The sequence below is a fragment of the Ornithorhynchus anatinus genome, chromosome 17 (genome assembly GCF_004115215.2).
Source record: "Ornithorhynchus anatinus isolate Pmale09 chromosome 17, mOrnAna1.pri.v4, whole genome shotgun sequence".
Classification (NCBI taxonomy): domain Eukaryota; kingdom Metazoa; phylum Chordata; class Mammalia; order Monotremata; family Ornithorhynchidae; genus Ornithorhynchus; species Ornithorhynchus anatinus.
The window spans coordinates 3,154,100-3,290,307 of record NC_041744.1 but is presented as its reverse complement, the minus strand read 5'-3'; the positions used below and the strand labels follow the sequence as shown (position 1 = coordinate 3,290,307).

The 136,208-nt window shown below is 57.2% G+C and overlaps 9 protein-coding genes and 1 non-coding gene across 14 annotated transcripts; 3 read left to right on the top strand and 7 right to left on the bottom strand.

Moving 5' to 3' along the window:
- Positions 1-2,941: 2,941 nt before the first annotated feature.
- Positions 2,942-10,454, bottom strand: BCL7B (BAF chromatin remodeling complex subunit BCL7B). Its single transcript, XM_029082878.2, has 6 exons — positions 10,292-10,454; positions 7,123-7,198; positions 4,989-5,085; positions 4,571-4,741; positions 4,234-4,313; positions 2,942-4,013 (listed from the first exon to the last, which is right to left on the bottom strand). Exons 1-6 carry the CDS (start codon positions 10,381-10,383, stop codon positions 3,921-3,923), a joined length of 609 nt encoding a protein of 202 aa, XP_028938711.1. The 5' UTR covers positions 10,384-10,454; the 3' UTR covers positions 2,942-3,920.
- Positions 10,455-17,543: 7,089 nt separating this feature from the next.
- TBL2 (transducin beta like 2) lies at positions 17,544-22,981 on the bottom strand. 2 transcript variants are annotated; one of them, XM_029082607.2, is made up of 7 exons: positions 22,827-22,981; positions 21,393-21,523; positions 20,548-20,732; positions 20,045-20,196; positions 19,207-19,330; positions 18,940-19,092; positions 17,544-18,676 (listed from the first exon to the last, which is right to left on the bottom strand). In XM_029082607.2, the coding sequence occupies exons 1-7, from the start codon at positions 22,942-22,944 to the stop codon at positions 18,214-18,216; spliced, it is 1,326 nt and encodes a 441-aa protein (XP_028938440.1). In that variant the 5' UTR covers positions 22,945-22,981; the 3' UTR covers positions 17,544-18,213. The 2 variants fall into 2 exon arrangements, with proteins under 2 accessions (XP_028938440.1, XP_039770427.1); XM_039914493.1 differs by lacking the exons at positions 21,393-21,523; positions 22,827-22,981 and adding an exon at positions 21,306-21,323.
- Positions 22,982-25,938: 2,957 nt separating this feature from the next.
- On the bottom strand, positions 25,939-42,717 carry MLXIPL (MLX interacting protein like). 4 transcript variants are annotated; one of them, XM_029082438.2, is made up of 17 exons: positions 42,279-42,717; positions 37,721-37,827; positions 37,441-37,523; positions 37,026-37,115; positions 36,481-36,525; positions 36,043-36,241; positions 35,437-35,517; positions 31,741-31,892; positions 31,118-31,625; positions 30,291-30,355; positions 29,922-30,060; positions 29,625-29,746; positions 28,967-29,086; positions 28,748-28,875; positions 27,927-28,050; positions 27,672-27,796; positions 25,939-27,002 (listed from the first exon to the last, which is right to left on the bottom strand). In XM_029082438.2, exons 1-17 carry the CDS (start codon positions 42,674-42,676, stop codon positions 26,741-26,743), a joined length of 2,748 nt encoding a protein of 915 aa, XP_028938271.1. In that variant the 5' UTR covers positions 42,677-42,717; the 3' UTR covers positions 25,939-26,740. The 4 variants fall into 4 exon arrangements, with proteins under 4 accessions (XP_028938271.1, XP_028938272.1, XP_028938273.1 ...); XM_029082439.2 differs by having other exon boundaries at positions 29,922-30,057; XM_029082440.2 differs by having other exon boundaries at positions 31,741-31,841.
- A 5,599-nt stretch (positions 42,718-48,316) lies between these two features.
- VPS37D (VPS37D subunit of ESCRT-I) lies at positions 48,317-52,789 on the top strand. The gene is made up of 4 exons (XM_029082568.1): positions 48,317-48,502; positions 49,435-49,606; positions 52,066-52,148; positions 52,388-52,789. The coding sequence occupies exons 1-4, from the start codon at positions 48,365-48,367 to the stop codon at positions 52,787-52,789; spliced, it is 795 nt and encodes a 264-aa protein (XP_028938401.1). The 5' UTR covers positions 48,317-48,364.
- Positions 52,790-59,821: 7,032 nt separating this feature from the next.
- Positions 59,822-61,473, bottom strand: DNAJC30 (DnaJ heat shock protein family (Hsp40) member C30). Its single transcript, XM_029081678.2, has one exon. The coding sequence runs from the start codon at positions 61,435-61,437 to the stop codon at positions 60,856-60,858; it is 582 nt and encodes a 193-aa protein (XP_028937511.1). The 5' UTR covers positions 61,438-61,473; the 3' UTR covers positions 59,822-60,855.
- A 357-nt stretch (positions 61,474-61,830) lies between these two features.
- BUD23 (BUD23 rRNA methyltransferase and ribosome maturation factor) lies at positions 61,831-70,200 on the top strand. The gene is made up of 12 exons (XM_029082743.2): positions 61,831-61,923; positions 64,216-64,253; positions 64,604-64,699; positions 64,790-64,872; positions 64,954-65,050; positions 66,368-66,473; positions 66,621-66,662; positions 67,323-67,408; positions 67,546-67,591; positions 68,032-68,093; positions 69,548-69,637; positions 69,741-70,200. Exons 1-12 carry the CDS (start codon positions 61,876-61,878, stop codon positions 69,793-69,795), a joined length of 849 nt encoding a protein of 282 aa, XP_028938576.1. The 5' UTR covers positions 61,831-61,875; the 3' UTR covers positions 69,796-70,200.
- LOC114818153 lies at positions 68,655-68,788 on the top strand. The gene has a single exon (XR_003765974.1).
- STX1A (syntaxin 1A) lies at positions 70,157-86,177 on the bottom strand. Its single transcript, XM_029082742.2, is given in 11 exon segments — positions 70,157-71,469; positions 71,579-71,689; positions 73,198-73,296; positions 73,299-73,337; positions 74,278-74,351; positions 74,706-74,814; positions 75,170-75,243; positions 75,977-76,051; positions 76,380-76,479; positions 76,925-77,003; positions 86,089-86,177. Coding segments are annotated over 10 exon segments (822 nt in total). The 5' UTR covers positions 76,988-77,003; positions 86,089-86,177; the 3' UTR covers positions 70,157-71,391.
- Positions 86,178-102,096: 15,919 nt separating this feature from the next.
- ABHD11 (abhydrolase domain containing 11) lies at positions 102,097-105,104 on the bottom strand. The gene is made up of 6 exons (XM_029082746.1): positions 104,953-105,104; positions 103,767-103,902; positions 103,423-103,596; positions 102,974-103,144; positions 102,652-102,833; positions 102,097-102,405 (listed from the first exon to the last, which is right to left on the bottom strand). Exons 1-6 carry the CDS (start codon positions 105,033-105,035, stop codon positions 102,273-102,275), a joined length of 879 nt encoding a protein of 292 aa, XP_028938579.1. The 5' UTR covers positions 105,036-105,104; the 3' UTR covers positions 102,097-102,272.
- Positions 105,105-121,223: 16,119 nt separating this feature from the next.
- CLDN3 (claudin 3) lies at positions 121,224-122,186 on the bottom strand. The gene has a single exon (XM_001509908.4). The coding sequence runs from the start codon at positions 122,162-122,164 to the stop codon at positions 121,520-121,522; it is 645 nt and encodes a 214-aa protein (XP_001509958.1). The 5' UTR covers positions 122,165-122,186; the 3' UTR covers positions 121,224-121,519.
- Between the last annotated feature and the right edge of the window lie 14,022 nt (positions 122,187-136,208).

Sequence of the window (136,208 nt, the reverse complement as noted above, 5' to 3'; positions counted from 1 at the left end):
TGAAGATGCATTATAACTCAAAATTCTGAGGAATTAGAAATGTAAAAAACTGCTCGAGAAGGTGAGAAGGGCCTCCTGCCCAGACTCACCCTCGAAAACATTCCCAACGGAGCCAAAACTCTAGCCAGGCTTCCTAACGGGATCCGGAAAGGACAGACAGCCAGGGGAAGGTCACCAGGATTGCTCAAGATTCTATTTCAGAAAAACCAAAGAGAGGAACTTCTGAGAAAGTCACTATAAATACTGACTGAAGAATATCAGTAGAAGCCAAGGTGGTCTAGCGAATAGAACCTGGGCCTGGAAGTCCGAGGACCTGGGTTCTAATCCCAGCTCTGCCACCTGTCTGCTGTGGGACCTTGGGCAAGTCACTTCAGTTCTCTGGACCTCAGTTTCCTCACCAGGTAAATGGAGATTTGAGGCCGTGAGACCCACGTGGGACACGGACTGTGACTAACCTGGTTGTCTTCTGTCGACCCCAGCGCTTAGTACAGTGACTGGCACATAGTAAGCACTTAACAAGTACCAATAAAAAAAATTCATTACAGGAAATGACTGGAAAGCCACATTTCAAGAAACCACACATTTTCCCCAGCGGTCAAAAGTAACGGTATCTCTTAGCATTTCTGTATACCGCTACAGTAACAATAAAAACCATAATATTGGTTAAGTGTTTACTGTGTGTCAAGCACTGTTCTAAACTCTGGGGAAGATACAAAATAATCAGGTTAGATACAGCCCCTGGCCCACACAGGGCTACTAATCTAAGTAGGAGGGAGAACGAGTATTGAATCCTCATTGTACAGGTGAGGCAAAGAGAAGTGAAGAGATTTGCCCAAGGTCACACAGCAGGCATGTAGCAGAGCAGGGATTAGAACCCAGAACCTCTGACTCCCAAACCCAATCTCACTAGATTGTAAATCCTTTGAGGGCAGGGGTCACATCTACATACTCTCCCCCCCAAAACTCTCCACATACGCCACCGAGTGATTATTTTGCATCCTCTAATATTTAAGCACTTACTCATCCACCTATTCATCTCTCCATTCTCCCTTTTAGCTGCAGTGATTTTTTTGTGTGTCCATCTCCTCCGCTTGATGGTAAACTCCTTCGAGGCAGAGATGGTATCGTCTAACTCTTGTTGCATTCTCTCAAGTGCTTAATACAGTGTGGGGTACACAATAGGTGCTCAATAATTACTCCTAATTAATGATATTTTGGTCCCCCAATGGCTTTATCCCTAAATTGTGCCCAGTTAATACACCTGACCCAGTGGAGAGAACAGGGGCCTGAGACTCAGAAGGACCTGGTTTATAATCCCGGCTCCACCATTTCTGCTGTGTGCCCTCGGGCAAGTCATTTATCTGGGCCTCAGTGATCTCCCCTGTAAAATGGGGATTAAGAGTGTGAGCCCTATGGGGGACAGGGGCAACTTGAATCTATGCCAGCACTTAGAACAGTGTTTGGCAGATAAGCGCTTAACAAGTACCATTATTATCGTCATTAAATACCCATCAGTTAGAACCTGTAGTGGAGAGAAACCCGGCTCCGTTTCCAACCACCGTCCGTGGCCCATAATCGGCAGATTCAGACTCCGTGCCTTGCTCAATCAATCAGTCGATCAGGGGTATTTACTGTGTGCAGAGCACTGGACTGAACGCTTGGGAGAGTACAATATAAGAGTTGGTAGACACGTTCCCTGGCCACAAGGAAGTTAGAATCTAGAGGGGGGTGACAGTGATATTAAAAAGTTAATAAATTACAGATCTGGACTTTAGTGTGACTGTGAGTGACTCTAGACTGTTAGCTCATTGTGGGCAGGAATGCGTCTGTTTGTTGTTATATTGTGCTCTCCCAAGCGCTTAGTAAAGTGCTGTGCGCACAGTAAGCACTCAAATACGATTGGACAAATGAATGAATGAGTTAGTGCTGCGGGGCTGAGGGAGGGGTGAATAAAGGGTTGTGAATTTTCTTTCCGGACCGTTGACGCGATACTTGCCCAACGTGGAGTTATTACCATTAATAACAATAATGGTATTTGTTAAAACGCTTACTTTGTGTCAAGCACTGTTCTAAGTGCTGGGGGTAGATACAAACTAATGAGGTTGGACGAGCTCCATGTCCCACACCGGGCCACACGGAGTTTACGCTCTAGTGGGAGGAGACAGACCTAGATCTCCTTAAGCGAGTGGGTCTAGGAGAGAAAAGTCCCCCACGGTTGTATCTGTGAAAATACCACTTGTTTGCTGCGTGACCTTGGGCCAGTCATTTCACTTCTCTGGGCCTTATTTACCTCAGCTGTATAATGGGGATTGAGACTCTGAGCCCCACATGGGACAAGGACTGTGTCTTAGCCGATTTGCAGGTATCCACCCCAGCGCTTAGTACAGTGCCGGGCACATAGTAAGCGCTTAACAAATACCCCCATTATTATTATTATAGTTGTTCACCTTCTCTAGGCCCTGGCCATTTGAGTGAGCAAGGTCAGACTCCAGTGGTTAACAGAGAAATCAGAAGAAATAATTGATGCCGCAGTTGATTATAGTAATAATAATTATTATTATGCTATTTGTTAAGCGCTTACTATGTGCCGAGCATTGTTCTAAGCTCTGGGGTAGATACAAGTTAATCAGATTAGACACAGTCCCTGTCCTACACGGGGCTCACGGGCTTCATCCCCATTTTATGGATGAGGGAACTGAGGTCCAGAAAAGTGAAGTGACTCGCTCAGGGTCACACGGCAGACAAGCGGCGGAGCTAGGATTAGAACCCAGGTCCTTTTGACTCTCAGGCCCGTGCCCTCGGCCTTCTGATGCCAGCTGGAAGGGGTTGGGACCCCTCCATCGAACTCATCCTCTGGTCCCTGGCTCCCAGACAGCCCCCTCCCCCTCCCGGGGTCTCTCTCCCACCCTTAAGACAAGACCAGGACGCTCGGACGCCGACGAAACGTATTTCAAATAGTTTAATTTTAAAAATATTCTATTCAGTGCTAAAATATGTCTTCACTCACAGTCGCCCATTTCCATTCTCTTAAACTTCTGTTTTCTTCTTTTGGAACGAAAAAAATAAAATCACAAGAGTTCGATTCGACATGCAGATTCCAAAGAAAAGGAGTTTTCCCGAAAATCTGAGCTGGGTTGTGGGGGAGGAAGTGAAAGGGTGAGAGGGGTGGGCAGAGGGGGATTGCCGTAGCCACACTACACAGGCCACACAAGCTCTTGCTGGGACACGGGCCGGGGTGGGGCCGTGGGGGGAGTGGGCGAGGGCAGGCCGCTGGGGGGGCTCCGGGAGACGGGACCGCTGTAGGGAGCGGGAGCGGGACCACCCCGGAGGCTTGTCCGCTGGGGGAATTTCTGAGCATCTCCCCCTCCTCCTCCCCACTCCCGCTCCCCTGGCACCGGCCCCAGGACCCGCTGGGAAAGTCCCCGGGCCGCAGCCCAGCCGGTGAGTATCCGGCTCCAAGCCGGGGGCAGTCAGGAGGCCTCAGGGTGGAGGTTCTGGACGGAGACCCTTCTCCACGACCCGTCTCTCCAGGGGTCGGCGGGTCGGGGAGGGGCCGGGCCAGGGGCTGCAAACCGGGGGGCGACAGCTGGGCTCTGGAGCGGCGATGGTGGGAGACCCCCCCCCCGCCCCCAACCCGGCCCGCCGAGGCGGCAAGCGGAGCGGGGGCGGCCCGGCCCCCGGCCCGTGTGGCCTCCGACCGGCCCCGGGCCCTCTGGGACCGTCCCGCCCGGAGCCCTCGGCCTGGGGGCCGGAAAGCAAGCAGAGAGGGGCCTAGGGGGCAGGGAGGTGATGCCGGGATCCCGGGCCGGACTGTGGGGCCGGGGCCCTCCCCCACCAGCGACGCGGCGTGGCCCGAACCAGAATCCAATAAATAGAGGCGAGGGGCCGGGTAGGCAGGCGGGCGGGGCTCAGGGGTCCCGCTAGCTCTCGGATGCCGTCGGCGGCGCCGCAGGCCGCTCTCCACAGAAACGTTTCAGCGGCGGAGCCCCGGGGTCTTCCGCTTCTTCGGCCACCTGGGGGATGGTTCGGAAGAGAGAGCCAGAGTGGGTGGGGGGGTCGCGGGGGGCTGGAAGACCGGGCACCCCTAAGGGGCCCGGGCCCCTGGGCTGGTTCCCTGTGCCCTCCCCACTACCCCAAGGTGGGCCCCTTTTGCCCGCCCCTTGGCCGGAGCGGGCCCAGCCCTGGTGTCCGAGCCTCCCTCCATACCCGCGACCCCTCCGTCGGCCCCCTGACCTGGGTCTCCACGGGGACGGGCTCCTCCTTCGTCAGGGTGGGAGGTTCGTCGGCGACTTCTGAGGCGGGCAAGGAGGGCTCTGGGAAGGCAGGAGGGTCAGGGAGGCTTCCCGCCCACCCTCCCCTCGACCCTCCCCGCGGCCCCGCCCCCACCCACGCCACCCAAGGGAAAGGGCAGCCAAGCCCCCACCCGATGGGGCCGGCTATTGCCGGGAGCGGCACAGCCGCTTCCCTGGGCATCAGAGGCTCGCTCCGTCGGTCCCCCCGGTGCGGACGGCGACGTGGAGGGACCGCAGGAGGAGGATGGAGGGACGGCCCGCCCCCGGGACTCGCTCACCCTCCAAGATCTCCTGGCCCAGGGTGGGCGGCTGGGAGTCATCCGTGCGGAAGTCGGAGGTGTGCGCGGGGCTCAGGGACTCGCTCTGTTGGGGGCTGGGGCTGGAGTTGGTGCTGCTGTCCACTTTGAGCTGGTAGACGTCGGACATGGAGCTCTGGTTGCTGTTTTCGTCTGGACGCCGGACCGCAACGGGGGAGGAGGAGGAGGAGGAGAGGGCGTTGGGGGCACGGCTCCGGGCCCTCCCCGCCCTGCCTCGCCAGCCCAGGACCGACGGTAGGCCGGGCCTGGGCCGGACGGGGCCTTGGGGACACCGCGGGCTGGAGGAGGAGTCCCTGGCTTTGGGCAACCTCGGTCAGAGGGCCAGGCTGCGGGCCCGCTCGGCGCCCCCCGGCCATTGGGAGAGGCAGGTGGGACTCACCCTGGAACTCAAGGAGGAGGGAGGAGTTGGCGGAGGCGTCGGAGGGAAAACCGTTGGGTTCCCGAGCTGCCGAACTGTTGGACTTGGACTTCTCTTTCTGGAAAGAAGGACAGGCAGTGTCCCGTCAGGACTCGAGCGGCTGGGAAGACCAGCACCCCCGAGCCATCCAACTAGCTCCGGGTTTGGAGTAAAAGAGGGACAAGTCGGGGGTGTTGGCTGGCCCGCCTCTAACCGGGAGGGCCACCATCCCCCACCCCCTGGTCTGGCCCACGGCTTCTCTGAGCGTCAGGCAGCCGGATCTTCATTGCTTCTGCTCCCACATCCTCCCGAGGCGCTTCGGTCCTCAGTACTGACTCCTGGGCTCCAATGTTTAGGCACCTACTTTCCTACTGAGCCATTTTTCCTTTCTAATAATAATAACAGTTGTGGTATTTGTTAAGCGTTTACTATGTGGCAAGCACAGTTCTAAGCATGGGGGTAGATACAAGGTAATGAGGTTGGAAACGGTCCCTGGCCCACGTGGGGCTCAGGGTCTCAATCCCCATTTTACAGATGAGGTAACCGAGGCCCAGAGAAGTGAAATGACTTGCCCAAGGTCTCCCAGCAGACATGTGGCAGAGTCGGGATGAGAATCCACATCCTCTGATTCACAAGGCCCGGGCTCTTTCCTCTAGACCATGCTGCTTCCCTTCTCTTCTTCCTTTCTCTTCTTGTACCTGTCATTTTCCGGGGGTCTGTCTTCCCCGTTACACTGGAAGCTCCCCGAGGGCAGGGGTCTTGGCTACTGACCCTGTTGGACTCTCCCAAGCACTAAGCACAGCGCTCTGCACACAAGAATTTGGAAGCTCCTTCAGGGCACGGCTCCCGTCTACTAACTCTTTTGTACTCTCCCAAGTGCTTAGTGCAGTCAGTGCTCTGTACACAGTAGGCGCTCAGTAAACCTTCCGGCTTGGTTGATCCTGAACCAGACACATGTTCAGAGGCCCAAGAGTCCTCGCTGCTCCCAGATGCCGTTTCTAAGCCCGAAGACTGGGAAGACCTGGCCGTTGGGCTGCTGTTCTGTGGGTCTGGGGGATACCGGGGGAGGAGAAGCAGAGGGGTTCCGAGCCCAACCGGACCTCCAGAAGTGCAGAGGGGGAACGAGACCCCGAACCAACCTATCTTTCTGGGATCAGGGAGTTTTCGGGGGTCACTCTGGGCTAGTCCGGACCCCGCTGGGGGCAGCAAGGAGCCATTCATCATTCGATCGTATTTATTAAACGCTTACTTAATAAACCACCTTCAGCCAGCCTTTTTTAGCTCGCGGCCTTCGGCTCCTGGCGAGGCAGCGGGACAAAGCGAGCCTCCTTGCCAACTGGGTGGTCCCCTGGGAGCCGCGCTGGGCGGGCCCAAGGGCACCGGCGGGGTTGTGGGAAGACTCAGGATGTTTATGCTGTGGAGCGAGGGGAGGCTTGGGGACCCCTGGTCACCCGGGGGGGGGGGTCTGCGGACACCTGGCCCCAACTGTGCTTTGCACATAGTAAGCGCTTAACAAATGCCATTATTATTATTATTATTGTTGTTATTATTATTATTATTATTACTCCACTGGGCCCAGCCTGCGAGGCTCAGCCCCACGTGCCTTCCTTACACAGAACACTGCCCCCTTGCGGCCGGTTCGAGTTCTGGGCCGAGCCCAAAGGCAGAGAAATTCCCTCCTCGGCCCTTCTGGAGGCTAAATAAATCCTCATAATAACGATGGTATTTGTTAAGCGCTTACTATGTGCCAGGCACCGTACTAAGCGCTGGGGTGGATCCAGGCTACTCGAGCTGGACAGGATGCAAGCTAGGTGAGATGGACACAATCCCCTTCCCACGTGGGGCTCACAGTCTCGATCCCTATTTTACCGACGAGGTAACGGAGGCACAGAGAAGTGAAGTGACTTGCCCAAGGTCACGTAGCAGACCAGTGGCAGAGCCGGGATTAGAACCCATGACCAATGTTATCCGTCCCGCTGTCTTCCGTGATGGGGCACGGGTCTTTCGATGCAGAATAAAGAGGGGGCACTCCCGGGCCCCACCCTGAAGACTCTCGGAGAAACCCTGCTCTCGCTGGGACAGGAAGATGCCACCGTCCCTGGCATCCAACACTTACCTCTTTGCTGTCAGTCACTGGCACCCACTTAAATATCCGAAGGGACGTGTCACCCACAGTCACCCACTTCTTCTCCCTGGCACAGGAGGAAACCGGTTAGAGGGTAGGGGTCGTTGATTCCCACTCAACCCGAGGGGTTCTTCAAGGCAGCCCTCAACAGACTCTGCCATGTTAGGGGACCCAAAACAGGGCCTCTGGGGGTTAATCTCCCTTCCCCCTGGTTTCAGGACCTACTGCTCTATACTCTGGCCAGCTCACACTACATATGCGTCCCACAGGACTTATGTATAGATCTGTAATTTATTCATTTATTTACTTATTTATGGATACTAATGCCTGTCTCCCCCTGTAGACTGTGAGCTCGTTGTGGGCAGGGAATGAATGTATCTGTTGTACTGTACTCTCCCAGCGCTTAGTACAGTGCTCGGCACACAGTAAGTGCTCAATAAATACAATTGAATGCATTATTGAAAACATCCTTATGGATCAGAGGTGGTGAAATGTTGCGGAGCGGGGGGGAGATTTTCCATAGTCATCCAGGGAGGCCAAGGACAAGCCAGAACCAGAATTCCAATCCCTCATTCCCAGCCTGATTTCTAAAAAGTGTGGCCTAGTCTAGAAGAGCACAGGCCTGGTGACCAGAGGATACGGGTTCTCATCCCCGCTGTACCGCCTACCTGCTGTGCAACTTTGGGCAAGTCACAACTTCTGTGTGCCTCAGTTTCCTCATTTGAGGATGACGACGGTATCTGTTAAGCGCTTACTCTGTGCCAGGCACTGTCCTAAGCGCTGGGGTAAATACAAGCTTATCAGGCTGGACAGAGTCCATGTCCCACCTAGGGCTCACAGCATTAATCCCCATTTTACGGATGTGGTAACTGAGGCACAGAGAAGTGAAGTGACTTGGCGACAAGTCACAGAGCCCACAAATGGCAGAGCGGGATCAGAACCCATGTCCTTCGGACATCCGGCCCGTGATTCTATCTGCTAGGCCACGCTGCTTCTCTTTGCAAAATGGAGATTTACTAACTCTTCTCTCTACTACTTAGACTGTGAACCCCCGTGTGGTTCAGGGACATGGTCTGATCTAATTATCTTGTATTTACCTCAGCACTTGTAAAGTGCTTGGCATATAGTAAGAGCTTAACAAATACCATTATTTGTTTTTATTTATTTACCCTATTTATTTTGTTAATGAAATGTACATCGTCTCGATTCTATTTAGTTGCCATTGTTTTTACGAGATGTTCTTCCCCTCGACTCTATTTACTGCCATTGTTCTCGTCTGTCCGTCTCCCCCGATTAGACCGTAAGCCCGTCAAACGACAGGGACTGTATCTGTTGCCGACTTGTTCATTCCAAGCGCTTAGTACAGTGCTCTGCACATAGTAAGTGCTCAATAAATGCTATTGAATGAATGAATGAACGAACCATTACTCTGATCGTTATTATCATTGTTCATAGCACTGCATCTCCGCAAAAGAATTTCCATGCAGTGGGATCTCGAATGAGCTTTTGTGTGTAGGGGGGTGGGAGGGAGTTATTATATCTGGCTGTGAACAGCTAAAGGGGTGCTTTCTGAGTGCTCATCTGGCACTAGTCCTCCAGGAAAGGTACCTCATAAAGGCAGAGCTAGAAGGGAAGCATTCCAAATTCCAGGAATGACTAGGTTCCAAGTGCCTGGAACCTCAAAGATAGCAGACAGTCCAGGAGCTGCCCAACTCCCGATATTCCTGGGAGTTTAGTCTAGGGAACTGGGTCCCTCTGTAGAATTAATCTGAAATGGACCTCACACAAGCAGAGGGACTGGGATAGATTCATATACCAGATGGCCAGCGTGAGTTTTCTGAACTGAAAGGATGGAGGAGGAAAAGTCAGAAGTGCTGGGTGGTCTATTCCATGCCAAATGAGTGGATGTTCAAGAGGTTCATCACCATACATGTCCCCCAAGATCTCTGGTATCCTTTATGGAGATGCAACCCTGGGCCGGATGGAATGATGCTTTGATGCTGATCTTTTAATCAATCAATGGTATTTTTGGAGGGCTTATTAATGTGCAGAGCACTGTACTAAGCGCTTGGGAGAGTACCAAAGAGGTGGTAGTCAAGACCCTTGCCCAGGAGCTTAAAGTCTAGAAGGGGAGACAGATATTAATAAAAATAATTAATAATATATCATTTAAAGACATTTAAAGTGCTGTGCGGTTGAAGGTGGCATGAATACCAAATGTCCAAAAGTCACAGATTCATTCATTCATTCAATCCTATTTATTGAGCGCTTACTATGTGCAATACACTGGACTAACCCTTGGAAAGGATGATTCAGCAGTAAAGAGAGACAACCCCTGCCCACACCGGGTTTACAGTCTAGAAGTGGGGAGACAGACAACTTGGTTCACTCATTCATTCAATCGTATTCAAACTTGGTTAACAGTAATAATAATAATGTTGGTATTTGTTAAGCGCTTACTATGTGCGGAGCACTGTTCTAAGCGCCGGGGTCAGGGGAATCAGGTTGTCCCACGTGGGGCTCACAGTCTTCATCCCCATTTTCCAGATGAGGTAACTGAGGCCCAGAGAAGTGAAGTGACTTGCCCACAGTCACACAGCTGACAAGGGGCAGAGCTGGGATTCGAACTCATGACCTCTGACTCCAAAGCCCCTGCTCTTTCCACCGAGCCCCGCTGCTTCTCTACCATTACAATTCAGAGAAGCAGTGTGGTTTAGTGGCAAGAGCCCGGGCTTGGGAGTCAGCGGTCATGGGTTCTAATCCTGCCTCCGCCACTCGTCGGCTGTGTGACCTTGGGCCAGTCCCTTCTCTGGGCCTCAGTGACCCCCTTAAAAATGGGGATTAAAAGTGAGCGCCCCACATGGGACAACCTGATGACCTTGCATCTCCCCCAGAGCTTGTCACAGAGTAAGCGCTTAATAAATACCAACGTTATTATTCTTCTTATGGAGAAATGGCATCTCCCCATTCGTGTCATGAGGAGAAAAGGGATGACAGGCCTCCCCGGCCCCCTGTGCGCATGCGCGCCGCGATGGGCCGCGGCGTCATGACGTCACCGCCCCGACGCTGGCGCTCGGCCCCGCCTCCTCCCCCTCCCCCTCCCCCCCCCGTCCCCTGAGGGGCGCCGCCCGGCCCCCCCCTCCCCCCGCTCCCCTCTCACCATTTGCGCACTTTCTCGATGGCCGCCATCACCTTTTTGATGTCATCCTTGGCCCGGCTGCGGGTCTCGGCCCGGACCGACCGGCCCGACATGGCGGCGGCGGGAGCGGCGAGGGCCGGGGCTCTTGCTCCCAGGACACCGAGGGAGGGAGCGAGCGAGCCAGCGAGCGCGCGCCGCACGCGCCGCCGCCGTCACCGCCCGCCGCCCGCCGGCTCTGCCCCCCCCCTCGCACCTGCCCCCCCCATCCGCGCGCGCGCACGCTCCCGGCGCGCGCCGCGCCCCCGCCCGGCTGGTGTCCGCAGCGCGCCTGCGCGGGCCCGGCCCCGGCCCTGCCGCCCTCCCTCCCCCCGCCCCCCCCCCCCGGGCGCGCGCGGCACGTGCCCCGGGCGCGCGGGGAGGAGAGGCGCGAGGCCCCCAGCCATCGAGCGCAGGCGGCCGGCATCGTCATCCGCCTACTGTTGCGCCTGCTTAAGCCCGAACTATGTGCCAAGCGCCCTTCGAAGCGCTGGGGGAGAGAGAAGGTCCTCGGGTCGACCCCCCTCGGGGCACCCCCGTCTTCATCCCCATTTGACAGAGGAGGGAACTGAGGCCCAGAGAAGTGAAGGACTGGCCCAAGGTCACGCAGCTGACAGGCAGCGGAGCCGGGATTAATAGTAATAATGTTGGTATTTGTTAAGCGCTTACTATGTGCAGAGCACTGTTCTAAGCGCTGGGGTAGACACAAGGGAATCGGGTTGTCCCACGTGGGGCTCACAGTCTTCATCCCCATTTTACAGATGAGGTAACCGAGGCCCAGAGAAGTGAAGTGACTTGCCCACAGTCACACAGCTGACAAGTGGCAGAGCCGGGATTCGAACCCATGACCTATGACTCCAAAGCCCGTTCTCTTTCCACTGAGCCACGCTGCTTCTCAATGCTTCTCAATGCTTCTCAATTAATAATGATGGCATTTATTAGGCGCTTACTATGAGCCAAGCACTGTTCTAAGCATTGGGGGAGATGCAAGGTAATGAGGTTGTCCCACATGGGGCGCACAGTCTTCATCCCCATTTGACAGATGAGGTCACTGAGGCCCAGAGGACTGAAGGGACTGGCTCAAGGTCACACAACTGACAGGCGGCAGAGCCGGGATTAATAATGATGGCATTTACTAGGCGCTTACTATGTGCCGAGCACTGTTCTCTGCGCTGGGGGAGATACAAGGTAATGAGGCTGTCCGCTGTAGGGCTCACAGTCTTCCCCATTTGACAGGTGAGGTCACTGAGGCCCAGTGAAGTGAATTGCCCAAGGTCACACAGCCGACAGGCGTCAGAGCCCGGATTAGAACCCGTGACCTCTGACTCCCCAGCCCCTTGTTCTTTTCACTGAGCCACGTGGCTTCTGCGTGCACAGCACTGTGCTGAGCGCTTGGAAAGCACCGTTCCAATTGAGAAGCAGCGTGGCTCTGGCCTTCGCCTCGCCAGGCCCTCCTCTAGAGTGTTGACTAATTAATAACTTTATTAATAATTATGATGATGATGATATCTGTTAAACGCTTATTGTGTGCCAAACACAGTCCCGCGTGGGGCTCCCACTGTACAGATGGGGGAATTGAGGCACAGAGAAGTGAAGTGACTTGCCCAAGGTCACACAGCAGACAAACGGCAGAGCCGGGATTAGAACCCATGACCTTCTGACTCCCTGGCCCGTGCTCTCTCCACACCAGGGCCCTGACAAGACCGGAGGGCATCCAGGTAGGAATGAAAAAATCCCAGCATCTGATATTTAGATCTTTAGGGTGGATTAGCTTTTGCCACTTCTCCCGAAGCCTCGCCCCTTCCAAGCCCATCCTTAAAATATTAAATTGGCAAACCCAGCTTCCTCCCAACGCCCCTTCCCCGCTGGTCCTGCTCCAGCTTCTGGGTATCTAAGACCCCCGAGGGAGGGGACTGTGTCTAATTCCCACCCGTGGATTCTTTCCTAGCGCTTAGGATAGTGTTCTACCCAGGGAGCGCAGCTTAAATACTCGAATTACTATTATCCTTTATTATTTTTCGTAATTATTTGAAAGCAGCTTTCCCTCACCTAGCCCCAGAACTGGTGAGATTATCACCTCGTTTAATGTCTTTGAATCAAGGAGGTGCAGGAAGTTTCATTTTTGGACCACTTTGGATCCACATTAAGAAATGAGAGCTCCCTGCTCTTTCCAATGGCTTGCTACATAAGTAGGAAAACCTCTACCCACTGCAATGCCTGGGTTTCTCGACCTATGGAGCCCGGATTGCTCGTACTTGACCGGAGGGGCTAAGGCACTATGAGTTCTGCTGATGAAGGATGCACTAAAAAAACTTTCTCTGAATTTCTGGCAGTGTCAAGGCCCAAGCTGTGACGGAAACAGAGGATCGCTGGCCTTGTCTCCTTGATCGCCCCACCCTGTTATAAACTCAGGGGCCACCTCGCAATATCACCCGATCTGCTCGGGAACCGAAATCAAATCCGCTTCCACCCAGCTCCCCGGGGATAAGGTATTTCATCTCTTTCGGAGGCAATGGAGGAAATGTGGTTTTTCCTGTAGACGTAGCCCGAGGCTCTGTTTCATCATTCCGTGTTCACGAGGCTACTTGCTCAGAGAGAGGCACTGTCTGGGGATTGTAGGGCTGCACAGGCCGGCGGAATTGTCCCTTTGCCTCGGGCTGAGCGATGTTTGGGCTTCCAGGACCCAGCTGACTGAAGGGAGGAGAACAAATCAGGTTGGGGCTAGAGAGGAATTTGGGCAAAGTGGTGATCAATTCAATCCATGTATGGTACTTAGTGAGCACTATCCATGTGCAGACCAATAATAATAATAATGGCATTTTTTAAGTGCTTACTATGTGCCAGGCACTGTTCTAAGCACGGGGGTAATCGGGTTGGACACAGTCCCTGTCCCATGTAGGGTTCACAGTCTTAATCCCCATTTTACAGATGAAGGAACCGAGGCACGGAGAAGTGAAGTGACTTTGCCCAAGGTCACACAGCAGGCAAGTGGTGGATCCGGGATCAGAACCCAGGTCCTTCGGACTCCTAAGCCAGTGCTATATCCAGGAAGCCGTGCTGCTTTTTTGTACTAAACCCTTAGTACAATATAAGTGGCTAATGCGCAGTTTGCAAGCTTCCATTTCCCCATTCAATCACTTGGTACCCACCATGGACTTAGGTACTTAAGTACTTACCTAGATATCCACTTTCTTCCTCTTTCCTATCTGTAAATCATTTTAGTTTCTGCTTCCCCCACTGGATTGTAAGATCCTTGAAGGCAGAAATTTGTGTCTGCGATTTCACCCTCAGTGAATACTACTGATTAAATAGTATTAATAATTACTATTAGTAATAATGGAACTCATCCTTGATCCCCGAGGCCAACTCTCTGAACATATCCCTGGATACACTGAGAAGCACCGTGGCGTAGCGTATAGAGTATGGGCCCGGGAGTCGGAAGGTCATGGGTTCTAATCCCGGCTCTGCCATTTGTCTGTTGTGTGTCCTTGGGCAAGTCACTTCACTTCTCTAAGCCTCAGTTACCTCATTTGGAAATAATGGGGATTGAGGCGGCGAGCCCTACATGGGACAGGGACTGTGTCCAACTCGATTTGCTTGTACCCACCCCAGCGTTTAGTACAGTGCCTGGCACATAGTAAATGCTTAACAAATACCATCATTATTATTTATAGCAAGTTGTCTGAGGCAAGGGTGGAAGGTCCATTATTATTAATCAATCGCCTTTATTAAGCATTTACTGTGTGCAGAACATTGTATTAAGCATTTGGGAGAGTACAATATAAAAGATAAATTCCATGCCCCAAACGAGCTTACAGTCTATGATTGTTATTATTATTATATTTGTTAAATGCTTACTATGGATCAAGTGCTGTTCTTATCTCTGGGGTAGATACAAGTTAATCACTTTGGACCTAGTCCTGGTCCTACGTGGGGCTTAAGGTCTAAGTAGGAGGAAGAACGGGTATTTCATTCCCAGAAACTTTATTTCAGCTTTAACACCATCAGAAAGGTCTCACTCTCAAAGTCATTCCCCTGGGGAGGGAGGTCTCAGAAAACCCATGAAGTTTTTCTGTCTGTCCGTCTGTCCTTCTGATCCTAGAAGTGGCTTCACTTCCCAGTCAGCTCCTGGCTGCTGTCCCAGGAACAGATCCTAATTTGTTCCGCTCTGCCAGGTCCCTGTTCTGTTTCCATAATGGGGGTGGCTTTACCTTATCCTGCTCCCTCATCACATTGGATGCACCCTCTTGGAAAAACTGGCTGAAGGATTCCTGATCCACTAGGCCCGAATCCATCTGTCGATGGTATTCACAGGGCCCCTCCTGGGTGGGAAATACTGTCCTGAGCACTTGGGAGAATACAATAGGTAAAGCAGTCAATGGTGTTTATTGAGTGCCTCGTCTCTTACTCTGCAGAGCACTGTACTAAGCACTTGGGAGAGCATGATATAGCAGAATTAGCAGACACTTTCCCTGCCCCTAACGAGCTCACAGTCTAGAGGGACATACCAAGTAAGAGATGCCATCCCTACCCTCAAGGAGCTGACAGTCTAATGGAAGCGTGTTGTGGGAAACCCATCGCTTCTTCCAGAGAGTTATAACTGACTCACTCTGGGGCCTTTAATTAGCCTCTACAAGGTGACTCTTGGAAAACAACCTCTTTTAATCATCTAGGGTGCTTTGAAAGGGAGACCTGTTTTATAGGGGCCATTTTTTTATGCCTTGTAATCAACTCTGATTAGGCGTTCCCACTGTGTGCGGAATAGGAAAAGCCTGATAGGGAGGGTGGAAGAGGAGAGAGGGAGATGGTCCATTTTGAGAAGCAGCGTGGATTAGTGGAAAGAGCACAAGTTTGGGAGTCAGAGGTCGTGGGTTCTAATCCCAGCTCTGCCACTTGTCAGCTGTGTGACCTTGGTCAAGTCACCTTACTTCTTTGCACCTTAGTTACCTCATTTGTAAAATGGGGATGAAGACTGTGAGCCCCACAAGTGGACAACCCTTATGTTCATTCAATAGTATTTATTGAGCACTTACTATGTGCAGAGCACTGTACTAAGTGCTTGGGATGTACAAATCGGTAACAGATAGAGACAGTCCCTGCCCTGTGACGGGCTTACAGTCTAATCGACTAATATGTGTTGTAGGAATGGGAGGATGAATGAAGATATAGTTGATGGGCTGTATTTGAGCTGATTATTTGACTTTACCCCAAAGCTTGACACATAGTATGCACTTGGAATTTTTATGATGATGATGATTATTGTGATAATTATAATAATGTCCCCTAGAGGACCAGCCAAATCAATTTTGGCAGATATTTTGTAGTGGATCCAGTCCCTATCCCACATGGGGCCCACTAAGGGGGAGGGAAAACAGGTATTTTAACCCTCATTATATAGATGAGGCAACAGAGGTGCAGGCAAGCAGAAGACCCAGGAAGAACACAAGTGCCCTGACTTCCAGGCCTGGGCTCTTTCCATTAGCCTACACATCCACTTTTCATTGTGGGCACAGATCAGGGGAGACTTGGGGCAACAAGCCTCAAGGCGCTGGACGAGACGAGAGTCACAGTGGAGTGAGACGGGTTGTCCTGTGAGGACTTAAAGTCGCTGGCGGCCTCAGTTGGGCTCTGCACTCAGGCGGGGGCTGGCTGGGGAGGTCCAGGTACGGTGAAAAGGTTGGCATTAGAGGAGCGAAGTGTGCGGGCTGGGTTGTAGTAGGAGAGCAGTGAGGTGAGGTAGGAGGGCAGGGGGATCGAGTGCTCTAAAGCCAACGGTGAGGAGTTCCTATTCCATGTGGAATTCTGCTTGATGAGGCAGTGGTTCACAAAGGATTCTTTCACATGGAGCCACTGCCAGTATTAGCAACAGCAGCATAGCGCCTGTGCAGTGCTGAAATCAATCGACCAATCAGTCCTATTTATTGAGAGCTTACTGTAATGCCAGGATCCAGCAGGCAGTGGCCTTGCTGGCCACTCCGATCTTTTCTGCACAGAGTTGCCGGCTACTTTTCAGGATTCCTGCTGGGCCCGTCCACTACATGTGGACGGCATTAGATAGGGCCGGGACTAGAACTCAAGCCTTCCGCTTCCTAGGGCCGGGCCCTCTCCCTTGGACTGACCATAGGGCTGTTAGTAAAAGAACCGGTCTTCGGATGACTAATCTTGACATCACCCACGGCACTTCCTTCCTTCGGGTAGACTCTAACCTCTTCCCTCGAAAGTGTAAGCTTGTTGTGGGCAAGGAATTTGTCTGCCGGTTATTAAATTGTACTCTCCCAAGACCTCAGTACAGTGCTGTGCACATAGTAAATACCACTGATTGATTCAGGTGGCAGAAACTTGTTCAGTTACCCTAGTTCACATCTCTTCCCAAGATGTCCACCTATTTCATATTAAAGGAGGATGGTGTTCATTATATTATGGTATGTGTCAAAAACTGGGGTGGATACAAATAAATCGGTCGGACAGAATCCCACACGGGGCTGACAATCTAAGAAGGGAGTACAGGTGTTTAATCTCCATTTTACAGTTGAGGAAACTGAGGCACTGAGACGTTTAAGTGACTTGCCCTCGGTCACACAGCAGCCAAGTGGCAGAAACAGGATTCAAATCCAGGTCCTCTGACTCTCAGGCCCCTGTTGTTTCCACTCGACCACACCACTTTGAAGGGCAATTAACTTCCCGGGAACTCTAGTGGAGTGTTTTTCAACTAGTGGCATCAATTTCTCTGGGAAGCCATATGTTTCCAAGGATCTTGGAAAAATGAAAGGGAATAAAAAGCCCAGCAGCATAAAGAGGGGAAGCCCCTCCCTCAAAAAAAAATTGCAAAACAGTGTTCTTTGAACATTTCTGTGACTCCTAACCACTGGTGTACTAATCGCCTCCCAGAGCACACCTTACACACACCCTATTTGTGAAGCACTACTGAGTTCTTTTCTTTCTTCGTTACTCTTCTGAGCTCTCCCAAGGGCTGAGCTCAGTTCTCTGCATACGGTCAGCACTCGATAAATACTATCGATCGATCCTGAGAACGGTCAGTACCCACCTCAACCACGATACTCCCAGCTCCTTTCCCACGCACGCCCTCGATCCACTGAGGGGATGGCCCACCACCCAGACCCTGAAAAGCTCCCCCCACCAGCTGAGTCGGACCCCATCTTCACCTTTTACCTCAGGGCTTGGTTGCTGCTCCCCCCCCCCCCAGAGCTCAGTAATAAACACAATTTGACAAATGATAGAAAATTACAGGGTATTATTCTATCACTTTTTTTCCAAAAGCACTTTTCACTCTCACAAAATCCCTGTGGGGTAGGTAGGAGGGGATTGTTTCTCCCATTATAAAGTTGGGAAAAACTCAGGCACTAAATGGGCTAGTCTTGACCTGTCCAGGGTTATGACTGAGCCACTTAGACTCCTCCTCTCGCTTTGGTCTCCCCCTCCAGGGAACGTGGTCTGTTCCCAATACTCTGTGCAATTCTTTCCCTCTGGCCAAGGGTCCCAAACTCTTCCCCCAAGGCTCGTCCCTCTGTGTACTTGGATTTGCGGCCTAAGATCGGAGAAGTGCCAGCTCCCCTCTCCTGACTTCCTCTCTCCCTCCCTCCTGTGCCGAGCGGATCGGATCCCACCTCTCTTTGCCCTTGAGGCAGGGACCCCTCCTGCCATCACCTGGTGCCACCCCTCCTATCCCCAGGCACCCACTATTGGAGCCTGGGCACGTGGCTCCCATTCTGTCGACAAGGGGAGACCGGAGGCTTCTGCGTAGGTCAGTAGAACCCAGTTCTCTGTCCCAGAACACATTATCGCCTCCACCCGAGGGAAGGGCCACCGAACCGGCCCCACAGCGGGCAGGAAGGAAGGAAGGAGCGGAGAGTGGGGAGGAGCCTCGGCCAGTTGCCCCGACCCCCGCCTCAGCCCCGAGGGGCCTCCAGGCTGTCCAGGGCGGCCTGCGCCTGGTTCAGCTGCTGCTGTAGTCTCCGGCGGGTGCTCTCGTTGGTGGCCTTGCGCAGCAGCCCCCGCATCTCCTCGACGACGGCCCGGTGGCCGGGGGCGTTGTGGAAGACCCGCACGGCACGGTCCCCGCATGAGGCCAGGAAGCGGCCCGTGGTGTCGAAGGTCAGGTCGGCCACCGGCTCCCCGTGGGCCTGGCTGAAGTGCTCCTCCTGCTTGCCCTGCCTGGTGTTGTAGAGCCACAGGCTGCAGCCGCTGGCCAGGGCCAACACCTGGGCATCCGGGGAGAGGGCCAGGCGGCAGGGCCCGGAAGCGGCCTCGACATGGCGCCCCGTCAGCAGCAAGTAGGGGTCCTGCTGCTTCTTGTACTCCACGCTGATGTCCCAGAACTTCCACGTGCCGTCCTTGGAGACCGTGGCCATCCTACCCCCAGGAGGAGAGAGGTCATAGACCCACCCTCCTAAACTCCCTGGGAAACCCTCGTCCCCCACTTCCAGGACAGGAAAGGGGGAGGGGGGGCAGTGCAGGGGTTCTGAAATGGGTCCAATGAGGTTGATGCCAACGGTTCTGGAGCAGGGGATTGAGACTGTGAGAAGGGGCAGGAGACCAGGAGCCGGGCGGGAGGGGGAGGAGGCGGCGGGGGGAAAAAGGGAAGGGTAGGGGGGAAGAAACAGGAGGCCACTCACCGGCGCGAGTCACTGGAGAAGGCGAAGGAGTGGACCCTGGCCGTATGACCCTTCAGCTCAAACGCCCGAACCACCTCCCGGAAGTTTCCGGTTTTGTTGAAGCAAACCTCCCAGACCTTCACATCCGGAGTGAAGCCGCACGAGGCCACGAACCTGCCACACGCGCAGCCCGAGACCGGACCGTCACCCTCGTGGGGAAGAGAGGCGGGCGGCACCGACCTACCCAGGGTCCCACCGACCGCGGAAGCCCCCCGCCACCTCCCTCACCTGCTGCAGGGGGAGATGACAGCGTGGGCACTGTTCATCTGGGAGGTGTTGATGGTGGCCAGCACCTCTCCTTTCAGGTTCCAGATGACGATCAAGTCCCTGGAAGCGGTCATGATGAACTTGCCTGGAATGCGAACACAGGCTGGTGGGTGGCCGGTGGCACAGAGAAACCGGGCCCAGCAGACCCGGCCACCTCACTGGCCTTGCTGTCCCCAGGTCTCCCTTAGGAGGAGACCCTCAAACTGGGCAGGGTCTCTGCAGTGTCCTGCTCTCTCCCCATTGCCCTCCCCTGGCTTCTTATCCCAGCTCTGCCACTGGCCTTCTGCGTAATCTCATGCCAAGTCCCTTGACCACTCTAGGCCTCAATTTCCTCATCTGCGAAATGGGGATAAGATACTTACTCTCCCTCTTTGACCACAGGTCCCTTGTGGGATACAGTGTGATAACTGTCTTCTATCTACCCCAGTTCTTAGCACTATGCTAAAATTATCCACCCCCTCCCATTCGTCACCACCCAGGGAAGGGTCATTCAAAGGGTCATTCATTCAATCGTATTTGAGTGCTTACTGTGTGCAAAGCACTGTATTAAGCGTTTGGGAGAGTACAGTACAATAATAGACACGTTCCCTGCCCACAGTGAGCTTACAGTATAGAGGAAGGTGACAGAGTTAGGTCAACTCCCCACCTCAGGACCCACCCTCACACCTGGAAACGCTTTAGGGCAGGGATCATGTCTATTCCTCAGTGGACGTTCCTGAGCGTCCAGTTCAGCGCTCAGCACTCAATACCACCGACTGACTGACTGATGGAGGAAAGCACTCCGGGCGGCTCCTCTCACCCGTCTCCGCGATGGCGATGTTGATGACGGGCGCTCTGTGCTTCTTGGGGAAATCTTCGGGGGCCACTGTGAACGTGAAGCCGCCGTCCTCCCGCTTGGCCATCTTGTAGACCCGCAGGGTGTCCTCGTTAGCCAGCCAGACGATGAAGGCTCTGGGAACGGGGAGGAGGGCGCAGTCAACTCCCCACGCCGGGAAGCTGACGGAAATTCCAGGATGTCCGTCCACCTCTGGGAGTCCCATTCATTCAATAGTATTTATTGAGCGCTTACTATGTGCAGAGCACTGTATTAAGCGCTTGGAATGAACAAGTCGGCAACAGATACAGTCCCTGCCGTTTGACGGGCTTACAGTCTAATCGGGGGAGACGGCCCGTGGCCAGGGGAAAGTGTGGCCCAGGGAAAGCCCTCAAAGGCCCAGATGGGATGTGTCCCCGGAAGGGAGACGAACCAGGATCCTCAACACCTTTCCCTCCCTCTCTCTCTCCCCCCACAGTCCTTCCCACCTGCAGTCAGGGCTGAAGCGCACCAAGGTGGCATGGTCCAGCTCCACGTTGGCCCTCAGGCAGCGATGGTCCCGTTCCAGAAAGTCCTTGGTGCTCCAGATACGCACGGTGCGATCATCCGAACAGGTGGCCAGGTACTTGCCGTTGCTGCTGAAATCCAGGCAGGTGATGTTCCCGCTATGACCCTACGGTAATAATTGGGGTACTTACTAAGCGCATACTGTGTGCCACTGAGCTAAGCGCTGGGATGCGGAGGATGAAGTCCTTGTCCCGCACGGGGCTCAGAGCCTTAAGGGGCCCGCCAAAGGGGTCTCCGGGTCAATCCTCGTGTCACCTCAGCTACTGCCATCCATTCAATCGTATTTATTGAGCGCAGTGTGAAGAGCACTGTACTAAGTGCTTGGGAGAGTACAATATAACAATAAATAGACACGTTCCCTGCCCACAAGTGCCGCCATAACTGAGGCACAGGGAGCTTCTGCTCCATTCCCTGGGTCTCACTGGACTGTACCCAGTTCCCTCGTCAAAGCACTTGAGAGTCACCCCATCTCCAGCACTTAGCCACAATTGATTTTAATGTCCATCTCCCCGTCTAGACCCTAAGCTTTTCGTGGACAAGGAGCGTGTCTAACAACTCTGTTGTACTGTCCTCCCCCAAGCGCTCAGTACAGTGCTGTGCATACAGCAGGCGCTCAATAAATACCACCGACTGACTAAAGGGCTGGAAAGGAGCTGGGCTATAGAGTGGCGATGTTCACCTTGTGGAGGGTGGCAGCTGCTACCTGGAGGCATCTCGGTGCCAAGGTGCTGCAGCGTGTTGATCCAGCGATCTAGGGAAGGTTTACCTTCAGGGCCGAAGCCAGGAGGGGATGAGTAAAGTTATGCTGCGGCTGTTTCTCCTTACGGCTCCGCTGTTGCTGCTTCAGCTTCTTGGACCCCACGGGTTTTTCGACAGATACTCCGTTCGCTTTCTTGCCTGAGAGAGAGAGAAGCCAAGTCAGGCTCCAAAGTCTTCTACGACCCGGTGGGGAGGAACGTAGACCTTCGAGCCCGGAGCCCAAGGAGGGGGAAAGAGGGACATACAGCCCAAGCTGGGGGTTCCTGCAAGGGGAGAGACCAGCAGGCTGGATCACCGATGAAGGACCAGAGGGAAAGGTGAGGGGTTGAAGCCCAGACAAGAGGGTGGAATCTACTTTGGCTGGGAAACAGAACACACGGGCCTAAGCTCCCTGTGGGCAGGGAATGTATCCGTTTATTGTTATACTGTACTCTCCCAAGCACTTGGCACATTGTTTTGCACTCAGTAAGTGCGCAATAAATATGATTGAATGGTCTAAACGGGCAGTTGTCAGCTGTGTGACTGTGGGCAAGTCACTTCACTTCTCTGTGCCTCAGTGACCTCATTTGTAAAATGGGGATTAAGACTGTGAGCCTCATAGGGACAACCTGATTACCCCGTATCTCCCCCGGCGCTTAGAGCGGTGCTCTGCACACAGTAAGTGCTTAACAAATACCGACGTTATTCTCTGCGCCTCAGTGACCTCGTCTGTAAAATGGGGGATAGGACGATCAGCCCCACGTGGGACAACCTAATGAGCTCGTAGCCCCCCCAGTGCTTGGAAGAGTGCTCGGCACATGGTAAGCGCTTCAGAACTGCCACCATCATAGTAATTATTATTAGAAGCTCAACAGGGCAGGGCCGAGAGGCCACAAGATCCATAGGGAAGCGGTGCCGCGTGGCTCAGTGGAAAGTGTCCGGGCTTGGGAGTCAGAGGTCATGGGTTCGAATCCCGGCTCTGCCACTCGTCAACTGTGTGACTGGGGGCAAGTCACCTCCCTTCTCTGTGCCTCAGTTCCCTCATCTGTACAATGGGGATGCAGCCTGGGAGCCTCACGGGGGGCAACCTGATTACCCCGTATCTCCCCCGGCGCTTAGAACGGTGCTCAGCACATAGTAAGCGCTTAATACCGACATTATTCTCTGCGCCTCAGTGACCTCGTCTGTAAAATGGGGGATAGGACGGTCAGCCCCACGTGGGCCAACCTGATGAGCCTGTATCCCCCCCCCCCCCCCGCGCTTGGAAGAGTGCTCGGCACGTAGTAAGCGCTTCAGAAACGGCACCCTCATGGTAATTATTGAGAAGCTCAAGGGGGGTCGGGGCGAGGGGGCGCAAGATCCGTGAATCTTTGCGCGAAAAGTGTGGTCAAGGGCGGCCCGCAGGGCTCCCCCCCGCCCCCGCCGGGCCCTTCCCCGCTCCTCCGGGGTCCCCGGGCCCTACCGGCGGGCTCCCCGCGGGGCTCCTTCGGGGGCGGCCGCCCCCAGCCCGAGCCCAGCGCCACGGCCAGCGCCAGCAGCCCGAACAGCAGGCCCAGCGCCACCAGCGCCCCGGCCTCCATCTTCCAGAGCCTGCCACCTCAGCCCCGGGGCCGCGCACGCACGCCCGCACCACGGCGACGTCCTGACGTCATCGGCCCCCCGCCCCCTCCGCCCCGGCTCCCCGGGAGGGGAGGGGAGGAGGGAGGCTGAGGCCGAGGGGATGGGCCGAAGGGGAGACGTGGGCCCGAGGGGAGAAGGGAAGGGAAGAGCTGGGCCTGAAGGGATGGGCAGAAGAGGAAACGTGGGGCTGAGGGGATAAGGAAAGGGGAGACCTGGTGCTGAGGGGATGGACAGAAGAGGAAATGTGGGGCTGAGGGGATGGACAGAAGAAGAAATGTGGGGTTGAGGGGATAAGGGAAGGGGAGACGTGGGCCTGAGGGGATGGACAGAAGAGGAAACGTGGGGCTGAGGGGGTGGACAGAAGAGGAAACATGGGGCTGAGGGGATAAGGGAAGGGAAGACCTGGTGCTGAGGGGATGGACAGAAGAGGAAATGTGGGGCTGAGGGGATGGACAGAAGAAGAAATGTGGGGTTGAGGGGATAAGGGAAGGGGAGACGTGGGCCTGAGGGGATGGACAGAAGAGGAAACGTGGGGCTGAGGGGATAAGGGAAGACCTAGTGCTGAGGGGTTGGACAGATGAGGAAACATGAGGCTGAGGGGATAAGGGAAGGGGAGACGTGGGGCTGAGGGGATGAACAGGGGGAAACATGAGGCTGAGGGGATGGACAGAAGAGGAAGCGTGGGTCTGAGGGGATGGACCGAAGAGGAGACGTGGGCCTGAGGGGATGGACCGAAGAGGAGACGTTGGGCCTGAGGGGATGGACCGAAGAGGAGACGTGGGCCTGAAGGGATGGACCGAAGAGGAGATGTGGGCCTGAGGGGATGGACCGAAGAGGAGACGTGGGGCTGAGGGGATAACGGAAGGAGAGATCTGGTGCTGAGGGGATGGACGGAAGGGGAGACTTGGGTCTCAGAGGATAACCGAAAGGGAGACTTGTTGCTGAGGGAATGGACGGAAGAGAAGACGTGGGTCTGAGGGGATGGACCGAAGGGGAGACGGGCTGAGAGCAAGAGACGGGAAATATGGGAGTTTGTTATATTGTCCTCTCCCAAGCCCTTAGTACAGTGCTCTGTCCAGAGTAAGCGCTCAATAAATACGAATGAATGAATGGAGGGGAGACATGGGACCAAAGAGATGGACGGAAGAGGAGACTGAGGACAAGAGGCAAGGGACATAAGGGCATTTGGAGGGCGGACGACGGACCCACTAGGCCCTGCTGCTTCTCTGCAGAGAGCTGCCTGGAAGCGGGGGGCAGGGAGCGGGGCAGGCTAAGCAGACCGGAGAGAGGGAGGGCTGGGTGCAGGGGAGGAAACGGAAGTCTCTCCCTTTGGTTTCTGTCTCGCTTTGATTCCTCACCCAACTGAGTTCCGGGTGGAGTTGCTGTGTCTGCCTTAGGGCATGTGTGTTTCGGGGGGGTGGGTTGGGGGACGGCGGTCCACCCCTCTTGCTGGATCTTCCCGTGAGTGCTAATAACAATCATAATCACGGTCTCTGTTAACTGCTTTCAAAGTACCAAGCACACTAAACAGAGGGCTCACAATCCTAAGAGGAAGGGCGAGCGGGTGTTTTAATCCCATTTTACAGATGAGGAAACCAAGGCCCAGAGAGGCTAAGTGACTTGCCCCATATCCCAAAGGAGGACAGTGGCAGAGCTGGGACTATAACCCAGGACTCCTATCAGTCCACCTGCTCTTTGCGCTAGGCCAGGAAGACTGGGTAGGTTGCGACAGGCCTGGCACAGGCCCGAGCCACCCCTTCACCATCCTGCCCCCCACCAGCGAGATTCATAATGGAGGATTGGTTTCCACCTCAACAAAAGCTTTGATGGAGCCGGGAGGTGGTGGGGTAGTTCTCTTCCCAAGGTTTGTCAGATCTTCTCCTAATGACATTAATTAAGCACTCTGATGGATGCAAGGTCATCAATTGGGACCCAGTCCCTGTCCCACAGTCTAAATAGGGGGAACAAGTATTTGATCCCCATTTTACAGTTGTGTAAACTGAGGTACAGAAAAGTTAAGTGACTTGTCCAAGATCGCACAGTAGGCAATGAAGGAGTCAGGATTAGAACCCAGGTCATCCGATTCCCAAGCCCAGGCTCTTTCCAAGAGGCATCTCTGCTTTTCTACCCCCAAGTCAAAGACCAGCCACTTGCCCCCAACCATCCTCCCCAAGCCATCTGGTGGGGTGGGGAGGGGCACAACTGCAGGATCTGCTAGGGGAGGGACCCGGCTCCCCCCCCTTTCCCTTTCCTGCCTCCATCCACGGATAGTGGACTGTGGTCCCAGAGATCTCCCTCCCCCAGAGAGAGCCCACAGGGTCTGAGAGGAGGCCATCCCATTCCAGGCTCTGGCTTGACCCCCTCATAATAATAATAATAATGTTGGTATTTGTTAAGCGCTTACTATGTGCCGAGCACTGTTCTAAGCGCTGGGATAGACATAGGGGAATCAGGTTGTCCCACGTGGGGCTCACAGTCTTAATCCCCATTTTACAGATGAGGGAACTGAGGCCCAGAGAAGTGAAGTGACTCGCCCACAGTCACACAGCCGACAAGTGGCAGAGCTGGGATTCGAACTCGTGAGCCCTGACTCCAAAGCCAAAGGGCTTTGATCTTTCCACTGAGCCTCGCTGCTTCTCTACCCTCATCTACCCCAGTGCTTAGTACAGTGCTGGGCACATGGTAAATGATTATTGTACTCTCCCAAGCGCTTAGACTAGTGCTTTGCACCTTGTAAACGCTAATAAATACCATTGATTGGCTGTGGGTCAGTCAAGCACTTCGGTTCCTCTCCCGACACACCGTAGGTGCTCTAGGTACACTAGTGATTGCTGGATCTCTCGGGGCTTCTCTTCTGGGCCCTATTCTCCTTGCCACCCCCAGCCCTGGCAGGGAGAAAGCCCTAAGGAAGCCCCAATCCCACCTCCGACAGCCTCACAGTGAACGACACTCACTGAGGTTCAGAACGACATTTTTCCTTTATGCAACACAAATTCTTTAAAAAATAACACTCACACCAGCTCCCTCCCTCCCTTCCTCCAGGTGTCCAGGGCCCTGGCTGACCGGGCCCCTCTCCTGAGCCCCATGGGCAGGGCACCAGTCAGACTCTCCTCCCCCTGTCACTCTGTGACCTTGGTGTTCCTGTCTGCTTCCTGCCACACCATCCTGGCAGAGGGCAATGCCAGAGAAGTCTCAGGCGTGGGCAGATTTACCAGGCTCACGCTTGGCTCCTCCTGCCTCACCCCAAATCCTCTAGCATCTCTCCTTTTGACCCCTCGGCCTGCACACCCCACTTCAGGCCTTCACCCCGGGGGCCCACAGCCCAGTGCCACCACATTCTAGCCCGTTCTTTCTCCTGGAGGAGGCGAGATCCCAGCGGTGGAGGGAGAGATAGTGGCTCCGGCCTCTGGGAGGTCAGGGACCACCTGAACCCACTGCCCAGGCTGAGATGGCACTGCCCTCGTCGCCATCCTCAGGCCTTCACTTGTGACTCGCAGGCAAGGAAGGGGTGTGGGAGCCCAGGCTTGGGGAGCAACTCGGGAAGGGGAAGTCAGAAAGGTAGGGGGGCAGCATAGATGGGCATTGGCAGTCCTAGCTTTGATTCAGTCTCTCCTGTGCCTGCCCCCCGGGTCCAGATACTGATTCCTAACAGGCCTTGGGGCTGAGGAGGGAGACCCCCGCCGGAAGCCGCTAGGTCAGGGGAAACTAGTCAGTTCCCCCTAACTCGCCCCCAGCCCCTGTCCTGACTCTCTGTCCTCAGGGCGGGCGGGAGGCTGGCCTTGGGCACGAGTCTCCACGGAGTTGGAGGCTGGGCCCCCGACAGGCGTTTGACAGTTTTGGCAGACCGATGGTCAGACGGACGGTCAGCTGCAGAGGCCCGGGGCACGGCGGGCAGCCCCCTAGCTGGTGCCGCCCAGGGCTCTGGTGGCCACGGCCTGTGCGGCCTGCTCCGGGACGCGGGCCGGGTCCGTCAGGATGCAGGTGGAGGTGCTCAGCTGCCGGAGGGAGCTCAGGACGGCTGGGGGGACAGAAGACGATGCGCCACCGGTGCCGCCCACCACCCCACCCCCTCCTCACAGTGCAGGAGGAAGTGGGGTCCCCCAGCACCTCACCACTTGGGACCCAGGGGACCCGGCTTGGACCGGGCCTCTTCCCAAGGAGGAAGCACAACTGGGGAAGGGCAAAGGAGAAGGAAGAAAGGAAGGGGAATGTGGGGATTGGCAGGAAGAGGAGAACAGGAGGGGACCAGAAGGCTGCAGAAAAAGGAGGGGTAGAGAGGAGAGGTGGGAGAAGGGGAAGAGGTTGGGCAGGAACAGGCCTGAGTGAAGTTGGACAGGGCATGGGCAGGGTGGGAGAGTGCTTTGCACACCGTAAGCACTCAATACAATTGAATGAATGCAAAGGTGGAGCTGGGCAGGGGTTGGGCTGGGTGAAGTTGGATGGGGCTGGAGCTGGGCAGGGCTGGGTGAAACTGGGCGGGGCTGGGTGAAGTTGGACTGGTTGGGGCTGGCCGACGCCAGGCAGAGGCGGGGCTGAGAGGGGTAAAGCTGGGCAAGGGCAGAGCTGGGCAGGGGTGGAGCTGGGCAGGGCTGAGAGGAACTGGGAAGAGCTGGGCAGAGGTGGGTGGAGCTGGACAGGGGTGGGCAGAGGTGGGCAGGGCTAAAGTCGGGGCGGTGAGGTTCCGTACCGGGGCGCAGCGCAGGGAGGGAACAGTGCTGGTCCAGCCAGGCGAGGGAGGTGTGCCGCAGGCTGTGTTCGCTGGCCGTGGACACCATCCCGTTGAAGGACTCGAACAGCGGCCGGATCAGGATGCTGAACTAGGCCCACCGTCAAGGAACGAGGCGCCGCCCTCTCCCCACGTGCCCCTCTGCCCCGTCCCAGCACCTACCCTCGCCCACCGCACAGGGCCCCGTGTGTCCCCGCTGGGATACGAGGAGGATACGAGCCAGAACTTCCAGTTGTGCAGCGTGCGGGCGCGAACGTAGGCGTCAAACATGTCCCGCATCTGGTGGAAGCGCTGGTGGGTGATGGGCACTCCTGTGGCCGGCAGCTGCTGCTGGCACAAGCTGGGGGCGGGCCCGGGGCAGGCCCCGGGGAGGGGGTCAGGGGACTCGGACGGGCTCACTGGTTAGTGAAGACCCGGGCAGGGGAGGGGGTGGTGGTGTCTCTGCGGCCCTGTGGCATTTGTTAAGCGCTTACTACCTGCCGAGCACTGTTCTAAGCACTGGAGTAGATACAAGATAATCAGGTTGTCCCCCGTGGGGCTCACGGTCTTCATCCCCATTTTACAGATCAGGCAGCTGAGGCACAGAAAAGTGAAGTGACTTGCCCAAGGTCACACAGCAGACAAGCAACAGAGCCAGGATTAGAATCAAGATCCTTCTGAGTCCCAGGCCCACAGCCCAAGTTAAAAATCATAGCATATTACTCCATCCTCATTTTGAAAATGGAAGTCTGGGTCCCAGCAACCCTCAACCATTCTCACCCTGGGACTTACAGCAGCATCAAGTTATTCATTTTTTAATGGTATTTGTTAAGCGTTTGTGCCAGGCACTGTACTAAACGCTGGGATAGATATGAGCTAACTGGGTTGAACAAAGTGTGTGTGTGTGCATATGTGTGAAGACACCAGGAGAGGGGGGCATTTTCTCTGGGACCCTGTGGGTTTGGGGTGGAGGGTGGGGGGTGTGTGGATATGTGTCAGGGGTTGGGGGGCCCCACTCGCCCCCAGTCATCCCCACCCCAACCCCCAACGGGTCCTACTTGATGTCCGAGTTGAGCTCCTCGATCTGGGCCCGGAGCCGCTGGATCTCCTCTTGCATGGCCGCCCGCTCTTGCTGCAGCATGCCGATGTACTCCGCCGTCTTCTGCAGGGTCGTGGCCTTGCTCACCTGGGGGTGGGGGTGGAGGTGGGGGCCGGGGCCGGTGGGCCTCCGCCCGGTCCCCCCGTCCCCCCGCCCGGGCCTGGCCCGAGCGGCTCACCTTGAGACCGGGCTGGCTGTTCAACGTGCTCACCAGGCCGTGCAACGTGTCGAAGCCAAGCTTGATGTTGAATCGGCGCTTCTGCTCGGCCGAGATGTGGGTGATGCGGCGGCTCTCCGTCTGGGGTGTGGAGAAGGGTGGCGGGGGACGGCCGGAGGAGGTAGTCAACGCCCACCCACAGATCATCATCATCATAACGATGACCATAATAACAACTGTGGTATCAGTGAAGCGCTTACTATGTGCCAGGCACTGTGCTAAGTGCTGGACGCCGTACAGATCAGGAAGAGCGGGCCAGGGCCAGGGGAGGGGGAGGCAAATCCCCACTGGGTGGGGAGGACATGGGTGGGCAAGAAAACAGCATGACTTACAGGAAAGAGTCCTGAACTGGGCGCTAGAACCCCTACAACCCACCCTGCTGGGTGACTCTGGGCAAGTCACTTAATCTCTCTGGGCCACAGTTTCCTCATCCGTAAGATGGAGATAAGACATTTCCCTTCCCTCTACGTGTGGGTTGGGGGCTGTGTCCCAGATGAATAGTTTAGGTCTTTCCTGATGCTTAGCACAGTGCTTGGCACACAGTATGCTATTAACAAATGCCACCACATCATTATGATTAAGAGGGGAGGGTCGGGGTGGAGGGGGAGACATGACCCACCTTGTTGCTCTCTGGCCGCCCTCGGTTGAATGTGGGGTGAGGTGGGGAGAGGCCTGTGCCCAGCCCCACACTGGTCAAGGGGGGCAGCGGGGACAGCTCTCCAGATGGCCGCCGCTCACCACCTGCAGCAGAGACCGGTGGGCTCGGGAGAGCAAAATGGGAGCCGGCCCCCTCCCCAGTCCCCTCAGGTTATCACCCTTTTTGGTTTCCTGGCTCATCCCCTCCTCTCCCGCCCACTACCCCGCCCAGCCCCCTGCCAACTCTGCTCCTGTCTTCCCCCAGAGTCCGGCCACTGACCACTGGTGGAGGGGGGTGAGAGGCGCTCTGCTTTGGGGACCAGCAGGGATCTGGGGGGCGGCAAGGACGTCGGGGCCGGAGGGGGCCGAGGCGGTGCCAGCCGGGGGAAGAATTCAGAGAACTCAGGGGCTCCAACCTGCTGCAGAGAAGGGTCGGGGAAAGACAGCTGGGGTCAGGAAGGGGGTGCCACGCTGGGGCTTCTGGCCCATCCCAACACCACCCCCCAAGATCCCTCCCACACTCCCACAGTGAACCCCACCCCCTCGCCTCCCCTGACCTCCTCTCTCCATCCCAAACCCTGACAACCCTGGAGACCCCCCGTGCCCCTTCCACCGCCCCCCTCCCCCCAGCAACCCCTCTCCCCATTACCGGGGAGCCCGGAGGCCCCAGCGCGGTGCAGAGGGCAGGCGGCTCCAGACTCGGCTCTAGCTTTGCTGCAGTACCCAGGAAAGCACAGTGACTGAGGAGTGTGGACACCCAAGGCCTCAACCTCAACCCTCTCCTCTCCACCCACCCAACTTCAGCTCTCTCCTCTCCACTATCCTCTTTTCCCCCCGACCCAAATTCAGCTCTCTCCTCCCCACTCTTTCCTCCTCCCCTCAACCCAACCCAAATCCTCTCTTCTCCCACTAACCCCTCCTCCCTTCCATGCAGCCTCAGGGCTCAGGCCGGGAGCCAGCCCAGGTGGCAGGGAGAGCCCTCCACGGCTCCCCTGATTCGAGAGGCTGCCCCATTTCCGTGGTCCCGGGACTCCCAACAGCCTCTGCTCCCTTTCGGGAAGGACTCAGTAGCATCGTTAGGCCGTCTCAACTTTTAGAACATGGGGAAAGCCACCACTCTGGCCGCTGCAACTGTGACTTTTGTGACTCTTGGTCTGAGCCGTGAGTAGGGGCCTGAAATTCTGATACTACTGTATTTATCGTCATCCCTGTCTTTCCCCATTTTTCCTTCTGTGTCTGTCAGTCTGTCATCAACCCCGCTCTTCGATCGTCCGCTCCTTGGGTCGATATTCCATCCGGGGACTTCTTTCCCAGTGCTTAGTACAGTGCTTTGCACACAGTAGGCCTATTGCTACTTTGCTATCCAGTCATGCCCTCCCATCCCAGCTACTTCCCCCATCACCACGCTCCCACAGCTTGAACCACCCCCCGCAAAAAAGCTTCTCATCTCCCCAACTCTGATGCCAAGGTTCTTACCGGCTGTGAGCAGCTGAGTGAGGCAGGGATTGGGGCCTTCAGGGAGGGGGCCGGGATGCCGCGGCGGTGGGCTGGGCCTCCGCCCCCGGGGGCTGGGCACTCTGGTTCTGGGCAGGGCCCTTAGGGGCACGGAGAAGTGGGGGCCACCGGGAGGGGGCAGGTAACCCGGAGGCTGGGCCAGGAGCTCCATGGGGTAGGGGGGCTCTAGAGGGTGCGAGGGGAAGCCTGGAGGAGGGGGCAGAGGAGGGGCCGCTCCGGAGGGAGCTGAGCCGGAGAAGGGAAACTTGGTCCGAGGGAGCGGGTACAGGAGGGGGTCCTCCTGGCTCCCCGGGAGAGGGGCCAGGGGGATGAAGGGGTTCGTTGGGCCGGGCTCCACGCTGGTCCCCTTGGCTAGGCAGGGCCCGGGGAGAAGCGGAGGGGGTCTGGCCTTGGGGTCAGGGGGCAGGAGGAATTCGGGACTCAGGAAAGCACTGGGAGACTCCAGCGGGGCTGGGCAAGTGGTCCGGGCCTGAAACAGACGGACGGACAGGAGGAACTGTAGGCTGCTGCCAGGGACCCAGCGACTCCCCCGAGCCCCACCCCAACATCCCAACCCCGATGGTCCCCCGGCCGGAGCGGCTCACCTGCAGGCGGCTTCCGGGTGAGAGAGGCATCTCAGAGGGGGCGGCGGGGAGCCCCGGGGGGTCTCCGAACAGGGGCTCGGTTGAGGGGTTGAAGCCGGGACCTGCTGGGAAGCAGCTGGGGGTCGAGGGGGGCCGGTAGTTGGTGAAGAAATCTGGCACAGAGAGGGGATGGGGGATGTGCATAGAGAAGCAGCGTGGCTCAGTGGAAAGAGCACGGGCTTTGGAGTCAGGGCTCATGAGTTCGAATCCCAGCTCTGCCACTTGTCGGCTGTGTGACTGTGGGCGAGTCACTTAACTTCTCTGTGCCTCAGTTCCCTCATCTGTAAAATGGGGATTAAGACTGTGAGCCCCACGTGGGACAACCTGATTCCCCTGTGTCTACCCCAGTGCTTAGAACAGTGCTCGGCACATAGTAAGCGCTTAACAAATACTAACATTATTATTATTATGTGCAGTTGGTGGGGAAGGGGAGGAGGGGGTCAGAGCCCGGGCACGGTGGGGAGAGGGAGAAATTTGGCTATGGCAAGGAGGTCGGTGCCTACATCTCTCCGCCCCCGCCCCCTAGTCCTGGAGTTGGGGAGAGGTCTCCTGAGCTATCCCTGAAGGGGCCTGGAACGGGGGGGTGGAGGGTGGAGGAAGGCACCCCTAGGGCTCTGGGTCTGGTGGGGGGGGGGATTGTGAAACTTTGGGAGTTTCTGTCTCACTCACTGGGGAAGCAGGAGGGGTGGCACAGGGGGAGGGAGAGGGCAGAGGACAGGCCAGGACCCCAGGCCGGGGTCAAGACATGGGTGTGCCGGGTGCGGGGACCGTTACAGGCACAGGGTTGGGAATAGGGCCTCGGTCATGTTACTGCCCAAGCTCCCCCTCCCACTCCGCACTGCCCCTTGGCTGCTGGCTGTCAGGAAGATGGGGACCGGGAGGCCAGAGGGGAGGAAGCAGGATGGAAAGGCCTGGTCCCAGAAGGGAAGGGGCTGGGAGGCACAGGAAACGCCCCTCCCATTGCCACCCCACACCCCCAGATGCCTGACTCCATCACCCCAACCTCCTCCTTGGATCTGTCCCTAGGCTCCCCCCTCCCCAAACCCAAGCCCCACGATATCAGTCTCTCCACAGGGAAAGGGGAGGCTGGGGTAGGGGGTCAGGGGGATTGAGTGCCACCGCCCCCCCGACCCATGGGTCTGATGGGGAGACCACGCGGGAGCGGCCTGATGGCCACGGGGGGGTCGGAGGTCTGGAGGTCGAGCTGCCCAGAGAGAGGGTCCTGGGGGGAAGGGGGGAGGGGGTCCGGGGCAGGGACGGGTTGGGTAAGTCAGAGTCTATTCTGGTTTGGGGAAGCGGCTGCCTTCAGGCTGTGGCTGACCACATCCCCTGCTTCCCGACGCCCCAGCCCCCCACCCTTCTCCCGTCAAGAACACCCCTTCCCCCCCAACAACACACACACAAACACACGCACACACACAGAGTCTTCCTTTCACCTTCCCTCAACCCCGGCCTCTGCCCCGGCCCCTGACCCCAGCCAGCCTGCGGACTCCACCCTTCACCAAACCGTGGCCTTCTTGAGCACTGAGGGCCCATATTCACATCTGTTGTATTGAACTCTCCCAAGTGCTTAGGACAGTGCTCAGCAAACAGTAGGTGCTCAATAAATATGGTCGATTGACTGGGTCTTCAGTCCTCTCAAACCCCTTCCTCCTCACAGGACTGGAGCTGGAGACCCTCCTCCTTCCCCAGGGAGGGGGGTGACAGGCTACCTCTCCCCATCCAGGATCCTCCACTCCTCCCAGCTAGGAGACGCTGTGCAGGCCAGCATCCAGGGTTGCTCTGACTTCAAGGCTATGATCCATCAATCGATCAATCAGTGGTATTTATTGAGAGCACTGGGGGCAGAGCACTGTTTTAAGCGCTTGGGGGAATACAACAGTGTTTAATAATAATAATAATAATGTTGGTATTTGTTAAGCGCTTACTATGTGCAGAGCACTGTTCTAAGCGCTGGGGTAGACAGAGGGGAATCAGGTTGTCCCACGTGGGGCTCACAGTCTTAATCCCCATTTTACAGATGAGGTAACTGAGGCACAGAGAAGTGAAGTGACTCGCCCACAGTCACACAGCTGACAAGTGGCAGAGCCGGGATTCGAACCCATGACCTCTGACTTCAAAGCCCGGGCTCTTTCCACTGAGCCACGCTGCTTCTCTAATAAGAAACGTTAGATTAGAAACGTTTCCAGTCCACAAGTCTGTCTGTTACATTGCACTCTCCCAAGCACTTACTACAGTGTTCTGCACACAGTAAGCTCCCTAAATATGATTGACTGAAACTGTGTGACACAGTGGCTGGAATTAGGTGTCATTATTTTGGTGTAAATTCCTCAGCGTGTCAGTAATTGGGTGTTAAATCCATAGGTGGGTCAGGAAACATATATGTAACTGAGCATGTTTCTGTGGTTTGCAGAGGTAAATCACTGCAGGAGCAATAATCGCAATTTTGACAGTGTGATAATAGTGTGGGTCAATCCTGTGATGGTATGTGTAAATCTTGAGGGTGGGGTTATTATACTCTCCCAAGTGCTTAGCACAGTGCTCTGCACACAATGAGATCAACTGACGGTCCCCTGTAAACATCCATTTATACTGATGGTGACAGTATAAAATGTGAATAAATCTAAGGGCGGCCATGTATATAAACCCAAGGGGGACAGTGACCGCGTGAATAAATGTGTATAAATCTAAACGGGACCGGGTGTGTAAATCCGAGTGGGTGATGACGACGGCGTGTGTAAATCCCTATCAGTCTAAGTGTGACCGCGTATAAATTGGAGTCTGTGACGGTGACCATCAGGGTAAATTCCGGGTGTGACCGTTTCTGTATAAACCTGTGTGAGACAATAACTGAGCGGGCAAATCCAAAGTGTGTAAGTCTGTGTGTTGGTGACTGGGTGGTCTCTGCCCATCCATTCTGCCTCTTGCCCCCCCTCTCTCCTCCGGTTCCCCCTCCCGAAGAGCCCCGACAGCACTGAGGGGCCCAGGAGTCTGAGGGATCCGGGATCACTCCCCTTCCCGCCCAGGAGCCAGGTCCAGCCCTTCCAAGGGGAGTCCGGAGCGCCTGCCCAGTCCTCCGCCCAGACTGACCTTTTCCACCATCCCTAGGCACCCCCCCCCATTCTTCCTCGTTTCTACATAGCACCCCTAAAACCCTTTTCCTTCTTCCACCCTCCCAGTGCTTCCTGACCCCTCCCAAACACACACACAACACTCCCTCTCAAGCGGTGGTCCTGGCTCCCCTGGCCCAGCCCCTGCCTGGGCCCCCCCTGAAGGGGTGGGGGGCAAAGAGGTGGGGGGTCTGGGGGTCTGGACATCACTGGTCCTACCTGCAGCCAGGACGCCCCCGCGTGGCCAGGGCCAGACCGCCTGCTCCCCCGGCGCTGCCATCGCCCCTTGTGGCTGGGGCAGCCCCCCCACCCAGGGGCCAGAGCCGGGGGCGGGACGGGGGGTGGGGTGGGGGGCGGTTCCTCATTCCCACCCGTGACGGGCAGGCCTGCGGGCCTATAGGAAAGCCACCTCTGACCCCTCCTCTCCGGCCGTTGGAGGGGGCGGGGGGGCAGATGAGGCCTGGGGGCGGCGCCCCCTGGACAGGGCCCAGGTGAAGACCCTGAAGACGCCCCAACCGCCCCCCCCCCAGGTGCCTAGCCCCCCTACCCGAGATGTCCATGAGGTCATCCAGGCTGGGCTGCAGAGGGGTCAGGTCCGGCTGGATCATGTCGGCGTTGCCCAGGTAAGCTGGAAGGGACCGGACCCGAGGCCGGAGGCGGCGGGGGACAAGGGGGGACAGGAGGGATAGAGGATAAGTTCGTTGCGGGCAGGGAATGGGGCCGTTTGTTGTTGCAGTGTCCTCTCCCCGGCGCTCAGTTCGGTGCTCTACACCCAGTGAGCGCTCAATAAATACCCCTGATGGGTAAGCCCGCGCCACCCGCTCCCCAGCGCCCACGGCAGGACCATCCCATCCCAGCCACCGCGGGACTTTAGCCCCCCTGCCCCCCGCCGCCGACCCCAGCCCTCCCCATCTCTCCCTGGCTCAATCCGGACCCCCCCGGGGGGGGGGGGCGCCCGCAGAGACCCTCCGTCCTCCACCGCGATGCTTCGGGAGGAGGGGCGGCTGGGGGTGGAAGAACAACGCCCCCCAAATTGGGGGCCAAGCAGAGATAGAAAGGTGGTGCCCCCCGCCTCCAGCCACCCATCTTCCCCCGCTCCCCACCCTCAAGGTGGGGGCGTCTTTAGGGTCCGGGGGCGGGCGGGGAGACGCACCATCTTCGGGGGGCAGCGGGGGCGGGGCGGGGAGCTGGGTCATGGTGAACAGGGTGTCCGAGATGTCCGACAGGAAGGAGTCCAGGTCGAGCAGCTGCCCACCCCCGGGCTCCTCCTTGGACCCCCCCAGCAGGACGGGCACCACGCTGGAGAAGAGCTGCTGGCACCACCGCTCCGGGGGGGGCCATACCCTCTCGGCCTGGAGGGCGGGAGGGGGGCACACGGACACCCCTCTGTCCGCCCGTCGTCCTTCTCTCACCTCCCGCCCAACTCCCGCAGGGCCCACGTCGGTCCCTTGGCCTCTGGGCACATCCCCCCCCGCCCAGTTCCGTGCCCACCCCAGCCCCCGCCCGCCCCCTGGCCCACCCCCAACTCCCCTCTGCCCTGGAGGAGGCAGGGGGGCCTTCGTCCCCTCCCCATCCCACCCCCAACACCCACCTGCCTGGGCCCCAACAGGTCCCCATCTCTGCTGGGCTTTCGGAGCTGCGGGGGGTAATAATAATAACGTTGGTCTTTGTTAAACGCTTACTATGTGCAGAGCACTATTCTAAGCGCTGGGGTAGATACAGGGTCATCAGGTTGTCCCACGGGAGGCTCACAGTCTTCATCCCCATTTTACAGTTGAGGTCACTGAGGCGAAGTGAAGTGACTTGCCCACAGTCACACAGCTAAGTGGCAGAGCCGGGATTCGAACCGGTGACCTCTGACTCCTAAGCCCGGGCTCGTTCCACTGAGCCACGCTACACAGGGCTTCGCACGTCACCCCCTTTCTCCCACGTACCCCAACTCCTGACCCACCTGGGGCAGCCGGGACCCCCCGTCCCCCAACCAGGCCCCGGCACAGGCTGCCCCAGGCCACCAGGTGGCGCTATTGCCCCGGCCCGAGCTCGGCCTGCAGGGCAATGGGGTGCGGGTCTTGGGGGGCGTCGAGGTGGAGGGAGGGGCGGGCAGGGCAGGAGTTGGGCTCCCCGGGCCCCGCTGACCCGTTTCTTGTAGTAAATCCGCCACTTGTGGTATTCGCGCATCACCACCTCGATCCGCCGTTTCCAGTAGTTTCCCTCCAGGACCACTGCCTGCGGGGAGGGGGGCTCTGAGAACCCGAGCTGCATACCCACGCCCCCCGACAGACGCCGGCCCCTGCCCTCACCGCCCCCTCCCCCGATTCCCAGCGCATCCTCTAGCGTTGGGTGACACGTTCCCCCGGCTCCCAAGCAGCGGGAGATCTCGGTGGAGCCGGGCAAACAGCGGGGCAATTACGGGGGGACTGGGGTTGGGAATCCGACCAGCCAAGGCCATGGCTGGGGGGAGGGTGGGGGGCAACGCATAGATTATAGGGAGAAGGGACCTTGGGGGAAAGGGGCACCCAGAGGATAGGGGATGGGGCGGGAGGGAATCTACCTCTGGTTTGCGATGCTCGTCGGCTTCAGAGCCCTGCAGGGGAGTCACGAAGCCACACACGGGACTCTTCCTCCGCTCCACATCTGTGGCAGGGTGGGACCAAGGATTTGCCCTTCCCTGCCCCCCGTGGCTCCCCCAGCAACCCCTGCAACCTGGATGTGCTAAGACCTTCTTCCCTCCCTCCACTCCTCCACGGACTAGCGCATGTCTCGTCCCCCCTAGGATGGACCAGCCCCTCGCCCCCAACTCCCAGGGTTGGGGCAGTCCCTCCCTGACTCACACTGGATGTACCAGGCCCTCCAGATTGCATTGTTGAGGCGGATTTTGTCCCGGCAGAGGAGCTTCAAGCCCTTGAAATTTTTCCACTTGGGAGACACCAACTTCCCACTGTAGAGAGACAGAAGGAGAAAGGGGCCGGGTTGGGGGGAGGTTACAGAGAAGAGAGAAGCAGAGTAGAGTTGAGAAGTAGGGTCCGAGGGGGCAAAGAACCGGGCAGGAGTGGGCACAGTGGCAAACAGATCCTCTGCAGGGCTTAGCTTAGAGACGGATTGGGGGCGGGATGGACATCAGAAAAGACACATGGGGATCCTCAGTGGAGGCATTCCCTCCCCCAAACCCATGCTCCTCTCCCCAGCTCCCCCAAATAGCCGTTCACCCCTTCTATAACCTGCCCGGGCTCCTGTTTGTTCAGCGACAGCTGGTAGGGGTGGGGGTGAGAGGCCTTGAAGGCCTCATTACCCTAACACAGTGCACACAGGCGCAGTTGCCCTTCCTCACCCAGTTCCAAACAAACACCATCTGGGGAGAAATGGCCTCTTCCCGCCCCCTCTTCTGGAGACTTAGTTTCCCCGGAAGTCCTTGAAGGTCCTGCTGAGAGTGTGAGTTCCCAACACTGCCTTCTGGTCGTCGCCCCCCCCCCAGACCTTCTTCCCCACCCCCACCATACAGGTTCCGGTCGGGGATGATGAGGCTTACAGCTCTCCCCACTTGTGGTGTCATGGGAGAGAACGAGGGCAGGTGGGAAGCTAATGCAGGAGAGGAACCCAAATGGCGGGGTGGGGGGAGGTGTCATCACACCCCCACTCACTCGTCCAGGTAGGGGAAAGAAGCTGGGAAAGTGGATGTTGTTCAACGGACCCTCCTCAAGTGGTCATATAATAATAATAAACTCTTAGTGCTTTGCACACAGTAACACTCAATAAATACGATTGATTGAATGAATAATAATAAAATGGAAATTGTAGGATGTGTTAAGTGCTTACTTATGTGCCAAGTCCTATACTAGGCATTGAGATAGATACAAGTTAATCAGGTTCGACACCATCCCTGTCCCACAAGGAGCTCATAATCTAAATGGGAGGGAGAGTAGGTAACGAGTTCCCATTTTAAGATTGAGGAAACGGAGGCCCCGGAGAAGTTAAGTGACTTGCCCGAAGTCCCACAGCAGGCAAAGATCAGAACCCAGGTCCTCAAACACCCAGACCCGTACTCTTTCCGCTAGCTCACATGGTCTCCGCTGCAGTTAGCACTAGCCCAACCCCTACAGATCCATTTTGAAATTCTGGAGCCCGGGAATCCCTTCCCCCAAGGAGAGGAGTGAGGGGGACCCCCCTGTTGTTCACTCTCAGAGGTACTTACTGAGTGCTTACTACGTGCAGAGCACTGTACTGAGTGCTTGGTAGAGTACGATTCCACAGTCCTGGCAGACACGTTCCCTGCCCGCAGTGAGTTTAGCGTCTAGAGACTACCATGACACTTAAGGAAGCAGAGCCGCCCCATCTGAAAGTGGGACAGGTTCACCCTCTCCTGCTAGAGGAGAGAGTCTGGGGAGCCCCCGTTCCTCTTCACAGTCACAATCACCCGGGTTTCTTGGTGGGCCCTGAGCTTCTACAGAGATGCTCCCCCATCCCAGGACCAAGCCTGTCTCTGTCCTGGAGTTTATCTGAGTTTATCTGAGAATGATAAAGAGAAGCAGCGTGGCTCAGCGGAAAGAGCACGGGCTTTGGAGTCAGGGCTCATGAGTTCAAATCCCAGCTCTGCCACTTGTCGGCTGTGTGACTGTGGGCGAGTCACTTCACTTCTCTGGGCCTCAGTTCCCTCATCTGTAAAATGGGGATTAAGACTGTGAGCCCCACGTGGGACAACCTGATTCCCCTATGTCTACCCCAGTGCTTAGAACAGTGCTCGGCACATAGTAAGCGCTTAACAAATACCAACATTATTATTATTATTATTAATGAGTGTGTGGTGGGGGGCGGGGGAGGGAGGCTTGCAGCAGGGAAGCATCAGGCAGGGGGTGGGTTAGCAGTGTGCCCTAATGGATAGAGCCCGGGCCCTGGGAGTCAGAGGGACCTGGCCTCTAATCCCGGCTCCGCCGCATGTCTGCTGTGTGACTTTGGGAAAGTCACTTCACTTCTCTGCACCCCAGTGACCTCATCTGTCAAAGGGGGATTAAGACTGTGAGACCGGTGTGGGAGAGGGATTTATGTCCAACCTGATGAACTCGCATCCATCTCAGCGCTTAGAACAGCGCTTGGCACCGAGGAAGCGCTTACCAAGGACCATAACTCAATGTACTTTGACCCTACTCCGGTGTGGGTGGTGGCGGGGAGGTGGCGGCTCCGACGGGATCCAGGGGCTTGGCTCTGGATGTCGGGGGTGGGGGGGAATTTGAACTTTCCACATTGGGGCCGGCTAGCTGGCCGCCGTGGGGACGGATCGAGTTGCAACATGACCCGGGCCCGGGGCCAGCGCATGTGGGCCAAGGTTACCCACCGGCAGCCAGGCCAATGGGCTCCCAGCGCCCGCGGCCACAACACCGACTCCCTCTCTCCCCTCCCCTGCATTTCAGCCCGGGAGGGGGGCAGGACTGGGTGTCCCCGGGGACCAGCCAGGGGTGGGGTTGGCACGCAGGGGTGGGGGGCAGCAGAGCCAGGAGGAGGACGGAGGAAAGGGAGCGTGTTTGCAGAGAAAGGATCAAGGTCGGCTGGTTCCCCCTCAACCCTCCCCCCCCCCGACCTCCCACGTCTACTCGGACTCCCGGTAGATAATTTATCCTGATTCCTGAGCTGCTCTTTGGCCCCGAGGGGACTTTGCTTGGTAGTCAGGCGGCCTGCCAGGACCCCGAGCTCAGAGCCACCTTGAGCCTGAGGGGGGGGAGCACCTCCCCCGCCCACTCCCTCGGGGCTGGTCCCAAACTCTGGGGGAGGAATCCACCCGAAGGGGTGTGTGTGTGTGTGTGTGTGTCCAGTCTGCCCCTGTCTGGGCCCCAGGCTGCCAGAGAACTCGGAGGGGGAAGGGGGCAAAGGAGTCCGAGGCCCCAGCCTGGCCTGGCCCTGCCCAGCAGCTCTCTTAGTTCCCTCAGCAAACTCCCCCGCCCCACCGAGACTGTCCCATGATAGACAGTGGTCTCCTCCCACCACCCCAGGCCGCAGCCCCTCTGGTCCAGCCCGACCTCCTGGGCCACAGGGCCTCTGGTCCAGCCCGGTCTTCCAGCCCCACGGCCCCTCTGCTTCAGTTCAGCCTCCCAGGCCGCGGCCCCCACCAGGGGAATCCACTCTTGGGGTGGGGAGCGGGAAGGCTGAAGGTTCCTGGAGGAAGGGTTTTTGGTTTCCCCTCTCTCCAGCTGCCGTGCACTGTGGTCTAGCGGATAGAGCCCAGGCCTGGGAGTCAGAAGGACCCAGGTTCTAATCCTGGCTCCACCACTTGCCTGCTGTGAAACCGTGGGAAAATCATGTCACTTCTTTGTTCCTCCGTTTCCTCATCTGCAAAATGGGGATTCAATACCTGTTTCCAGCGCTTAGAACAGTGCTCGGCACATAGTAAGCGTTTAACAAATACCAACACTACTATCTCAAGGGTCAGCCCCGGGGAGGGGGTCCAAGGGTCCGATATGTAATCCCCCAGAGTACGCCCCTGCCCGCATTAGCCTGAGACTAACTAGCACAGAGGAGTTCTGCAGAACAGAGGGGATGGGACATGGTATCGGCGGTGGGGGAGGGTGGGGATGGAGACCCCTAGGGTCTCTGCAGAGGGTCGGGGGATCTAAGGGGCTGAAGGGGGTGGGGGAGGAGATGGGTCTGAAGGTTTGGAGGGGAGGTCCGAAGAGGTGAGAGTGGGATTATCGGGGACAGTGATCCTGGAGTCTATTTGTGGAGGGATCTTGAGGGGGGGAAAGAAGTTTGGAGATTGAGAGTTCCGTGGTCCGTCTGGGATGACAGTCCAGGACACCTAGAGTTTGTCTGAACAGGATAAATGTCAGAGGGCCTGGCTTCCGTCTGGATTGGGTTTGGGGGGTGGGGGTGGGGGGCTGTCTGTGATGAGGGTCACGGTATTGGGGGGGGGGTGTCTATCAAGATTGCAGGATGGGGATCTCAGGGCGTTCTGGGGGTCCTGGGGTCTGTCTGGATGGAGCGGGGTCTGTCGGTGGTGAGGTTTAAGGTGTTGGGGCCCGTCTCCATTTCAGGGTCGGGAGTCTGAGGGTCTGTCAGGGGTCCTGGGGGCTGCTTGTCTATGGTGTCGGTCAGGGCGTTGGGGTCTGTCTGAATTGGGGAATCTCTGTGTTTGCTGAGGGTCCTGGAGGGGGGTCCTGTCTGGATCGGGGGGGTGTCTGGGATCCCGGGGTCTGTCTGTGGTGAGGGTCGGGGTGCTGGGGGGGCCTCTCTGGCCCGGAGGGTCGGGGGTCCTCAGGGTCTGTCCGTCGGGGGTCCCGGGGTCTGTCCGGATTGGGCGTGGGATGGGGTCCGTCCGTGGGGAGGATGTAGAGGTCAGTCTGGATGGGGGGGAGCCCTGGGGTCATCGTGGATGGCGGGGGTCCCCCGGGGCGCAGACCCTCTCACCTGTAGGCCAAGCTCATGCACTCGAAGAGGCGGGTGAGGGTGGGGTCGATGGTGGGCGGGCCGCAGTCCCCGGGGGCCGGGGGGCCCAGCCGTCCCCGCCGCCGCCGCCGCCGCGCCCCCCGCTCCAGGGAGTCGCTGTGCGGGGAGGACACCATGAAGTGACCGCTGTGGATCACCTGGGAGCCGACCGGAGAGGCCAAGCCGGGGCCCGGGCCGGGGCCGGGGCCGGGGCCGGGGTCGGGGCCGGGGTCGGGGCCGAGGCCCGCGCCGGCCACGGGACCCTCCGAGTCCGTGTCCGAGTCCGAGTCCGCCTCCGCCGAGGGCTCCGGCCCCGACCGGGGTCCCGACAGACCCCCGGCAAGACCCCCGGCCAGACCCTCGGACAGCACCCCGGCCATCGCCGCCCCGGCTCCCGTCGGGCCGGTCCCGCCGTCCAGCTCCGGCCACAGCCCCGCCCCCAAGGCCCCGCCCCCGGCCCAGCCTCCGACCCCCGACCCCCGCCCCCCGCCCGGGGCTCCCGGCTGGAGGGGGGACAGGGCGGGGTCTCCGGGGGCGTCTTGGGTCACGACCGGTTGGAGGGTCACCACCTGCTGGGGGGTCACGACCTGCTGGGTGGGTCAGGACCTGCTGGGTGGGTCAGGACCTGCTGGGGGGGCGGGGGTCAGGACCTGCTGGAGGGTCAGGACAGGCTGGGGGGGGGTCAACGGAGGAGACCCCTCCCCCAATCCCCTTCTATCCCCCTTGCAGTTGCTCAGGATAATTCATGTTTGGCTTTGCCATCCCAAGAAGCAAAGGGGAATGGTGCGTTGGCCTTCATCGCCAAAGGGCAGGGACCCTCGAATTACGAATTACGGTCCCGTGATGATATTGGATTTGGGACTGGGTTTAAACCTTCCTAGGTGGAGTGGGAGCAGGGGCAGTGGCTGCTGGGGCGGGGTTTGAGGATTTGAGATTGTCTGGAAAGAGTTTGATCTAAATTTTGTCCGGCCACCTGCTCTCCTTCCTCCTCTGGCAAGGATTTTTTATAATGGTATTCGTTAAGCGCTTACTATGTGCCGGTCACTGTACTGAGCTTCTGGGATAGATACAAGAAAGGTTGGAGGCAGTCCATGTCCCATATGAGGCTCACACTCAATCCCACTTTACAGATGAGGTAACTGAAGCACAGAGAGGTTAAGTGACTCATCGGTGTCACAGAGCGGACAAGTGGCAGAGCGCAAGATCAGAACCCGGGTCCTTTTGACTCCCAGGCCCGTGCTCTATCCATTAGTTTACGCTGCTTCTCTAACTCGACCTGTGAGAGTGTGTAGGTTGTAGGTGCGATGCATAGGGAGAAGCAGCGTGGCTTAATGGAGAGAGCATGGGCTTGGGAGTCAGAGGTCGTGGGTTCTAATTCCGGCTCTGCCATTTGTCAGCTGTGCGACTTTGGGCAGGTCATTTAACTTCTCGGTGCCTCAGTTACCTCATCTGTAAAATGGGGAATAAGACTGTGAGCCCCGCATGGGACAACCTGATTACCTTGTATCTACCCCAGGGCTTAGAACGATACTTAGCACATAGTAAGCACTTAACAGATACCATCATTATTATCATTATAGGGAGGAGTGTGTGTATTTTTGGCATCCATGTAGGTGTGTGCATGTGAATAAATGGCTTCGCCGTAAGGAGGCTATGTGTGTGAGTTTCATATTATGTGTGTTTACTGTTTAGTAGTAATAGTGTTTAGTAATAGCCATTATTAAGCACTTACTCTATACCACAATTATTATTATTATTATTAGCATGGTACTATTCTAAGTTCTGGAAAAGAATACAAGTGGGAATTACACATGGTGCCTGTCCCTTGGAGAGCTCACAATCTGAGTTTAGGGGAAAAGCAATGAGGTCTAGTGGAAAGAGCACAAGCCTGGGAATCAGTGGACCTGGGTGCTCATCCCAGCCCGTACCTGCTGGGTGACCTTGGGCAATTCACTTAACTTCTCAGTGCCTCAGTTCCCTCATCTGCAGAATGGGGATTCAGGATCTGTTCTCCCTCCTACTTACGCTGTGAGCCCTATGTGAGAAAGCTTAGTACAGTGCTGGTCACATAGTAAGTGTTCAACAAATACCACAATTATTATCATCATGTAAGATAGATAAGGAGTGACGAGACATCAAAACACAACGGGATGGTGTGTTAGGATTATGTATGCATGTGTGTTGAAGCGGCAGGTTTATTGTGTTGGGAGAGGGAGGGTGGAAAGTGAAGAGTTTGGGGTGGGGGAGGGAGGAGAGGAGGGGTCCCTGCTAGTGTCTGGCCCACTGAGGGGTTTGAGAAGTGGGAGCATCAGGATCCATGGGAGAAAGGAATGGAATCAATCGATCCATTAATCAATGATATGTACTGAGCCCTTTCTGAGCACAGGGCACTGTACTAAGCGCTTGGGAGAGTACAATAGAACAATGCAACAGGCATATTCCTTGCCCACAAGTGTAGAGGATCCTTCTATTCCCTGCTCCCAGACTTTTCTTTTATGTTTTTCCTGATGCTGCCCAGCTCTGACGACCAACCGGATTAGGGTTGCAAGTGGACCATCTTACGCCCAGCTTGGGGGTCTGCCCTCATGGACAGTGGGTCCTAGGAAATACATTTGGGTTTGGAGAGCACCCCGCCCCCCCCCCCAAGACTCTAGGAGGAATTGTCAGATCTGGGGCTCCCAAAAGTATCGTTTCTGCAGATTGAAGGATCCAGTTCCAGGCTGGAATCTCCCTCTCCAACCTCTCACCTTTCACCTGTCAGCATCCAGACTCAACCCCACCCCCTGTCCAAATGGGCCTGGATCGGGAAGCAGCATGGCATAGTGAATAGAGCACGGGCCTGGGAGTCAGAAGGTCATGAGTTCTAATCTTGACTCCGCCACTTGTCTGCTGTGTGACCTTGGGTGAGTGACTTCCCTTCTCTGGGCCTCAGTTACCTCACCTGTAAAATGGGGATTGAGACTGTGAGCCCCCGGTGGGACAGGGACTGTGTCCAACCCGATTTGTTCGTATCCACCCCAGCGCTTAGTACAGTGCCTGGCACATAGTAAGCGCATAACAAATACCACAGTTACAATAATTATTATTATCTCTCTCCTACCTGTCTCTCCAGAGACCCCTGAATCCCAGTTCATCTGTAGAACTCCAAGTTTCTGGATAAATAGTAGTAGTAACATAGAGCACGGCCTGGGAATCAGAAGGTCATGGGATCTAATTCCAGCTCTGCCACTTGTCTGCTGTGTGACCTTGGGCAAGACATTTCACTTCTCTGGGCATCAGTTACCTCATCTGTAAGAGGGATAAGAGTATGAGCCCCCATTTGGGACAGGAACCGTGCCCGACCTGATTAACATTTATCTATCTCCAGTGCTTAGAACGGTGCGTGGCACTTGGGAAGTATTTAACAAGTACCAAAACAGTAATTAGTAATAATAATTATTATTATTTATTAAGCACTTACCACGTGATCTGCAGATCACTGTACTAAGCCCTGGGAAAGAGTACACAGGTGGGAATTAGAACTCTTAGGATAATTCTTAGAATCCACTCCTTTCCCTATGCCTCTGACCCCATCCCTTCTCCCTTCTCAAAAACACTCGCTCCTCTCTTTTGCTGTTGCCTTCAAGTCACTTTCCTCCATCTCCTTCCCCTCTGAATTCACCCAAGCCCAGATCTCCCTTATATCTAAAAAACCTATTCTTGACCGCGTGGCTCCAATCAATCAATTCATCGGGTTTTGCTTCAGCTCCCTCCTCTTATTCTTTCCAGACTCCTCGAACGGGCTGGGCACCTGCAGCTTCCACTTCCTCTCTCCAACCCTTTTCCGGATCCGCTGCATCCTAGACTCCGCACCCTTCTCTCCCCCTACATTGCATTTGTCAAGATTTTCAGTGGCTTCATTCAATCGTCATTGCTTAACAAATACCATCGTCGATTGGGCTTTAAAACCCTCAAACCTCTTGCCCCCTCCTACCTCACCTAACTACGCTCCTACTACAACCCAAGCTGCCCACTTTGCCCCTCTAATGTCAACCCTTCTCACTGCACCTGGATGTCGCCTATCCCGCCACTGACCCCTCGCCCACATCCTGGAACGCCCTTCCTCCTCAAATCTGACAGACAAATGACTCTCCCCCTGTTCAAAGCCTTATTGAGGGCACACCTCCTTCAAGAAGCCCTTCCCTGAATAATCCCCCTTTCTTCTTCTCCCACTCCTTTCTGCATTGCCCTGATTTACTCCCTTTGTTCATCCCCCCTCCCAGCCCCCAGCACTTATATCCATATCTGTCATCTATTTATATTAACGTCTGTCTCCTCTCCTCTAAACTGGAAGTTCGTTGGGGACAGGGAATATGTCTGTTGTTGTAGCGTCCCCTCCCAAGCTACACTATAATATGTATATATATATATATATATGTATTCTATACTCTATGTACTCTACTATATTATGATTATGATTAAGTGCCTTTGAGTCATCTTCGATTCATAGCCACTCCATGGATATACTTTCTCCAGAACGTCCTGTCCTCTGTCATAATCCGCAACCTTTCTAACGGTTCTTCCGTTATCGTTGTTATGGCCTCTATCCATCAAGCTGCCCGTCTGCCTCATCCACATTTTCCCTGGACTTTCCTAGCATCAGTGTCTTCTCCGGAGAATTAGTCCTGATGCTGTGTCCCAAATATGCTCACCTGAGCCGGTCATTTGGCCTTCCAAAGACCACTTGGGTTTAATTTCCTCCCTAATCCATTTGCTTGTTCATTCATTCAGTAGTATTATTGAGCGATTATATGTGCAGAGCACTAAGCGCTTGGACTGTACAATTCGGCAACAGATAGAGACCATCCCTGCCCAATGACGGGCTTACGGTCTAATCGGGGGAGACAGATGGACGAAAACAAGACAACATAGCCTCAAAAACCTGCTCCAAGGCCACATTTCGAAAGAATCGATGTTCTCTCTATCCCCCTTTTTCACTGTCCGGCTTTCGGATCCATCCAGTTGTCACGGGGGGTTGACGATTTGTGTTTTTGTAGGAGACGCTAGATTGGGGGGGTGGTCTAGTAGAATCAGCGTGGCTCAGTGGAAGAAACCTCAGGTTTGGGAGTCAGAGATCATGGGTTCGAATCCCCGCTCTACCACTGGTCAGCTGTGTGACTGTGGGCAAGTCACTTCACGTCTCTGTGACTCAGTGACCTCATCTGTAAAATGGGGATTAACTGTGAGCCTCACGTGGGACAACCTGATGACCCCGTATCTCCCCCAGCGCTTAGAACGGTGCTCTGCACGTAGTAAGCGCTTAACAAATACCGACATTATTCTCTGTGCCTCAGTTACCTCGTCTGTAAAATGGGGATGAAGACTGTCAGCTCCTCGTGGGACCACCTGATGACGCCGGATCTCCCCCAGCGCTTAGAACGGTGCTCTGCACATAATAAGCGCTTAACAAATACCGACATTAGTCTCTGGGCCTCAGTTACCTCGTCTGTAAGATGGGGATGAAGACTGTCAGCTCCTCGTGGGACCACCTGATGACCCCGGACTGTGTGCTCTGCACATAATAAGCGCTTAACGAATACCGACATTAGTCTCTGGGCCTCAGTTACCTCGTCTGTAAGATGGGGATGAAGACTGTCAGCTCCTCGTGGGACCACCTGATGACCCCGGACCGTGTGCTCTGCACACAGTAAGCGCTTAACAAATACCCGCATCATTAGTAGAGGTAGGGTGCTTTGCACACAGTAAGCGCTGGGTAAATACGATGGAGTGGCCTGGGGGAGGGGGCCCGGTGGAGGGTTTTGGGGGGGGTCGCTGTCGGGGTGGGGGGGCCTGAGGCGGCTTCGAAGGGGCAGTTTTGGGGGGTGGGGGGCGGAGCGTCAAGAGGCCGCGTCCCCTTTAAGAGAGTGGGCGGCGCCCTCTGGCGGCCGGAGCGGGTCAGGGCCGCCCCTGGCCGGGAGGCGGGGAAGCCGGGGAGCCGAGCGGCGGATCCTGGGGGGGATCCGGGGGGGATCCGGGGGGGATCCCGGGGGGGATCGGGCGGGGGAGCCGCCTGCGGCCTCGTCGTCGGCATGTACCGGGCCCGGGCGGCGCGGCCGGGGCCGGACTCCGGCAGCCCGGGCCGCTTCGGCATCCTCAGCACCGCGCAGCTCCGGGACCTGCTGCAGGACGAGCCCAAGCTCGATCGGATCGTGAGGTTCAGCAGGAAGGTGGGGGCGGAGGACCGGCCCGCACCGGACCCGAGGCGGGGGGCACCGGGGCACGCGGCCTCCCGGCCCGGGACGCCCCCTCCCCCCCCCCCCCCCGCCGCCGCACGCAGCCCCCCGGGCCCGGGGCGCGAGGAGGGAGGGAGGGAGGGATGCGGCCCGGCCGGCCGGGCCTCCGGCTGGGGAGGGGGCAGGGGGTCGCACAGCCCGGCTGGACACGGCCCCTCTCCCTCTCCCTCTCCCTCTCTGTCCCCGGAGGGACCGGGGGGGCGCCCGGCCCACCTCCGCAGTCCGCATCCCGGGCCGGAGAGACCCCCCGCCTCCCCCAGACAAAAATGCAACCCCCGGGACGAGAGGGGCAGAGGAGGGGATGGGGTCGGGCGAGTTTAGAAGGGGCAGATCCCCCGGAGGGGGACGTGAGGGTGAAGGGGAGGGGGCGATCGACCCTTTTGCCGAGGACGGGGGACGGGGCCCCTCCGCCGCGGACAGATGAGGGTGTCAAGAGGAGGCCACGAGATGAATTCCTGCTGGATTGTACTTTCCCAAGCGCTTGATCCAGCCCTCTGCACACAGTCAACCCTCAGTGAATACCCCTGAATGAATTCCTCCGGGGCGACCCCCACCCCCGAAAACAGGGCGCCCAGGAAAGGGGTACTGAGCCGTACGGAGGTCCCCGAGGGAATCCGGGGCGCGGGGACCAGGAGGCGTTGATGAACCGCGTGGGAAACCCCGAGGGCTTCGGTAGGCCCGGAGAGAGGAAGGCCCATCCCGGAGGCGGGGCGGGGCGCTGACTCTGGGGCATCTGGCAGGGCACCCCTAGGATGGGGGGCGCTTCCAGGGGGCAGAGCGGACGTAGGTTGGTGGTCGGGGGGGAGGCGGGAGCTGGGGGCGCGCGGTTGGGAGGGAAGGTCGACTCCGTGGCGTCCCTTCCCCAGTTCCAGGGGCTGCAGCTGGAGCGAGAGGGATGCCTGGCCTCCAACTACGTCCTGGCCAAGGAGAACCTGGCGCTGCGGCCCCGGCTGGAGATGGGCAGAGCGGCCCTGGCCATCAAGTACCAGGAGCTCCGCGAAGTGGCCGAGAGCTGTCGGGCCAAGCAGCAGCGCCTGGGTGAGCCGGGCCGGGCGGGACCGGGACCCGGTGGGAGTTGGGGGAGGAGGGAAGCCGAGCCCGGGGTCCGGGGGCGCTCTGCACGTCGTAAGCGCTCAGTAGATACGACGGGACGAGTGAACGGTCAGGCCCGGCGGGGACCCAGGGCCCGTTCCGGCCTTTCCCGGGCCCGGGAGGCCACCGCTTCCCTACTGCCGTTTGCCCCTGCCGGGGGGTAGGTAGGGAGGGGGTGACCCATCCCGTCCCCCGCGCCCCCCACAGGGCCCGGCTCTTTGAGAGGAAGGACGGGAAAGGGAGGAGGGTACGTGGTCCGGTGCCGTGCGGCCTATAGACCGCGAGCTCGTTGCGGACGGGGAATGTGTGGTATATTCTTCTCTCCCAAGCGCTCAGTACAGCGCTCCGCAGGCAGTAAGCGCTCGATAAATACCGTCGACTGATTGCGGGGGTACCTGGGGTCCCAGCATTCCCCTCGCACCGAGCGGCGGCGATACGGGTGCCAAGCGGAGGCCGAGACAGTGGGGCGTCGGGGGTGGGCGCGGGCCGGGGGCGGGGGGGATTGACAGACAGTCACCCTAACCTGCCTCAATCGATCAATGATATTTATCGAGCGCCTACTGTGTGCAGAGCAATCAATCGGTGGTATTGATTGAGCGCTTACTATGTGCAGAGAACTGTTCATTCATTCATTCATTCAGTCGTATTTATTGAGCGATTACTGTTCTAAGCGCTTGGGAGAGTAATAATAATAATGATGGTACTAAGCGCTCACTATGTGCCAGACAGTGTATTGGGAGAGTAATAATAATAATGATGGTACTAAGTGCTTACTATGTGCCAGACACTGTACTGAGCGCTGGGGTAGATACAAGGAAATCGAGTTGGACGCGGACCCTGTCCCACGTGGGGCTCACAATCTCGATCCCCACTTTACAGATGAGGTAACCGAGGGAAGTGAAGTGATTTGCCCAAGGTCACACAGAGCAGACAAGGGGTGGAGAGTCCAATACAACAGAATGATGGTGGTCGGGAGGGCTTCGAGCACCGTGACGGCAGAGAGCGGCAAGGACTGTAGGTTAGGCTCAGAGCACCGTTCTAAGCATCTGGGAGAGTACAATGTAACAGAATCAGTCGACATAGGTTTTGTTTATAAAAACAACGGAAAAAACCCAAACCCGCACAGAACCCCAAAATGCCACTCCGCCAGCCACCCGGTCTCATTCATTCATTCATTCAATCCTATTTATTGAGCACTTACTGGGTGCAGAGCACTGTACTAAGGGCTTGGAAGAGCACAATACCATAAACAGACACATTCCCTGCCCACAATAAGTTCCTTTCTGTGCCCCAGCCAGTCACCGCCCCTGCCTCACTACCCCCCGGGGGGGTGGAGATGGCGGCAGGAGGCTGGGCCCCAGGCCTGCCCGCCTCTCTTCCCCCAACCCCTGCAGGGCCACTTGGAGAGAAGTGGGCTTTCAGCGTGTCCCCTTTGGGAAGGCAGTGTGGCACAGTGGGCAAGCTGTGGCCCTGGAAGTCGGAGGTCCCGGGTTCGAGTTCCAGCTCTGCCACATGCCTACTGTGCGGCCTTGGGCAAGTCACTTAACCTCCCTATACCTCAGTTTCCCCAGCTGTAAAATGGGGATAATAATACCTGAACCCTACCTCACAGGGGGGGTTGGGGTAATAAATTGAAATGACTAATGTAAGGGGCTTTGGTAATAAAAGCGCCAAAGAGAAATTTGGGAAGAGGCTTGGCCGAATGGTTAGAGCCTGAACCTGGGAGTCAGAAGGACCTGGGTTCTAATTCCAGCTCTGCCACTTAATAATAATAATAATAATAATAATAATGATGATGATGATGGTATTTGTGAAGTGCTTACTATGTGCCAAGCACTGTTCTAAGCACTGGTGGAGATACAAGGTGATCAGGTTGTCCCAGATGGGGCTCAAAGTCTTAATCCCCATTTTTACAGAGGAGGTAACTGAGGCACAGAGAAGTTAAATGACTTGCCCAAAGTCCCACAGCTGACAAGTGGCGGAGCCGGGATTAGAGCCCACGACCTCTGACTCCCAAGCCCGGGCTCTTGCCCCTAAGCCACGCTGCTTCTCTGCCTGCTGAGTGACCTTAGGTGAGTCACTTCACTTCTCTGGGCCTCAGTTCCCTCATCTTTAAAATGGGGATTAAGACTCTGAGCCCCCTGTGGGACGGGGGACCGCGTCCAACCCGATACGCTTGTATCCGCTCTAGTGCTCAGTACAGCGGCCGGCACATAGGAAGCGCTGAACAGATACCCCAATTATTCTGACTATTGGATGGTCGGGAGAGGATGACTGAAGGTCGGGGGAGAGATCTGAAGGCCGAGGGGTGTGAGGGGGACGGGGCGCGTGGGAGGGGACGTTATGTCCCTGGGGATTTGGGGGAGAGGGCCCGGGCTGTGACTGCCTCCCCCTTTGGCCCCCAGAGGTGAGCCTGCAGCGATGGAGCCCGCGCTCTGCCCTGAACCACCTGAGGGCCGAGCTGGACGAAGCCGAGCAGGAGGCTGAGGTGAGGGCCCCGAGGGGTGCCGGGGAGCTACTGCTTAGGCCAGGGTGGGGGAGAGAGTCGCCGTATCGCGGGAGGGAGGGCGGGATTCTTCCTTCTTGAGGTCTGTCATGGTTTGAAGTCACGTTGGTCGTGGTTTGAGGTTTATCATGGGCTGTTCTGTCCCAGATCCTACCCCTGCCCCAGCTCCGGCCTCAGCCGGCCCTCACCTCTCCGCCCTCGCGCCCTCTCCCACCCGGCAGGAGCACATGGAGCAGCTGCTGAGCGGGGAGCGGCCCCTGGAGAGCTTCCTGGCCGGCTTCCAGCAGGGCCGAGCCCGGGCCCACCTGCGCCGGACCCAGGCGGAGAAGCTGCAGGAGCTGCTGCTGCGGCGGGAGGGACCCCTGCCCCCCACCCCGCCGGAGCCCCCCCCTCCACCCGCCGGCCCCAAGCTCTGCCCGCCGGCCCAGGGCCCGGCCCCGGCCCCGGCCGCCCCGCTGCGGCCCACCGGGGCCCCGGGCCCCCTCCCCGCCGCCCCCCGCAACCTCCCTCCTCTGGACTCCCGCCCGGCGCCCCCACCCCAGGGCTCCCCCCTGCGCCAGCTCGGCCAGGCGCCGCCGCCCGCCGCCCCCCGCGCCCTGCAGCCGGAGCCCCCCCACCGGTAGGGCCCGGGGCCCGGCCGGGGAAGCCGGGGAGGGGCCCGGGGCCCGGGATCCCAGCGCGCAGCCCCTGGCGGGGGGTGGGGGCAGGCCCCCCACCCTCGGACTCGAACAGCCCTCGACCCGCCCCCCACGGGATGACCCAGAAGAGAAGGGTCTCCAGGAGGAACAGGTGATGGGGCCTACGGGACCTGGGTGTGGGTGGGGGGCCCAGGCGGGGGGCTCCACCGCTTCTCTCCCTGGCACGGGAGGGTCCCAGCGGCGGGGCTGAAGGCTGAGTGGCCTCTCCCCTCCGCTCCTCTCGCCCACCCACCCTTTCCCAGAATTCTTGGGCACAGGGAGGGACGGGCCACTGGCCGGGCCAGTCGTCCAACCCCCGTGGAGCCGCTGAGAGAGGCTGGGTGCCCCATCACCCCTGAGCCGGGCCGGACCCCGATCCGAGCGGGACGCCCACCCCTTCGGGCACCCTTGGAGGAGGAAGAAGGGGAAGTCCGGAGGCCCCCTCGCAGCTCAACCTCTGTCCCACTTCCTGAGCTTGGAGACCCCCCCCCAGGGTGGAATCTGGGCCCAGCCCACACTGGGCTCCCTCAGGCAGAGAGACAGTGAGCACTCGCTCCGGCCGGTCAGATGGGGCTGATGCTCCCCCCACAAAAGTAGCCCCTCGGTCTGTCTCCCCCCCCGCCCGTGTTCCCCACCGCTTGGGTTACTCCTGCCCAGCCTGCCCTGTTGGGGTCCGGCCGGTGCCAGCCACGGCCCAGGCTGCCCGGGCCCAGCCGAGCTGGAGGGAGTTTGGCACTGCTCCCCAGGGGAGGGGTCGCCTCTGCCCCGGGAGGGGCAGGAAGACCCCAGGTGGGGTGGGTGGCGGGAGCCCCCCGTGGCTCCTCGGTCAGTCAACGGGACCTGGTGGTCCGGCTCAGCTTCCTCTGGCTCTTGCTTGACTCCCCTGAGGAGGACTGGGGGGGGGGGGGCGGAGGAGAGGGGGCACAGGGAGTGGAGGAGAGGGGGCCACTCCCTGTGCCCCCTACGATCCCAGGGGAAGGTGGGGAGGGGACCTGGGAGGCGGGGGGGCCCGGAGAAACCTGGCACTGGGTCCCCAGGATGGGCTGAGCCCACTGCTTCCTCCGCCTGGACTCTCCTCCTCCAGAGGGTGGGAGGAGGTGGGGCCAGGAGGAAGCTCGGGCCTGCATTTCCATGGGAACCCGCCTGAGGGTGGGGGGCCACTGGGCTGGTGGGGGGGGGGGGGGCGGAGATAGGAGAGTGTCTCCATGGGAACCAGCTGGGTGGAAGGAGGAGGGGCCTTCTGCATCCCCATGGCAACGGCTCGGGGAGGGGAGGGGAGTACCCCGAACAGCCCCCAGCTCATGTCTGGGGTGGGGGAAAACATGCCCCTCCCCCGGCCTCGGCCCTAGAGGGATGGGGGGTCTTCTGCCCTGCAAAGGAGCAAGGTGGAGGCGGGGATCTAGAGGGGGCAGGGGGAGAAGCCGGGCAGCCGTGGTTAATGAGAAGCTCCATTAACAGAGAGCGCCTCCGGACTGGGCCTTCCTCTTCTCCCTCGGAGGCCGCCGGGAAGGGGGGTGAGCAGGAGCAGGGCAGAGGCGGAGGGGGCGATGCCTCTAGGAAGAAGGGGAGAGGCCACTCAGCTGGCCCCTGACCCACGCCCGGAGCCCAGCCGCCCCGGCCCATCGCCCAGAGGAGAGGGAAACGGGGCGCCGAGGTCCGCGAAAACACAGAAAACACGCCAACCTCCCGACCCCACCGGCCAGTCCGCCTCAAGTGAATTTGCGTTCCCAGAGAGCGAGGCGGGAGTCATTCCTGCCGCCGGCCTCTTGGACGGAGCAGTACATCTGCTGTCGCTGGGAAACCTGAACCCGGAAAGACTGGATGGGAGCCAGGGTTCCCTCCGGGATGTGTGGGAGCTTGGGAGGCAGGAAGGTTGGGGGGTGGCTCCGGGGCGAGTGGGGGAGGTCACCGGTTCTCTGGAGGGCGGCGCGAAGATCTCGAGTGATGGAGCTGATTTGGAGGGTCTGTGGATGCACGTTGGAATTCAACGGGGACACGCTTGAGGATCGAGAGTCTATCCCAGGGAGCTGTATGGGAGAGAAAAAAGATCCAGAGATCGTAGTAGACCCCCGAAACTGGGTCTTAATAGGTTTGGAGATCGGAGTCCTCGGCAAACACAAATAACGGGACTCTTCAGATGGAAAGGAAGCTTTGGCCAACCCGGCCCTGAAGGTAGCCATTGGCCCAAACTTCTGAAACCATGAAACCATCTAGGAAGAATCAGTAGGAAAGAACATTGGTTTTCAGCTTGGAGGAGGAAGAGGAGGAGGGCAGGCTGGCGGTTTCAGTTTTAACTGGAAGATTGGGTCAGTTTTTCGGCCAGCGAGGCTGGCGAAAGTTAGGTCGTTGGCTAGGGGGCTGTGGAATCGCTCTTGCTGTAAAGTGCAGTTCAGTCAATCATCTGAAGGATTATGTAGGCTCCTGCCCGGAGGAGCTTGGAAGTCGGTGAAAAGGCTTGGGGGTGATCTTCAGACTGCCAGAGGAACTTCTCTGTGTCCCCAGGACCCAGACTGAGCTTCAAATGCTTAGGTAACTGAGGAAATTGTGCAGGTTGAAAAAAGGAGGAGTTTGAAGAGGGCTAGAATTTATGAGTCGGGGTGTGGGATGGTCCGTGTTGGGTCACTGAGGGGAGAGGCAGGGAAGGAGAGGGGAGAGTCAGAGGTGTTGGATGGCCTGTTCTGGGTCACTGAGAGGAGAGGCAGGGACGAGGGGAGGAGTGAGGGGTATTGGATGGTGCGTGTTGGATCCTTGGGGAAGAGTCAAGGGTGTTGGATGGTCCATTCCTAAACCATGATGACCGATGTCCAGATGTGTTGGTCCTCCCTGACTCCAACTCCTAGCATCTTGGAACCCGGAGCCCACCCCCCACCCCCACTGGAGACGGGATTTGCCCTGCCAATGGACTGACTTTGGCCCGCAAGGCCAATCGGGGAAGGCTGCTGATCGTCGGAAGCGGATGGCCCCTGCCCGCCCCCGAGCTGGCCGCTGCCGGCGACCCTGCCCTCGGGACCCGGGTCAGGAGCGCCGCTCCTTCCCCGCCTTCCACCTCTCGCCAAGGTGCCACCTTCCCGGGACTCGGCGGCCCCCGCGTCGGGCCCTCCGCCTGCCTCAACCGCCCACCCAGCCGAAAGGGCATCGCTCGCGGGCAACCCGGCTCAGAGCGGGCGATCGCGGCCCTCTCCACCGACCAGCCGGGAGCTGGAGGAGGGCACCCTCCTTGGCTCTGCCCGATGATGAAAGAAGAGCCCTGCTAAGGGGAGAGATGGCCGGCCTGCTCCTCCTTGGGATTCCCAGCTCTTCAAAGACAGGGACTATAGACCTCTGGCTCTATTCTCACCCGGGACTCTCTTCTAAGGCCGTGCACACTTTGGACGCTGCTTAAGAGTCGGGTCGGCTTCCCTTCTGAGCCCTGAGCAAGCCCGTGATGGTTCCTGGCCCGGTCCAGTTAGGACTGGGCTGATCCACCCGGTGCAAGGGACCAAAGCGGGAGAGAGGGATGAAGCGGGGAAGAGCTGGAATCTTTTTTCACAGGGCACCCGCGGCGGGGGAAAGCTGTGGAGAAAATCCCTCCAAACGCCTTATTTCCAGCTCCCCCTTCCCTTCCGGCGGTCTCTCGACCGAGCCCGGAGTCGACGGAGCCGAGGATGGAATCCCGCTTGAACTTTCCGAGCTCTCACCGTGTCTCCCCGGTGAGGGACTGAGGACTTCGAAGGGGTCCGAGATGAGGGGATTCTTTTCCTTCGAAGTGTATTCCAAGGCACACTCCCCTACCCCCACCCTATCGATCGTGGGTCCTCCCCTGAGAACATTCCTGGGTCCCCCGAGTTCTCTCCCATCCCCCTTCCCTCCCCGGCCCCCCTCCCCGGCCGCTTCCCCATGGGATCGGCCTGTCAGCTGCAGCCAAACTGTGCCCTAACTTGCTGGCTCCCCGTTCTTTCTTGGCACTTGTTGTTCCAAACCCCTAGACGGTACTGTCGCAGGACGTTCAATAAAGTTCAGTGTGTGTTTCTATAGCCCTCCGGGTCTGCGATGGGTCTGTGACGGAGAAGCAGCGTGGCGTAGTGGGTAGAGCCCGGGCCTGGGAGTCAGAAGGTCTATGGGTTCTAATCCCGCCTCCGCCGCTTGTCTGCCGTGTGACCTTGAACAAGTCACTTCACTTCTCTGGGCCTCAGTGACCTCATCTGTAAATGGGGAAAGAGATCGTGAGCTCCACGTGGGACGGGGGCTGTCTCTAACCCCATTTGCTTGTATCCACCCCAGCGCTTAGTACGGTGCCAGGCACATAGTAAGCGCTTAAATACCACAATTATTCTTATTACTGATGTTACACCCCCAGTGGGGGCCCACAGCATCACCTAGGCCAGACCAAGCCTTTTAGAGCTAAACTCCCAGAGGTCAAGGACCAGTCAGTCGATCGTATTTATTCAGTCGTATTTATTGAGCGCTTACTGTGTGCAGAGCATTGTACTGAGTGCTTGGAGAGTACAATCTGGCAATAAAGAGAGACAATCCCTGCCACAACGGGCTTATTGAGCACACACTGTGAGCAGAGCCCTGTACTAAGCACTTGGGTGAGTACATTACACCATAAGACACGTTCCCTGCCCATAGTGAGCTTACAGTCTACAGGACATCTTTTACGCTCATTGTCTAAAAGTATTTGTTGAGTGTTTACTATGTGCCCGGCCCCATACCGAGACCTGGGATAGATACAAAAGAAGCAGGTAGGACACGCGATGTCCCTGTCCCACACGGGGCTCACGGTCTAAGTCGGGGCTAGAATATATTGATGCTCCATTTTTACAGAAGAGGGAGCAGAGGCAAAGAGAAGGTAATAGGAGGAAGTAATAGAGTACATATGTTCCTATATCCCCAGGGGATTTTTTGGGGGTTTAAGTGGGGCAGGAGGGCTGAAGTGACAGTTGGGGAGATTAGAGAATAATTAGGGCAGGGCTTCCTGAGGCCTTCCCTGACTAGGCCCTCATTTCCCCTTCTTCCAGTCCCTCCTGCGTCGGTCGCCCCGATTTGCTCCCTTTATTCAGCCCTCGTGTCCACCTCTGTAATTTACTTATATGAATGAGTCTCCCCTTCTAGACTGCAAGCTGGTTGTGGGCATTGAACGGACCGACTCTGTTACACTGGACTCTCCCAAGCGCTTAGTACAGCGCTCTGCACACGGTAAGTTCTCATTAAATATAACTGACCGATCGACCTGCCCGAGGGCTCACAAAAGTCAAGTGGCGGAGCCAGGATGAGAACCCAGGCCCTCTGATTCCCGGGCCCGTGCTCTTTCTACTAGGCCATGCTGCTTCTCATTCCCTAGTGCCTAGTACGTAGCTCTGCCCCGGGCAGGGCCTCCAGTACGTGGCATTAAGACTCCTCCCACACGGTCAGAAGGGCCAGATTTTAACCTCAGTCTCAGAGCCGGCAAGAAGTTGTATCTCAGCTGAAGCACTATCCCCGGGGAGAAGCTGTGAGGATGATGATGATGGCATTTGTTAAGCGCTTACTACGTGCCAAGCACCGTTCTAAGCACTGGGGGTAGATGCAAGCTAATCAGGTGGTCCCCCGCGGGGCTCACAGTTTTAATTTCCGTTTTACAGATGAGTTAACAGAGAAGAGAAATGACTTGCCCCAAGTCACCCGGCTGACAAGTGGCGGAGCCGGGATTAGGACCCATGACTTCTGACTCCCCAGCCTGGGCTCTTTCCACTAGAAGCTACGCTGCTTCTATCCGAGGCTCTCAGGAAGGGGGACAGGGGACCAGACCACAGCTACCGGTGAACTGTGAAGTGGTGAAGTGACTTGCCCATGGTCGCACAGCAGGCGGGCGGCACAGCCGGGATTAGAACCCAGGTCCTCTGACTCCCAAACCCGGGCGCTCTCCCCTAGGCCCTGCTACTTACCCCTGCGATCGACACAGCGGATTTCAGAAACAGAAATACAATCAGGCTCTCGAACTGGCTCCGGCCCCTCAACACACCCTCGGCACGAGACCTGTTTTGGTTTTTAGGGTATCTGTTAAGAACTGAACAGACACTGTACTAAGCGCTGGGGTCGATACAAGTTAATCAAGTTGGATGCAGCCCCTGCCCCACGTGGGGCTCAGTGACTCCATCCCCATTTTCCAGATGAGGGAACTGAAGCCCAGAGAGGTGAAGTGATTTACCCAAGGCCACACAGCCAAATGGTAGAGCCAGGATTAGAACCCAGGTCCTTGTGACGCCCAGGCTTGGGCTCTGCCCACTAGGCCACACGGCTCCCCGGGTTTCCACGGCAAACCCGAGATCTCTTATTTATTGCTACCGTTCTTGTCCGTCTCCCCCGATTAGACCGTAAGCCCGTCAAAGGGCAGGGACTGTCTCTGTTACCGATTTGTCCATTCCAAGCGCTTAGTTCAGTGCTCTGCACATAGTAAGCGCTCAATAAATAGTATTGAATGAATAAATCTCTTGTCCTGGTCACCCACGCGGGCAGCCACGGGGCCTGCCAGACCCCTGATGACCCCGCTGCCGCTCTGAGGAGGGGGGTGGACGGAGCAGACGCTCCGCTGAAGGAGCCGCACGGACTCCTCAGAAAAGCCCGAGTTCCTGAGGTCCCTGGGACTTCCCAGGGGAAGCAGCACGGCTTAGGGGGCAGAGCTCGGGCCTGGGAATCCGGTCACGGGTTCTAATTCCGCATCGGCTGCTCGTCTGCTGGGCGACGTTGGGCAAGTCATTTCACTTCTCCGGGCCTCATCTGTAAAATGGGGATTGAGACTGTGAGCCCCATACGGGACAGGAGCTGTGTCCAACCCCATTTGCTTGTATCCACCCCAGCGCTTAGCACAGTGGCTTGCACACAGTAAGCACTTCGGCCCATTTTTATTACTATTCCCTGGTGGACCGCGTGTCTCCTGCACTAGACACCCAAACCCAAACGCTTAGTAGAACGCTCTGCATCCGGCAAGCTTTCAATAAATATAAAGGAACGAACCCGTTGCTTTGGCTCTGACACTGGCATATATTCCGTACTTTTAAAGTTACATTTGGGCACGAGGCGGACGAAAAGGGCACAGGAGAACGAAATGAGTCTTCGCCGACGGCCCAGGTGTCCGTGCCGAGCCGGGGCCTCGGGATTGCGGCCCACAGAACGCTTTCCACCTGCCCCACCGGACTCTCCTCCCGAGGGGCGTGAGCTCCATTTGGGGGTGGGGGATCCCCGGAGGACGAGGAGAGGGGGTGGGGGCGGTTGGGGGGGGCGGGAGGGGATTCTCGGCTCTCGGAGACCGGGGACCGTTTAACGGATTAATGGCCGGCTCTGCCGTCCTGAGGTGAAGGGGCCCGGCGGTCATCGGCGCGGAGGACGTCCTGGGGTGCCCCAGCTCCGCAGCGGGGGGGAATCTCCAGAGGATGAGGAGAGGGGGTGACGGCGCGGGGGGATCCTCTCCGCTCTTGCGGACCGGGGCCGGTTTAACGGGCAGCTCTGCCTTCCTAGAGGGAGAAGGCCCGGTGGTCGTCGCCGAGGGGGAGCTCCCGGGGCGCCCCAGCTCCATTTTGGGGTGCGGGAATCCCCAGAGGTCGAGGAGATGGGGCGGTTGTGAGGGTCGTCGGGATTTAACGGGCATCTTTGCCGTCTTAGGGAGAGGCGTGGTGGTCGTCGCCGAGGGGGAGCTCCCGGGGCGCCCCAATTCCATTTTGGGGCGGGGGGGCTCCGCAGAGGCCGAGAAACGGGGCGGTGGTTTCGGGGTGCCGCTCTGGGAGACCGGGGCCGCTTTCGCGGGCGGCTTCGTGGTCCTTAGGGGGAGAGGCCCTGGTGGTCACAGATGAGGGGGAGCTCCTGGGGCGCCCCGGCTCCATTTTGGGGCGGTGGGGGCTCCCCAGAGGCTGAGACGGGGCGGCGATGGTTTCGGGGGGCCGCTTTCGGGGCAGCTCGGCCATCCCGGGGGACGAGGGCCCGGCGGTGACGGCCGTGGGGGGCTCCCGGACCGGTCGAAGGGGTCGGGGGGCAGGAGGGAGGCGCCTCCCCGGGCGCTACTTCCTGGCGAGGCCGAAGAAGCCGAGCAGGAGGAGGAAGGCGAGGCCCAGCGGGACGTCGAGGCCCCGCAGCCAGCGCCCGCCGGCCGGGGGGTCCCGCGGCCGCGGCCGCCGCCCCTCCCGCTCGGCCCGGCCTTGGGCCCGCTGCCGCCGGCTCCGCTCCAGCTGGCGTCCGTAGTGCGCCCGGTAGAAGGCGTCGAAGTCGAAGGGGGTCGCGGGGGGCGCGGGGGGCGCGGGGGGCGCGGGGGGCGCCCGGTCGTGGCGGAGCAGGCCGCGGTCGTAGCGGCGGCGCAGGGCGGCGGTGCCCAGCACGTGGTAGGCCTGCGCCACCAGGGCGAAGCGGGCGGCCGCCTCGGCGCTGCCGGCGTTGCGGTCGGGGTGATGGAGGAGGCTCTGGCGGTAGTAGGCCGCCTTGATCTGCGCCTGCGTGGCGCTCGGCGCCACCCCCAGCACCTCGTACAGCGCCCGGCCAGAAGGGCGGCTCCCGCAGCCCCGCCGCCACCCCGCGCCCGGACCCGGACCCCGACCCGGCCTCGGGCCCAGCAGCGGCGCCCACCGCCGCCCCAGCTCCGCCGCCATCCCCGCCCCCGGACCACCGCGGGGCAAAAGGGGAGAAGAGGGACGGACGGGGGCCGTGGCCAATAGCGGAGGGAGAGGGCGGGGCCGGACTGCGCTCCGGCCAATCGCGGGGGGCCGGGGGAAAGGGGCGGGGCCCGCGGCGGCGGGTAAGAGCGGAGGACGCGAAAGGGGCCTCCGCTCTGCGTTCAAACCAATCGCAGGGACCGGGGGGCGGGGCTATGAAGCGGCGGCCAATGGCGGAGGGGGAGGGCGGGGCCGGCCTGAGTTCCGGCCAATCGCCGGGGGCAAAGGGCGGGGCTCGGAGCGGCGGCCAATAGCAACGGGCGTGGGCGGGGCTGGGTTGGGGCCAATGGGAGGGCGGGAAGGGGCGTCGCGTGGCCGGCCGAGGAGGACGAGGAGGAGGAGAGGAAGAAGAGGCGGCGGGCGGCGGGCGGCGTCATGGCGAGCAGCGGTCGGAGGCCCGAGCACCGCGGCCCCCCCGAGCTGGTGAGGAGCCCCCGCCCGCAGAGCTCTCCCCCCGGGCCTCTCCCCAGCGCTCAGCGCAGCGCTTCGCACCCGGGCAGCGCTGCGCAGCCTGGCTCAGCGGCGAGAGCCCGGGCTTGGGAGTCCGAGGTCATGGGTTCCAATCCCGGCTCTGCCACTGGGCAGCTGGGTGACTGTGGGCGAGTCACTTCACTGGGCCTCAGTTCCCTCCTCTGGAAAATGGGAATGAAGACTGGGAGCCTCACGTGGGACCACCTGATGACCCTGTAACTACCCCAGCGCTTACAACAGTGCTCGGCACAGAGTAAGCGCTTAACAAATACCCGACATTATTATTATTACCGCCCAATGAATAAATGTTGGTATTTGTTAAGCGCTTACTCTGTGCCAAGCGATTAGACCGTAAGCCCGTCAAACGGCAGGGACTGTCTCTATCTGTTGCCCACTTGTTCATCCCAAGCGCTTAGTACAGTGCTCTGCACATAATAAGCGCTCAATAAATACTGTTGAATGAATGTTCTAAGCGCTGGGTAGATACAAGGTCATTAGTTTGCCCCTCGTGAGGCTCACAGTCTTCATCCCCATTTTACAGATGGAGCAACTGAGGCCCAGAGAAGTTAAGTGACTTGCCCACAGTCACACAGCTGATAAGTGGCAGAGCCGGGATTCGAACCCACGACCTCTGACTCCCAAGCCCAGGCTCTTTCCACTGAGCCACGCTGCTTCTCAGATAAATAAATGAGCGCCGAGGACAGAGCTCGGCCCTCTGGAAGCCATCGATCGATCAGTGATCGCCCCCTCGAAACGGTCAGCTCGTTGTGGGCAGGAGACGGGTCTGTTTGTTGTCCTGTTGGACTCTCCCAAGCGCTTAGGGACAGTGTCCGCGCACAGGGAGCGCTCAATAAATACGATTGAATGAACAAGTGAGCGCTGAGGACCGGTGCCCGCCCCTCTGCAGTCAATCGATGGTTGCCCCTCCTCCTCTAGCCTGTAAACTTGTTGTGGGCAGGGAATGTGTCCGTTTAGTAATAATTATAATTATTGTACTTAGCGCTTAATACGTGTACACTTTACTAAATGTGTGTAACGCATAGGTGTACACTGTACTAAACGCTGGGGCGGGTACTAGCAAATCGGGTTGGTCACAGTCCCTGTCCCATGTGGGGCTCCCGGCGTCGATCCCCATTTTACAGTTGAGGTAACTGAGGCTTAGAGAAGTGAAGTGACTTTCCCAAGGTCACACAGCAGACAAGGGGCAGAGCCAGGACTAGAACCCAGGGCCTTCCGACTCCCAGGCCCGGGCTCTAGCCACTACGGCGGAGCCAGGATTAGAACCCAGGGCCTTCCGACTCCCGGGCTCTAGCCGCTACACCGTGTTGCTTCTCGTTTATCGTTCTCTCGGACTCTGCCAAGCGCTTAGGACAGTGCTCCGCGCACAGTGCGCACGCAATAAATACGACTGAGTGAAAAAGTGAACACTTAGGACGGTCCTTGGCGGTCTGTAAGTGATCAATCAATCAATCAATCAATCGGTGGTTGTCTTCTTCTCTAGACTGTAGGCTCGTTGTGGGCAGGGAATGTGTCTGTTATATTGTTGTGTTCTCCCAAGTGCTTGGCACAGTGCTCCGCACACAGTAAGCGCTCAGTAAATACAACTGAATGAATAAACGAACGCTTAGGATAGCGCTCGGCACTCTATAGCGCTCGGTCGGTGGTCGTCTCCCCCTCTGATAATTATGCGATTTGTTAGTCCTTACTCTACGCTAAGCCCTGGGGTAGATATAAGGTAATGGGGTTGTTCCACATGGGGCTCACAGTCTTAGTCCCCATTTTACAGATGAGGTGACGGAGGCCCAGAGTAGCGAAGTGACTTGCCCAGCGTCACGCAGCAGACACGTGGCCACGGAGCCGGGATTGGAACCCAAGTCCTCTGACTCCCAAGCCCGGGCCCTTGCCACTAGGCCAGGCCGCTCCTCTAGACCGTAAGCTCTCTGTGGGAAGGAAACGTGTCTGTTAATACTGTAGTCTCCCAAACGCTTAGGACAGAACCCTGCGCGCGGTAAGCGCTCAATAAATGTGAATGAATGGTCTTTATCGAGCGCTTTCCGTGTGCAGGGTACCGTCCTAAGGGCTCGGGGGAGTATCACACAGCAGAATTAGATGGGTTCTTTGTCCTTACCACTGATTAATTGATCCTGGAAGCCTCCCCCCCCCCCCGGTCCCCGGGCGTCACCCGGAGGGGCCCCGTTCCCCCCCCCCCGTCCCACGCTCACTCTCTTCCTCTCCCCGCTACAGTTTTACAACGAGGATGAAGCTCGGAAGTACACGCAGAAGTAAGAGACGGCCCGCGCCTCAGCTGGAGACGTGGGGCCCTTATTCCGATACGACCGTGTGGTGTTTACCTCAGCGCTTGGCTCGTCGTAAGGGCCGGTCCCTCCCCGCTTCAGGCCTTGAGTTTTCTCATTGGTGAAACGTTCCTTTGTCGCCGGGGAACCCGGCCGGAGTATCCGGGAGGGACCTGCTTTGGGAGCCCGGGATTCGGAGGCTCTTGGGGCGTGGGGGAGTCAGCCCGGGCGAGGGGGAGGTTGGGCACCTCTTCTAGATCGGGTGCAGATGTGGCATCTGTCGGCCAGGTGCCTCCTCCGTCCCCATCCCCCCCGTCCGTCTTCTGTGATTTCCGCAGCTCCAGGATGATCGGCATCCAGACCCAGATGTCAGAGCGGGCCGTGGAGCTTCTGGCCTTGCCCGAGGAGCAGCCCTGTTTCCTCCTGGATATCGGGTAAGACGACGACCTCAGCCCCGCCGGGCGTCCGCGGGGCATCCGAGAGGAGCGGTTTCGGCCCCCACTCCTCCCTCTCGTGTCTTGCAGCTGCGGGTCGGGACTGAGCGGCGACTTCATCTCCGAACAGGGGCACCACTGGGTGGGCATCGACATCAGCTCCGCCATGTTGGGTGAGTTGGCGGAAGGAGGCGGCGGGCCGGCCCCGCTCGGGGGAGGGCGCCGCTCACGCCGACCCGTCTCCTCCCGTGTAGATGTGGCCGTGGAACGAGAAGTGGAGGGAGACCTGCTGCTGGGGGACATGGGCCAGGGCGTCCCCTTCCGGCCGGGCACCTTTGACGGCTGCATCAGGTGGGTCTCGTCTCTTCCTTTTCGGTCCCCTTGGGTGGAGTCCGGCCAGACTTCAAACCGCCCTGAAGTCTTGGAGCTCGAGGAAGGGCCCGGGCACTGCCAGCGGGATCATCATTCATTCGTTCGATAGTATTTATGGAGCGCTTACTGTGTGCAGAGCACTGTACGCGTTCACTTGGAACGGACAGTTCGGCAACAGATAGAGACGGTCCCTGCCCGGTGACGGGCTCAGAGTCTAACTGTTGTATTTGTTCATCGATTACTCTGTGCCAGGCGCTCTACTAAGCACTGGGGTCGATACCAGGTAATTGGGTTGGACACCGTCCCGGTCCCACACAGAGCTCGCGGTCTCAGTCCCCATATTACAGATGAGGTCACGGAGAAGGTACGGAGAAGTGAAGCGACTTGCCCGAGGTCACCCAGCAGACGAGCGGGATTAGAACCCGGGTCCTTCTGACTCCCGGGCCCCGCGCTCCGTCCACTAAGCCACGCTGTCTCCGAGCTGTCGGTCTGCAAGGCCGTGGATCAGGGAAGGAGGGACGACCGCGGGGCTGGACGGGGGGTCGGGGAGGTGGTCCCTAGGAGAGCCTTGAGCGTGAACAGGGTTTTTGGAGCGGGACGGAGAAGCAGGGTGAGTAGGCATCGGGGGGCATCAAGTAAGAGTCAGAGTGAAGCCACGTCCATCACGTGGCAGGTGGGAAATGGGCAGGGGGACGGGAGCCTATTGGGGAAGCCCGTGGAATAACCCCGGGCGGGAGAGATTTGTCTCTCCCCCCGCCCTCTAGGCTCTAAGCTCCTTATGGGCAGAGAATGAGCCTGTTATACTGTTCTGTTGTCCTCTCCCAAGCGCTTAGTACAGTGCTCCGCCTACAGTAAGCGCTCAATAAATACCATCGACCGACTGACGGAGGGAGGGCGAGAAGCTGAGAGAGAGGGCCACGAGCAGCGGAGGAAGCAGCGTGACATAGTGGATAGAGCGCAGGCTCTAATCCTGGCTCCGCCACTTGTCCGCCGTGTGACTTTGGGCAAGTCACTTCACTTCTCTGTGCTTCGGTTCCCTCGTCTGTAAAATGGGGATTGAGACCGTGAGCCCCACGCGGGACAGGGACTGCGTCCAACCCGATTTGCTTGGATCCACCGCAGCGCTTAGAACAGCCTGGCACGTAGTAAGCACCTAGCCAATACCGTCGTTATTACTGCCTCACCGGCTCAGGCCCGTGTGCCCGGGAAATGGGACGCCGTGGCTTGGCTTGGAAGTTAAGGGCCTGCCCGGACCCCCGGAAGCCGCCCAGTGACCATCTGCACCCTCTCTTTCAGCATCTCGGCGGTGCAGTGGCTGTGCAACGCCGACAAGAAGAGCCACAATCCGGCCCGGCGCCTCTTTCGGTTTTTCTCCTCCCTCTACGCAGCTCTGGTGAGGCCGGTCTCCCCCGGTCACCCTCCTCATTGGGGCGGACCGTTCGGGTGCCACGAGGGTCTCCCTCACCCTCGTGCCGGGGGGAGGCGGCGAGGACGGGCCTGCCGGAGCCTCCCTCACCCGCCTCCCGCTGGTCCTTGCAGGCGCCGAGAGCCCGAGCCGTCCTTGCAGCTGTACCCCGAGAACGCGGAACAGGTGAGGGGCCCGTCTGCGGGGCCGGGAAGGCCGGTGCCACAGCGTGACTCGGGTGTGCAGTCTGCTCTTCTGTCTCTGGCCTGGAATGTCTTCCTTCCTCATATCTGACAATGATCCTCCTCCCGCTACAAGTCTCCATTGAAGGCACATCTCCTCCTCCCCTTTTCTCCCTCTCCTTCTGGCGTCACTCTGACTTGTTCCCTTCATTCGTTCCCCGTTCCCCCAGCACTTATGTCCATATCTGTCATTTATTGATATTAACGTCAGGCTCCCCTCTAGATTGTAAGCTCACTGTGGGCGGGGAGCTGTCTGTTTACTGTTGTCCTCTCCCAAGTGCTTAGTCCAGTGCTCTGCACACAGTAAGCGCTCAAAGAATACGAGTGAATGAATGAATCCCTCCGCTGGCTTCTTCACAAGGAAATGGTGGGGGGTTCCCAGAGAGCGGGGTGGGAAGGCCAGATGTTCCTGGGGAGACCCCCGGGTCCCCGGGTGACCGGCGGGCCTCGTTGTTCCCACTGAGCTCTGGACACCTGGGATCCGGCCCGGCCCAGCCGGGGAGCTGCGGGCATCTCGCCCTCCCGTCCGACTCCTCTCCTCAGAAAGCTGGCTGGGGTGAGGCTCCGTCGACTGATCCCCGAAACTTGCGTGTGTGCCCCCCAGCTGGAGCTGATCACCGCCCAGGCCATGAAGGCCGGCTTCCAGGGAGGATTGGTGGTGGATTACCCCAACAGCACCAAAGCCAAGAAGTGAGTCCAGTGTCCTCTGTCCCCTCCCTCCCTTTCTCCATCCCCCTTCCTCCCGTCCCGCTTCTCCCCAATCCCCCTTCTCCCCCTCCCCATTGTCCGTCCCTCAGCCCTCGCTGAGCCGCACTCTCGCCCTGCAGGTTCTTCCTGTGTCTGTTTGCCGGGGTGGGAGGTCCACTGCCTGAGGTAAGGCTCCCAGACTTTCTCAAGGAGTGTCAGGGCGGGATTAGGGCTCCCGATCCCTGCAACCACCCTCCCCGCCGCTTTGTGTCCCTTGAGGGAGTCATTTCCCAGCCCTTGGCCTGGCCCCCGGGAGGCTCTGCTGGGAACCAGGCCCGGCCAGCCTAGGGGTGGGAGATGGGCTTCCCGGCTCCCCGTGGGGGTCTGCTGAGGGAGAGGGCTGGGCCGCTCCTCACAGCCCCAAGGTGGATCTTGAGCGAGCAGGAAGGGGGCAGCTGAGGTGGGTCTGCCCTGGCTCGGGTTGGGAATGGAGGACCGGCTGGATGGGAAGATGGAGCCCGGTGACGGAGGCCGGCTTGGCCCTTCCCATTCCGGCCCCCGGGAGCTGAGGCCTTTTTGGGGAGGGGCAGCCGGGGCCACGGGCCTCTGACCTTGGGCTCTCGCAGGGCCTGGGCAGTCAGTGTGCCGAAGGAGAAGAGCTGAAGGAGTCCAAATTCTCCAGAGAAAGGTAGAGGCGCCGGCCGGGCTCAGGAGCCACTTGGCTCGGAGAGGAGAGGCGGAGGGAGGAACGGAGGTTATAACCGGGGTCGGGGAGCGCAGGGGAGCCCTTCCGGCTGATGGATGCAGGGCGTTGGGGAAGAACAGGACCTGAGTTTGGTTCAAAATACCACCCTGGCCCCCTCTGACCCTGCCCCCGTCACTGCCAGCTGTTGGGGTGATGGGTAAAGCGTCCCTCTGCTCCTGCCGGCAATACATTGACCCATCTGGGGCTCTCAGAGCACCTGGTCACCAGCCGCTGGTCAGAGAAGGGAGGCTCCGGTCCCGGGCCGGGGCAGGGTCGGGACCCAGAGCCTGCGGCCCGGGCCCCCACGTCTCCGAAAACTCACCGACTGCCCCTCGGGACCAGGAGCACGGTGGTTAGGCAGGAGGGTCGGCGGAGGGCGGGGGCGCGGGGAGGAGGGGGCTGGCAGACAGACACTCCTTCTTCACGGTCGTGTGACCTTGGGTGAGGTGCTTCCCCTCGCCGGGCCTGTTGGGAGAAGGGCGAGCCCCACGGGTGGGGACGGCGGGCTCCCGGCCTTCAGCGGCTGTGGGGGTCACGGGTTCCCCCCCAGCCGGGGCGAGGGGCCGAGAGCAGCAGCTGAGGAGAATCGTGGCAGCCGCCAGAGCCGGGGCTGCTGCATTTTCCGGCCTCAGACACGTGACCGCTGGCCCTCCCTCTCCTTCCTCCCGGCCGTCTTCCCGAAATGGGTGGCGGCGCTTCTCCGGGTATGGGGTGCGGGTGGTCCCTGAGTGGAGCTGAGCCAGCTGGGTTCCCATTCCAGTGTGGGTAGGCCCCACTGAACCCTTCTGACCACCCCCACTGCCTCCACCACCCCCCTACCCTCGCTAGCCACGGGCCTGGGACGACTTCTTCACTTCTCTGGGCCTCAGTTACCTCATCTGTAAAATGGGGTTTAAGAGTGTGAGCCCCACGTGGGACAGGAACCGTATCCAACCCGATTAACTTGTGTCTACCCCAGCACTTAGAACGGTACTGGGCACCTAATAACCTAACAAGTACTATTATTATTTATTAGGTCTGCTCTTCCCCCCAGCCAGGAAATGGGAGCGTGGGGACTCCCAGGGACTGTTTTGCTTTTAATGGTATTTTTTAAGCGCTTACTCTGTGCCGGACACTGTACTGAGCTCTGGGGTAGATACAGGCTAATCAGGTTGAACACAGTCCCTGTCCCACATGGGGCTCACGGCCGTAAATCCCGTTTTACAGACGAGGTACCTGTAAAATGGGAAGCGGAACCGATAAAATGGGAAGAGAAGCGAAGGGACTTGCCCACGGTCACCCAGCAGACAAGTGGTGGAACTGGGATTAGAACCCAAGTCCTTCTGACTCCCGGGCCCGTGCTCTGTCCACGAGGCCACATCTGGGGTACCCCCGACCCCCTTCCCCCCCCTCACTAGGCAGCGGTTCAAGACGGCCAAGGGCAAGTCGGTGAAGAAGAGCCGAGACTGGGTGTTGGAGAAGAAGGAACGGCGGAGGCGGCAGGGCAAGTGAGTGGAGGGCGAGTCCGCGATGGCGGAGGGGGCGGAGGGATCTCTGTCTCCGTCTCTCTGTCTCTCACACTCACGTGGCCACCCCCCATCTCTCCCCCAGGGAGGTGCGGGCTGACACCCGCTACACCGGCCGCAAACGGAGGCCTCGCTTCTGAGCCGGGGCCGCGGCGGGGAGGCGACGCTTGGGCCTCGGCCTCCTCCCCGCGGGGAGACTCAGGACTGTTCGCCGGGAGGGAGGGCGGGCGGCACGGAACGTGCCGCGGGGCCAACCGGGCCCCGCCCTCGCCGTCGGACCCGACGGAGCGGGAGCCGTCGCCGGTCTGCCTGAGGTGTCGCTCCTGGCTGGCCGGGGCCCGTTGGCTTCCCGTCACGGTCCTTGGTCTCGAAAAAAACCCGGGTTTCCAAGTGGCGGGTTTGGGTGGACGGGACCTCCCCGGCCGGCGTTGGGAGGAGGGGAAGGGCGGGAGCAGTGCTTCCCGGTCTCCTGCCCCAGTGAGGCACCAGGAGCCAGGCCCGGGATGGATACAAATGTTTATTCTACATAAAAATTTCACAAAATGGCTGGCTGGTTGCACCGTGAGCTTTGGTGGGGGGGGGGGGAGGGGCGGAGGGGGCGTAGAAAGAAGGCAACACGGACAGTTGTCACAGTCACTGGGCTGTCGCGGAGGCTCGGAAGCGGGACGGAGCACGGACACGCACGCACGCACACGCCTGCTGCGAGGAGGGAGGGGTAGGGCTGGGCAGATGAACCAAAGCCCCAGCACGGGTGGGGGGGAGGGGGGCGAGGCTACCCCTTGGCCAAATACTATGTCAGCGACCCCCCTCCCTCGCCCCCCCGACACGAACATGGCACCTCGATGACGGACAGAAGGGGACGTGGTCCGGGGCGGGCCGGGCAGCAGCCCACGCATGCAACATCCGAGGGGGGGCCTGGGCACCGGTGGCGGGTGGGGGTCCCGTCCCCCCCCCCCCCCCAGGCTGGCGGCGGGCACCCTGTCTAGCCCTCACCCTTCCAGCCACTCGGGCACGAGCCCAGGATGGGGAACTGCGGGGGGGGGTGGGGGGGTGGGGATCGCGTCGGCCCCACCTGGGGATTGGCAGTGATGAGCTATTCTAGGCCTCTGACCCACCCTGCTTCTGCAGCCTTTCCCCGGTCCCCCTCCTCCCCCACAGTGCCGCCCTGTGGGGGGCGGGGAGCAGAAGGGGGAGGGGGGTCCCCGGGGCTGAGGCTGCTGCAGGCCACTCTGTGCCCCACCCCGACCGACCGTCTCGGGGTGGGGCCTGGTGGCCGTGCATGGGGAAGGAGTCGGAAAGGGGGCTGGAGGGAGGGCTGGACCCTGGGTGGGTGGGGGGAGGCAGGGGAGGGGGATCGGGATCCTCCCCCCATCCCCGGGGAGAGGCTCCAAGCCGGCAGCCCCCCGAGGTGGGGGACGGAGGGTGTCCGGGCTGGTGGGCCCGGGCGAGGGGAGGCGCCGCCACGGCCTGGCCACGGGCTTGAGGGCGTGGGCCGGGAAGGGCGGCCATCCCGCCCTCGCCGCCCACCGGCCTGCCCGGCTTCCCCGGGCCCCCTGTGGAGCCGCGGCCGCCCCCGTCACACAGATACACACGGTGTCACCACGGGGTCATGCACACAACGGGGCCCGGCCGGACCGGGCCCAGGGGGCGGCGGGGAGGGGAGAGGGCGGCGTGGGGCTCCGAGTCCAGGGGCGAGGACGGGGGGGAGGGCGGCTCCGGACGTTGGGCGGAGAGAGCTAGCTGAAGATGCCACCGAACGTGGAGGCGATGACGACGCCCAGCACCACGCAGCAGACGATGATCATGATCTTCTTCTGCGGGGAGGAGAGGTCGGGGTCTCAACCGCCAGCCCCGGGAGGGCCGGGGCGCCTCCTGGCCACCGGGGCCCGGCAGGCCGGCGGGGGTCACGTCCGTCCCACTCACCTGCCGGGCTTTGCTCTGGTACTTGACGGCTTTCTTGGTGTCGGACACGGCGCGTTCCACGTAGTCCACGGAGTGTTCCACGTTGTACTCGATGCGGTCGATCATCTCCCCCTGAGGGGTCGAGGGGACGGGGCTGGGCAGAGCCACGGGCCCGGGGGAGGGCGAGGGGGGCGGCTGCCCGGGGCGGGGGTGACCCGGTCCCCGAGCCCGGGGGGCACCTGAGGCGGGAGAGACGGAGAGGGGAAGGGTCGGGGAGGAGATGGGGCTTTCGAGGAGGGGGATTCCGCCTCCGGCCCGCGGACCCCCGGTCGTCGCCCCGGAGAGGGTGAGACCGTCAGGCGGCGGGAAGCCCCGGGGAGAGCAGAGAAGAGCGGGGTCGGGACGGGGGCGGGAAAAGCCGGCCAGGTGGGGCCTGGGGTCACTGTGCCGATCCACCCTTCCACCCCCCCCCCCGCTCCGGGGTCAACCCGGATGGCGAAACCCCCAGAGCCGGGACTCCTTCCCCGCCCAAGACACCAAAGGCCGTCCCTCCCGTCAAGCCGCCGTCGGGGTCGGTTCCTGCCGGGTAACCGGAGTGCCCGGGTCCAGTCCTCAGCTCCGGCCACTGAACCTGAACCAGGGCTTCTCCTCGTCTCTAGGCCCACCTCTGCCATCCACGGCTCTTGGGGCCTGGGCTCCGTCTGCTTGGTCTGCCTGGGACTGTCACCCCACTAAGGTGTGGCCTACTGGTTAGACCCCAGGCCTCAGAGTCACAGGACCAGGGTTCTAACCCCAGCTCTTCCAGTTGTCCGCCGTGGGACATTACTAAGTCGCTTCTCGGCGTCTCAGTCCCCTCAGCTGTAAAATGGGGATTAAGACGGAGCGACAAGGATTGCGTCTGTCCTGGTTACCTTGGATCTACCCTAGCGCTTAGAACGGTGCTTGCACATGGTAGGTGCTTAATACCGCTATTATTATTGCGATTATGACTAATAATAATAATAACTATAACAATACGGCAGATGGTGAGCTCCTGCCTGTGGGCACTTGGCTTCTCCCCGCCCTGGCTCTGCCCTCAGCGGGGGGTTGGTCGGCCGGCTGGACACACGGGCCAGATCTCCTCCGGGAGGGACCCGGCACCCGGGATGGAGCCATGCAGTGAGCAGGGGGACCCCCTCCCCCCCCGACCAAGGAGCGGAGCCATGCAGTGGACAGGGCCATGCGGGGGGGCGGGGAGGGGGCCATGCAGGAGGCGGGGCCGCCCCCTTGGCACATGCACCCGGGTACCCAGGCGGGTGTTACCTGAGGCCTCCATCCAGGGGCAGCGTGTGGGGCAGAGACGGGTGGGCGGGGTTAGAGCAGCCCGGGGCGGAGCTGGGGGAATCCCACCCCCCCATCGGGGGGGGGGGTGGCCGGCGAACAGGGGGGCACCTGACCCCGCTCGGGGCGCAGGGGGGTGGCTTCTGGCGAGGCCCAGGGGCAGCAGGAGAGCCAGCCGGGGCGGTGGGGTCGCCAGGCGGGCCGGGACAGGGCAGGCGTAGGGAAGGGACATACCGGACCCCTGCTTCGGATCCCCGATGGCTCGGGGAGAGGGTGGGGGTGGAGGTGGGGCACGAGCAGGACCCCAGGGGGACCCTCACCTGGCTCTCCACTAGCATGGCCATGTCCATGAACATGTCATGGAGTTCCCGGATGCTGGTCTCCAGCTTGATGATCTCGCTGTGCGCGGGTCTCGATTCTCGCTCAGCGCCTGCTTGGTGATGTTGGAGTCCATGATGATCTGGGGGGCCGGGAGGGAGGGGAGATTGGCACGGTCACTCCAGACCCGGAGACCCCCACGGCGCCCCCCAACACCTCCGTCCCTCTCCCCGCTCCCCTCAGCCCCACCCCAAGCTAGAGTCTTCCCTCCTCCATAATTCATCTCCCGTCCGCCGCCTCGTTTTCTCCCTCGGATCCTGCCCCTTTCTCAAAAGGGAAAACGAGAGAACTGGAAGACCGGAATTCCCTCTCCGGACATCCTCCCTTCCCACCCCCTCCCCCATCCTAACTCTTGAACTCTGACCCCTTCCTCCTGCCTTCCAATCCTTCCATCCATCGGTCAATCGCTACGCCGTAAGTCCCTCGAGGAGGGCAGGGGTGGTCTCCGTTTCTGTTGTACTTTCCCAGACTGCTGATAAACCTTCTAATAATAATAATAATTCATAATAATAATTGTAGCATTTGTTCAGTGCTTACTGTGTGCCAGGCACTGTTTTCCCCAGATGGGCTGATAACCTTCTAATAATAAGTAATAATAGTAATCGTAGTAATTTGTTTAGTGCTTACTATGTGCCACAGGTTCTAGCTGCTGGGGTGGATTCAAAGCAAATCGGGTCGGGCACAGTCCCCGTCCCACATGGGGCTCACGATCTTAATCCCCATTTTACAGCTGAGGTAACAGGGCTAGAGAAGCGAAATGACTCGCCTAAGGTCACACAGCAGACACGTGGCAGAGGCAGGATTAGAACCCAGATCCTCCTGGCTCTAAGGCCCACGCTCTAACCACTAGCCTACTTCTAGCATCTCCGTCATCCTGAGCAGTGATAGCGATAGACTTTACTTAGCACACGCTGGGTGCGAAGCTGTGCGCTTGGCTAGTACGGGGAGAGACAGGGTAAGGCTGGGGGTGGGAGGGGATGGGTGGGGAGGGAAGGGGAGGGTGAGACTGGTCCGAGGCTCACCCCCGAGGCAAAGATGGCGGGGTTCCCACTCTCCAACATGTCCTCCAGCTCCTCGCTGGTGGTGGTCCTGCCGGCTGGGGAAGGGGGGGAGGGAGGGAGTTGACACCTTTCTGTCTTTCAGCCCTGCCCACCCCCGGAGGTTGGGGTGGACGGGCCAACGGGCACCGAAGCCAACCGGAGCGGGCAGAGGAAGGACTCCGGCTGGCTGGGGGGAGATGGCTCTTGGCCCGTGGCTGGGGACTCGGTCAGGGCTGGCAAGGGAGTGGGTTTTGAGGCTGGGCCTGGGGGCTCTGGGGACAAGCTATGCCAGCAGCCCCGGGGCAACCCCCCACCCCCCACCCCGTGGCCGGGCCCGGCCAGCTGGGGAGCGGGCAGGAGGTGGGCCGAGGAGCGCGTCCCCGCCCCGGTCTGCCCCTCCGGGCCCTCACTGATCTCCAGCTGCCTCTGGATGCGGCCCTTGCAGCGCTCGCGGTAGTCGGACTGGGTGGCGTTGTACTCTGACATCACCTCCACGAACTTGCGGGACAGCGTGGAGTGCTGGGGGGGCACAAGGGGCACGGGGGGCTCAGCGTAGGCCTCCGTCCGCTCTTCCCGCCCCTGGTCCCCAGCCCCTAGGCCCACCCAGCCCCTCACTGGGGAGCGGAGGGCTGCGGGGATAGAGGACTGCACAACCAGCCCCCTAGGCAGCCTCATAGTCACAATAACATATACACACACACGTCACTTCCCCTCACACTTACACAGCACCAAACCCAGTCACCATCCACAGGCGGTCCCAGTCCCACCCCCAGGGCCACACGTGGGGATGCGTGTGCACGCATGCACATACACACAGACACACACACACACTCTCCCACAACCGCCAAGATGCTTGCCCCCCACCAGCTCCCACCTGCGTTTTCCTGATTCTCAGGTCGGCAGACGATCGGTTTAGTCCCTCCTCCTGCTCGATGCTCTGCTCGATACCTGTTGGGGAGACCCCCCGTTACTCCTAATGTCTGGCGGGGGAGCGCCCAAGCGACATCCCGGGATCTCGTTATGGGCAGGGAGTGTGTCTGTTTCTCTCTATATTATCCTCTCCCAAGCGCTTAGTGTCCAGTGCTCTGGACACACGAAGCGCTCCGTAAGTCCAACTGAATGAAATGCGACTGAATGGATGAAGGGATCTGAAGGCCCCGTCAGGGGAGAGGTGGGGGTTTGTTTAAGTGCTTAGTACAGTGCTCTGCGTACAGTAAGTGCTCAATAAATATGAACGGACAAATTCCAAGGGCCAGGTTGGGGGAATCTGGGGGAGATTATATGGCCCAGAGAGAACCAGTGCCCTCATCCTAGGGGGCGGGACTGACACGGGCAGGACCTACTACCTACCTACCTACCTGGGCCGGTGGGGGTGAGGGGGACACTGAGAAGCCACTGGAAAAGGCAGCATTCATTCACTCATTCATTCAACCAATCGTATTTATTGAGCTCTTACTGTGTGCAGAGCTCTGCCCTAAGCACTTGGGAGAGTGCCGTAGAACAGTAAACACATTCTCTGCCCGCAGTGAGTTAGAAGGTCCTTGGGAACCTGAGTTCTGACCCGGGGCTCCTGGGGAGGGGGCGCCGGGGTTGGGAGGGGTGAATCCCGGGGGAGGGGGGCGCGGCTTCGGGGCCGGGCCCTGCTCGGGGCCTGGTAGGGGCAGGGGAGATCCGGACTCACTCTTCAGCTTGGACCGCACTTTGTTGGCTGTCTTTTTGATGTCTGCCATGAGCTCCTCCAGCTCTTCCTTGGTCTCTAGGGGAGCAGAGGACGGTGTGGACCAACGGCAAGTGGAGTCTGCCCCAAGCCCGGCCCCCTCAGGGAGGGGTCTCTAGGCCCCCAGGAGCCCCAGATCAAACCCTCCTGTCCCTCCAGCAGGGGGGCGCCTGGGCCCAGGTTCTTTTCTTGGCCCGTGGGTGCACAACCGTAGCTGTGTTACCTTGGGGACAGAGGGAGGGTCAGAGGGACCCCCCCAGCGGGCGGAGCCTGGTTCGATTCTACCTCTCAGTCCTGCCCTACTCCCCCTGTCCCTACCCACCTGCCCTCCTGCCTCCCTGCCCCAGCCCCACCAGCACCCACTCACTCTCGTCGGGGTTTGGGGAGGCCAGGATGGCGCTGTGTTTGCGTTTCACTTCCTCCACGTTCTCTGAGATCTTGTCAATGAAGCCCCGGATCTCCTCCACCTGGAGGCAGGGGGTGCCCGAGGACCAGGGGTCAGAAGTCAGAGGTCGGGGGGGGGGGGTATGACCATCACACGGACATACAGGCACATCCATGCCTGTTTCTCCCACGCGCGCACATACACACACACACGGGAGCTCCAGCCCAGATTAGGACTCTGGCAGCCCAGAGCGGTGGAAGCCACGGTTCCTCCACTGCTGAAGGTCTCCCCTTTTGCCCCCTGCTCCTCCTTTCCCACCCCGCCTCCTGGAGCCAATTTTCATCCATCCATGACCTCAGGCGGTGATGGAGGTAGGCAAGGTTCGCCCCACTCCTCTGAGCCCCCGGGTCTCTCTTCTCCAGCCCACTCCAGCCCACGGCTCTGGGGGCAGTTCCCGCTGGGACCCCCGGGTGCCAACCCCTCGCCGCTTTATGCTCCGGGGCTGGGAGCCCCCTGGCTGCTCCCACCTGCTCAAAAGAACTCATCCATGAAGCGGTCTCTGTCCACGCTGACTGTGACCTCGTCGTCATCGTCGCTGTCCTTGGCCTGCGGCACACGCACACACACACACACACACACACACACACACAACTGGTCAGCGCTGGCCTGGGCCCAATCCCTCCCTCTCCCAGCCTGCACAGGACGGGCCTCAGCTCTGCCCACCCTCCCCCGGCCCGCACCGAGTGGCGGTGGCCAGCTACTCCGTGCGGAAATGGGGGTAGGTGGCGTCCACCCATCCCCCCTCTCTCAGCCCCTTCAGGCTACTGAGAAACAGGGGGCTCCGGAGGCACAGGGGAGGCCGGGGGGCTCGGGGTGCGCGGGGGCAGGCTGCGAGTGGAAGAACCCTCCCCTGGCTGGGGATGACGACGACGACGAACGATGAGGATGGTATTTCTTAAACACTACGTGTCAAGGACTCTTCTAAGCACTAGGGTAGACACAAGCTAATCAGGTTGGACACCTTCCTCGTCCCACGTGGGACTCACAGTCTTATGCTCTTTTTCCAGAGGCCCAGAGACATGAGGTGATTTGCCCAAGGTCACACAGCCGACCAGCGGCGAGCCGGGATTAGAACTCAGGTCCTTGGGACTCCCAGGTCCAGGCTCTATCCACTAGGCTACGCTGCTTCCCAGGACGAAGCCTGCCGCGTTTTCTCGCCGTGGTCAGGAGCGGAGCGCGCTCGTCGCGGCCCGGGTCATCCGGGTCATCCCGGGCCAGCGAGGTGGTAGCCACGCGGGGGGCGGATGCCGCCGTCCCACCCCCAGTGCTGCTGAGGCTGGGGCTGCGAGGCGGCCGCCCGCTGCACCCGGTGCCCCCCGGGCACCGCGACCCCCCTCCGTGGGGAGCAGGTGCCGGTGACGGCAGCAGCTGCCACCCAGGCCCGGGAGAACAAGGCTTCCCGTCAGGAGTAATTACACATTTGGCTCCTCCGGCTCAGCCTCCGGAGCGCCCTCCGCTCCGTCACCGGCCCTCCTCCGGCTCCCTTTGTTTGTGTCTCCGTCGACGTGGCTCTGGGGGGCCGGGGGTGGAGGTGTTCCCGTTTTTCCAGGCAGGGAAACCGAGACTCGGGGTGGAGGCGGTGTCCCGGGCCTGACTCCCTGGCCTCCAGGCTTCCGGTAGCCCCGACGGGGCTTTAGTCGGTCCAGGCAGCCCGGCGCGGTCTTCGGCCTGAGGTCCCAGAGTCCAGCCGCTGCTGGGGGCAGAGGGGCACGGGGAAGGGCCATCCCGCTCGGCCTAAAGGAGTGGTCCTCCGACCTCCTCCCGGCTGGCCGGGGGACGAGGCCCGACGTGGCAGCCGGTGGTTCGCCCCGAGGCCCAGCTGGACTCTGGGCAAGCGGGGAGTCCCAGTGTGGGGTCGGGCTGTCCCCCGCCGGCTCCCCGGACACCCTGGATCGTCGGCGCTCACCCTCAGGCCCGGGAGAGCGGCCATCGGCCGAACGCCTGCCGCCCCGGCCCACCCTCGGGCGCACGCGGCTACACGTGGGGCCAACGCATGCACACACGACACGGGGATGCACGTGCCCCCGCCGCCAAACGACGCCCTCGTCCCCCCACCGCCGCCGAGGACACACACGTGGCCACACACAGGCACGTCCGCATCTCGCATCCCAGGCGGGGCATCCGCACGGGGAAACGGGGAGGGCCCGAGAGGCGGCTGGCCTACCCGGCCGTTGTCCCGGGCCAGCCCCGCCGGCGGTGGGAGGCCGGAACCTCTGCCGGGCCGGGCCGCCCGAAAATCAGATGTGATCCGCGGGCGGCTGGCCTGTCAGGCTTCCTCCCACAAACACTAAAATAGACACCCCCCCGAGGCTCCGCCAAGCGCCCCCTCGCCACTCACGGGAGGAGCCGGCGGCCGGGAGAGGAGAGGGATGGGATTGGTGGGAGGGAGAGGGGGGCCGGACTGGTCTGTACCCCTCAAACTTTTTGATACCCCAACCCTGCCCACAGCACATCATGTCCGTATCCTTCTGCCCTGCCGCCTCCCCTACCTCTGTCTTATTTAATGTCTATCTCCTCTCCTAGATCGAAAGCTCGTTGAGGACAGGGAATGTGTCTACCCACTCTGTTGTACCCTCCCAAACGCTTAGTACAGTGCTCTGCGCATGGTAAGTGCTCAATAAATATCACTGCTGGATGGATTAGGAAGGGGAGCGGGGCAGGACAGAGGGAGAGGCGGTACCAGGGGAGAGGGCGGGAGCAGGGGGGAGTCGGAGCGTCGGAGGGGCTGAAGGGGTTAATAATAATAATAATAATAATAATAATGTTGGTATTTGTTAAGCTCTTACTATGTGCCAAGCACTGTTCTAAGCTCTGGGGTAGACACAGGGGGAATCAGGTTGTCCCACGTGGGGCTCACAGTCTTAATCCCCATTTTTACAGATGAGGTAACTGAGGCCCCCGAAGAAGTTAAGCGACTTGCCCAAAGTCACACAGCTGACAAGTGGCCCAGCTGGGATTCGAACCCATGACCTCTGACTCCAAAGCCCATGCTCTTTTCCACTGAGCCACGGGTTGTGAAGTGCCGATCCCCAACTCTGAGCCCTTTCCCTGCCTAACGGGACCCAGCTCCTTACGGGGAGACCGAGGCCCAGTGCTTCACGCCAGCCCGACGGCTGCGTGGGAAGTCAGGCTTCTGGCCCTGGAGAGGAGTGACCTCTTGCTCTAACTCTAACCCTAACCTTAATCCAACCTTTCTCCTTCTCCCCAACCCCTGGATCCGGGGAGAGTAGTGTGGCTCAGTGGATCGAACACGGGCCTGGGAGTCAGAAGGAACTGGGTTCTAATCCCACCTCTGCCACTCGTCTGCTGTGCTTGACCTTGGGCAGGTCACTTAACTTCTCTGTGCCTCAGTTACCTCATCTGTAAAATGGTGATGAAGAATGGGTGCTCCGAGTGGGACAGGGACTGTGTCCAACCTGATTAACCTGCATCTACCCTGGCACTTAGAACAGTGCTTAGCATATGGTAACCACTTAACGAGTACCATAATAATTATTATTTTTAGGAATCACAGGAAAGTGAAAATCAATCATATTTATTGAGCGCTTACTGTAATAATTAATCACGGTATTTGTTAAGCGCTCACTATGTGCCAAGCACCGTTCTAAGCTCAGGGTTAGTCAGAAGTTAATCAGGTCGGACACAGTCCCTGTCCCCCGTGGGGCTCACGCTATTGATCCCCATTTTCCAGAGGAGATAACTGAGGCACAGAGAAGCTAGGTGACTTGCCTCGGGTCACGCGGCAGACGTGTGGCAGAGCTGGGATTAGAACCCAAGTCCTTCTGACTCCCAGGCCCGGGCTCTATGCATTAAGCCACACTGCTTCTCTGGACTGAGTACTTGGCAGAGTACAATATAATGGAGTTAGTAGACGTGTTCTCTAACCCCAGTGAGCTGACAGGAACCCCTCCCTAACCTGAACCCTTAACCCTTAAAATGAACACTTTAACACTCGCTCTAATTTTAGCCCTGACTTTAACCTTAACCCCCAACCTTAAACTTGGCTCTGATCTTTAACCATAACCTCAAATCCATAACCCCTTTTCCCTTTCCCCTAACCCCAGGCCCTCAAATAAAAATCTCCCTTCTGACCCCAGCGAGGCTCAAGAGGTACCAGACATGATGACCCGGAATCGGTTTGGCCAGGCAGGGCAGGATGTCTGGCTGGGGGGCCCGTGCCCGGGGACCCCTTGACTTCGTGACAACCTGTGGCTTGGGGGGTTCCTGAGGAGTCCCGGTCCTGTGCCCGCTATTCAGTTTGGTCCTACTGGAGCCCTGCTCCAATCGGGCCCGCCCTTGGCCCGGATCCGCCTGACCCCCTCGTCGATCCCTGGCCGGATCTGGGTCACCTACTTGTCCCCCACGGCCCCCGGGCTCCTCCGCTCCCCCACCTCTGCACAGGTACACGGCAGGATTTGGGCTTGGGTAGCGGGAGGGCGTTGGCAGGGTGCTGCCACCCAGCGCGATCCCAGCACCCCCTGGTTTACTGTACACGCCCTGTGCCCGCACTCCATCGGGTCCCGAACGGGTCAGACTCCACACGGACCAGGCTTGGACCCGGGGAATTCGGCCCGGGCAGGAGGCCAACCCTTGACCCGATGATCCCAATCACAGAACTACCCCCATCGGGGCAGGGAGAGGGGCTGTCTGGCAACCAGATCCTGCCTTGGTGTTCATCCAAACTCCACCCCAGGCTTGGCAAATCCAATCCCGGGTACCGCCACCCCAACGCAGCGCCTTTACCGTGCAAACCCCCAGCAAAGAGCTACCTCCCCTCTTTCTTTATGCCTCTGTCTCTGTCTCCGATGCTCTCTTCCCATCTCCTTCACCTTGGGCTCCAGGCAGGAGTTTGCAAGAGATGAGGTCGGTCTTCCAGTAACCGCCTCGCTGTCCTCTCGCCCTGCCAGCCCCACTGTCCCTTTGCCCATTGAGGCTGCCCCCGCCAGCAGTACCCCTTGCCAGCCCCCATTAGCACCAGGCTGAGTTCCACGCCGTCTGCTGCTCTGAGCTACTTGGAGACTATTTTGGGATGCTAGGAACCAAGGAGGAAGGTTTGTTTTTTTTATGGTATTTTTTTAAGTGCTTACTATGTGCCAGGCACTGTACTAAGTCCTGGGGTAGATACAAATTATGGGGTTGGACATAGTCCTTGCCCCACATAGGGCTCAGAGACTTAATCCCAATTTTACAGATGAGATAACTGAGGCACAGAGAAGTTAAGTGACTTGCCCTTGGTCACACGGCAGATGTCACGGACCTGGGATTAGAAGCCAGGTTCTCCAGGCTCTCAGACCTGTGCTCTCTCCACTAGGCTATGCTGCTTCTCAGTGATGAGAGAGAAAGGCAGAGCTAGCTAATGGGGGGCCAGCTGAAGGGCTTGAGACTCCCTCCTGGCCAAGGCTCCGGGGAAATCTGGGAGGGGGAAAGCCCCCTCAACCACGGTAGCTACAGCCCACTGGTATTCTGGGGAAGGGAGGGGGGCTCTACCCTGATGCCTCTGCCCCGGGTCCTTGCCTAGTTCTCCTGCCCCTTCAAAATTAGGACTCTGAGAAGAACTGGGGCAAGTGGAGGCAAACCCCCATGGGTGTCGGGCCACTGAATAAGGTTGGGCCTGGCCTAAAGGGCCAGTATCGGTTTGGCTTGGGCCCCACAGGAGAAAGATGGCACAACCACTGAATCCCTGCCTGAAACTGGGCCTCCACCACCCCAGGGCAGCCTGAGGGCCGAGAATCCCCTGCAGCCCCACACCTCCACACCCTCCGAGGCCCCATTTCCTGCCCCCGCCGGGCTCCCCGGGCCAGCTATTTAAAACCCAGCGCTGTGAGGAGGGTGGCAACAGCTCCTGGCGCTGTCTCTCGGAAGCCAGAGCTGCCAGGCCCACTGCCTCCTGAGGCCCGGGAACAGCAGGCTCCCCCGTCCCCCGCCCCTCAAACTCCACCGGTCCCTGCTGAGAAGCCACCCTTCGGAGGTGGTGGAGGCGCGGGTGAGAGGCACCGAGGCAGCTCTTGGCTCTCGCCGCTGCCCGGGGGCCGGAGCCGGACCTGCCTCACCGCCGGGGACAAGGCATACATACGGCCCCTCTCCGAGACTTCCCTGGGACCGGCGCATTCAGAGGGGGGTTGGGAATGGCCGTTTCCTTTCTCCCTGAGGCCAGACCTCCTGAGGCTGTTTAGGGGAAGAGGCGTCATCCACTTCCAAAGGTGGGAATCCCTCCCCACTTCCTTCCCCATCTTGGGGACCCTGAACCTCAGTTTCCCCTCTGAGGGAATGGGGGTGGTCTGTCCTGGGCTGAGGGGAGGGGGTCTGCTCTGAGGCAATGCTCCCACCCCCTGACCCAAGGCCCCCGGAGTTCCAGCCTTTCCCAGGGGTCTGGACCCCATGGCTCTGTCCAATGCCGGCCCCAACTCCTGCCATCTCTGACTCTCCAGGTGGTCCCGTTGGTGGCAGGGGTGACCCTGGATGTTCCCTAGGAAGCAGCGAGGAGGATGCCGGGAAAGGCCATTCTGATTGAAGCGGAGCCGGTGGTCAATCCACGGGTCAGCCCCGTCCACCAGCTCATGGTCGGGTGGCACTTTAGACCGGGCATGTGGACCAGGATGGGGCCCGTCGAGAGAGGATGTCAGTCAGTTGAGTCTGGCCCTGTGGCTCCTTAAAGCCCGCTGTGGCAGTCGCCCGTGACCCACACCTTCAAGCCAACTGCTCTGGAGGCCCGGGCCGCCACGTTGGGCCTACCCAGGCTTCTCGGGGAGTAAAGGGGGACCTGCCAGGTGGCGGTGGCCCTTGGGAGGGCTGGATCAGTGGTGGAAGGTAGGTGGTGCCAGGGTTCCTCTGGAAACTAGTCCGGGTGTCCCCCACGAAGGCGCCGCGTCCATGGTTCAGGTCTGGCTTTCATTTTTGGCCCTGCCTGTCCTGGGCCCCTGGCTTGGAAGTGAGAGAGAAGCCCTGCCCCCATGCTGGCTTAGAAGGTCAGGCTTGGTTCCCCCCAGGGGCAGAGGCCTGAGGAAGAGGGGTCAGTGGCGGCGAGGACTGGGCCAGACTCATCACCCTGTTGGAAGACAGGGGTCCGGGAGGACCGGCTGGTCCTGGGCCTGAATGCGCCACCCTTCACAGCAGGCAGTGGGGCCGCCCCACACCTCCCTCGGCCGGATCTCTGCCGTCTTCCACCAGGTCTCCCCCAGCACCCCAGGCCCCATCCCATCCAGTAACCCAGACTCTAGCAGCAGGGGCTGTGTAAAAAATAGAACCCAGACATCCTAGGCCCAGTGATGACATCCTGCTCATCTATCCTGTGGGTGCTGCCCGGCCTGAGCAAGGATGAGCAAGGTGGCGGACCCCTTTGCCAAATCACTTTCTCCCTGAGGCCAGACTTCCTGGAGAAGGGGCGTCATCCTCTTCCTAAGTTGGGGATCCCTCCTCAGTTCTTTCCCCACCTCGGGACCCTGATCCCAGGAGTGGGGATGGCCTGTCCTGGGCTGAGGGGAGGGGGTCTGCTCTGATACAATGCTCCCACACCAATGACCAAGGTGGCTGAGGGGGAAGGGTCATGGGGCATCAGGGATGGCATGAAAAGGGTCTGGGGCCTAGAAACTGTTACGGGGCTACACCTCAGCAGTGCTGGCTGCAGTCAGCTGTGGCCAGGGGTGGGGGTGAAGAATGTTGAGAGGACAGGGCAGGTGGGAGCTAATGAGCAGGTCTGGTTTGCTAATTATGTGATCTTCCTGTCTCATTTTCTCACATTCCCCCTCCCCGAAGTGGCTTCAGGAGCCCGTTTAGTTTGCTGAAGGGTGGTGGGGGTGTGTGTGTGTCTGTGTCTGTGTGTGTGTGTGTGTGCATGTGTGTGTATGCGTGTGTGTATGTGTTAGAAGCTTCATTTTGCTGTGGGAGGGAAAGGAGGGAGCCCAGAGCTGAGAAGGGGGAGAGGTGAGAAGGGAAAGCGTGGGGGAGAGAGGAGGAGAAAGCAGTGGAAGGAAGAAGGGGGTGCAGATTTTCAATCAATCAGTGGTATTTATTGAGCCCTTCCTGTGTGCTTACTGTTCCCTGGGGAGTCCCCACGGCTCAAGGCCCAGAAGAGAAGGGAACCGGAGCACTGGGTCAACCACACCAATCGGATTTGGACCAGAACCAATATCTGACTTAGGTAGCCCTCAGCAATTGAGTACAGGTTGAGCCAAAGGATGCCCAGAGATTAAGTGCTGGGTGGGGATAGGGGTGGGGAGGGCAGGGGCTCTCTTCCCCCCGTCCCATAGCTCTACCCACTGTACTAAGTGCTCAGTACAGCACTCTGCACACAGTAAGAGCTCAGCCCGTATACGATCGATTGATCTAGTGGGGCCCCAGTGGAGTGGGGGTTCTGGGCCTAAGCGGAAGAACCACCCCCAGCCTCCCCCGAGGGGAGCCCCCAGAATCGGAGGGCTCTGGGGGAAACAGGTTGCCGTGGAGGCCGGTGCCCTGGATAATCCACCCACTGGAGAATCGGCAGCCCCTGGATAATGGAGGCTTAGCCGGCCTCGGGCTCATCGCTCAGATGGCAAGGAGCAGGCTCTCTCTACCCGGGTGGGAAATGGAAAATCCGGCGGACAGGTGGCATTCCAGAAATAGTACCCAAACCCACTGATCCTTCTGCTTCCCGGAAGCGACCTCCCCTCGGACTCTTCCTCCCCACCGCCCCGTCCCCCGTCCCTATGGGAGGACGGGCCGAGGAGGCCCCCCCCCAGATTTCGTGCGGGAACTTTTACTCCTCTCCACCCCCGCCACAGTCTTCTTGGCCGCCACAGGCTTCTGAGCCTCTCTGGGACGCGGATCGTCTCTCCCCGCCTCCCCTCCCCATCTCTCGCCACCACAGACACCCGCCCACCTTGTGGCCGGGGAGACTTCTCTGGGGGACGGGGAATCGGAGGGACGGGACGGTGGGATCGGTGGGAAGTGGGGGAAAAAAATCCACGAACATCCCCCGGGGCCCGACTGCGGGAACTCCGTCGGCGGTGAGGAGGGGGGCGTCAAGGCTCCCCTTGGGGAAGGGGTCCGTGGGGAGGGACACCACCGGGTCGGAACAGAGACCCCGGCCGGGGACTCGTGCCCGCTCCCGGCCTGGAGCCCAGACGGGTCTGGCCCGGTCGCCCCTTCTCCGGCCCCTCGACCCTCCCCCTCTCCATCCCGGGGGAAGAAGGGGGGAGACAGCGACAGGTGTCCCTGCCCCGAGGACTTCGGGATGAGGGAGCGGAGTTGGAATAAGGGAGAGAAGGCAGGGGGGGAAGCCGGGGGGGGGGGAAAGGTTTTTCTCTTGAATAAGTAGCTGAGGGCAGAGGGGCGGGCCGAGGACCTCGGACAGCTCTCGGCCCAGCCGCGCCGGCTCCCATCACCACCGTCTCCCGCCCTCGACCCCCGGGAAAGTTCGGGCTGGTTTTTTTTGGGGGGGGGGAGCGCCTCTCAGGAGCCGGGGGATGGGAAAGGGGGGGTGGGGGGGTCAGCCCCGCCACCTCCCTAAGCGAGAGCTTCCCCCATCGGGGACCTCAGCATCCTCGCCCCCCGGCCCGGCTGGTCCTGGGGCCCGGATCGCCCCCAGGTCGGGGGAGGGGAAGGAGGGATGGAGGGGGTCCCCGGCCTCCCCCCACCCCCGGGGGCGCCCACTGACCGTGCGGAGCTCCTGCGTGCGGTCCTTCATGCTCCCGGGGCGGTGGGCAGGGTGGGCACGGCGGGCACGGCGGGCACGGAGGGCTGGGCTGGGCAGGGCTGGGCAGGGCGGGGCGGGGGCTCTGCTGGCAGAGCTCGCATGCGCGGCCCGGGCGCTGCAGATGCGCGGCGCCTCCCTTGGCCCCGCCCCGACCCCCGGGACCCCCCGCCCCCGCCCCTCCCCCAGGACCCTCCCCCAGGTCCCCTCTTCCCGAAGCCCCGCCCCTTCGGGGACCCCCTTCCTCAGACCCACCCACCGACGATCCCCCAGGAAGACCCCCCTCCTCCCTCTCCCTGCATCAGGCCTCCCATCTGGATCCCCTTTTCGGAGACCCCCTTCCTGGGTCCCCCCTCCACCCCACCCCCTGCCGCCCCGTCTCCTCCTCCTCCTTTAGGGGAATCCCCGACCACCCCCCAAATCCACTCCCCCCCCCCCCACCCGGGACAATTTGTTTGTCAATCCAGCCCACTCGAGTCCCTCCGGGGCCCCCTTCCCCAATTTCCTTCTTGAAGCCCCCCAGCCTCCCTATCCTGAGATTCCCCCATCCACCTGGGGGTCTTGAGGGACCCCCCCGCCCTAGCAGGGTCTCAACTCCTCCCCCTCACTCCACACTGTCTCTTGCAGTCAGACTGCAGCCAGACAAGATGTGGTAGCCCCCGCATCGCCCCCATCCAGACCCCCCCTTCCTCCTCCTCCTCCTCCCCCTCCTCCTCCTCCCTCAGCTGGATCAGAGAGGCTGGACTTGGCTGGATCTCTCTTAGCTCTCCCTCATCCCCAGGGTCTCCGTCTCAGGCAGCCCCCTCCCCCCCAAAGACTGGGCACGTAGTTCAACCAAGTATGGCATCATGGATCCCACTGAAGTTGGCCATGGATCCCTCTTCCCCCTCCCACAGCCTTCCCTCTGGGGATCTCCAAGCCCCATTCCGCCATTAGCTGAGGACGACCCTTTGCCCTAGTGGATTGAGCCTAGGCCTGAGAGTCCGAAGTTTATGAGTTCTAATCCTGCCTCTCCTACTTGTCTGCTGTGTGACCTTGGGCAACTCACTTCAATTCTCTGTTGGGCCTCAGTTACCTCATCTGTAAAATGGAGATTGAGTGTGTGAGCCCCACACGGGACAGGAACCGTCCGAACCGATTTGCTTGTATCCATCCCAGCTCTTAGTACAGTGCCTGACACGTAGTAAGTGCTCAACAGGTACCACGATTATTATTATTCACCTTGGCTCAGGCAGACCGGCGAAGAGCCCCTTCCGGGCTTTCGATAACCCTGACTCCCTCTCCTTCATTCGTTCGATCATATTTATTGACCGCTTACCATGTGCAGAGCACTGTTCTAAGCACTTGGGAGAGCACAGTACAACAATAAACAGACACATTCCCTGCCTACAGGGATTTTACAGTCTAGAGGAGGGGAGACAGGCATCAATATAAATAAATAAATAAATAAATAAATGACGGAGAAGTACATAAATTCTGTGGGACTGGGAGGGGAGAAGAACAAAGGGAGTAAGTCAGGGGAGCTCGCCTTCAGGGGTCAGTGGGCTCATCAATCAGTGGTATTTATTGAGCGCTTACTATGTGCAGAGTACTGTATTAAGCGCTCGGGAGGGTACAGTACAACAGACTTAGCACCCCCTTCACCACATCCTTGTCCTGGGAGACGGGGGCGACAGTTTTCTTTTAATGGTACCCGTTAAGCGCTTACTATCTGCTGAGCCCTGTTCTAAGCGCTGGGGTAGATACAAGTTAATCAGACTGGATGGGGCTCGCAGTCTAAATAGGAAGGAGAAAAGGTACTGAAACCTCATTCTGCAATTGAGGAAACGGAAGCAAAAAAAAGTTAAGGGACTTGCCTAAGGTCACAAAGCAGGCACCTCTGTCTGACCGTGCATAAATCTGGGACCCTGATGAGCTTCCAGCCAGCTGGGCTTCCCTGTTGCTCACACCAACCTCCGTCATTCATTCAGTCAATCCATTAATCAAGCAGTGGGATTCAGTGAAATCTTACTGTGTGCGGAGGTCTGAACTAAACGCTCGGTGAGAGCAATGCAGTAATGTTCGTGGACATGATCCCTGCCCTTACCGTCTAGTGAAATGTTCTGTAATTGGTGGCAGAGGAGCTGGCCGACGATGGTTCCACCCTGCTGCTTGATGCGAATATGTCCCTTAGACATATCACAACATCCGGGTTTTAAATCCAGGTCTCTCCCCCCCCCCCCCCCCGAGGTGGGGGCACTGCTTTCGGCCTTTGATCTGGAGCTTGATGACCTATGGATAGGCTGGAATCCTTGTGGAATTCTTCTTTCCCTTCAATCGAACAATCAGTGGCATTTATTGAGCACTTACTTTGTACAGAGCACTGTTCTAAGTGCTTGGGAGAGTACAGTACAGCAGAATTAGCAGTGGGACTGATCCCCCGGATGGAGTGGCCTAGTGCTCCTGCTGGAGAGTTGGGCAAGTGGTACGGGGGTCACTCCAGACTGGCCTGTGCCCTTCGGGTTAACGGAGTGGGATGGCAGAGCAGATGTCTGCCGGTCGGCGTTCTGAAAGGGAAGAGTTCCCCTGTGAAGTACTGCCCACCCGAAGTCTGGCTTCTCCATCCCCAGTCCTGCTGGCACCATCCCCCACGCCCAGGGCAAGGAGCTGGGGCATCTGCTCCCCTGGCCCCCACCTCCTGGAGTAGCCCGGGGCTCAGATCTCCCGGCCAGAAGGTGAGGGGGCAGCTCGGATCCCATTCTGGGAATCCCCAGCTGCCATCCTCAAGGGCTTGTCCAGATGCTCTGCTCCCGGACGCTGCCGGGAGCTGCAGACGGAATGGCAACTGGGGATCGGCATTCCCGGATGTTGCGCTCTCTCCTGTGCCCCTTCCATCTGGCCAGCTGCTGGGGGGCCAGGTGGCCCCTTGGGGTTCCCCCTGCCCCGCTCCCAGAACCCCTCTCTTCCTAGAGCCCCACCTTGCCTTTATTCTCACTCTCCTTAGCATATATATATATATACATATATATATACACACACATTATATATATACATATATATGTATGTTTGCTTTCTTTATTTTTGACTTTTCTCGAAGTAAGCAATTGCATATCCATCTCCAATTACAGTGTTACAGTGTAAGCTCCTTTTGGGTGGGGAATGTGTCTGCTTTATTGGACTCTCCCAGTCGTTGCTCTGCGCACACTAAGTGTTCAGGAAATATCACTGATTGATTCCCAAGCACCTTAGTACCTGGAGTAGCACCAAGGGGGAGAATCAAAAAATGCTATTCTTATTACTTCTAGTATTGCTGTTGCTACTGTCCAACATTAAGTCGAATCTTTTTTTTATAGTATGTCTTAAGCACTTACTATGTGCCAGTCACTTTCACTAAGCGCTGGGATAGATACAAGGTATTCAGGATCGACACAGTTCAAGTCCCACATGGGGCTTGTCATCTTAATCCTATTTTACAGGTGAGGTAACTGAGGTAGAGAGAAGTAAAGTGACTTGCCCGAGGTCACACAGCAGACAAGTGGCAGAGCGGGGATTAGAACCCACGTCCTCCCAGGCCCCAGTTCTTTCCACTAGACTACCCTGATTTCTTCCTGGGGTGACTCCTCTCACGCTGTGAAAACCTACACTGTTTTGGGACTCCTGACCCCCAACCTTGGTATAATGGACAGAGCATGGACCTGAGAGAGAGAAGGTCATGAGTTCTAATTCCATCTCTGCCACTTACCCACCGTATGACCTTGTGCAAGTCACTTCACTTCTCTGTGCCTCAGTTACCTCATTCCCATTGCCCTGACTCATTCCCTTTGCTCTACCCATATCACTTGTGTATATATGTACATATCTATAAATCTATAATATAAATAAATTATTTATTTATATTAATGCCTGTTTACTTGTTTTGATGGTATATATCTATAATTCCATTGATTTATATTGATGTTATTGATGCCTGTTTACTTGTTTTGACGCCTGTCTTCCCCCTTCTAGCCTGTTGTGGTCAGGGATTGCCTCTATTGCTGGCTCAGTGGAAAGAGCCCGGGCTCGGGAGTCAGAGGTCATGGGTTCTAATCCCGGCTCCGCCACCTGTCAGCTGCGTGACTTTGGGCAAGCCACTTCACCTCTCTGGACCTCAGTTCCCTCATCTGTCAAATGGGGATGAAGTCGGTGAGCCCTTCTTGGGACAACCTCATAACCTTGTATTCCCCGCCCCCCAGCGCTTAGAACGGTGCTTTGCGCATAGTAAGCGCTTAACCGATGCCATCATCATCATTATTATTATTGCTGAGCTTAAGACAGTAAGCGCTCAATAAATACAATAAATAAAAGAATGGAATAAAATGGGAATGGAGACTGAGAGCCCAGTGGGGGACAGGGACTGTGGATAACCCAGCTTGCTTGCATCCATCCCAGCGCTTAGTATAGGGCCTGGCACTTAGTAAGCCCTTAACGAAGACCATGATAATAATAATAATAATTTAATAATAATAAAACTTTGGATGGGGCGGTGCTTCCCCCTGCTGGTCACCCCGGGCCCGGCCAGAATAATAATAATAATAATAATAATAATAATAATAATAATAATAACGTTGGCATTTGTTAAGCGCTTACTATGTGCAGAGCACTGTTCTAAGCGCTGGGGTAGACACAGGGGAATCAGGTTGTCCCACGTGGGGCTCACAATCTTAATCCCGATTTTACAGATGAGGTAAGTGAGGCCCAGAGAAGTGAAGTGACTTGCCCACAGTCACACAGCTGACAAGTGGCAGGGCTGGGATTCGAATTCATGACCTCTGACTCCAAAGCCCGTGCTCTTTCTACTGAGCCACGCTGCTTCTCTAAGCCTATGCTTCCTTTAATCGATCATCATCCCCGATATTTACCACCCCTCAGATTGCTTGGTGCCGAGCACTGTCCTAAGCAGAGTGACCTAATGGCTAGAGCACAGGCCTGGAAGTCTGGGCCTTCTGGGATGAGCTCCCTAGCCCTCACTTGCTGACATGAGAAGCAACGTGGCTCAGTGGAAAGAGCCCGGGCTTGGGAGGCAGAGGTCGTGGGTTCTAATGCCGCCGCTGCCACCTATCAGCTGGGTGACTGTGGGCAAGTCACTTCACTTCTCTGGGCCTCAGTGAACTCATCTGTAAAATGGAGATGAAGACTGGGAGCCCCACGAGGGTCAACAGCTCTGCCACCTGTCAGCTGCGTGACTGTGGGCAAGTCACTTAACTTCTCTGTGCTTCAGTTACCTCATCCGTAAAATGGGGATTAAGACTGTGAGCCGCATGTGGGACAACCTGATTACCCTGTAACTACCCCAGCGCTTAGAACAGTGCTCTGCACGTAGTAAGCGTTTAACATATGCCAACATTATTATTATTATTATTGTTAACTTGTACCTACCAAGCGCTTAGATCAGTGCTTGGCACATAGTAAGTGCTTAACAGATACCAAATTATTATTATCATGATTGCTCCTTTTAATAGTAATAATAATAATTATGGTGTTTGCAAAGCGCTTATTGTGGGCCAAGCCCTGTGGTGAATACCAGGTAATGAGGTTGTCCCACGTGGGACTCGCCGTCTTCATCCACATTTGACAGAAGGGGTCACTGAGGCACGGAGAAGTGAAGCGGCTTGCTCAAGGTCACACGACGGGCAAGGGGTGGAGGCGGGGATTAGAACCCACGTCCCCTGACTCCCATGTCAGGGCTCTTTCCACTAAGCCACGCTGCTTCTCTGCATCTTTTATTCATCTCCCAGCCGCGCAGCACTTGTGTCTGCATCTGCAATTTATTTATTACAGCAATTATTGTAATTTCTTTCTTTCTTTCTATTCATGTCCGCCTCCCCCTCTAGACTGTAAGCGCGCTGTGGGCAAGGGATGTGTCTGTTTATTGTTCTACTGTGCTCTCCCAACCGCTCCGCACACGGTGGGCAAGTCACTTAACTTCTCTGTGCCTCAGTTCCCTCATCTGTAAAATGGGGATTAAGACTGTGAGCCCCATGTGGGACATCCTGATTCCCCTGTGTCTACCCCAGTGCTTAGAACAGTGCTCGGCACATAGTAAGCGCTTAACAAATACCAACATTATTATTAAGCGCTCAGGAAATACAAATGAATGAACGAACGAATGAATAGCCCCGGCTCTACCACTTGTCTGCCGGCGTGACCTGGGTAAGTCATTTTAACGTCTCCGTGCCTCAGTTTCCCCATCTCTAATGTGGATGGAGACCGTGAGCTCCATGTGGGACAAGGACTGTGTCCCTACTGATTAGCTGGGATTTTTAGACTGTGAGTCCGTTGTTGGGCAGGGACTGCCTCTATCTGTTGCCGAATTGTACAGTCCCAGGGCTTAGGACAGTGTTCTGCACACAGTAGGGCTCAATAAAAACGATTGAATGAGTCTCCCTGAGCCTGGAGTGCCTGGCATGTAGTAGGCAGTCAAGAAATATTGTTATTATTATTTATTAATTAGCAGGCACATCCCCCCCCCCCTCCCGGGCCCGGGATGGGTTGCCATGGTGACGGGTGAGCCGTGTCCTCCCCCGTGCCGGGTGGCACTGCGTGTCTGCGGGGGGCGGGGGGCGCCCACGCTCGCTCCCCGGGGGGCTTCTCCGCTCATCAGCCCGTCCAGAACCCACCCACGGACCTCCAGCCCGGGACCCCTCCCCCCCAGCTCCATCCCCTCCAGGGCCTGCAGATGGGGGTCCCCCACCAGCGGCGACCGCCCCCCGAGATGGCATTTCGGAGGGAGGGCGGGGGAGGACAGTGGTGGCATTTGTTAAGCGCTTCCTATGTGCCAAGCGCTGTTCTAAGCGCTGGGGGAGATACAAGCTCATCAGGTTGGCCCACGTGGGGCTCACAGACTTCATCCCCGTTTGACGGACGAGGGAACCGAGGCCCAGAGAAGTGAAGTGACTTGCCCAAAGTCACACAGCTGACAAGTGGCGGAGCAGGGATTAGAACCCAAGATCTCTGACTCCCAAGCCTGGGCTCTTTCCACAGGAGGAGGAGGAAGGGGAGGAGGTGGAGAATAATAGTAGTAATATTATTATTATTATTATTGTCAGTATTGTATTTAAGGGCCAATGATGTGCCAGGCACTGTACTAAGCGCGGGGGTGGATTCAAGCAAATGGGGTTAGACGCAGTCCCCATCGCACATGGGGCACACAGACATCATCCCCATTTTAAAGATGAGGGAACTGAGGCACAGAGAAGTGAAGTGCCCAGGATCACATGGCAGATACGAGGTAGAGTCGGAATTAATAATAATAATAATAATAATAATGTTGGTATTTGTTAAGCGCTTACTATGTGCCGAGCACTGTTCTAAGCGCTGGGGTAAACACAGGGGAATCAGGTTGTCCCACGTGGGGCTCACAGTCTTAATCCCCATTTTACAGATGAGGGAACTGAGGCACAGAGAAGTTAAGTGACTTGCCCACAGTCACACAGCTGACAAGTTAGAACTCATGACCTTCTGACTCCCAGGTCCGTGCTCTATCACTAAGGAGGAGGAGGAGGGCTCATTTGAGGTTGGGGGGGAGACAAGGGTCCCGTGTCTGTGAGACCCCCTGCCACCTCTCAGCTGACAGGTCTGGGGAAAGAGGAAGGGCACTGAAGCAGCATAGTTTATGGGCAAGAGCCCGGGCTTGAGAGTTACAAGTCCTGTGTTCTAATCCCTGCTCCGCCACTTGGCAGCTGTGTGACTTTGGGCAACTCATTTAACTTCTCTGTGCCTCACTTACCTCATCTGTAAAATGGGAATTACAACTGTGAGCCCCACGTGGGACAACCTGATTACCTTCTATCTACCCCAGCGCTTAGAACAGTGTTTGGCACATAATAAGCGCTTAACAAATACCATCATTATTATTCTGGGCTTGGGCCCCCGCAGGGTGGGGCAGATTTCCCAGATGGGAAAATGCAGCAGTAATCAATCAATCAATTAACCCTATTTATTGAGCACTTACTCCAGGCAGAAGGAGGTGGTTCTGTGTTATCACCGAGGGTGGGAAGGAGAAGAGGAGGTGGCGGCGGCGGCGGCGGCGGCGGCACAGGAGTGGGGTAACTATCACTACAGTCTTGTCTCACCAAGCTACTGGCCACCCCCAGGCCAGTAACTTCCCCTGGACCTACCCTATCCTGCCTCCCTGCCATCCCCCATGAACTCCAAGCAGCCCCAATCAATTAATGATATTTATTGAGCACTTATTGTGTTCCCAACGCTTTTAATAAGTGCTTGGGGGAGTACAAATAGCAGGTTTGGTAACGATGGGGTATTGAAGTAATAATAATGTTGGTATTAAGCGCTTACTATGTGCAGAGCACTGTTCTAAGCGCTGGGGTAAATACAGGGTAATCGGGTTGTCCTATGTGAGGCTCACAGTTAATCCCCATTTTACAGATGAGGTAACTGAGGCACAGAGAAGTCAAGTGACTTGCCCACGGTCACACAGCTAAGTGGCAGAGCTGGGATTCGAACCCATGACCTCTGACTCCCAAGCCCCAGCTCTTTCCACTGAGCCATGCTGCTTCTCTAACTATGTACTATGTGCCAAGCACTGTATTAAGTGTTGGGGCAGGCACAGGATAAACAAGTCCCACATGGGGCTCACAAACTAGGAAGGAAGGTGCGTATCGAATCCCCCACTTTGCAGTTTAGGGCAATGAGGCATAGTGAAGTGATTTGCCCAAGATCAGGACGGCAGGGCATTGGTGGAGCGGGGATTAGAATCTAGATCCTCTGACCCCAGGGCCTGTGCTCTTTCCTCTAAGCTGTGCTGTCTCCCTAGATATGATTCTTCTCCTCGTGGACCTTATAGTCTAGAGAGGAAGATGGACTTTGAAATAAATGCGGGTAGGGGAACTGTCGGGGTATAAGAATATGCACAAAAGTGTTGTGGGGTGAATAGCAAGTGTTTAAAGAGTTCAAATCCAAATGCATAGGTCACACAAGTCACTTCACCTTCCCTGGGCTTCAATTATCACATCTGTAAAATGGGGATTGAGACTGTGAGCCCCATGTGGGACAGGGACTATGTCCAAGCGCTTAGTACTGGCACATAGTAAGTGCTTAACACATACTATAATTATCATTAATGATTATGTGGGCAAGGGTTTAGCTACAAAGATAGACAAGATGGAGGTTCACCTCAAGTTTCCCTGCCCCAGGAGGTAGTGGGTGAATGGGGCAGCTGGTTGGGTTGTTTTGTTGTTTTGATGTGTATATAGCTATAATTCTATTTATTTATATTGATGCCTGTTCACTTATTTTGACGTCTGTCTCTCCCCTTCTAGACACTAAGCCTGGTATGGGCAGGGATTATCTATCTTTATTGCTGAACTGTACTTTCCAAGTGCTTAGTACCGTGCTCTGCACGCAGTAAGCGCTCAATAAATACCCTTGAATGAATGAATGAAAGTGGGGGAAAGGGTAGATGTCCCAGACAAGCTGAGGTCAGATGATGTGTGTGCTTTTCCTTCTATATGAGGTTTGCACGAACTTCCCTCTCTGACAGTTGCAGCCAGTCCCTGCCATTTCTCTGGACTTCAGTTTCCTCATCTGTAAAATGGGAATTCAGTACCTGTTTTCCCTCCTACTTAGACTGGGACCCCCATGTGAGACAGGGCCTGTGACTGATCTCATTAACTCACATCGCCTCCAACGTTTAGTATGGAGCTTGGTGTATAGTTTGTATCTACTCCAGCACTTAGTACAGTGCCCAGCACCTAGTAGGTGCTTCACAGATACCATGAAAAAAGTTTGCTCTTTGCTGGATTGTTGCAAAACAAAAAAAAATAATAATTTTCAGAAATTGATGTAAAAGCACCTTGTTGCTAATCGGGATTCCCTTTTCCTTTATTTTAAAGATGAGTACAATCTGGTACCACTTTCCAGGCTTTGAGAATAATAATAATAATAATAGTAATTGTGGGGTTTCTTAAGCATTTACTACATGCCAGGCAATATACCTGTCCTCTGAGACTTCTAGTAAGCAAGGGCTAGTCGCTCCTCAGAAACTATCCCCAGGACTCTCTAGTGTGTAACATCAGACCTTATTCAGTTAAATAATCCATCTTTCTTTTTTGATTTTTTTTCCACCATTTCTGCCCTTGCTCCAGCTTGTCTTTCTAGCCTACCACTCCCAAGGGAGACTTGCCCTGGTTAGCAATCACGTTTGATCCTTTTTTGCAAAGGCAGAAATGTAAAAAAAAATCAAAGCTGTTACCTTTGCATGGTCAATTATTATCAGCTTTCTTTCCTGCCTGGGGTGGGGCGGGAGGTGGGAGAGAGGAAAAAGTGGAAGGGGGAGGAGAGAAGGCGAGGGTGGGTGTGTGCTTGCGCCAGGAGCAACAGAGGGACACAGCTACACTTTCCTGCTTTTTTTTCCCCCAGTTCCTTGTGCAAGATGCATCTTCTTTTCCAGCTTTAGCTCTTCTAATTTGGTCCCTCCACAATCATGCTATTTCTTCATCCTCCTTTTCAGTGATCTGCCCTAATTTCCATTCTCTGGAGCGCATTCCCATTTCCCATCGTATGCTGTCTGGAGAGCCACAAAGGACAGTTCTCGTTTGTACAGGAAGCAGCTGGAGGTGGGATGGGGAGGGAGGGGAGGAGGACGAGGGGGGAAGGGAAGACGCAGCATGGCCAAATGGTTGGAGCGCAGGCCTGGGAGGCAAAAGGACCTGGGTTCTAATCCCGGCTCTGCCACTTGTCTGCTGTCTGATCTTGGGCAAATCACTTAACTTCTCTGTGCCTCAGTTAGCTCATCTGTAATATGGGGATTAAGACTCTGAGCCCCACGTGGGACAACCTGATCACCTTGTATTTACCCCAGCGCTTAGAACAGTGCTTGGAACATAGAAAGCGCTTATTAGTTAATAAATACTATTGATTGGTTCATTGCCCAGCTCTTCTTTCATTAATTCATTCGATCGTATATATCGAGTGCCTACTCTGTGCAGACCATTGTACTAAGCGCTTGGGAGAGTACACTCTAATAGTAAGCGGATACATTCCCTGCCCACGACAAGCTTACAGTGTAGAGGGGGAGGCAGACAGAAATAGAAATAAATAAATTACCGATCCATTCAAAGGTTCTATGGGGCTCGAGGGGGATAAATAAAGAGAACAAGTCAGGATGACACAGAAGGGAGTGGGAGAAGAGGAAAGGAGGGCTTAGTCAGGGAAGGCCTCTTGTAGATGTACCTTCAATAAGGCTTTGAAGGGAGCAGGGGGATAAAGCTTTGCCCTGGCACTCTAAGGGAGGGGACGGCTATGCCTGGTGCCAGTGGGCCAGGAAGGCTGGAAGCTTGGCAAATTTTCACATAGCCACCTCTGAGAGCCTGCTCCCAATCCTGACGTCAGGGCAGGTGCAGGCATGAGCAGCCGAGGACGAAAGAGAGAGTAGATTAGCAGTCCCTCAAAGTCTGGCTCAAAGTGTACTGGACCCAAAGGCAGAATGGCCTTGAGTAGTAGAAACACCATTTATTGAGCGTCCATTTGGTGTGGTGCAATCTGCTGGGCACTTGGAAAGAACAGAATAATGAAAGGACACATTCCCTGCCCACCAGGAGTTTCCACTCTAATGGGGATGACGTAAGTAAAGATAACTGTGACTGGAGACGTCAAAGATAAGTAAATAGAACAGACGTACATTCATGAGTGCTAAGGAGAGAGTAAATAAATTACGTGCTGGAGTTTCCTGATGGGACGACCTAGGAAATTAATCAGGGAAAGATCGTTGGTGAAAATGGGAAATTAAGAGGGCTTGGAACAGAGGGGAGGGGTGTGGACTGCCTGGTGTGGTGAGGGAGGGAATTCCAAACCCCAGGAACCATTATGTCTGTCTCACCCTGCTCTAAACTGTAAACTCATTGTGGGGAGGGAACGTATGTGTTGTATACTCTCCTAGGAGCAGTGTTCTGCACACAGAAAGTGCTCAGTAAATACAACTGAATGAATGACAGAGGCAGGAGAGTCAGTCAGTCACATTTACTGAGCGTTTACTACTTGTAGAGCACTTTATTAAGCAGTTGGGAAAGACTGTGATTTGGCTAGAAGGTTGGTTTGGGAGGAAAGGAAGCAGCAAGTTGGGGAATAGAGGAAGACAGCAGATAGTGGGTGTTCAAGTGGCTCAGCTTGTTTTGAAGGGGCAGGGGTGAGTTCCTGTGTCTGGCTGAGATTCACCTCTTCCAAAGTGCTTTTCTCAGCGCACTGCATTCATTCATTTGTTTATATTTATTGAGCGCTTAGTGTGTGCGGAGCACTGGACCAAGTGCTTGGGAGAGTACTATACAACAACAGACAGCCACATTCCCTGCCACAGTGAGCTACACCAGATGCTCAGTAAATACTGATTGATGGCTGGCTGAAAGGGAAAAGGGACCCAATCGCTCTGGTGTACGGGCTACGAAGTCAATAGGAATAGTTGGATCTGGAGATAGAAGCTGGGAAAGGGGTTCCTTTCAATCAATCAATCAATCAATCAATTGCATTTCTTCGTGCTCACTGTGTGCCGAGCACCGTACTAGGCGCTTGGGAGAGTACAACGCAACGGAATTAGTGGACATATTCCCTGCTCATAACGAGCTTACAGTCCAGAGCACCTATGTACGTAAGTGTTGTGGGGCTGACGGAGGGGTGAATAAAGGGGGCAAATCCAAATTCATTCATTCAACAGTATTTATTGAGAGCTTACTATGTGCAGAGCACTGTACTGAGTGCCTGGAATGTACAATGCCAGGGTGACCCAGAAGGTTAGTGGGAGAAAAGGGAATGAGAGCTTAGTCAGGGAAGGCCTCTTGGCGGAAATGTGCTTTTAATAAGGTTTTGAGGGTGGGGCCAGTGATTGTCTGTAGGATATGAGGAGGGAGGGCGTTCCAGGCCAGAGGCAGGACTCTCACACAGCTTGCCCCTCCCCAGGCAGAAACTGACGGATGCTTGGATCCTTCCGTCCTCTTCGCTGGCCAGGCCCCTCATTCCTGAACTCAGACCCCATCCTCCCACCAGCTGAGCAGTCCCCCTCAGCTCAGCCTTTTTCCCTCTGGGGAAATCTGGGCATCTCCGGGAGAGGGACGGGACTCCACCTCCCTTCTCTCGCCCTGGGACTCCTAGGCCAAGGTTGAGGTGATTTTGAAGGGTCCTGTTATCTCTATGTTGTCATGTAATTATTTTCTGCTAAGAACCGATGGATCAGCTATGAACTCCGTCCCACACAGGGCTCCCATTTTAGGAGGTAAGGAGAGCAGATATCTTATCCCTATATTACAGATGAGGCAACTGAGGCTTGGGGGGTGGGGGGTGTGAAATGATTTGCTCAAGGTCACCCGGCAGGCCCTTCCCAGTAGACCACACTGCCCGGGAGCCCCAGCTCCCCTCCCTTTTCCAGTTCTACCTGGTCCCTAAGGTCCTGGCAGCCCCCAGGGTTCACGGGGGAGGGAGGAGGCCAGGCTGGATCTCACACCTGAACCCTGAGCTGAGGGGAGGGGCAGGGCAGCTCCTGTTGGGAGTGTCTCTGTGACGGTAGAAACAGCAACAAGAAAGATTCCACGGATCGGTCATATCCGACTCCCACTGGTTCCCATGGACCCAGGCCTGCTAGCCCCCTGTTGATGTTGGAGGGGTGGTCCCGCCTCCCCCTCTCTGGGCGGGAAGAGAGGACCCCTCAACCCCTCACCGGTGAAAGGTAAGTCCCTCCCCTGCTCCGGCTGTCCAGGGCTAAGAGTTCATTCAATCGTATTTAATGAGCGTTGATTGTGTGCAGAGCACTGTACTAAGCGCTTGGAAAGTACAATTCAGCAGTAGAGACCATCCCTGCCCACACCGGGCTTTTCCACCTCGGGATGTCCAGGGTCCAAGCTCCAGCCAATGTAAGCTCGCTGTGGGCAGGGAATGTGTCAGTTTATTGTTGTACTGCATTGTTCCAAGTGCTTACTATAGTGCTCTGCACACAGTAAGTGCTCAATAAATACGATTGAATGAATGAAGTACCCGGGTGCCTGACATGGTTTAGCCAATGACTCAGAGGTGAGAAGCGGTGCGGCCTAGTGGGAAAAGCTGGGGCCTGGGAGTCACAGCACCTGGCTTCCAATCTCGGCTCTGCCCCGTACCTGCTGTGTCACCTTGGGCAAGTCATTCACTTCTCTGGGTTTCAGTTTTCTTATTGGTAAATGAGAATGAAATTCCTGTTCCCCTTCCATTGGACTGTGAGCCCAACAGGGGCTATGCCCAATGTGTCTCCCAGGGCTTAGTGCGGTGCTTGACACAGCAAGTGCTCAACAAGTACCACAGTTCTTAATCTGGGTCCTCCAGTGAATGGGGAGTGGGGGGAAGAGGGGTGTGTGTGTGTCTCTCTGAGGGGGTGAACCTGGCTTGCGGTGGAGGGTGGGGAGGTGATGGAGAAGCACCTCCCGCCAGGGGCTGGCCAGGAAACGGCAGAATCTGTGGGAAGAGCTGCCCCTCAGCACGTTTATCCCTCTCTCTCCAGGGGCCCAGGGCCACCCCGGCTGGTGGCTGCAGCTGTGACACCCAGGCCCGGGGCTGATCCCACCCGAGCTGGAGGAGGGAGCCCGGCTTGGGGAGCCCGAGCCCGGGCCCGGCTCGCTGGCCTCCACCCGGGAGCCGGCCGACACTGAAATCCTACAGCAGAGACAGGTAAGGAGCCTTTGACCTGGAACCCCCCCGTCTTCCCCCTCGCACCTTGGGTCCAGGGCAAAGGCCACGGCCTCCACAGGAGAGGCCACTTCCAGGCCTTGCCCGAGGCCCACACCCTCCTTGTGGCCCCACCCCTGGGGCCCGGAGGCCCAGCAGCCTGGCTTCTTTGCACCCCTGCTTTCTCAGGGTGCATCTCCCCTCTCTTTTTTCCCTTCCAGTGGGAGCTGCGGACCGGACCAGCCCCAGAGCAGAGCTCCGAGGTGCAGGAGAAGACAGGAGTGACCCTGCAGCGGGTTACTCAGGAACGGGATGAAGCCATAGCTAAGTAAGAATTGGACCTGCAGAGGGTGAGGGGAGGGGGGCTTCTGGGGCCCAATAACCATAATTATGGTATTTGTCAAGTGCTTACTCTGTGACAGGCACTGTACTAAGCGCTAGGGTAGATTGGACACGGTCCCCATCCCACATGGGGCTCACAGTATGAACCCTCATTTTACAGATGAGGTAACTGAGGCTCAGAGATGGAACGTGACTAGACCAAGGTCACACAGAAGCCCAGCAAGAGCTGGGCTGGAGAGGAATGGGGAAGGCACTAGCCCACAGCCCCAGAGCACATCACCAGACCATTCAGGCCCCGCGCTCCAGGCCACCCCTGCTGTGGGGAGTGGGTACGAGGGTTTTGGGGGGGAAATGGGGCCCCAGAAAATGGAAACAGGGGAGGGGTGGTGCTGGTGGACAGGGAGTGAAAGAGCCTGGCGGGGGGATGAGCCCACAGGGGCACCAGACCAAGACAGCAAGGCTGGGGGTGGGGGTGCCGCCGAGGAGACCCCTTTCCTTTGAGGAGACCCCTTTCCGCTAAGGAGACCCCTTTCCGCTGAGGAGACCCTCGTCCTCTGAGGAGACCCTGTTCCGCTGAGAACGCTTTCCGCCGATGGCAGGAAGCTGGCAGTGGAGACGGAGCTGGGCCTGTGCCGGATGGAGCTCCGAGCCCTGGAGGAGCAGCTGATGGAGGCTGTGCAGGAGAAGCTGGAACTGGCCCAGGAAGTGGAAGCCTGGAAGGTGGGTCTGGGACACCGGGGGGAGGGAGAGATGGGGAGGCGTGGACCAGGGGCCCCCTTCAAGACCGCCTCCATGCTTGAGGGTCCGGACAGCCCCCGCCACTCAGACCAACTGTCCCTCTTTGCAGGAGGACATGCAGCAGCTGATTGGCCGGCAGGTGCAAAACCAGCTGCAGAGAGAGCAGAGTCTGAGCAGGAGGGCCCAAGCCCCCCCAAGGCCGGCCCGGTGGGCCCGGTGGTGGCGGTGAGGCACGGAGGGCACCGGAGCGGCTGCTTTATTAAAGTGTGAGAACTTGGGCCGGCAGTGCCCGGGCGTGAGTGCGTGAGTAGAGGTAGAGTCATGGCCCCGGCTCCCAGCGCCGTCCATCTTCTTGGCCCCGGGGGTGGCCCCTCGAGCCCTCCCTAGTCAGGGGCTGTTGGGAGGGGAGCAGCCCCTTACGTCAGGAAGTCTCGGACGGCAGCCGTGAAGTCGTGGGGCTGGTCGGCGTGAACCCAGTGGCCGGCTCCCGGCACGGAGAGAATCTGGGCTTGGGGGAAGAGGCGCCTGATCTTGGGGTGGTGGCTAGGGCTGCAGGGAGAGCGGAAGAGGGAGAGGCAGGGGTCAGCATCAGGGCAGAAGGACACACCCTCCCCAAAGCACAGGCATCTCTTCCCCCTGCTCCTCCCGCCAAGGAACCCGGCACCCTTTCTCCCCACCTCAAGACAAACCAGTTTTCTCCCCATAACCAGGCCAGGGCAGGGAGGAGCGGGAGGAGCAGGGAAGAGCGTCAAGCCTGACCCTCTCCCCGGAAACCTCCTCCTTCCCCGGCCTCACCGGATGAACTGGGAATTGGAGCCGCCGAGGAAGAGGGTGGGGCCCGAGTAGGTCCCTGGGAGTTGGGGAAAGCCCATGAGTGCGTCCATGTGGTGAGTCAGGGCCTCCAGGTTGACCCTCCAGACGTAACGTCCAGCCGCCTCTACCAGGTTGGTGACCAGGAACTGGCGCACGGAGACTTCCTGAAAGGGGGCAGAGTTCAGCCCACCTGACCCGTCCCCGCAAGGGCCGCCGCCCCCCGCCCTTCGATTCCTTCCGCTCCAGCCCCCCCTCCTCCGTGTCCACGCCATGCCCCTCTTTTCCCCTGGCAGGAGGGGGTCACCTGAATCACGGGTTTCAGCTGCTCGTCCGCCAACTTGCGGGCCTGGGAGCGGGTCAGCTCCTTGGGGATCCGTACCGCCTGCATGGCCGCCACGAATGAGGGGAAGTCACTGACGCCGGTCGTCTCCTCTGGGCTAATGTCCACGGACACGAGGCGCTCCACCAGCTCGGGCTGAGGTCCAGACCGCAAACGGGGTGAGCTTGAACCCCACCCGAGGCCAGAACCCCCAACCTCCCCTTGACCTTCCAGGCTTCGGCCACCCCCGTGGTAAGGACAAGAACGTGTCGGGGGGGGGGAGCCGAAGGGGACCTTGACGGATCGCAGAATCCAACGCTCCCCCACCGACCCGCCCCTTTCGAGTTGGGCTCGGCGGCTCTTGCCAGACCGAATGCATGGGGTAGGTCGTTCTGGGACAGGGGTACGGACCCACCCGGGCCGGGCCCACTCGCCTTCTGCAATGCCAAGGTCATGGCCGTCTTGCCCCCCATGCTGTGCCCAATGAGGACACAGCGAGGGAGGCCCAACTGGGACAGGAGGGCCTGCAGGTCAGCGCTCATGGCCTCGTAGCTCATCTCCGAGCTGTGAGTGCTCTCTCCGTGATTCCGGGCATCCACTGTCAGCACCTAAGAAGGGAAAAAAGGGCTTATTGAGGGCCTTGATTAGAGGCACATCACATCACGGAGGGCTCTGGTACCTGCCCCTCCACCTCGGTCCTCTGAGGCTTCCACCACTGACCCGCCCCGCCGCTTCCCCCATTTCCCACCTGGCCCCCGCCTCCCCGACCCTAGCTCACCTTTCGGCCCGTCTGCCGCGCCAGGGATTTGGCGATGGACTGGAAGTTGGTTTTACTGCCAAACAACCCGTGGAGGAAGACGAGGGGCGCTTCCTGGGTGGGTCCGTCGAACTGGGTGTAGGAGAGTGGCACCGGCCTGGTTCGGGGACGGGGTGGGAGAGAGGGCTTTGAGGGGGGCCGGCACGGGACTAAGTCAGAGAAGCAAGCAGCAGCCCGGAACCCAAGAAACGGGGAAAGGGGTGGGTGCCAGGGGTGATGCCAACACTGGCGATCTTGTCAGCTGTGTGACTGTGGGCAAGTCACTTAACTTCTCTGGGCCTCAGTTCCCTCATCTGTAAAATGGGGATTAAGACTGTGAGCCCCACATGGGACAACCTGATTCCCCTGTATCTACCCCATCGCTTAGAACAGTGCTCTGCACAGAGCATGTTGCTCTGCAACATTATTATTATTATTATAATTCTGGCTCCGGTTGAGACTAATAATGAGACGCAGCATGGCTCATTGGAAAGAGCCCGGGCTTAGGAGTCAGAGGTCATGGGTTCGAATCCTGGCTCCGCTGCTTGTCAGCTGTGTGACTTTGGGCAAGTCACTTCACTTCTCTGTGCTGAAGTACCTCATCTGGAAAATGGGGATTAAGACTATGAGCCCCGCATGGGACCTGATGACCCCGTATCTCCCCCAGCACTTCGTACAGTGCTTGGCACATAGTAAGCGCTTAACAAATACCAGCATTAATAATAAATAAATAATAGTAATAAATTAATAGATAATAGTAATAAAATAATAATTTGTTAAGCATCTATGATGTGTTAAGCACTGTTCGAAGTGCTGGGGTAGACACAGGCAAAGGGGGTTGGACACAACCCCTTCCCACAAGGGGTTCAAAGTCTTCACCCTATTTTCCAGATGAGGTAACTGAGGTAGGGAGAAGGGATTTGCCCAAGGTCCCACGGCAGACAAGAGGCAGAGGCAGAATTAGAACCCAGGTCCTTCTGACTCCTAGGCCTGGGCTCTAACCACTAGCCCATGCTGCTCCCCTATAGGACCACGAGGGGGCCGGCTGTCCCCCCGGTGACGTCATCACCACGCTCCTCTGACATAAGTGCCCCCCCTCGGCCGTGACGCCATCACCCCGCGCCCGCCCGGGGTCCCGGTGACGTCACCCCCCACCCGCGCGCCTGACCTCGGGCCTTCGTTACTCCAGGCTCGTGCCAGAGAGAGGCCGCGCGAGGGGCGAAGCCGCCACGCGCAGGCCCTGCGGAGCATGCTCGGTGGCGCGCGGGCCCGAGGCCGGCTGCGTGCGCGCACCCGCGGCCTACCAAAGGCGCGCTACCCGGGCCCCACCCCTTGGGTGCCCGCCGAGCGCGCATGCGCGCTGCCCGGCCCCCACCCCCAGTGCCCACCGAGTGCGCATGCGCGCTGCTCCGCTCCCGCCCCTTGGTTGCCCGCCGGGCGCGCATGCGCCTTAGCCAGGCCCCCTTCCCCGCCTCTGCCCAGAGACGGGCCTGATTGGTTGTGCCCGAGGAGGACCAGCTCCTCCTGGGGGCGGGGTCTCCCTCACTCAAACTTATTTATTGAGCGCCTATTGGGTGCAGAGCATTCACTCATATTTGCTGAACGCCTGAGTGCGCAGGACTGTACTACTCGCCTTGGAGAGTGCAATATGACAGACACATTCCCTGTCCACAACCAGCTCAGAGTGCAGAGCAGCATGGTCTAGTGGGTAGAGCATGGGCTTGGGAGTCAGAAGGTCATGAGTTCTAATTCGTCCTCTGCCACTTGTGTGCTGTGTGACCTTGGGTAAGTCACTCAGCTTCTCTGTGCCTCAGTTACCTCATCTGCAAAATGGGGATTAAGACAGTGAGCCCCAAATGGAACAGCGCCCAACCCCATTTACTTGTATCCACCCCAGCCCCGACACTGTGGACGGCACAACCATCCTTCCCGTCTCACAGGCCCACAACCTTGGTGTCATCCTTGGCTTTTCTCTCTCATTCACCCCATGCATCCAATCTGTCACCAAAACCTGCCGGTGTCACCACAACATCACCAAGATCTGCCCTTTCCTCTCCATCCAAACCACTACCAAGTTAGTACAATCCCTATTCTTTCCCGACTGGACTGCATCAGCCTCCTTTCTCATCTTCCAACCTCCTGTCTCTCCCCACTTATTTCACTCCATATTTCACTCTGCTGCCTGGACAATCTTCCTACAGAAGCATTCTGGGCATGTCACCTTCCCGCCTCAAAAATCTCCAGTGGTTGCCCATCAACCTCAGTATCAAACAAAAACTTGTCACTCTTGGCTTCAAAGCTGTCCAACCCCTTGCCCCCTCCTACCTCACCTCCCTTCTCTCCTTCTCCATCCCAGCCCGCACACTCCGCTCCTCTGGTGCTGCTCACCTCCTCACCGGGCCTCCAACTCGCCTGTCCCGCCGTGGACCCCTGGCCCATGTTCTGCCTCCGACCTGGAACGCCCTCCCTCCTCGAATCCACCGAACAACCACGCTTTCCCCCTTCAAAGCCCTACTGAAGGCTCACCTCCTCCAAGAGGCCTTCCCAGGCTAAGCCCCTCTTTTCCTCAGCTCCCCCTCCCTTCTGCATCACCTCGACTCGCTCCCTTTGCTCTCCCCCCAGCACATATGTATATAACTATAATTCCACTTATATTGATGCCTGTTTACTTGTTTTGATGTGTATATATCTATAATTCTATTTATATTGATGCCTGTGTACTCGTTTTGATGTCTGTCTCCCCCCTTCTAGACTGAAAGCCTGGTATGGGGGGGATTGTCTCTCTTTATTGCTGAATTATACTTTCTGAGCGCTTAGTACGGTGCTCTGTACACAGCGCTCAGTAAATACGATTGAATGAAAGTTCTTAACAAATACCACAATTAATTATTGTTACTAAGTGCTTGGGAGAGTACAACACAACAGTATAACCGACATATTCCCTAACCACAATGAGATTACAGTCTAGAGGATGAGTTTACAATAATCATCATTTTTGTATTTGTTAAGCACTTACTATGTGCAAAGCACTAGGGTAGATACAGTATAATCATATCCGACTAGTCCCTGTCCCATATCGGTCTCACAGTAGACTGAGGGAACAGGTATTAAATTCCCATTTTATTCATTCATTCAATCGATACTAAGAGCTTGGAAAGTACAATTCAGCAACAAATAGAGACCATTCCTGCCCAGAAAGGGTTCACAGTCTAAAAGGGGGGAAATAGACATCAAAACAAGTAATGAGGAAACTGAGGCACGGAGAAGTTCAATGACTAGCCCAAGGCCACACAACAGGTAAGTGGCAGCCGGGAGTAAGGCCCAGCTCTGTGCTATTTCGTCTAGACTATAATTTGTTGTGGGCAGGGAATGTATCTAACAACTCTGTTGTACTCTCCCCAGTGCTCAGTACAGTGCTTCGTATACAGGAAGAGCTCAATAAATACCATTGATGATGATAGGCCGTGCTGCTTTCGGGGCCCAGTGCAGCGAGTGTGGCCTGTCTTCCCCGTCAGACTGGCAGCCCCCCGAGGACAGGGACCGGATCTATTCTCTGGCTTGGCGTAGTTTATAGAGCACGGGCCTGGGAGCCAGAAGGACCTGGGTTCTAATTCCAGCTCTGCCACATGTCTGCTGTGTGACCCTGGGCAAGTCACTTCACTTCTCTGGGCCTCAGTTCCATCATCTGTCAAATGGGGATTAAGGCTGTGAGCCCCATGTGGAACAGAGACTGCATCCAACTTGGTAAACTTGTATCTACCTCATGGCTTAGAACAGTGCTTGCCACATAGTAAACACTTAAATGCCCCCAACAGTGCTTTGCACACGGTAAGCGCTCAATAAATACGATTGAATGAATCATCATCATTTAATACAGGGCGGATCAGACCCTCAGGTTGGGGGCCCATGTCGTCACCCCACCAGGCAGGGCTGGGAGCCCGTCGAGCAGATGGGGGGTGGGTTTGTGGGTGCCAGTTTGGGAGGCGGGTGAGGTGAGTGGGGCCTAAAGATCCCGCTAATGAGAGGAAGCGTGGGGAGGGAGGTGAAGAGGGAAGACTTGCAAAATTGAGGCAAGGCACCAGACGGGGAGAAGTCAGAAATCACCCACTGACAGATATAGCGTAGACTGCTGCCTCTCTGTCTGGGCTTCAGTTTCCCCATCCGTCGAGTGAAGAAAGTCCCTTGTTCTTTCCTTGTGAAGTAGGGGATGTTTAGTTTTTTTGTTGTTTTTTTCAAGTCTCCGGATTGTCCCGAGCTGTTTGGAAGGAGGCGCCGTATACGTCTGTGTGTTGTTCTTTGTGGCCGGCCTTGTTGACGACTGGCGGGTTTCTGAGGAATCAGGGGTAATATCTGGGCCCAGGAAATGAGAATCTGGGCAGGGAGGCTTGGAGAGTTTACAGACCAAGAAGAACAGGTTACCGGGGACTCCTTACCCTCGCACCATTTCAGTTGCAAAGCGTATTCAAGGCAGGGGCAGCAACAGACCATCCAGGGGAGCTCAGGCTGACCGGAGGGACATTAGTCAAAGCGGTGCCACACCTGGAAGCTGGGTAGGGACGGGGAGACGCTGGTGCCTTCTTGTCGGGGGTCAGTCCCCCATCTAGCCTGCAAGCTCCTTGTGGGCAGAGAATGTGTCTGTTTATTGTTCTATTGTACTCGTCCAAGTGCTTAGTACAGTAAGTCCAAGTGCTTAGCACACAGTAAGCACTCGGTAAATATGATTGAATGAATGAAGGGAGGTTGGTGTGTGCTAACACACTCCCCACTCTGGTCTGAGGTGGGGAGTGTGCGTGAGGTGGTGGGGGGACCCACTCCTGGCAGAGAAACAGCATGGCAGAGTGGATAGAGCAGCGGCCTGGGAGTCAGAAGGTCACGGGTTCTTATCCCGGCTCTGCCACTTGTCTGCCGGGTGACCTTGGGCAAGTCATTTCACTTCCTCTGGGCCTCAGTTCCCTCATCTGTAAAATGGGGCTCGAGACGGCGAGCCCCAGGTGGGCCAGGGACTGCGTCCAACCCGGTTTGCTTGCATCCCACCCCGGCGCTTAGTACGGTGCCAGGCACGCTGTAAGGGCTTAACAAACACCACAGTTCTTATTAGGTTGAGCCCCACCTTCACTGTGGCTGCTGAGTTGTGCTGGCTGCAGGGGAGGGGAAGGGTCACAAGCTGCCACTCCTGGCAGAATCGCCCCCCTTCCCCACCGCCCCCAGCCGCTTTCTCTCCCCGACGCCTCTTAGGAAACCACAGGCCCTGATCCGGCCCTGCCCGGCCTGGCCCGGGAGCTCCGCCCGGAGGGGAGCAGGAGGCTGGGATCTGGGAATCCGGGTTTCATCCTGGCGTCGTCTCCGTTGTGGCCGAGGAGGGTGGAGCCCGAGAGTGGCTTGAACTGGCAGAGAGGATCTAGGAAGTATCTGGGGCCTGGCGGGGTGGTGGTGGCGGCGGGGGGGAGAGTTACCACCGGGGAAGGAGGGGAAGCCGGATTGGGAACATCTCTGGTTTCTATTTCGAAAAATGCAGAAAGTCCCCGCGGCCGAACGCGGCGCCGACCTAATCTCCGACGAGGAGTGACCTGCGCGGCCTTGGTTATCGTGCAGAGCATTGTGCTCGGCGCTTGGGAGACATATCCCTGTCCTCAAGGAGCTTACAGTCTGGCAGAGGGACATGTACTAAAATAAATTACAGATAGGGGCTTGCAGCTGAGGAGGAAGCGGGGAGTCATGAACACAGAGAAAAGACAAGGGTGGCGTGGAACGTGGAGACCGGGGGAGTGGTTTTTTCTCTTTTTTTTAAATGTATTTGTTAAGTGCTTACTATGTGCCAGGCATCGTGGTAGAAACAAGTTAATCAGATTGGAGACAGTCCCTGTCCCACATGGGATTCACCGTCTCAATCCCCAGTTTACAGATGAGGTAACTGAGGCAAGAGAAGTGAAGTGACTTGCCCAAGGTCACACGGCAGACAAGTGGCGGACCCGGGATTAGGAGCCGGGTTCTTCTGAGTTTCAGGCCCCGGGCTCTCTCCACTGGGCCACGCTGCTTCTCTCGTGTTCTAGGGTGTTGTTTTGGGTGTGGTACCCAAATGGGAATTAGGGGAGGGGGCAGATCCCTCCTGAGCCCTATAGAAACCCCTCTTGGGGTTCTGCTTAAAGCTGCTAGATGTGGGGGGAGGAGAACTGCTGCAGGAAATGGGGAGGGGGGCTTCTCCCCAGTAGAACTGTAAACTCCTTCTAAACAGGTAATAATAATAATAATAAATATGGTATTCGCTAAGCGCTTACTTTGTGCCAAGCACTTTTCTAAGCGCTGGGGTAGACTCAGGCTAATCAGGTTCTCTCGTGTGGGGCTCACACTTTTGATCCCCATTTTACAGATGAGGTAACTGAGGCCCAGGGAAGTGAAGGGACTTGCCCAAGGTCACACAGCAGACAAGCGGCGGAGCCGGAATTAGAACCCAGGTCCTCTGACTCCCAAGTCCGAGTTCTTATCACTAAGCCGTGCTGCTACTCGTGGTAATAATAATAATGGTATTTGTTAAGTTTATATTAATGTCTGTCTTCCCCGCTCTAGAATCTCAGCTCCTGGTGGGCAGGGGATGTAAATGTGTCTGCTGATTGTCATATTGTTCTCCCTCAAGCGCTCAGTAAAGTGCTCTGCACACTTTAAGCGCTCAATAAATACCATTGAATGAACGAATGAATACTTACTCTATACTAAGCGCCGGGGTAGATGCAATACGATAAGATCAGACCCAGTACCTGTCCCACAGTGGGACTCACCATCTAAGGGGGAGAAAACAGATGTCGAACCACCATTTTACAGAGAAGGAAACTGAGGCCCAGCGAAGTGAAGAGACTTGCGCAAGGTCACGCCATAGGCAAGAGGGGAAATGGGCTAAAATCCCAGGCCCATGGTCTTTCCTCAAGGCCACGCTGCTTCTCATAATGTGACTCTTGCTTGTTTCATCCGTCCCAAGCGCTTAGTACTACTCCGCGAACACTCAATAAATGCTATCACCGCTGCTTAGGGGAGGCAGGGCCCCAAGGGATTGGTCTTTCTTGGCTCCGGGGTCCAAGTGGGAACAGTTTTGGGTGCCCAGGTGGCAACGGGGGGGGCCGGGGGAGCAGGAGGGGTTAAGGTGCACCCTGAGAGGTGGGTGGGGTTTGGTGTCACATATCCGCACCTGTTCCAGTATCGATCACGTGGGCCCGCGGTTTCACCTGCCCGTTGGAGCGGGGACAATCGGGTGGCTTTGTTCTGAGGCAGACGGACGAGACCCTGGAGGGTTGTGGGGAGGGGTGGGGGTCTCCATGGGGACCGGGCCCTGGGAGGTCACTTGGGCAAACTTTTTCCCCTCCCCGGGTTGTGTTTAGGAGACCGGAGCCCAGACGGGGAGCAGGTTTGGCGAGCGGCGAAACCGTCCTGTGCGCAGAGTTGGCGGGAGGCCGCCGGCTGAGGAGGAGAGCGGGTTAGACTCGTTGGGCCCGGCCGCAGCTGTAGGCCCGAATCCAGGCCTCCCTGCCCGGGAGAGGGGAGGGGAGATTCCTCAGGCCCAGTTGGAGGACATTCGGGAGACACAGGGAGTCGGGAAAGCAGGGATCCCCGCTTCGTCCTGTGAGTGGTCTTCCCTCCCTCGCTCTTCTGAGTCCGGAAGAGACCCCCAAGAGGGCCTGCCGGCCCCCATCTAAGTAGAAGGGAGAACTGGTATTGAATCCCCATTTTACAGAGGAGGAAACAGGCATAGAGAAATAAAGTGACTTGCCCAGGGTCACACTGGTGAGGGCAACCCCGGGAGCAGTGACTGAATTACACACCCTGGAAAGACGTAGGATCAAGGTCCTCTGAATCAAAACACTCCCCCAACCCCTAATGATAATAATAATAATAATAATGGTATTTGTTAAGGACTTCCTATGGGTCAAGCACTAGATACAAGGTCAAGATAAAAGAAAGCAGCATGGCCCAGTGGACGGAACACAGACACACTCCCTGCCCACATCGAGCTTACGGTCTAGCGGACTCCGGAGACCGAAACATTCGCAAAGGCCAGGGCTTTGTCACCTCGTGATGTCCAGGGACTATATCTGTTTGTTGCTATAGTGTCCTCTTCCAAGCGCTTGGTACAGTGCTTTGCACCCAGTAAGCGCTCAATAAATCCAATTGAATGAATGAATTATCGACTTAATGGAATGCGTCAACTGAATGAGAAAAAAAGGGAAAAAGAGAGTCTTCAGTTGTTGTTCTTAAAGACATCACATCTACCTCGGATTAAACTGTACAGCTCACTCATTCACACGCTCCAGTGTCCCTTTCAGTTCTGGGAGTGTCCGTTGTTCTGTGAGTCAGGGGCGAGGGAGAGGTGCCTGCAGAAGCAGACTCAGGGACTGGGAATGTCCTAGGATCTGGACTCCACCAACCAGAAGCAATGTAACTTATTGCCTGGCAGTCAGAAGGACATGGGTTCTAATTCCGGCTCCAGCGCCGGTCTGCTCTGTGACCTTGGGAAAGTCACTTTACTTCTCTGGGCCTCAGTGACCTCTTCTGTAAAGTGGGGATTGAGACTGTGAGCCCCACATGGGACAGGGACTGCGTCCAACCTGATGAACTCGCATCTACCCCAGTGCGTAGAACAGTGCTTGGTTCATAATAAGCGCTTCACGGGTACCATAATTCCCTGGAGGATTAGGATCCAGCTCAGCCTGGGGTGGAAGATCCTGAGATTTTTCAGTCCAACTCCTGTGGGGAGCTGGGAGGTGCCTAAGTATAGCTAATAATAACAGTAGCTCTGGTATTTTTTAATCAGTCAATCAATCAACGGTATTTTTCTGGTGCTTACTGTGTGTCAAGCACTGTCGAAACCTGATTAACTTGTAGCTACCCCAGAACTTAGTACAGTGCCTGGCACATAGTAAGCACTTAACAAATACCATTAGAAAAATACCTTCCCAACCCTATCCTACAAAAAACTTGACTTGCTTAGGTCTACCCCAGTGCTTAGCACAGTTCCTGGCACATAGTAAGCACTTAACAAATACCGCAATTATTATTAGGTATTGGGGCAGAGGTCTGGATCCTTTTTCTTCCCAGATCCATCTACCCTAGTGCTCTCCAAAGCAGGTTGACACTTGCCAGGATTGGGAGGGTCAGATCCCCAAGATCTTAGGAGCACCCCCAATTTTCATTTCCCTTTTAAAATCTGTTAGGGTGCGGCACCATACTTTAGGCTGTCCACAACCACACCTTTATCTAGTGGCCACTTGAGACCCAGAAGGAAGAGCCCAGCCCGCTGTAAGCTCATCCTCTAGACTGTAAGCTCGTTGTGGATAGGCAGTATATCTGTTTCTCATTGTGTCGTACTCTCCCAAGCGCTTAGTACTGTGCTCTGCATATATTCATTAAATACGACTGACTAACTCTCAAGTCAGTTTTAAGCAAGCCTCTGAGATCGAGCTCTCCCCATCCAGCTAGAGCTCGAAGGCCAAGAAAAAGGAGGAAGAGGAAGAGAGAGTGTGATTTGGATGGGAGAAATAAGGAACAGGATGGATTACCCTTTGGTAAAAGGTAGGAGTTCTGCTTTAGCAGCTCCGATAAGAGATAGCCGTCTGGCTAACTTCACAGAACAGAGCAGTCGTAGTTTTTATTGAGCATTCTCTGGGTGTGGTACAATCATTCGATCAATCAATGGTTATGATTAGTAGTAGTAATACTAACACAAATGGTGGTCTTTGTTCAGGGCTTGCTATGCACCAAGCACTGTACTAAACGCCGGGGTAGAACCAAGATGATCAGGTCCCGCAGTCGAAGTAAGATTGAGAACAGCACGTACACGGCAGAGCGGGGATTAGAACCCAGGTCTTCCGACTCCCAGGCCCGTGCTCATTCCCCTAGGCCTCACCCTTGCACTCTTTCCCTGCTCTCGGTAGAGTGCTTTGCACAAAGGAAACGCTGAGTAAATACTACAACTACTAGCACTTTGTGCGGGACACTGTACAAAGCTCTTGGGAGAGCGATAAGAGTTAGTCAACGTGACCCCTGTTCTCAAGAAGCAGGGATCTATTAAGGGAGAATGGCATTAGAGTTGATTGCAGGTTGGAGGTAGCAATTAAGTATAAAGGTAGGCATTGTACCAAGAACTAGGGAAAGTCCGACACAGAGAGAAGGTGCGTTCCCTGCCTACAGGAAGCAGAGCCTCCAAGGGAGGAGGCAGAGAAATATTTATAGCCAGCGTAATCCGGGCAGCCCTGCTTTTGGCTTCCACCCTTTGGTCCTGTTACTCAAGTGTTACCAGGTAGACAGAATCCCTTTTTCTTCTTCCTCCTCTCCTTTTCCTGTCCCCAGCTACACTGTTAGCTCCTCGTGGGTAGGAATCATGTCCACTAAATGTGTTCTCCCACAATGGGCTCTCCCAAGGGGTTAGACACTGTCATTACGGAAGGTGCTCTGTAAGTCCTGTGGACTGTTGTCGGTCGTATTGATTGAGTGCTTACTGTGTGCTGAGCACTGTACTAAGTGCTTGGGAGAGTACAGTATAACAATATAATAATAATAATAATAATGATGTTGGTATTTGTTAAGTGCTTCCTATGTGCAGAGCACCGTTCTAAGCGCTGGGGTAGATATAGGGTCATCAGGTTGTCCCTCGTGAGGCTCACAGTCTGAATCCCCATTTTACAGATGAGATAACTGAGGCACAGAGAAGTAAAGTGACTTGCCCACAGTCACACAGCTGACAAGTGGCAGAGCCGGGATTTGAACCCATGACCTCTGACTCCCAAGCCCGGGCTCTTTCCACTGAGCCACGTTCCCTGCCCACAATGAGCTTACGGTCTAGAGGGGGAGATGGACATCAATGTAAATGAATAAAATGACAAATAGAGACTTAAGTGCTGTGGGGCTGGGGGCGGCGGGGTGGGGGGGTGAATAAATGGAACAAATCAGGGCGACGCAGGAGGGAATGGGAGAAGGGGAAAGGAGGCTTAGTCAGGGAAGGCTTCTTGGAGGAGATGGGCCTTCAGTAAGGCTTTGAAGGCGGGGAGATTAATTATCTGTCAGATATGAGGAGGAAGGGCGTTCCAGGCCAGAGGCAGGAGAGTGAGGTTGGGAAAGTTGGAGAAACAGAGTGATCTAGTGGGAAGAGCCCGGGGCTGGGAGTCAGGAGATCTTAGTCTCCAATCCTGGCTCTTCCACTTGTCTGCTGTTTGACCCTGGACAAGTCACTTCACTTCTCTGAGCCTCAGTTCCCTCATCTGTAAAATGGGCATGAAGACTGTGAGCCCCATGTGGTACAGGGACTGTGCTTGACCTGATTACTTTAAATCTACCCCCAGTGCTTAGAACAGTGCTTTGCACATAGTGAGCATTTAACAAATACCACAATTATGATTAATATTCTTGAGAGTGAGATTGGGAGAGCCAGGTCGCAGACAGTGGGAGTCAGCAGGCATAAATAATAATTATGGTATCTGTTAAGCGCTTACTATGTGCCAGGCACTGTACTAAGAGCAGGAGTCAATACAAGATAGCCAAGTTGGACAAATTCCCTGCCCCACTTGGGGCTCACAGTCTTCATCCTCATTTTACAGATGAGGTAACTGAGGCACAGAGAAGTGAAGTGACTTGCCCAAGGTCATCCAATAGACAAGTGGCAGACCTGGGATTTGAACCCAGATCCTTCTGACTCCCAGGCCCGGTTTCTATCCACTAGGCCACTCTGTTCTCTTTCTCTTCACCCCTAATTTTTCCTCTGGTGCCCAGCATGAACCACTCATCCAAAATCCTCTCTCCAAAACCCTCTCGAGCCCACTGCTATTTCTAAAGGCTCTGCTTCCTTTCAGAACAAATGCCACTTATTTACCCCCTGCTGGATCCAGAAGTGCTCCCTTGGGTTTGTTTTGCGTCTAAAACTTTCTCGCTTCAGTGGACGCCCTCTCATCTTGGTGGGGTGGCATTTGGGAGAGAACAATTGCATGCTGAACCTCATGACGTGGTCAACTTAGCTCTTGCCCCTTCTCCGTCTTTGTCTTGCCAGGTAAAAGAGTCTTGACATTCTCAGTCTAAGCTCATAGAGAAGCAACTCTATCAATCAATCAGTGGTATGTATTACGTGCTTACTGTGAGCAGGGCACTGTAATAGACGTTTGGGAGAGTCCAAGCACAACATTCTCTCTATACAACGAGCTTACGTTCTAAAGGGCAGGGTAACAGCTCTGTCCTCTTGTTCGTCTTGATCGCTGCATTAGTAATAGTAATAATAGCAGAAATAGTATTAGTAGTAATACTAATTACGGCCTTTATCGAATACTCATTTGTTACGGCGCATTGTACTAGGCATTTGGGAAATACAGAATAACAAAAAGAGGCATTCCCTGCCCACGGCAAGCTCACCCTTCAATAGACTGTACTAGACGGATCACATCTACCAATGTCTTGTGTCCTCCCAAGCGCTTAGTATGATGCTCTGCACATAGTAAGCACTCAACAGATACCACCGAACGATTGATCGATCGGGAAGACAAGTAGAAAAGAATACAGTATAGAGGACGAGCTTACAGTCTAGAGCAATAAATACAGTTGATTGTGTTTATATCTTCATATCCGTCGATGAGTCTCCTCCAACAGGCCTTCTCTGACTAAGCCCTCCTTTCCTCTTCTCCCACTCCTTTCTGCGTCGCCCTGATTTGCTCCCTTTATTCGCCCCAACCCTACTCGGCGCCAGAGTACTCGTGTCCATACGCGTAATATGTTCATTTATATCAATGTCTGTCTCGCTGGTTGCGGGCAGGGAGCGGGACTGTTATATTGTACTCTCCCAAGCGCTTAGTACAGTTCTCTGCACACAATACAGACTCAATAAATGCAATTGATTGATTCATGGGCACCTCAGGCAGGCTCCCTGGGGGGGTGACCTAGGTGGAACGCCCTGTCTGGCTGGATTTCCTTGTATCCACCCCAGCGCTTAGTACAGTGCCTGGCACATAGTATGAGAAGCAGTATGGCGTAGTGGATAGAGCCTGGTCCTGGGATTCAGAAGGTCATGGGTTCTAATTCGGGCTCCGCCACTTTTCTGCTCTGTGACTTTGGGCAGACTTCACTTCTCTGTGACTCAGTTCCCTCATCTGTAAAATGGGGATTGAGACTGTGAGCCCCATGTACTACAGGGAGTATGTCCAACCCAATTTGCTGGTATCCACCCCGCGCTTAGTACAGTGCCTGGCACAGAGTAAGCAATTAACAAGCACCGTAATTATTATTATTATTACATAGTAAGAGCTTATCAAATACCACAAATAAATGCCACGATGCCCATCCTCACTGTTTCCGGACTTTTCCCGTGACCCACGGCTCAGCTGGGTCAGACCCAGGGCTCAGAGAAGATGTAAGACCTAGTGGCAAGAGCCCGGGCTTGGGAGTCAGAGGACGTGGGTTCTAATCCCGGCTCCACCACTTGTCTGCTGTGTAACCTTGGGCAAGTCACTTCACTTCTCTGTGCCTTGGTCACCCCATCTGTAAAATGGGGATGAAGACTGTGAGCCCCACATGGGACAAGCTGATTACCTTTTATCCACCCCAGTGCTTAAAACAGTGCCTGGCACCTAGTAAGCGCTTAACAAATGCCATCATCATCATCATCGTCAGCTCCTGCAGCCAGTCCGAACGCTGCTCCTGACCAGGAGGCGGGTTGGCTGGGACATAGAGGCCCGAGGAAGAAGACGCTAAAGAAGGCCTCCGCCACAGGGAGGTGAGGACGTGCATATTAGTGTGTGTTTGTGTTTATGCGTGTGGACGTGTGTCGGGCGGGGCAGGGGGTGGGGAGGTCCCACCGGCCTGGACGTCCAGGGCATTGGGAACAGACGGGCCTCGGGCCGGGCCACGAAGCGAGCCCTATCTGGGTTTCTTGACCTTTGTGGAACGTTGTCCGGGAAGGCCTCGGGGGAACATACTGTCTCCTTGAGGGAGCCACAATAAAGCTGTATTTGTTTTATGAAGAACTTGGCATTTGCCTCTGCTGGAGGAAGCGTCGGAGCAGGCGTGCCAGTGCAGCCTGGGGCTCAACGGTCGGGAAAGAATTGGGGCTGGGGGGAGGATGCGAGGAAGCCGGGACCCTCCCCTCGGGCCTGACCAGCTCAGTATTACCCGCTTCCCCACCTTTCCGCGGCTTCCCGGCTGCAAAATCCACCTCTATCCTGGGTGGTCTCTTGGAGTGGCGGTGACGGGGTTGGGCGGGGTGTGTGTGTGTGTTGGGGGGAATAACCGCTAGACTGCGAGCTTGTTGTGGGTAGGGAATGTGTCAGTTTGTTGTTGTACTGTCCTCTCCCAAGCGCTCGCTTACTACAGTGCTTTGCAATAAATACGATTGAATGAATGAATGAACTCTGTGTTGTTCTCTCCCAAGTCCAGCGCTCCGCACACAGTAAGCGCTCGGGACCTACCATCGATGGATCGATTGAACCCAGGTTTAGCCGGCTCTCCCTATCCTCCCGTGTTTCCCCAGTTCAGATGATTGGTCAGCCAGGCTGGGGCAGGAGGGGAGAAAGTGGTTCTTTCAGGGGGATCCCCAGAACATTGAAATCAGCACAGGAGTTGGCGGAGCGCTCCACCGGGAGAGGGCTGCCCCCACCTTGCTAGCAGGCGGGCACTGCCCTCGCCCTGGGTGGGGAGGTGGGGGGCAGGGTGTAGGAGGCCTCTCTAGAGTGTCTGTCTCTAAGTGGTTTAGGGACTTCCTTTCTCAGAGGCTGGAGGTCAGACTGGGCTGCCTTTCTCCTCCTTGTTTCTCGGGGACCCCCCCCCCCGATCCACCAATCCATGGTATTTATCGAGCTCCGACGGTGTGCAGAGCACTGTGCTGAGTGTTTGGGAGAGTGATAATACCTGTGGGATTTATTAAACACTTACTATGTGCTGAGCATCGAGCACTGGGCTAGATACAAGATAATCAGGTCCTACATGGGACTCACTGTCTCGGTCGGAGGGAGAAGAGGTAATGGATCTCCATTTTGCAGAGGAGGGAAGTGAGACACAGCGAAGTGACTTGCCCAAGGTCACACAGCAGAGAGATGGCAGAGCTGGGATTAGAAACCAGTTCCTCTGACTCCCAGGCTGGGGTTCTTTCCACTGGGCCACACGCTGCTTCTCCTAATGCAGTCGAGTCTGTTGACACGCTCCCTGCCCTCAAAGAAGCCGACATCTCCCCCCCGCAAATCGAGGCAGGAAGGCCGGAGACTTGAGATTTGCCTCTGCCAGCCCGAGGGCGGTGCCCTCTGATTTCGCCCAGGGAGTGTGAGCACAGGTCCCGGCCCTGGGGTGGATCCTGGGCTGAGAAGGACAGAGCCAGCTGTGAGGAGGGAAGACCCTCCCTGGGGGAGGCAAGGGAGGGAAGAGTTGGGGGGAGGGGAGGTGTGTAGCCGGAAGCATCGCCCCGCCTGGGCACTGCAGCCTCACTGGGTTCCCAGGCCTGGGCACCGGCTGCTGCAGCTGCACTGCAGTTTCCAGGAACAGACTGTACTTAGCTCTTTTTTATAGTCCTCGATAAATCAGTAAACCCGCCCAGAGTAAAGGAAGGTGGGGCTGGGGGCTGCCGATTTGCGACCTGGGCCTTGGGAAACGGGAGACTGGTTTCGCTCCCCTCTTCCTCTCTCTCCCCCTCCTCCCTCTCCACCCCCCCCTTCCCACTCCCTTAAACCCTTACACGCGCCACTGATTCCAGCTGCCGTCCCACCCCTTCTCACCTTGGTTGTGCCTCTGCCCGGGCCAAAGAGAAAGGACTGCACTGGGGCCGGGGGACCCTGAGATTTTGGGGAGGTCGGTTCCAGTTCAGGAGCTGGAAGATGACAGCCGAACCTCAATCAATCAATCAGTGGTAGACTGCAAGCTCGTTGTGGGCCGGGAATGTGTCTGTTGATATTGTCCTCTCCCAAGGGCTTACTGCAGTGCTCTGCACCAAGCAAGAGCTCAGTCAATTCAATTGACTATTTACTTGTTTACACGCTTACTGTGTGCGGAGCACTGTATTGAGTGCTTTGGAGAGTACAGTGCGACAGAGTTGCTAGAAATGTTCCCTGTCCACAAGAAGCTGGCAGCCTAGTCCCTCCTAGGTGAATCAGAGGTGGAGGGGGGGAAGAGGGGCTAACCCTGGGGTTTAGGTCGTTCCAGAGCCTCTCTGTGAAAATTGGGGCCGGGGTCAGCCCGAAACCCGGGTCGATGGGTCACTGGGATCTACTTACTACCCACACTCCGCTGCGTGCCCACCCCCCGGATACGGAGCTCACATCAGACCCCTAATCTGAGGAGGGGCCAGCAGGCCACCTGGGTCTCCCCAGGGATCCGGTCCATCACTCCCGCCCCCCGGGAAATTCCGGCGCTGACGCTGGGGGCTCCCATCTGCTTCCTCGTGGGTCCGGGGGGGGGGCCTGAGACTCTGGGGCCAGCCCCAAACCAACCTCTCTCCCTCACCCCCACCACTTGTCTGCTGTGTGACCTTGGGCAAGCCACTTAACTTCTCTGTGCCTCAGTTTCCTCATCCATAAAATGGGGATGAAGACTGTGAGCCTCACGTGAGACAACCTGATTGCCTTGTATCTACCCAGCGCTTAGAACAGTGCTTGGCGCATAGTAAGAGCTTAACAAATACCTTTATAATAACAATGCCATTATTATTACTGGAGCGGAGCGTCCTTCCACCCCTCCACTCGCTAGGAGAGATCTGGCTCCTTTCCCTGGGTGGCTCCAGCTCCATCAGGGCGGTGGCCACTCACACCCTTCCATTATTCTTCCCTGGCTCCCATCTTGTGTTTGGCTGGTAGCCGCTGTCCTCTCCCCCTCATCCCCGGGCCCCAGCACGGTCATCCCCCGGTCCTCGCTGGCCCACCGCGGGCTGGAGGGGAGAACCTCGGGGTCGGGGGGCGTGGGAGAAAGGTCGCGGTGGAAAGAGGCGTGGGGGAAGGTCAGGGTGGAAAGAGGCGTGGGGGAAGGTCAGGGTTGGGGTGAGGAGAGTTTGGGGTTACTGGGTGGAGAGGTTGGGGTGAAGCCTGGCTTAGTGGAAGAAGCCCGGGCTTGGGAGTCAGAGGTTGTGGGTTCTAATCCTGGCTCCTTCACTTATCAGCTGTGTGACTTTGGGTAAGTCGCTTCACTTCTCTGTGCCTCATCTGCAAAATGGGGATGAAGACCGTGAGCCCCACGTGGGACAACCTGATGACCTTCTATCTGCCCCAGCTTTTAGAACAGTGCTTTGCACATAGTAAGAGCTTAACAAATGCCATCGTCATTATTAGTATTACATAGGAAGGGCTCAACGAACACCATCGTCATCATCAGAGGCAGGGCGGCTCTGGACCACCCACCTCCCCGGATGGGGATAGACGTGGGGGTCCAGGCGGGGAGAGCAAAGTCTGGGTCAGCAGGGGCTGGGGGCGTCGGGAGCGATTTTCTGGTCAAGGAGGAGCATCCGGATGCGAAAAGCCACATTTTATTGGAAAAGTGATAACTCCCCCCTCCCCACAAAGGCCCTCCCAACGCCTCCCCACCCCCCCTCCCGCACCGGGCTCCTCCTCTCCCCCACCCCCAGGGCCTTCCGTCCAACCCGCTCCTGCCGGGCTCCGGCCACTGTCCGGCCGGTCCCCGGCCACTGTCCGGCCGGGGCCTGGACGGCCTCCGCTCAGGTCCCGCTGAGCCCCCCTCCCCCTCCGGGTTGGGGGTGTGCGTGCGTGTCTGTCCGGAGGGGGAAGGGGGACGGCGCAGCCCCTTGCTCACACGTAGTCTTTGCGGTCGTAGCTGGGCCCGGAAGAGCGGGCTGCCGAGTACATGACCTTGGCCGGGACGTACTTCTTGTCTTTGGGGGGGCAGGAGCAGCAGAGCAGCCCCCCGCCCAGCAGCAGCAGCGCGGCGGCCGCCCAGCCGATGTAGATGCCCGCGCCCATCTCCCGCTTCTGGGCTTCGACCACCAGCGGGTTGTAGAAGTCGCGGATGATGGTGTTGGCCGACCAGGACACGGGGATGAGGGTCAGCACGCCGGTCAGCAGGAAGACCACCCCGGACACGATGGTGATCTTGGCCTTGGCCGTCTCGTCCTGCACGCAGTTGGTGCACTGGGCGCCCACCAGCGAGACCAGCAGGCCCAGGACGCCCAGGATGATGGCGACGACCAGCAGGGCCCGGGCGGCCTGCAGGTCCTGGGGCAGGGCCAGCAGGGAGTCGTAGACCTTGCACTGCATCTGGCCGGTGCTCTGCACCACGCAGTTCATCCACAGCCCCTCCCAGATGGTCTGGGCCGTCACGATGCTGCTGCCGATGAAGGCCGTGACCTTCCACATGGGCAGCGAGCAGCACAGGATGGTGCCCAGCCAGCCCAGCACCGCCAGGGCCACCCCCGTCAGCTCCAGACCCATCGACATCCTGAAGGCCGGCGGGGCGGGACGGGGGGGTGGGGGGCGGGGGGGGGGTGGGGAGGGGAGGGGCGGGGGTCGTCGAGGCCCCGAGAGAGCCCGGAGGTGGCGGCTGGGGGAGGGGAGAGGCCGGTCCTTGGGCGGCGGGAGGAGGACGACTCCGACGAAGAAGGGGCACCGGGTTAGGTCCCGCACCTGCCGCAGCCTCCGGCCGAGTGAGCTCAGGCGGCCGGGGGGAGGGAGCTAATACCTGTCAGCCCAGGGGCTCGGAGGGAGGGAGGGAGGGAAGGAAGGAGGAGGAAGGGGACAGAGGGGGAGGGAGGAAGGGGAGGCGGGACCGGTCCTCGCCTGGACTTTCCCTGCCCCTGGTGACGTGGCCCACCCCCCTGCCCCTCCTCTGCCTGGGTACAGGGGTGGTGGACAGGGAGGGGAGGAAGGGGAAGAGGTAGGGGAGGAAGGGGAAGAGGTAGGGCAGGGCCCTGGGCCCCGGGTGCCCCCCTTCCCCGTGACCCTCCACCAGGTCACCGATACCCGCTTGGCCCAGGCCCGGGCAGGGTCTCAGGAATGCCCGGAGGGAGGCGGAGGGAGCTTCGGGGGGAGGCCTCAGGGGCCCAGGGCTGGGAAATCTAAATGCCACTGGCTTCCACACTGCCCCCCCACCTCCAGAGGGGCAGCCCGCCCCTCTTCCCCGCCTCCTCCAGGGAGACAGCCGGCCCGTGCGGTCGGATCCTTCTGCCGCCGAGTGGACGGTCCCCCTCGGGCAGAGGGAGAACGTGGGCCGCTTCCACCTCCTCCCCCTCTCTTCCTCCTCCTCCCCCTCTTCCTCCTCCTCCTCCGCTGCCGGAGCCAGCAGGCCCGGCTCGGGTCGTTGCCGCTCGCCCGGCTGGAACGATCCGGCCCCCCCTGCTTTGGGCACGGGGACACTCGAACGCTCCTTCGTGATCCTGCTCCTTGAGAGGCCGGGGAAGGGAAAGGCCCCCTTTGGACCCAGATCTGCATTAGAGCTGCCCGTTTTGAGCCCCCCTGAGCGGGTCCTGGGCCGGACGCCCCAAGATCACTGTAGGCGGGGACCATCCCGTTGCCCACCCCTCCTCGACCTGTCCTGGGCTGAGCTGGTCCTGGTGAGGCAAGGCAACATTCCTCATGTTTCCCCGGGATCCTAGACTTCCAGAGGAGACGGCCAGAGCAGAGAAGCCCAGTCCTTGGCGGGGCAGGGACTGCGCCAGCCCGTGACCTTTCCCCCCTGGGAACAGGTTTGGCCGCCTGTGCTTGGATCAGTCAGTCAATCAGTCATATTTATTGAGTGCTTACTGAGCCCTTGGAAGAGTACAATATAACAATAAACAGACACATTCCTGGCCCACACTGAGCTTACGATCTAGAAAGGAGACAGAGCCCCTCCAGCAGCCAGCCTGGGGGCTGGGACGGGCAGGTGGATATGGGAGTTGGGGGTGACTGATCTCCCCCCCAGGTCACTGCTCGGTGGGCGCAGGAGATATCGGGGAAGGTAAACATTCCCGGAGAGCAACTGAAACCCGGGCCCGGATTCAGGGACGGGGCAAAGGTCCCAGAAGGATTTTCTTCAGGACTGCCGGCCCGCGGGGCAAGTCCAGCAGCCGGACGTTGATCCCTTCCGGTGGGCGAGGGGCCACCCGCAGCCGGGTGGTACGACCCTCCGCTGCCGGGGAGCTGACGGGCGAGAGATGGGGGGCTCCACCGTGTGGCTCTCGGAGCGGGGCCCGGAACCCCGGCCCCGGAGCCTCGTGGACGGGGCAGAGTCTGGGGCCCGGGTCCAAACTACGGGCCTGGGCAAACATGAACTCCCTCTGAGCAAACACCACCAGCCCGCGCCAGAAGGCCATGGGCCAGGGCCTCTTAGGGGCCCCCTGCCAGCAGGAGACCAAACAGTCTCCCCTCGTAGGCGAGGGCAGAGAGGGTGGGCTCCCTGCCCCCTGGGGGGTCCATTCCCCAATGCTCCCCTCTCTCTAGCTACCAGTGTCAGGGATGGTATGGTATTCCTGCCTCCTCTTCCCTCCTCCTGCCCCTCTGCCTGCCCCAGAGGCTGCTTGGAGTTTCACCCAACACTCGCCTTCTGTCCGTGGGAGAAGTAGCGTGACTTAGTGGCTAGAGCACGGGCCTGGGAGTCAGAAAGACCCGGGGTCAAATCCCGGCTCTGCCACAAGTCTGCTGTGTGACCTTGAGCGAGTCCCTTCACTTCTCTGCGTCTCAGTTACCTCATCCGTAAAATGGGGATTAAGAGTGTGAGCCCCATGGGGGTCAGGGACTCTGTCCAACCTGATGAACTTGTATCTACCCAGCGCTTAGACCAGCGCTTGGCACATAGTGCTTAACATGTACCATAACTATTATACCCAGGTCACAGAGGGTTGGGTTGGCTGGACGTTCCTTGTGCCTCCACAGTGAATGTGTGTGTGTGTGTATGCGCGTGTGAATCTTTATTTTGTTCTATTTGTTCACGGGTGTTCCGGTTGACGCGTAAAGTGTGCCTAAGTTCAGGGAGGGCGTTCACTATGTGAACGTAAAGATGAGTACACTTGTACTGGTCTCTGTGTGTGTGTGTGTGTGTGTGCGTGTGTGTGTGTGTGCATGGGACTCTTTGTTCCAGTCTGTGCGTGTTCCGGTTTATGTGTGTTAAAGTGTGCTTAAAGTAGCGGAGGGCATTCACTATGTGAGTGTCAAGAGAAGTGTGTGTTCTAGACTCTGTGTGTTTACCAGTCTGTGTACACCTGTGTGTGTATGTGGTAGGTGGTGAATTTTTGGCTGGGGGGAGGTGGGGGCGTGGGGGGCGGTCTCTGTGTTTGCCAGTCAGTATATTTTTGTTACAAGCTGTGTGTCCCTAAAGAAGTGGGGCCAGTCTCAATGTGTCTCTGTGTGTATGTGGATATTAACGTATGCGTGGGGGTACACCCGCCTGCATATGTGTGCCAGTCTGGGTGTCCCTCCATATGTGTGCCAGTCTGGGTGTCCCTCTGAGAAGCAGTGTGGCCTAGTAGAGAGAACTTGATTCTATTTATTGCACTGGTTCTTGTCTGTCCGTCTCCCCCGATTAGACTGTAAGCCCATCAAAGGGCAGGGACTGTCTCTATCTGTTACCGATTTGTACATTCCAAGCGCTTAGTACAGTGCTCTGCACATAGTAAGCGCTCAATAAATACTATTGAATGAATGAATGAATGAATGAATGAATGAACTCGTGCCTGGGAGTCGGGGGAACAGGTCCTGGGGAGATCAGGTAGAGGTATGGGGCAGGGGGCGGGGGGCAGGGGGTCTTCTGGGAACCTCAATAATGGGTCCAGGATGCCTGAGGGTTTTTTCTGATCAGACCACGAGCTCAGGATAGAGTCATCCGAACCTCGGGGGACTGGGGACAGAAGCCTGGAGCAGACCCTCGGGCTGACAAGGCTAGCCAAGTCAGTCCCTCAGACGCTTCTGGGAGCCGGTTTGGCACACGGGCGTTGGACGCGGAGACAATCGAACCGCTAGCTGATTCACTTGGCACCACCGCGGGTCACGGGGCCACCGGGTGGGTCTGGATCTCCGTGAGAAGTGAAGGGTTTGAAACTGGTTGGGTCCTTATCACCCTCCACAACAAGCCAAATAAGCAGCACTTCTGGCCCAAGGAGAGAAGTTTATTTAAGATTACGACTCTCAGTTATAGCTGGAAAGTTCACAGGTTCCTGCTTATCTGCTTCCTGTTCCTCAGCAGAGAGAGAAGTGGGCTCCCTCTTGGTTCCGCTCTTGGTCTGCCCTACACTCGGGGGCTGGGCTGAGGGGCCGGGGGTCGGGGGTTGGGGGTCAGGAGGGGTGATGCTAAGAGCTCTCCCACCCTATTATGGGCGGGGTGACCCCCATTTCGACAGGAGGGATGGACAGATCGGGCCAAGGGCAGAACCTCAGGCCGGGCTTTTGGGCAAGGGAGACTGTGAGTTCGTTGTGGGCAGGGAATGTGTGGGGTTGTTTTTTATATTGTACTCTCCCAAGCGCTTAATACAGTGCTTTGCACACAGTAAGCGCTCAATAAATACGACTGAATGAATGAACAGAGGAAAAGCTAGAACCCATCCTTCTCTTCAAGGACCTGACATTCGAGCAAAGGAGCAAAGACTGAAGCAGAGGTACGGACAGAATAATAAACAGAAAGCACAAAGGATCGACACATCTTACCCTAGAAAGGATCTTTATGGAAATGAGAGGAATCTGAACATGTAATTTCAGCACTTAGTGCTTGGCACATAGTAAGCGATTAACAACTGACTCACACAGAAACCGGGGTTGCTAAAGGATGAGTGGAAGGATTGGTATCTGACAGGACCCTTCCTGTGGCCTGGTGGATGGAGCCAGGGCTTGAGAGCCGGAAGGACTTGGATTCTAATCCTGGCTCTGCCCCTTATCTGCTCTGTGACCTTGGGCAAGCCACTTCACTTCTCTGGGCCCGTTACCTCATTTGTAAAATGGCGATTAAGTTTGTGAGCCCCATGTGGGACAGGGACCTTGTCCAACCTGATTTGTTCGTATCTACCCCAGCGCTTAGTACGGTGTCCGGCACCCAGTAAGCTCTTTGAAATACCGCAGTTACTATTATTATTCTAGGAAAGCTCCTGGGAGGTTTCGGGTAGAGGCAAGGTTTGGCAAAGAGGAGGAGGGAGGACTTTCCAGGTGTGCGTGTGAGGGGAATGTGATAGCTCCGTATTGAGAAAGTAAGTTGCATGGAACAGGCACAGACTTGTTTGGTTGGACTTGGGGCATCAGCTGGGCTGGACAGGAGAGAGTGGGGGGATGGGGTGTGTGTGTGTTTGTGAGAGAGAGAGAGAGAGAGCTGGAGGCATTGCAGGTTCCTGAGCTAATACAGGATGGGCTATGTACATATCTATAAATTAAATTACCTTATTTATTTACACTGATGCCTGACTCCCCCTGTAGATTGTAAGCTGATTGTGGGCAGGGAATGCACCCACCAACTCCGTTGTATTGCACTCTCCCAAGCGCTTGGTACAGTGCTCTGCACATGGTAAGCTCTCAAAAATTACCATTGATTGATTGATTAATTAACGGGTTGTTGGGCTAGAGAGGGCAGAACACTGCCTTGCCTCAGCGGGTCTCTTAACCCTTTAGGCGTCGAGTGGCAGGTAGCCTCACGCAGACCCCAAAAGGGGGATGGGTGGAATGCGGAGGAGCCTTGATGGTCACCCCAAGGTGGCCCCTGGCTCTCTGCCCGTGGGAATCCAAGCTGCAGCAAGGGGCAGACGTGGCACAGTGGGTAGAACGGGGGCCTGGGAGTCAGAAGAGCATGAATCCTAACCCTGGCTCCGCCTCTTGTCTCCTGTGTGACTTTGGACAAATCACTTCACTTTTCTGGGTCTCAGTTCCCCCATCTGTAAAAATGGGGATTGAGACTGTGAGCTCCACAGAGGACAGGAACTGTGACCAACCTGATTTCCTGTATCCACCCCAGCGCTTAGTAGAGTGTCTGGCACATAAGAAGCGCTTAACAAATACCACAATTATTATTATTGTTACCCCAGAGTTTGCTCCTCACTTGGCTGGAGTCCCCTCCTTTGCAGTCAGGCAGGCAGAAGGGGGCAGTGAGGGGGTTTCCAGAGCCTCAGAGGAGGGTGCAGAGAAACTATCTGTCCACCCCCCTTCTCAGAGGCTATAAGGGCCGAGTCACTTCTTGAAACCGAAAGCCAGCACCTGCAGCCTCGGGTCCTCGCCGGGATGTCAACTCTGGGACACCTGAGACCTCTCCCAGGTGGGCTGTTTCCGGGTAACCTCCCCCCTCCCACTCCCCTCTCCTCTCTCTGGGGTGTCATCATCAAGCCAGTGATGATCTCAGCCCGGGAAAGCAGCTGGGTCCTTTCAGGCTGTTAGCAGTAATCACCGCCCAACCACCCCGGGGATCCCGGCTCCAAATGCTAATAATAATAATAACAGGACTAATAATTTTGGTATTTGTTAATCGCTTACTAGGTGCCAGGTACCGTACTAAGCTCTGGGATAGATACCAGATAATCATGTTGGACTCAGACCCTGCGGGGCTCACAGTCTTAATCCCCGATTTAGAGATGCCGTAACTGAGGCACAGAGAAGCGAAGGGACTTGTCCAAGGTCACACGGCGGAGAAGTGGCAGAGCCGGGATTAGAAGCCAGGTTCTCTGACTCCCAGGCCCGGGCTCTATCCACTGGGCCACACTGCTTCTCGCTGTCCCTGCCTGGGGAGGCCTGGGGGTCTCCTGAGGGGAACCGGATGGAGGAGGGTCTGTTTGTTTCCCGGGGCCTGGCCGGGCCGGGCTACCTGGCAGAGGGAGTGCGGGGGACCGGGAGTGACCCTCTCAGGCCCTGCTCCTTCCACTGATACCGTCCCCGACTTGTGATGTCCCTCCCTCCGAATTTGCCCCCCTAAGCAGGCCCCAGCGGATTTTTAGAGAAGCAGGGTAATCTAATAGTTAGAGCATGAGCCTGGGAAGCAGAAGGACCTGGGTTCTAATCCAGATTCTGTCACTTGTCCCCTGTGTGACCTTGGCCAAGTCACTTCACTTTTGGCCTCAGTTACCTGGGTGCCCTAAGCAGTGCTGACTATTACGCCGGGCACAGAGTAAGCGCTTAAGAACTACCACGGTGTTATTATGGTTTGGTGTGGGATTCCTCTTCCATTCGACCGGAATATTCATTGGTTCATTCAATTGTATTTATTGAGTGCTTACTGTGTGCAGAGCACTGTATTAAGCGCTTAGGGAAGTACAGTACAGTAATAGAGACCGTCCCTGCCCACAACGCGTTCAAGGTCTAGAGGTGGGGGTGAGAGAGACATCAGTGGAAAGAAACAGACATCAGTAATAAATAAAATTCCATATTTATACACTGTCAGTCCCCCTGACCCCAGCCCTTTGCCCCCCTGCCGCGGGCTTAGACCATGTGGGGTAGGGCTGGGGGGGCATCCAGCTGGGGCTGTGTCGGAGGGGCGAGGGGGGTTCCTGCTTGACCCTGTCCCAAATATCTAAGGTGGGAGGCCGGGGCTCGGGGCGGGGGGGGGGTCGGTCCATGTGGCCACAGCAGGGGACACATACACGGGGACACATAAAGTCACAGAAGCACACCCACACATAAGGACACAGACACACAGAAGCGCACCCACACACAGGGATAAATGCACACACCCACAGGGACACATACACACACAGAAGCACATCCACGGGACACAGGGACATGTACCCACAGAGAAGCACAACCCCAGGGAACTCACACAGGGGCAAATACCCACAGGGGCGTGCCCAGCAGGTACTCCCACCCTGCTCCTGTGCACCCAGGCGGACAGGGGCACACGGGCATAGAGAGGCACTCACACAAACAGATAGGCGAGGCCCTCCACCCACCCACACACAAGCAGAGCGGATCCTCCCACAGCCTTGAGGCCACACGTGGTGGAGAAAAACAACATCGGTTATTTACTCCCGGAGACAGTGAGGTCAGCCCCAGGGGATGGTACTGCCTTCTGTGGCGTCTCCTTCACCCACCTGGGCTCCGGGCAGGAGGCAGGTGTGGCTGGGGAGTTAAAGGCGGGCCTGAAGACCCCTGCATCCCTCTCCGACTGGGATGCTAACCTAGACCCACAGCACTTATGTGAATATCTATAACTTGATTTATTCCTTTGCTCTTCCCCCCTCCCGGTCCCCAAACAATTAGGTGCATATCTGTCATTTTATTTACTTGCGTTGATGTCTGTTTCCCCCACTCCAGACTGTGAACTCGTTGTGGGCAGGGAATGCCACTGTTTATTGTTGTATTGTACTCTCCTAAGCGCTTAGTACAGTGATCTGCACACAGTAAGCGCTCAATAAGTATGATTGAGTGAATGGATGGAATCTCCCTGTTTGGGTCAGTCCATTGTTATCCTCTGCCCCACCCTCAGGACATGGAGTCTCCCCAGTGATACAGTCAGTCAATTATATTTATTGAGAACTTATTGTGACCAGAGCACTGTACTAGATGCTTGGGAGAGTACAATATAACAGTCAGATCATAATTACTGAGCACAGACTGTGCCCAGAACACTGTACTAAGCACTTGGGAGAGTTCAATAGAGCAATATAAGAGTCAATCATATTTACTTGAGTGCTTACTGTGTGCAGAGCACTGTACTAAGCGCTTGGGAGTGTACAGTACAACACTATAACAGACACATTCCCTGTCCACAGCGAGTTTACAGTCTAGAGGGAGAGAAAGACATTAATATAAATAAATAAGTGACAGATATGGACACAGGTGTTGTGGGGCCGGGAAGGGGGATGAATATAAGGAGCGAGTCAGGGTGATGCAGAAGGGAGTGGGAGAAGAGGAAAGGAGGGATTAGTCAGGGAAGACCTCTTGGAGGAGACGGGCCTTCAATATGGCTTTGAAGAGGGGGACAGTAATTTTCTGTCAGATATGAGGAGGGAGAGAGTTCCAGGCCAGAGACAGGATGTAGGCAAGAGGCCGGCGGTGAGATAGACGCGATCGAGATACAGTGAGAAGGTTGGCATTAGAGGAGCAGAGTGTGGAGGCTGGGATATAGCAGGAGAATAATGAGGTGAGGTAGGAGAGGGCAAGGTGATTGACTGCTTTAATGCCAATGGTGAGGAATTTCTGTTTGATGCAGAGGTGGATGGGCAACCACTGGGAGTTCTTGAAGAGTGGGGGAACACGTCCTGAACGTTTTGTAGAAAAATGATTCGGGCGGCAGAGTGGAGTCTGGACTGGAGTGGGGAGGGGCAGGAGGAGGGGAAGGAGACTGATGCAGTAATCCAGGCGGGATAGGATGAGTGATTGGATTAACGTGGAAGCCATTTGAATGGAGAGGAAAGGGCAGATTTTAGGGATGTTGTGAAGGTGGGTCCGACAGGATTTGGTGACAGGATTGAATATGTGGGTTGAATGAGAGAGGAGTCAAGGATCACATCAAGGTTACGGATTTGGGAGACAGGCAGGATGGTGGTGCTGTCTACAGTGTGGGGAAAGTCACTGGGAGGACGGGATTTGGGTGGGAAGATAAATTCTGTTTTAGAGGTGTTAAGTTGGAGGTGACGGGAGGACATCCAAGTAGAGATGTCTTGAAAGCCGGAGAAAATGCGAGACTGCAGAGAGGGAGAAAGTTCAAGCTGGAGGTATAGATGTAGATATGCAAATCCCCAAGAGTTCAGGGGACCCTCTCTGTCTTCTGAGGGTTAACGGTCTGCGGAGTCACGGAGAAGTCAAGGAGCAACATCCCCTAGTGGATGAGTCTGTGTGCTCGTTGTGGGCAGAAACTGTCTCTCTTTATTGCTCTATTTTTACTTTCCCAAGAGTTTCGTATAGCGCTCTGCACACTGTAAGCACTCAGTAAATACGATTGAATGAATGAATGAATAATAGAGTCCGGGCCCAGGAACCAGAAGGACCTGAGTTCCAATCCCGGCGCCGCCACTTGTCTGCAGGGTGACCTTGGACAAGTCACTTCACTTCTCTGGGCCCCAGTTCCCTGATCTGTAAAAGGGGGATGGATTCAAGTCGTGAGCCCCCTGTGAGACATGGACCGTGTCCAAGCTGATTAGTTTATATCTACCTCAGCGCTTAGAACAGTGCCTGCCACATAGTAAGGGGTAAACAGAATCCCCCTCGAGACCATAAATAATAATGTTGGTATTTGTTAAGCGCTTACTAGGTGCAGAGCACTGTTCTAAGCGCTGGGATAGATACAGGGGAATGAGGTTGTCCATAAACTCGTTGTGGGCAGGGAATGCCACTGTTTATTGTTGTACTGTACTCTCCTAAGGGCTTAGTGCAGTGCCCTGCACTCAGTAAGCGCTCAAAAAATGCGACTGCCTGAATGAAATGCCGTTAAAAGAATAAAAGTTGCCGTTTTAGCCAGGAAACGCCCAGTACAATAAGCGCTCAATAAATACGATCGAACGTCTGAATGAATGAAAGCTGCAGGGACAGCCCGTCGCCACTAGGTGACGCCTCATCCCATCCTTGGTCCTCCGCAGGGCGGCCTTATAGTAAGAATGGTATTTGTTAAGCGCTTACTATGTGCCAGGCACTGTTCTAAGCGCTGCGTTGGATACAAGCAAATCGGATTGGACACAGTCCCTGTGGGGCTCACAGTCTCCATCCCCATTTTACAGACGAGGGAGCTGAGGTCCAGAGAAGCCTCTCCCCAGGTCACCCAGCAGACAAGCGGCCGAGCGCGGATTATATCTGTTGGTTTTTGTTAAGCGTTTACGATGTGCAGAGCACTGTTCTAAGCGCTGGGGTATACAGGGTAATCAGGTTGTCCCACATGAGGCTCACAGTCTTAATCCCCATTTTACAGATGAGGGAACTGAGGCACAGAGAAGTTAAGTGACTTGCCCACAGTCACACAGCTAAGTGGCAGAGCCGGGATTAGAACCCATGACCTGCTGATTCCCAGGCCCGTGCTCTCTCCACTACGCCATGCTGCTTCTCCACGCCCCAGGCCACGCTCCCCCACCCCCACCTCCCTGGGTTTGGCTCCATCCTTCCCTGGGGGACGCTGTGGCCCGTGGGGAGCCCTGTCTCCCTACTGTCCCCAGGGGTGCTGGGAGCTTATGGGTGTCAGCCCGATCTTGTGGGAAGGGATGAGCCGTGGAGTCAGGAGACTCGGCCTCCAAGTCCCACCTCTGCCCCAGGCCTGCTCTGTTGTGACCCGGGGCAAGTCCCTCTACCTGTCTAGGCTTCAGTTGCCTCACCTATAAAATGGGGATAATAATAATGCCTGTCCCCTCCCTACCTCGCAGGGATGTTGGGAGGAGAAAATGAGATCACTGACGTGAAAGCGCTTTGAGAACGTAAAAGTGTTGTGCAAATACAAAGTGTTGTGATTGCTGCGGTCCCCTCTGGCCCTCAGAGGCACCCAAAGGAGGGAGGAAACAGGAAATGAGGAGGAAGGGATGGACCGTGTTGGAGTCCGGGTGGATTTTCCTTTGGCCCATTCCAGCTTGCCCGTGGTGGACTCGGATGGCCCCTCTTATTTTGAGTAGGGGTCGGAGGAGGAAGGGGGATGAACGGCAAGTGGGGGAGGAAGGCTGGCAGACAGAAAGACCTGATTTTGGGGGTAAGCTGTAAGCTCCCGAAGTGCCTAATAACTCTACTGAACTTTCCCAAGTGCTTAGCAGAGTGCTATGCGCACAGCTGCCGATCATCCCCTTCTCCTGGAAACGTTACCTAACTTTGGCTTCGCTGACACTGTCCTCTCCTCTTCTCCTCCTATCTCTCTGGCTGCTCCTTCTCAGTCTCTTTTGCAGGCTCCTCCTCTGCCTTCCCCCCTGGGCGTCCCGCAAGGCTCACTTCTGGGTCTCCTTAGTGTAGGCGTTTGTTAAGCGCTTACTATGTGCCGAGCACTGTTCTAAGCGCTGGGGTAGATACGAGGTCATCGGATTGTCCCACGTGGGGCTCACAGTCTTCATCCCCATTTTACAGATGAGGTCACTGAGGCACCTAGAAGTTAAGTGACTTACCCAAGGTCACTCAGCTGACAAGTGGCAGACTGGGATTCGAACCCATGACCTCTGACTCCCAAGCCCGTGCTCTTTCCACTAAGCCACGCTGCTTCTCTATTCTCCTTCTATTCTCCATCTCCATCCACTCCCTTGGAGAACTCATTTGCTCCAGTGGCTTCAACTACCATCTCTATGCGGAAGATTTCCAAATCCACTTCTCCAGCCCCTGAAATCTCCTCTTCTCTGCAGTCTCACATTTCCTCCTGCCTTCAGGACACCTCTACTTTTATGTCCCGCCGATACCTCAAACTTAAGGTGTCCAAACCAGAACCCCTTATCTTCCCACCGAAACCTTGCCCTCCTCCTGATTTTCCCATCACCGTAGATGGCACCACAATCCTCCCCATCTCACGTGCCCATAACCTTGGCATTATCCTAGGCTCATCTCTCTCACTCAACCCAAATATTCCATCTGTCAACAACTCCTGACGCTTCTACCTTCACGACATCACTAAAACCCTCCTTTCCTCTCCATTCAAAGCGCTGCCACGTTTATCCAAACGCTTATTTATTTATTATTTATCCAAGCACTTATCCTATCCCACCTTGACTACCGCAACATCCTCCTTGCTGACCTCCCTGCCTCTGTCGCTCCCCAGTCCAGTCCATACTTCCCCACTCCTCAAAAACCTCTATGGTTGTCCAAGCGCCTCCACGTCGGACAGAAACTCCTTACCACCGGCTTTAAAGCACTCAATCGTCTTGTCCTATTTAACCTCACTTATTTCCTACTACAACCCAACCCACACATTTCACTCCTCTAACACCATCCTACTCAGTCAACCTCGATCTCAGCACCGACCCCTCGCCCAACTCCCGCCTGGCCTGGAATGCCCTTCCCTTTCATACCCCACAGATTATCATTCTCCCCACCTTCAAAGCCTTATTAAAATCATTTCCTCCAAGAGGCCTTCCTAATTAAAACATTATTTCCCTTACTCTCTCCCTTCTGTGTCACCCATGCACGTGGATTAGGTATCTTTATTCACCCCACCCTCAGCCCAGAGCACTTACGTAAATATTTGTAATTTATTTTAATGTCTGCCTCCCCTTCTAGACTGTAAGCTCCTTGGGGGAAGGGAACATGTCCGTCAGCTCCGTTATATGTACTCTCCCAAGTGTTTAATTCAGTGCTCTGCACCCATTAAGTGCTCAATAAATTACTTAATTGATTCACTGATTAACAGTAAGTACTCAGTAAATACAATCGGTTGGGTCTTTACAGGCGCACTTGGAGGCTCTTGGAGGGTGATGATAAGCCACTTTGGACCACCCTCTTGCCAGCTGGGAATCCACTGGTAGAGACCCCATCCCCCATGAAGTTGGCACCCACGGGCTTTACAGACTGGGCAAGGAAGCCATGGGCAGGGGAAGCTTTGAGAGGCTCTGCACCTGCTCAGGGCAAAGAGTCTCGGTTGGCATGGGCACATACCATAAAGGTCTGATATTGATCTGGAGAGGCTCGAGCTGAGAATCAGCATGGCCTTGTTGGAAAGAGCAAGGCTTGGGACCCAGGAGACATGGATTCTAATCCAAAGTCCGCCCATGATCAGCTGTGTGACCCTGGCCAAGTCACTTGAACTCTCGGCCTCAGTTCTTCCTCTGTAAAATGAGCATCAGAGCCTTGTTATCCCTCCCTCTTAGACTGTGAACCCTAGGTGGGGCAGAGTTGTGACCCATCTGACTATCTTTTAACTACCCCGATGCTTAGTACAAAGAAAGCCCTTAATAAATGCCATGACTAAGTGAACTGGATAAGCGTTAGTGGAATCTTCTCTCCTCTAGAAGGTGTTCTTTTCTAAGGCTTCTCTTCCACGGGGGTTCTGGGAGACCCCGGACTAGAGGAATCTCTAGGAGATGAAATCCTCAAGCTCTTCCCGAGTGACCATGAGTGGCCACGTGTGGGCAGGGTTTGTGGAGCAGGCTGGGGGCTTGCAGGGGTGCCAGAGCCGGGGGATGGGGTCAGGATCGATGCCCACCCCCAGCAGAATCAAGGGGGGAGGTCTTCACAAGACTGTGGGGTCTGGTGCCTGGGGCTAAGATGCAGAGTGCTGCTGAGCCAGTGGAACGGATCCTCTGGGAGAGTAGCAGGAGGCAGGGCAGGAAGCTTCTGAGGCAGAACCCCCTGCCCCTCGCCTGGGAGAGGTAGAAATAATAATAATCATAGTGGTATTTGTTAAGAGCGTACTAGGTGCCAAACAATGTTCTAAGCCCTGGGAGAGATACAAGGTAGTCTCTGTCCCACAGAGGGCTACCAGTCTTAATCCCCATTTTACAGAAGAGGGAACTGAGGCACAGAGAAGTTAAGTAACTTGCCCAAGGTCACAGAGCAGACATATGGTGGAGCCAGGATTAGAACCCCCGGCCTCGGACTCCCAGGCCCGTGCTCTTTCCACTAGGCCACGGGAGTTGAGCAATGGAGTTAGATCTCCCAGGGCCCTGACCTTGAGCAGGGGCCTTGGGAAGGGAGGGCCCAGACACTGGGATTAGGTAGAGTCTGA

What these genes read in the sequence shown, in the direction of transcription:
- BCL7B (XM_029082878.2), bottom strand. Translation starts at nt 10,383, where the DNA reads ATGTCGGGCCGGTCGGTCCGGGCCGAGACCCGCAGCCGGGCCAAGGAT. An exon ending in ATCGAGAAAGTGCGCAAATG is followed by an intron (nt 7,199 to 10,291) that starts GTGAGAGGGGAG and finishes CTCCTGTGCCAG; the next exon opens with GGAGAAGAAGTGGGTGACTG. An exon ending in GGGCCAGGAGATCTTGGAGG is followed by an intron (nt 4,314 to 4,570) that starts GTGAGCGAGTCC and finishes CTGCCTTCCCAG; the next exon opens with AGCCCTCCTTGCCCGCCTCA.
- TBL2 (XM_029082607.2), bottom strand. Translation starts at nt 22,944, where the DNA reads ATGGAGGCCGGGGCGCTGGTGGCGCTGGGCCTGCTGTTCGGGCTGCTG. An exon ending in CATCGCCATCGCGGAGACGG is followed by an intron (nt 19,331 to 20,044) that starts GTGAGAGGAGCC and finishes TTCGCATTCCAG; the next exon opens with GCAAGTTCATCATGACCGCT. An exon ending in TTCTCCAGTGACTCGCGCCG is followed by an intron (nt 18,677 to 18,939) that starts GTGAGTGGCCTC and finishes TCCTGGGGGTAG; the next exon opens with GATGGCCACGGTCTCCAAGG.
- MLXIPL (XM_029082438.2), bottom strand. Translation starts at nt 42,676, where the DNA reads ATGGCCGGGGTGCTGTCCGAGGGTCTGGCCGGGGGTCTTGCCGGGGGT. An exon ending in TGGGGCCTCCGGGCTCCCCG is followed by an intron (nt 30,061 to 30,290) that starts GTAATGGGGAGA and finishes CCTTCTCTGCAG; the next exon opens with CAGGTTGGAGCCCCTGAGTT. An exon ending in GAGCTCAACTCGGACATCAA is followed by an intron (nt 28,051 to 28,747) that starts GTAGGACCCGTT and finishes GCCCGCCCCCAG; the next exon opens with CTTGTGCCAGCAGCAGCTGC.
- VPS37D (XM_029082568.1), top strand. Translation starts at nt 48,365, where the DNA reads ATGTACCGGGCCCGGGCGGCGCGGCCGGGGCCGGACTCCGGCAGCCCG. An exon ending in GGCCAAGCAGCAGCGCCTGG is followed by an intron (nt 49,607 to 52,065) that starts GTGAGCCGGGCC and finishes TTTGGCCCCCAG; the next exon opens with AGGTGAGCCTGCAGCGATGG. An exon ending in AAGCCGAGCAGGAGGCTGAG is followed by an intron (nt 52,149 to 52,387) that starts GTGAGGGCCCCG and finishes CCCACCCGGCAG; the next exon opens with GAGCACATGGAGCAGCTGCT.
- DNAJC30 (XM_029081678.2), bottom strand. Translation starts at nt 61,437, where the DNA reads ATGGCGGCGGAGCTGGGGCGGCGGTGGGCGCCGCTGCTGGGCCCGAGG.
- BUD23 (XM_029082743.2), top strand. Translation starts at nt 61,876, where the DNA reads ATGGCGAGCAGCGGTCGGAGGCCCGAGCACCGCGGCCCCCCCGAGCTG. An exon ending in ACCTTTGACGGCTGCATCAG is followed by an intron (nt 65,051 to 66,367) that starts GTGGGTCTCGTC and finishes CCTCTCTTTCAG; the next exon opens with CATCTCGGCGGTGCAGTGGC. An exon ending in ACCCCGAGAACGCGGAACAG is followed by an intron (nt 66,663 to 67,322) that starts GTGAGGGGCCCG and finishes TGTGCCCCCCAG; the next exon opens with CTGGAGCTGATCACCGCCCA.
- ABHD11 (XM_029082746.1), bottom strand. Translation starts at nt 105,035, where the DNA reads ATGCTCCGCAGGGCCTGCGCGTGGCGGCTTCGCCCCTCGCGCGGCCTC. An exon ending in TGGAGTAACGAAGGCCCGAG is followed by an intron (nt 103,903 to 104,952) that starts GTCAGGCGCGCG and finishes TCCCCGAACCAG; the next exon opens with GCCGGTGCCACTCTCCTACA. An exon ending in TGACCTTGGCATTGCAGAAG is followed by an intron (nt 103,145 to 103,422) that starts GCGAGTGGGCCC and finishes TCTGGACCTCAG; the next exon opens with CCCGAGCTGGTGGAGCGCCT.
- CLDN3 (XM_001509908.4), bottom strand. Translation starts at nt 122,164, where the DNA reads ATGTCGATGGGTCTGGAGCTGACGGGGGTGGCCCTGGCGGTGCTGGGC.